This window comes from Lotus japonicus, chromosome 5, assembly GCF_012489685.1.
Source record: "Lotus japonicus ecotype B-129 chromosome 5, LjGifu_v1.2".
Lineage (NCBI taxonomy): Eukaryota > Viridiplantae > Streptophyta > Magnoliopsida > Fabales > Fabaceae > Lotus > Lotus japonicus.
The window spans coordinates 23,317,373-23,461,551 of record NC_080045.1 but is presented as its reverse complement, the minus strand read 5'-3'; the positions used below and the strand labels follow the sequence as shown (position 1 = coordinate 23,461,551).

Here is a 144,179-nt window from a genome sequence, read left to right as displayed (position 1 = left end):
ATTTCGTGTTTCAGTGGGGAATGGACAAATTCTGCGTGCTGAAGGGCTCATTCGACAGATTCCTCTACAGGTTCAAGGGCAAGAACTAAAAGTTCCTGTTTACTTGCTACAAATTTCTGGTGCAGATATAATTTTGGGATCCACATGGTTAGCAACATTAGGTCCTCATGTAGCTGACTATGCAGCATTATCATTGAAATTCTTTCAGAATGGTCACTTCATTACTTTACAAGGTGAAGGCAATGAGGAGGTAACTCAGGCTCAGTTCAACCATCTCAGAAGATTGCATCACACCAGGGCAATTGAAGAATGCTTTGCAATACACCTTATTCATCAAGATGTACCTGAGGATACTTTGAAAGACTTACCAACCGATATTGATCCAGAATTAGCCATACTTCTGCACACTTATGCTACAGTTTTTGCTGTCCCTACGACACTACCACCTCAGAGAGTACAGGATCATGCTATTCCATTGCAGCAAGGATCAGGCCCCATTAAGGTTAGGCCTTACCGGTATCCTCACACACAAAAAGAGCAGATTGAAAAGATGGTACAGGAAATGTTGGATCAAGGTATAATTCAGCCTAGTAATAGCCCTTTTTCCTCTCCAATATTACTTGTCAAGAAGAAAGATGGAAGTTGGAGATTTTGCATTGACTATAGAGCATTGAACGCCATCACAGTGAAGGATAGTTTTCCAATGCCAACAGTAGATGAGCTGTTAGATGAGCTATATGGAGCACAATACTTTTCAAAGTTGGATTTGAGATCCGGATACCATCAAATTTTGGTGCAGCCTGAAGATAGAGCCAAAACTGCCTTTAGAACACATCATGGACATTATGAATGGCTGGTGATGCCATTTGGTCTTACAAATGCACCAGCTACATTTCAGTGTTTGTTGAACAAGGTGTTCCAATTTGCTCTCAGGAAATTTGTCCTTGTTTTTTTTGATGACATATTGATTTATAGTGATTCTTGGCTGGATCACCTCAAACACTTGGAATTGGTGCTGCAGACATTGAAACATCACCAATTGTACGCTAGATTATCCAAGTGTTCATTTGGGGCTACATAGGTAGATTATTTGGGGCACACGGTATCGGGTAAGGGAGTCTCCATGGAAGCTACTAAGATAAAAGCTGTGCTAGATTGGCCTACCCCAACTACTGTGAAGCAGTTAAGAGGATTTCTTGGTCTGACAGGGTATTACCGAAGATTTATTAAATCCTATGCACATATTGCTGGCCCACTAACTGACCTTCTGAAGAAAGACAGTTTTCTATGGAATGATGATACACAAACAGCGTTTGTGAACCTCAAAAAAGCAATCACTGAAGCTCCAGTTTTGTCCTTACCCGATTTTTCCCAACCATTTATTTTAGAAACTGATGCATCAGGTATTGGTGTGGGAGCAGTATTGGGACAGAATGGTCACCCCATTGCTTATTTTTCTAAGAAGCTAGCCCCTAGAATGCAGAAGCAGTCAGCATATACAAGAGAATTGTTAGCTATCACAGAAGCTCTAGCCAAATTCAGACATTATTTGCTAGGAAACAAGTTCATTATCAGAACTGATCAGCGAAGCTTGAAAAGTTTGATGGATCAGTCATTACAAACCCCTGAACAACAGGCCTGGTTACACAAGTTTGATATGTAAATAAGTAACACAAGAAAGGGGGGGTTTGAATTGTGTTCTTAAAAATTACTTGTTAAAACTTTAGTTTATGAAAAGAAGATAAGTTCTTAAGAAAATTGTTCTGGTGACTTTTCAAAAACTGTTTAGTGCAGCGGAAGTAAGTAAATAAAGCAGAACGATCAGCACACAGGAATTTATACTGGTTCACCCTAAACGATTGGGCTACGTCCAGTACTTGGCCACCACCAAGATTTTCACTAGCAAGTATCAAGGACTTCTCCAATACAAGTATTAGACAGGACTTCTCCAAGTATTATCACGGACTTCTCCAAGTATTGTACAGGACTCCTCCTAGTATTATCACGGACTTCTCCAAGTATTGTACAGGACTCCTCCTACAATCAACAAGATTGTTTGGCTCTACAAGAAATCTCTTCTCAAAAGAGTTGGTGTAGACAATTTATGGCACTGGAACTCTCAAGTGTTTTGGGTTCTGAAAAGACGTTGGAACACACAGGAGTTCAGAATCTAAGAGAGAAGTAAGAGAAGAGGTTTGACTCTTTTAAGGTTTGGTATTCTCTCTTGATTTAGCAGAGGTATGAGATCGGATTTGACTCTTAGGAAATCTGCTGTGAGCTTTTAATGCTTTGAAGAATGTTTTGATTAACTGCTCTGAGTTCTTTCTTTTCTTGCAATAAATTTTTCTCTTCTGCTCTTCAATCTTCAGAAATGTCCTTTATATATGATCTTGCTAGTTGTGTAGCCGTTGAGACACAAAATCTGGCCGTTGTTTGTAGCCGTTGTGAGTGTCATCTAACCATTGATTCAAATCTCCGGTTGGTAGCTTCATTAAATGCATGCTGCTGTTCAAAGCTATCCTTTAGCCAAAAAGGTGTACTTTGTCAGCTAGTAGGTGGTGATAGCTTTGGGCTACTTTGCAGAAGAGAGACATTTTGGAAAATTGATGTTGACGTGTTGTCCTTTTTCCTCTTCATTGGTCATCGAGACTTCTCTCTTCAAAGGTAAATCAGTTTGCACGTGACCAGATTAGTTTCCTTCTGACTAAAGCATGGGGCAAATAGTTGAGATACAATTTTGACTTTCCCGCTCAAAGACTTCTTCTGAAATTCTGAGGTATGACGTGGCATAGAACGATACAGAATAAGTGTCTTCCCTGTTTACTGGACGATGCGATCATTTCTTGTGTAAACTTCTTTTTCCTTATAAGGCTTAGGCATATTCGTTGAAGCATGCGACCTTATAATATATATTTCCTGAAAAATGTCATTAACATCTGGAATTAGATTTTAGTATAGAAAGGTATTTATAAAAATTGTTAGGATCAAAATAGGATTGAAACACGTTGTAACACGTTTGAACTTAACAAAGTTCTTGGGATACGATTTCAAGATTGAATACAAGCCGGGAAAAGATAATCAAGCAGCTGATGCTTTGTCCAGGATGTTCTCACTTGCTTGGTCAGAGCCACACTCATTATTTTTGGATGAATTGAGGGATCGATTGGCTACTGATCCTCGTTTGAAACAATTGCTAGAGACTCACAAGCAGAATGAGGATGCAAGTAACTATACCGTTAAGGAAGGCTTGCTGTTCTGGAAGGGTAGACTCACAATACCCTATGAGGACGAAATTATACAGAAGATACTTCAAGAGTATCATAGTTCCCCAATTGGAGGTCATGCTGGTGTCACTAGAACATTAGCAAGACTCAAGGCTCAATTCTATTGGCCCAGAATGCAGGAAGATGTCAAGGCTTATATACAGAAATGTTTGATTTGCCAACAAGCCAAGTCAAACAATACCCTTCCAGCAGGATTACTCCAACCACTACCTATCCCGCAACAAGTTTGGGAAGATGTGGCTATGGATTTCATCACAGGTTTACCAAATTCTTTTGGATGGACTGTAATCATGGTAGTGATTGACAGGCTCACAAAATATGCTCATTTTGTGCCTCTGAAAGCTGATTACAGCAGTAAAGTGGTAGCTGAAGCATTTATGAACAACATAGTGAAGTTACATGGGCTACCAAAATCAATAGTGTCTGACAGAGATAAAGTCTTTACTAGTTCTTTCTGGCAGCATCTATTCAAGCTACAAGGGACTACATTGGCCATGTCTTCAGCATATCATCCACAGTCAGATGGTCAATCTGAAATCCTGAATAAATGCTTGGAAATGTATCTTCGATGCTTCACTTATGAGCACCCTAAAGGTTGGGTCAAGGCACTGCCTTGGGCAGAGTTTTGGTACAACACTGCCTATCATCTGAGCCTAGGCATGACGCCATTCAAAGCATTGTATGGCAGGGATCCACCGGTTTTAACTAGACAATCTTGTTCAATTTTGGACCCTACTGAAGTAAGGGAACAACTTACTAACCGAGATGCTCTGTTAACACAATTAAAGTTGAACTTGTCAAGGGCTCAACAGGTCATGAAGAGACAAGCTGACAAAAAGCGGTTGGACATTTCATTCCAAGTTGGTGATGAGGTGTTAGTGAAGCTACAGCCCTATAGACAACATTCTGCTGCTCTGAGGAAGAATCAGAAACTATCAATGAGGTACTTTGGACCATTTAGAGTGTTAGCCAAGATTGGTAAGGTTGCTTACAAGCTGGAATTACCCTCCACTGCAAGGATTCATCCAATCTTTCATGTGTCTCAGCTTAAGCCATTTGCGGGGACCACACAAGAACCTTATATGCCATTACCTCTAACAGTCAATGAAATGGGACCTGTTCTGCAGCCTGTAAAGATATTGGCAACTCGCTCTGTTCTTAGGGGACACCATCAGATTGAGCAAATCTTGGTCCAATGGGAGAATGGCCTACATGAGGATGCTACTTGGGAAGATATTGAGGATATCAAGGCAAGTTACCCTGCTTTCAACCTTGAGGACAAGGTTGTTTTTAAAGGGGAAGGCAATGTAACGAGTAGAATGACACGTGAGGAGAGTGTTGACACTAATGCTGAGTCATCAAGGAAAGAGGGACTGCATAACAAAACCCCTGAATTGGAGGAATTGGGACGCGGGATGAGAGAGAAGAAACCCAGCTGGAAACTAACGGAATCACATGGAGGCTAATGATTTATAGGAGAGGAGTGGAATGAATTAGGCAGGTAATTGGTTGTATGAACCTCCTTCTCCCTCTGAATGTTCTTCCCCCTTCTGAACTGTTCTTTTTATTCTGTATTTTCTTCTGCTTGTTCTTGAGATTTTTCCTTCGTCTCCATCTCACTGAGACTTGGAATTTGTTATCAACAATTGGAACACGTTTCTTGCTGAATCTACTGTTTTCTCATAATCTCTGTAGTTTGGTGCATTACAAGATGACAGTGCGATTATCACTTCCGTTCACCCACCAATCAATTAATTTTTCTTTTGGGTATTCAAACCCCACAACATCAGCTTCGTCCATGAGAAGAGCATCTTCTTTGAGCCGCCGCACCTCCTTTTTTTGGAGCCGCCACACCTCATCTTGTTGTGATGAAGAAGATGAGACTTGTAAGTAACTTCTCAACTTCTGCTGGCATTGCAAGTACTTGAACTTACACGCTAGCTGAATGCGAAGGAACATTAACTTGATGAAGCCAGTAGGCTTCCCTTGCTCACAGATCATCCATTCATCGATGGCGTCTTCTAAGACAATAGCTTCATCCACCAGCTGCTTCACCCTTAAATTGTCTTCTTCAGTTGCAAAAAGTCTATCTGCTTCATAAATGGAGGTTTGAGTCTTCTTCAGTTCATCTTTCATAAATGCTCCAACGTCCCATATCTGTTTGACTAAATACACCATAAAAGCCAGTATTGGAAAAATTGTTACATAAATGAAGACCTCTGCCTCATCAATTTTGTTTTTCAATTGGGTAATATGGTTCATCATTTGGGTAATATCGTTCAACCTTTGGGTAATACAGTCCGTCATTTGGGTAATATAGTTCACCATCTTTGGTTAAACTTGAGAGGGAGGGCTGCTTAATTTATGTTCTTCCTTCTAAATTTGAGATCTATATATAGCGTCAAGTCCATGGTTCCCTGGGTCATTGTTTAATGTTTACCGACGCAACTAACTTGGGATTTAATTTCATTTAATTATTCTAATCTCTTGGTCATTGTTTAATGTTTTATGTCCTTCGCACTTAAATCATACTTTTCACTGTTCACCAATAAATAATGGGTAAATGGTCACTTTGGTCCTTCAAAGTGTCCACCGACTTCATATTCGTCCCTGAATGAATTTTATCCATCCCGCGGTCCCCCAAAGTGGCTAATGCCAGTCAAATTGGTCCTTCTGTTAAAAAAAGTATAACGGACGTTAACAATTTCCGTTTTTATATTTTTTTTACCTAGGTGGAAATCATTAGTTTAAATTAAAAAAAACAAATTAACTAAAAAATTGATTAATTAAAAAAACTCAATTACAAATCAAAAACACAAAATCTCTCCTTCTTCTCATTTTCTTCATCATCTCCTTCTTCTTGAACATCTGGTCCCAATCTCTGAGGCAAAACAACAAACACTATCTCTTCAACAACATATTCATCCATGGTAACACTTTCACAACATGATTTGTTTGTTTAACAAAATAAAAACCCAGGAACGGAATGATTATGATGGATGAGAAAAAGCTTCGAACTCAACTTGACCCAATGAAACCACCCTGCAACTCAAAACAAATTACACAAGATTAGAGCAAAGTTTGCAACTTTCTGAAGTGAGCATTCAAAAAACGAAAATGGGTATCATATTTGAGAAATTACTCTGTTTTCCTCTCCTTTGTTGCGATTTGCTCCTCCTCTTGTGCTTCCTACTGAAACTGTGAACTAGATCTGCTCACGTTACCAGATCTGCTTTCTCTTTCTCGCATCTTCTCTATCGTCCTCACTTGATCCAGAGCAACCATTCCCACTTCCCCTGTCATTGAACCGCCAAACAACAACCAACCTCACCTTCCATGAACCATCAATCACCACCATCGCTTCTTCCTCAGGAGAAATTGATCCCTGGCACAAAGCCTCAACCAAACCCTTCACCCAATCACAACCTTCCCCTTCATAAAACCACTTCAACCCATAATCTCTGCCACAAACCTGAAGCCACCCAGCAAGCACTACCTTCAAACCAACAACCAAAAAACAACACCAACTCAAAACCTCCAACAACTGAAATCCTCCGCCACCGCAACCTAGCCATACCCAAAAACCCAGACCGAACCCAGGTCCACCTCCACCCCCAACTCCCCACAGAAATCCCCCTCCATTCCCTTCACCCAGATCGAGTCATCATCCCCTTCACCCACTCTGACCTAGGTTCGTGTGCACAGTAAAAGATTTTATTGGATTGGAAATCTGGATTGAAGCTTCAAACCAAAAAAGGGAAAGATTGAAGCTTTTATGTGGGTTTGTAAATCTAGATTCAAATCCGTGGGTTTGAAAGTCTCATCAGGATGGCGAGAACTGCATTTCGGTGGGGGTGGAGAATGGGGTTTGTGGTGGGGTTTGATTATGATGGAAGGATTGGTGAAGATGATGAAGAAGATGAGAAAAAGAAGACAGAGAATGATGTTGGTGATTCTCATCAAGTTTAGTTTTTTTTTTTTCTGTTTTAATTAATTAGATATTTAGTTCATTTGTTATTTTAATTTAATTTAATGATTTTTCAGCTTTAAAAAAAAGGAAATTGTTAACGTCCGTCATACTTTTTTTTAACGGAAAGACTAAAGTGACGGACGTTTAACACTTTGGGGGACCGCATGATGGATAAAATTCTTTCAGAGATGAATGTGAAGTCGGTGGACACTTTTGAGGACCAATGTGACCATTTACCCAATAAATAATATCCACGCTTTGTCTAGTTGGCTTTCTTTCATCATGCATGATAAGTTATTTTAAATATGATTTGTTTTCAGTAATGATATATACACACCTCATATTTTATACACTTTATTTCCACCTATTTTTATTTCTATCTCTCTCCTCTTACAGGGGCGGACCTACGTAGGAGTGAGGGGGTTCAGTTGAACCCCCTGAAAAAAAGAAAATTCTACTTACCCCCTGTATTGATTTTTTTTTGAACCCCCTGAAAAATTTTATTTGCACCTATGACCCCACTTACACCTCTCTCTCTCTCTCACACACACTCACAGACAGACTCACGCTCCTCTCACCCAGTCTTTCTCTCGAAATTCACAGTCTCATTAGGTCTGGCCGCACTGAAGCAGTCGAGCACGGCGCACCGCCGGCCACCAACCCACCACCACGCCACGCCACACCACCACCACCGCGCGCCTCTCAAACTCTATATCTCACGAGAGGGTAACTCTTAGTGCTCTGAGTTGCCAGCGTTGGGAATCTGCACTCAAAGGAGTCAAGGTTTCTTTCTTTCTTATTTATTTTGGTATGAATGTGAATATGTGATGGTCAGATGGTGGATGTGGAGTTTAATTGAGTTGGTTTTGAATTTTGATGTTTTGTAGAGAAATGGGTTTACATATGTGTTTTTGTGCAATGCTAGTTTGAATGGTTTAGAAATTAGATTGATAGAAATAGAATGATAGTGTTCAGATTGATTGGGATTTAGAGGCACCAATTGAGTGGCGAGCAACTTTTGGCAGTTTTGGGTAAGAAAGTGAGGGAGAGGGAGGGGGTTCTAGAGAGATTGGGGAAAGGAATAAGATGATGATGGTGTGTTAGAGGGGGGACGGCTCCAGAGAGGGGGAGGGCTAGAGGGGGAAGGGAACACCAAATCTAGTCTTATTCTGGAGTTCCCAGTTCAGGCACAAGGTAAATTTGAGCTATTGCAGAAATGCAAAGTTTGATGTTGTGAAATTTGAGCTGTTACAGAACTGCAAAATTGGTGCTATAATGGGATTGTGGACTGAGGTGATTAATTCATACTTTAGCAAGGTCATCAATAATTCAATATATATTTGTTCTCTCTCACTTCCTGGGCTATTGTTAAGAAAATTGAAATGCTTTGTTACTGTTGGCGTGTGCTTCTTTCTCCCTGGGGCCCGTGAGTTTGTATTCATGTTTTTATCTTCTCTAAGATGTTGCAGCAACTATCTTGGTGCAGTTTCTCCACTACATCTTTGCTGGTTTCTTGTCAATTTCTATGCTATGCTGGCTTGCTCGCCTTATTGGAGATTGACTAGGTGTTGCTCTTTTCTTTTCTAGTTAGTTGTTGTACTAGATAGATTGGTTCTAGCTTTCTAGTCTTTTTGTTCTTGTTCTGTTTTTTTCTGTTTTTGCTTTGTATCTTCCTTTGTTGTTTAACTCACTTGAGAGAGTATGTTCTCAAGATCACTTCCTTTCTAAAATATTTTCATTTTCAAAAAAAAAACAATGTCTAGAATTATGGAACATCTTATCTGCTATACAAATTTTCACAATTATTGTTTTTCTTAACTTCAATGATTTCTTTTGTCGTCTTCTCTGTATACATGGGGTAATCTTCATGCTGTTAGACTTGTGTCTCATCTAATGAATCTGGGGATTGAGATTTGGGTTTCTTCATAATTCTATTATATCCATATCCAAGAGAACCTCCACTTGATTCAAATAGCTCCGAGTTCTTTTTAAAATTAAACGTGAGAGTGATTTTTCAAGTGATTTTTTGGTTAGTGTTTTTGTGCAATGTCCCAAATGTTTTTAAGTTGTTTTTAATTATATTTTTATCGATGTGCTCATTTGAAAATTTTGAACCCCCTGACCCCGGGGTCCTGGATCCGCCACTGTCCTCTTATCATCTATCACATCTTATCTCTTACTTTTTCTTTTCTTCCTATCTCTCTCCTCCTCCACCTCCTTCCACCTCATCTTTGAGGTGTGAAGGAACAATTCCTTAAAATAGAATTAAAAACAAAAACTTAAAACAGTATATAGAAACAAAACCTTATGAAAGTAGTTTATTTAAGATTTATTTAAAATATAAAGAAATAAGTACAATGAATGACCCCTAAACCATAAGCTTAATACTCAAAAAAATTAGAATGACCCTTAGACCCAAATCTTCATCATCTTTAAGTCCAATCCTTCTCTTCTTCAGGTCTCTCATGACTCTGTCGATCCGGGAGTTGGTGGTTGATGGGGTGGTATGTTCGCTCATATTTATAGGACTCACCTTTTACCAAATCCCATTATATTTAGCGTTTTTGCGTATTCCAAATAAGGAAGGATTGTCACCCCTTCATTAACTACTTAGGCATTTTGAATCTGAATAGCCAAATTCGGAATGCGCAAAGAATCTAAGGTTGGGGATAATATCCATAGAACCCCCACCATTGTTAACCAAGCAAGAAGAATGCAAAAGAAGGAGAAAACATGCAGGGAGAGGAGGAGCATTTCAATTACAAAGAAAATGAATGAAGATTTGTGTGAGAAGAAGGAGAAATGGACCACTATTTATAGAAGCTAAAATTACATAGGAAATAATTAACAACCAAATTGAACGTTTAACATGTGTTTTAATTGGAATTTGGGAGTTTATGGTCGGTTCATAAGTTACTTTTAAAGTTGTCAGTGCGTTACTAACGCACTTTCAAATTGCGTCTGCTTCGTACTTAGAAAGTGTGTGTGTTGCACTTATAAAGTGGGTGTGCTTCACACTTTGAAACTGCGTCAGAGTCGCCCTTTGAATCTGCGAGCAAAATATCGACATGGGTGTTTTCGGGTTTCACGAGAAAGTGACAGTAGGAACAAATGTGAGGGGGGGGGGGTCTGAATAACAATTCTCAAATACTTTTTGTCTAGATTGTCTTGACCATCAAAAGTATTTTGCGGTTCTTTGAGCTCCTTTCTGGATTAAAGGTGAACTTCTTCAAAAGCAAGCTAGGAGGAGTATCCATATATAGGTAGAGGTGAACTTTCCAATTTCTCCCGGGTGCTGAATTGTTCAACTATGGAGGTTCCCTTTACCTACTTGGGGATCCCAGTAGGTGCAAACCCAAGGAGGAAAGCTACTTGGGAACCGATCATCAATCGCTTAAGGAAGAAATTATCTATTTGGAGGTCCAAATCCTTATCTTTTGGGGGTAAAATTTGTCTATTAAAAAGCGTTCTCTCCTCAATTCCACTCTTTTTCATGTCCTTCTTCAAAATGCCAAAGAGTGTGGTTGTTATATGCAAAATGTAACATCCTGACTTGATGACTGGCCTCACGGTAACAACACGAGTCTTTTCAACGTGCTTTGTCCTCACTCGTGCACTTCCCGGGAAAACTTCCCAGGAGGTCACTCATCACAATATTGCTCCAAGGCTAGCACACTTAACCATGAAGTTCTTATGAGTTGGGCTCCCGAAAAGAAGTTGCAACTTGTTTTCGGGAGCCCAACTGATAAGAACTCCATGGTTAAGTGTGCTTGCCTTGGAGTAATATCGTGATGGGTGACCTCCTGGGAAGTTTTCCCGGGAAGTGCGCGAGTGAGGACAAAGCGCACTGAAAAGACTCGTGTTATTACCGTGAGGCCAGTCGTCAAGTCAGGATGTTACAATTGGTATCAGAGCCGATCTCTCCCAGTACGGTGTGGTTCGGGGACGAACCAAGCGAAAGTTGGTGGGCCTGTGACGCCCGGGGCCAAGGAGGGCGGGGAGTGATCGCCGGTGCAGTGAGGCACGGACAAGGAGCGGCTCCTGGCAGGCTTCTAGGCGGAGGGGCATGTAACACCCCGATTTCGGTGGCGTCACTTTAGTAACCAAAATAAACTTAATGCGGAAAAACGTGAATATTTTTTTTTCGATAATAACTAAGACAAGACTGAATTAAATAAAACCCAACAATAACAATAATCAGAACTAATATACAATATATAGACAGCCCCCGCTGTAGTAGTAACCTCGTCACGAGTAAACCTCCAGTGACGGAAAGAAAAGTGCGACGCCCGTAGGCAACATATACAGACCAAATGAAAAGGGTGAAGTGCCCGCAACACCATCCCTCAAAACTGAGAATCAGCTGACCCAATGGCCTGAAAATAAGACCTCCTAAGTCCAACCAACTCTCTGTGATTCCCGTAAGGAAACCACACAAAAAGCTATAGGCGGATCTACCCTGTCCCCTAAGTAACAAATGAAGCAAGACTGTCAGAGCTAAAACTCTACTCCTACACTAATCCTAACTCGAGGAGCTCATACCAACACTCGAAACTATGTGCTAGCATGATCGTCGTCTGAATCAGAATCCAGAACGACCAAGTCTACCAACCCTATCCGTCCTCCCCTCGCAATCGCAGTGCGCTCCGACGCTGGACTCACGGGCTTAGGGCCCGAACCCTGATCATCGATGATCGCAACGGAGGGTGCACTAGACCCTGCCGAAGGCACTCCCACTGGAATCTCCTCTGAGGGATCCTCCTCCTCTGAAGATGACGGTGGCGGCGGTGCTCCTCCGAATCCTGGTCCGCAGTGAACGCCCGGTGGCAAGTTGAAGCTGATAGAGCATCGCCTCAACACTCCTGACCTCAAGAGTCCTCCACTGTCCACGTGATCCTCCATGATACGCCCCGAATACATCGCTCGGTGGCTCGCGGGGTCAACCACCCACGACCCGGGGTCGTCCTGATCGATCATCTCATACCTAATCCCCCCCGAAGGGTGGACCATGGTGTACCAGTCCGCAATATTCATCTGACAAAAGGCGTTGTCCGCCAAAACACACACAGAAGACGCGAGGGTCAACTCTAAAGAACTATGTAGATAATAAACCCAATAGGTACAAATAATAGATAGCCACTTAGGCTTATAACTAGAGATATCATTCCTAGGGTTGCATGTTCCACAAAATCATAACGACAATAATAACAATTAGCATGTTCCAAGTAAGTTTATCAAATAGCAACCACACTCATCAACTAAGTCAGTATGCATGTTGCGTGATATGTATGCAGGTTAACCCAGTCAACCAATATGCAATCCGGAAACGGATGGACATCATCGGATCAGCCCTTCACCAGCCACGGTGGTGCCATTTCGGCCCGTGATGTCTCTTACTCCCACTGGGTAGTCAGATCAGCAGTAAACCCGTAGGTCTGCCATTTCGGTCTGCTACAAGAGACGTCTACAAACGCTCTTTCACGGCATTCCGGGTCTTATGACCATTTTGGAAACCGACGAGGTCCAGAGTACGTCCTGTGTTAATACCTCATTAATGTTGCATGTATGCAAAATGATTAGTCAAACAACGTCTCCGACCTCACTCGACACGTCGCCACGTGTTCTAGGGAAGTTAAAGTCTCTAAAAGCTTACCCTAAGGTAAAGTCGATTTTGCGACCAAAAGACACACTTCATAACGACACATAGCTGCTCCAACAGCACCACAACACACGCTGCTCCAACAGCACAATAACACACGCTGCTCCAACAGCACAACAATAAACGCTGCTCCAACAGCACAACATCAAACGCTGCTCCAACAGCACAATGACAACATACTCAACACTTGGATCCGACGACACTCCTCGTTTTCCCAAAATTGAGATTTCACTTCCAATGCCTTCCTTCGAGGTTGTTATCATTACTTAAAGATTTAGAGGTTATTTAAGGTCTTATGAGTTTTCTTTATAAAATAGATTCCATTTTGTCTTATCGCAAGTCTTATACATTTGCAGGATCTCCCAATCCCAAGTCGCTTCCAGAGGATGTCTCGATCCACTAAAACAAAATCAAGGCCCGAACCTCGTTCGTCCTATCAAACTTTCTCAAAACTCTCAAAATAAAATCGGCATGACCTGCCCGCTATTCTCACCGTTCAGAATCTCAGATTTCCAGTGTAAAGCATATTTAAATCATCACAATCAACAACATGTCATATATCAAGAAATCTCAACATTAACACTTAGCACTTAGCATATAAAGCATGCACCACACATCCTAGATTACCCACATAGCACATAGCATGTAAGTCAATCTTCAAAAACATTCAGTAGATGAATCATCTACATTGTCAGCCGAAGCCTCAGAAAACATTTTCAATCACACACAATCTCAGTGCATAAACAGTAAACAATGTCGAAACATCGACCCTAAGCATTAACTAGAGATTCAGTGAGAAGCCCTCACCTGAAAGATCTCCAGAACGATCAACTAGTGCTTCCTCGCACTCAAAGTGTTGCTCCTCGGGAAATTCCTCAAAAGTTCCTTTAAAACAAAATCACAGAAATACTATCAGAATCTATCGAAAACTAAGTTATCGATACGTACTAAGGTTACTCGAAGTAATCTATACTCTAAGGTACGATAATCTAGCGCGAAAGACAAGTTTTCGGAAAAAGGAAATTTCTTCCTCCCCCTTAATAGGGCTCGGCCACTTTGGCTAATTATGGGGCTCGATTTTTCTTCGATCAAACTTGGTTCCTATGCTTTCATAAGCCGTAACTAAGGGTATTCTGAACTCGGAAAAATTATCGGATCGAAAACTGTCGCAGGGGTATTTTGGTCATGATTTTTAACTTAGGATTTTCAAAACTGAAATCCCAAAAATAAAATTTTGCAGGGACGTCACCAACGACGTTTATGACAACTAATCCTACTAGCACTAAGCTAAGGCGATAGTTTTCAGCCTAGAGGTTGGAACTTTACTCAAAAACTACATAAATGGGTATTTTAGGTTCAAATTGATTCCGACGGAATTCCGGCGACATAACGGAAAATCTAATCCGGCAGAAGTGATCTTGGGCACATGTAGAAGAGGTTTAGAATCAGAAATGAAAGATTCAGGATAGTTTTGCAAAAACCCATAAACTATCCACTCAGAAAACTCTACAGAAAAGCTATGGAAAAAGCGATCGGAGGTAAGGATTAGCGACTATACCTCGAAACCTTGAAGCAGCAACTGATTGATCGACGATCAAGCAAGGTTTGAACAAAAGCTCTTCTTCCTTCTTCCTTGTTCTTGGCCGCGGGTTTGAAGAGAGAAAATGGAGGAGAATTTGAATTTTTCTTCCTTTCTTTGCTATATATAGAAGGTGGAAATTCGCGGGAAAAAGAAAGTTTCGCGAATCTGATTTTTACGGCGTCATTCTCCATGAATTCTAAGATAGGTTTTGGCAAAGGAATTCCTAAGCTAAGAAGATGTCTCCTTGTATTTTTGGCAACTAATGCAAAGTCGGTGCAAAGTCGGTGTAAAACTATTTTACCCGATAAGTTGCTTTTTGCCTCGAATGTCGGAATAGAAAACTTCCTTCGGAAGAAAGATTGAAATCATCAAGAGAAATGGGTGTACGCGTGTAGAATATTCATTTGAAGCTCTGAATAGATAAAGTCTTCATTGTCGAGAAATTCTAGGGTTTTGAAATACCAGGGATTCGGTTTCGGCAAACTTCCGATGATTGGAATCGGACGTTCGTAGATCCTAGAGTTTCGCCTCGAGACGATCGTGATATATGGAAAAAGAGAAGTTCTAACATTTCTCTGAAGATTTTTGGAATTAACTGCCATCGTGCCTAAAAGTGAAAATTAGCTATATACTAGGGTTTCTGACCTAGGTTTAAGCGTAAAACGTTCGTGCTATAACTTTTATCGATCATAATGAAATCCTTGAACTTTTCCTGAACTTTCTCCTTCATAAATATATTTCATTTAATAAACTTTCGTTCAGGTTTCCCTTCACATTACATCAACCCTAATCGTGAATAAGAAGTTTATTCACTTAGCATAAACTTAAAAACTCGGGCCTTACAGGGCACATGAATGAACCGATCTCACACCCGAACAAGAGGTATTCCGAGACTGTATAGGGATGGACTATACAGTTGAGGAGGGCATAAGAGATTTGATTGGTACTACTCATAACAACAAGTTGCAACTTCTTTTCGGGAGCCCAACTGATAAGAACTCCATGGTTAATTGTGCTTGCCTTGGAGTAATATCGTGATGGGTGACCTCCTGGGAAGTTTTCCCGGGAAGTGCGCGAGTGAGGACAAAGCGCACTGAAAAGACTCGTGTTATTACCGTGAGGCCAGTCGTCAAGTCAGGATGCTACACAAAAGGATTCAAAAACAATTCCTTTGGGGAAAGGCGAGAGTGAAAGAGGTGTGGCGTGGGTGAAATGGGAAAAGGTTTGCCAAACCAAGGAGGATGGAGGACTAGGCATTAAGGATTTGGAGGTGTTTAAAAGAGCTCTATTGATCATATGGAGATGGAGACTATTGCAAGAACAAGACAGCTCATGGGGGAAAATTTTGAATGATAAATACAATGCTTTCCAGAGAACGATTGATCATCAGGAAGCTCCATCAGGGTCCTACTGGTGGAAGGATTTAATGGAAATTAGTTTGCAGGGCACTGATTGGTATAATGGAAGTGTCAAAAGATTAGTGGGACAAGGCTCATCAACTTTGTTTTTGTTTGACAGATGGACCAAGGAGGACCTGAATTTGAAAACAAAGTTTGGAAGGCTATATGAGCTGTCTTCTCAGAAGAATTGCTTGATTAGTGAGATGGGTGAGTGGGTAGATGGCCGCTGGAACTGGAATTGGACTTGGAGACGAAATCTATTCGTCTGGGAAAGCCAACTATTGGAAAACCTACTACAGGCTATTCGAGAGAGCTGCTTGCACCAAGGGAGAGGGGATAAGTGGGTTTGGGACGCATCGCCTGATGGGGTGTTCAGCGTGAGCTTTGCCTGCAGGATCAAGAGGTGAATGGAGACCTGTTCAAGACGATCTGGAAAGTGGTGGCTCTTTAAAAGGTCCAAGCCTTTTTTTGGCGGCTCATGTGGGACAGATTGCAGACGAAAATGAACCTTAAACAGAGAAAAATTCTTCAACCTGGCCCATCGTGTATTTGCGTTTTTTGCGGTGAGGCTGAAGAAATCGCTAGCCACCTCTTTTTTTCCTGTTTTTTTTGCCTGGAAAGTGTGGACAGATTGTTATAATTGGATTGGAATCGACCCTGTTTTACATGAGAATCCTCAATTACATTTCCAACAACATGGCCAGAACATCTTTCCTATGGGAAATTCTGGATGGTGGACCGTATGGGGAGCATGTGCTTGGACGATTTGGGAACACAGAAATGAGATTGTCTTCAAATCAGGAACTATCTGTGCATAGAAGGTCATAAGATTGATTAGATTCCGCTCTTGGAAGTGGCTCAAGTGTAGAAGAAAGGACTTCAATTACTCCTTTTTAGAGTGGAACTCTATTCCTAGCTTATGTCTGGGAAAGGATCTCTCTCGATCCACCTAGCTCTATCCGTCTTAGGTGTAGATCTAACTTAGTGCTTTTTGCACTCTGTTTTTGGGTGAATGGTCACTTTGGTCCCTAAAGTTACAGGCGTCGGACAAATTAGTCCCTATTCTAAGGAAATGTCGTCCGTAGTCCCTGAAGTTGGCAAACGTCGATCACTTTGGTCCCTGCCTCTTCTCCCGTTAGTGAATGTTAACGGAGACGATGATTTGGCACGTTAAGTGTCCATCTCTCCTAGCCACGTGGATTGAAACGTTGGGGGGGAAACATTGAACCTTCAATTTAATCCTTTTCATCCTTATAAGAGAAGAAGAACCCTAGAACAGACCCAAAATCCCCAAATCTGAAAACTTCAATCCCGCCACTTTGCTTCTTCCAATCCTCAAATTTCTTGTCTCATTCAACTCGCAATTGGCATACAATGTCTCAAAAGTCGAAATCTAGTGCAGAAACGAAGGGGAGCAAGGATTCAAGTGGTACCTCAAACTGTATTGTTGATGGAGTCCTCTACTGTAAACTACCTCAAATTTCTGATCGGTAATCTCATCTTATGGTGGAAGAACTTCAACGTTTTTGCAGGTACCGTGATCTTTGGATGCTGTTGGTCTCTAATCTGACGGCGGTGGACTCTTCTTCCGCTCCCTTGATGATTCTTCCTCCATTTGATGTCGAGTGGGTTTGGTTCTGTCACACTCTGAACCCTGTGAGTTACAATGAATACTGTGAGAGAAGATTCTCAAAACTGATTGGAAGAGCTGCTATATTTGATGAAGAGAATAGAGAGTATGCTTTGATGCGATGCATGAAATTTTGGAGCAGTAAATACCTGTTTGAATCGTTTGAGAATGATGTAGGTTCGGATTCGAATGATCGGATACTGTTGCTGTTGAGAGTTTGAATGATGAAGTTTTTAAGGAAGTTGAGAAGCAGAGATTGTTGTGTTCCATGTTTGTTAAACCTTACACGTCTGAATTGGTGTACTTAATAGCTTCGAGACAAAAATACAAGGCTTTCTTGTTCAAGCTGCAAGGATTCTCTCATGAATCTTCATTTCGTTTGGTTCCTGCTTCAGACATTTTGTTAATATGGATTACCCACTAGGTGTTTTGTTTGTTAATATGGATTACCCACCAGATGATTCTGGGGCAATGAGATCTGATGTGATTCTAAAGATGAATAGATATCGTCCGCAAGAAGGAAGATGGCTGTCTCACACGGTTCTTGATCATGCAGGGAGAGTGTGTTTTGTCATTAGAATCAGGTAAATTTCCAATTGTTGTGAGTTGAATGAGACAAAAAAAATTGAGGATTGGAAGAAGCAAAGTGGTGGGATTGAAGTTTTCAGATTTGAGGATTTTGAGTTTGTTCTAGGGTTCTTCTTCTCTTATAAAGATGTAAAGGACTAAATTGAAGGTTCAATGTTTCCCCCCAATGTTCCAATCCACGGGGCTAGGAGAGATGGACACTTAACGTGTCAAATCATCGTCTCCGTTAACGTTCACTAACGGAATAAGAGGCAAGGACTAAAGTGATCGACGTTAGCCAACTTCAGGGACTATGGGCAACATTTCCTTAGAATAGGGACTAATTTGCCCGACGCCTATAACTTTAGGGACCAAAGTGACTATTCACCCCTCTGTTTTTACTTTGCTTTTTTCTCCTTTCTTGTACAGGGAGTGGCACCCATTGTGCCACACTTTTTACATAATATATATTTTGCCTTTCAAAAAAAAAAAAGTATTGTGTGTGTTTTGTCTTCTCTTGAAGAAGAATCTGAAGCTAATGTGGGAATTCCACTTGAAATTGTTAGGGTATTTGTAGGTTGGATCAGTGTTGGTGTTGAGTGAGGTTTGTTTTTTAAGTTTAGTGATTGTTGAATTTTCTTTTATCATTACGCATGTGGGATTAATACTAATTAATTTACTTTGTACGGTGTTTTATGCACAAAAAAGACTAATTGCATACCAATTTTTTTAGGCATCTAAATATTTGAAAAGAAAAGAAAAAAGTAATACATGTTATATGTGGTTTTTTTATAGGCAAATGTTAGATGTTAGAAATGTTAGTAAATTAGTCATTCCTTAGGGTTCGAACCTTTAACCCTTCATCCCACCCAACTCTTATGTTCCCTAACTGTTTCCACTTTAGTTAACCCTCGGGGACAAATGTAATATGTGATCTGATATGCTTGCAAAAAAAAGCTGTCAATTAGGCCCAAAATCCCTAGTCCACGCGAGTTAGGGCAAAAAAGACCCACACAAGAAATTAAAATACCTATGGGGGCTAGGGCTAACCCATGGCCCTAAAATTTCAATCTCTCTCTCTCTCTCTCTCTCTCTCTCTCTCTCTCTCTCTCTCTCTCTCTCTCTCTCTCTCCCTTAGATTCTAATCTCATCAAACCATTAATCAATCTGAAACACTAAAATTGACCATAAACACTAAAATCGGTTATAAACCCAGAAATCGACCATAAACCTTAAAGTCGGGGACTAAACCATAAAATCAGCCATAAACCCTAAAATCGATCCAAAACCCCAAAAATTAGCCCTAACCTCTTAGATCGGCTCCAACCCCTAAAATCAAGTATGTACCCTAAAACCGGTTCCAAACCCTAAAATCAGTCTAAAATCTTAAAATCAACCCTAAACTCCGAAAGTTAGCCCAAACCCTTAAAATCGGTCTGAAACGCTAAAATTGACACCAAACCTTAAAATTGGCCCAAACCCTAAAATCAGCCCAAATCCAAAAAAATTGGTCTGAAGCCCTAAAATCAACTATAAACCTTGAAATCGATCTGAACCCCTAAAATTGGCCTAAAACCCTAAAATTGGTCTAAAACTCTAAAATCGACTCTACACAAAAAAAAAACCATAAATATTAAAATTGACCTTGACCCGCCCAACAAAACGCCAACAAGCACAGAACCCCAAAATCGACCTAATTTCAGGTCAATTTTTGGGGTTTAGTACCAATTTTAGGGTTTTGAGCCAATTTAGTGTTTCGTGTCTATTTTATGTTTTACGGCCAATTTTTAGGGTTTCGTGCCAATTTTAGGGGTTTAGGTCAACACATAGAGGTTAGGCAATGAAACTCTAATCCTAGAGAAACTATCTACCTTGGTGAATCCTACTCTTTTACCTGCTTTCTTTATATTTTCATGTTCTTAAACAAACAATCATTCTCGTTGTTAACTATCATTTGAGTTTGTTAGTTATTGAACAACATAAGTATCACATCTCCATGTGGATACGACAAAACCCTTTTACTATATTACAATTGAATTTTGAGAGATTTGAAAGTAGCGAGGTAAAAAAATCTTTCAACAACCGACCTTGGGGAGAGATAGCTGGCCGATGAAGTGGACATCTGCGATGACCATGAAAATTCAATCCGTGAGTGGACACACTATGAAGCATGAGTCAACACGTCTTGAAAAGTAAAAATTATGACATGAACACTCACCTGACGCGCCAAGCAAAGAAACAAGCGGATATGAGGGAAGGGAAATACGTGATAGAAGAGTTCAAAGGATGTCTAACCATAGTACACACAAACTATCTTAAGGTTTTGCGGCTAAAGCATTTAGCCACAAGCCTTGGGGGGTTGTGGACCATCATAGTCTCATGGACTTTGGATTGGATGGTGAAGTCTTGAAGTCTCTAACGGAGGACTAGGATGCTCTATTAGGATTGAGCTGGACGGATGAAGCTTGGAAGCCAGAAAACCAAAGTGAAGGCCCATCCGAATACGAGAACATCCGCCTGGTAGTGAGGAGCAAGATGACCGTTACGAAGACATCCGACTGTCAGTAAGAAAGCAAAATCATAGTGATGAAGACATTTGGCTGTCAGTGAGGAAGAAAGATGATGGTTGATTGCGCACATAGTCAAAGCTCCTAACATCCCCTGACCCACACCGCTGTCATGGAGTCAGCCGACTGGGTAATAAAAATGCTCCATTGACGGACGTGATTGGTCCACAAGTCAAACGACAATGTAATAATTGCTTCATCTAGGGTTTAGAGGTCGACCCACTATAAAAAGGAGACTTCCACATTTTCATGTATCTCATCTTCTACTCAGTGAAAGAACACTTCATTATTTTCTAAACCTTTTATACTTTCGTTATCTCTAAAGTTACATATCAGAACAAGTTTGTTAAAATTACACACTTACATTTGAGATACCATCATTACCTAGTTCTTTCTTTCTTATACAGAGAAGGGGAAAAATAAAAAATAAAAAATAAAAAACTTATGAGTGCACTTTGGGCCCAAAATCTGATCATGACTTGCACGTGTTAGTCAATTCTCACGAAGCAATCATGAACAAGTTTAGATATTAGCAACTAGAAATGTCAAGTATAGTGGTTAGGAATGTTCCCATTTCATCTAATATATTTTTTGTGGTGTTTTTTTATTTTCTGAAATGAAGTGGTACACATTAACTATAGATACATTTGCTGCTTAATTAGTGGGATTCGATTTGAAGAGCCTTACTTTCTGCTTTCTCTAAAGTTGGTAGGGATTCACAGAAACCCTTGGGATTAAGGAATGAGAAATGTCCCAAGATATGAATGATCCCACTTAACCATGCCATAAAGCAGTCAATTAAAGTGTGACTAATTAATGATTATGTTCATAGAAACAAAAAAAAAAAAAAGTTCATAGACACTTTTGATAAACATTTTTACGGCCAAACTTCCATGATTATTAACATTTTGGCTATAACCATCACATCTAATATATGTTGCAACTTGCATGTCTCATGATTATTACATGTTTTTCTTGATCACTTAGAATTGATTGTAGATACAAATAATTTTATTAAAATTTATTATATATACTAAATGCTAATTAAAAGTAAAGTTTTAAAATTTGTCGTACTATATAAAAGCCAATTAAAAGTGATGTTTTAAAATTTATTTTACTAAAAGCGAATTAAAGTAATTTATATTTAAATATATTTAATTATAAGAAAAGTGATATATGTGAGGTATACGTAGTTTTGAGAAACTCACAATTGGTATACTCACTTGACCTAATTTTTGAGGCTTGACACTACAAAAAAATCGTTACTTAGCGGAGGTTTTTTTCTGCATTTAGTGGGGGTTTTCAACCCCCACGCATTACTTGGTGGCGGTTTTGAAAAATCTTGAGGTTACACTTCCCACAAATTATTAACGGCGTTTTTGAGCAACCTGTGTTAAGCGTTTAGCGGCGGTTATTTAGCGGTGGTTTTCAACCTCCCTTATCTGCAAGATTTATTTAATGGGAGTTCTCAACCTCCCTTAACTTCAAGTGATTATTTCCAGCTATAAAAACAACAAATATGAGGGGTGTAGATTTATTTCCAGAACTAAAAACTCACCAAGGATGAAGGAATGCAACACAATTTCAGAAATACAAAACAACAAATAGAGAACTTGAACTATTTACCAAGAAAACCGAGTTAAAAAAAGGGAATGCCCTCAGATCTGATAGCTTAGAACAAATCACAAAGATTAAAGCCAGTAGCGTTCATCAAAAGCTTTCCCAAACCACCACATATAATCAATATCAACATCATCTTCATCATCATATATATGCATGCGTGTATGTCACAGCATGATGTATTATCTTTACAAAAAACACACCAAATTAAACTAAAAACTGAAGTAGCAATTCATGAGACTTTAAGATTAAACTGCATTACATCGAATTAGGGGTTAATTTAACATTAGAAAAATATAGAAATACAAGTTGAAGGGAGTGTACCTCAAATCCAAAAAGAAGAGCATTCAAGTAAAAATATGAAGCAGCATATTTTATGAAGTGCATAAGATAATTTAGGAAGTGCATAAGATAATTTACCTTCTTTATCATTGTTTCCTTTTCCCATGTAGCTATGCCTTTGAATGTAACTTTAATAAGCTTAATAGCTCCTGTCAAGTCTTTAACAATAAACATGTTTAGAAGGCAAAAATTGTAGTCAAACAATCAACAATTAAACATGATGACCAAACTTAAAACGACTGTGATCAACTTGCCTACCCCTTCTTATGCCATGGGCTAGTATTGGAAAAGCTATTCTAATCAGTTCCATGAATAGAAGATAGCTTACAATCAAAAGCAGTAAGATAAATAATCTGTGGGATAGAACTCTCACTTATTGTACTAATATTTAACTTAGCAGGAAATCAGTCTAAACTTTATCTTACACCTTGTCAACAGGTTAAGGAAAATGGTTATGTTACATTTAATTTATATGAAATCAATGAAGGGAAGGAAATATATACTAGAAAAGTATTCTGCTGTCACTTTTTTTTAATGGCTGTGTTTAAAGTCTTTAACATAAGTACACTTCAAATTGTTGGTTCCTTTCTTGAGCTTTCTACTACAAGCCTTTGATTCCATTAGCCTATGAGACAAATCCTCCAAGTTTTAATAGTAGACTTAACTAGCTAATACAAGTAAGATAGTAGCCTAGTTTTCATCATCTACATCATCATTTAGATGGTTTGTAGCCAATGGCACATACAGGGCAAACCAATAGCAAGAATGACAATAACATTATACAGGGCAAACATTGGAATCATCACCCAAAAACAAGAGTTATCAAAGTTCCAATAAGGATGCCAAATATCAGATTTCAATATATTCAAAGGAGTTTTTGTTTCACTTTATAAAATAAATCATTAACAGCCATGTATCATTAAAAAGAGAACTAACCGGCTCATGATCTTTTATCCAAACAGATAAAGGCCTGTTAGCATCTTCAGAAACAAAGGGATCACCATTAAAAAAGTCAGGAACCACCACAAAATACCCAGCTGCTGCAAGCTTCCTTTACAACAAACTATATTACTTACTAGGGGAACAATTGCATACAGCATCATAAAAGAGAATAGACAAAGAGAGCAGAATAGTGGAATGGAATTAAGAGCCAATTCTGTTGGCGTATAATGTACCACAACATGAATCAGAAGGGAATCGAGAGTGGGAATGAGAGTGACAGCCGAGAGAGTGAGATTCCAATGTTTCCACAGCCCATGTTTCCATTTCACAGAAATCTGATTCCAAAGCTCAAACAAATCATAACATTGATAAAAATAAAACGAATCTCACTCTGAATCATAACATTGATTCCAAAGCTCAAACAATTCTTACAAATTCTTTGTTGGAAGAAGAACCATATTTACTCTGAATCTGCACAAATGAAAGATCAAACATCAAACGTTAAGTACATAAGTAACCGGAAAAAGTAGAATTGAATCAAATGACTCCAAACTTGTAGTACTCACCTTCAATGAAAAGTCAGTTAAATCTAGGATAAATGAAAAGTCAGTTACATTTAGTGCCATTCAAATACAAGAGAAATCAACAAAACATACCTAATTCATTTCCCCCTTGGGATTAACAATGACACCAGCATTATCTGCATAAACCAAAATCAAATGTCAAGTATGTATACATAAACACATTATAATGAAGAAAAGCAACAAGTTCCATATGTATCAAAACAACAAAGAACATCAGCAAACTTCAGCAAAAATCATTAAGCTAAGAAATTCGGCTGAAAAATTTATAAATTTGGAAGGAGAAATCCAAAACTCTCCAAAGTTCAGACATGCTAAATCTAAGACCACCATTTAACAATACAATGATCAAATCAATCATAACTTTGAAGCTAAAAATCAAGAACAAATGAATATCGTTCATTGAAAAAGAATTTTCATTGTTGGAAACGGTTACCTCCACTTCTTGTGTGTTTCTGACAGAAACGCAAGTGCGGACGGCGACGGTCTCAAGCGGCATGGCGAAGGCGACAAGCTGAAGCGCAGGACAAGAATCAGTGTGAAAAAAATGAAGAAGGAACCAAGAAACCCTTCCTGAAAGTGCCGAAACTGAAAGGATCGATCGTCGGTTTCCACGGCGGAACATGAACGCTTAGATCGGCGAAGTAGGAAAGAGAAAACGTAGCAGATAAAGATGAAATTCCAGATTCGACGAAGAAGAAGATGAATCTGTGGCAATGTACGACGTAGCAGATAATGTATTCGCGCGTTAATTCAAGAAATCTGTGGGGTTTTCAAAACCCCCGCTAAATAACCCCCACTAAATAACGAATTTTTTGTAGTCCGGTTGATTAATTTTATGGTTGTTGATTGTAATAATACTTTGAGAAAAAAAAACCTCACAATTAATTATGGGCTCGTTTGTTTTAGCGTTCTGAGCCTCAAACATGATTTTCATTTAAATGGCCAGATAAACCGCTAGAAATGTGTAACGCTTGCAATTTTTCCTGGCATAACTCACTTGTGGCGGTTTTAAACCGCCAGAAATGTGTAAACCATGCGTTTTTTCTGGCACCGCAAATTAGTGGCCGTTTGAAACTGCCACTAAATGCTGCTGTTGCAATCGGGAGCGGATTCCCCACCGGCAGGGGAATAGGAGACGGCCATCTCAAGGCACATCACGACCTACAGCCCAATCTTGTCGGGCCAAATAGCACTGCTGTTATTTAATATAACTTAATACTTCTATCCGAGTGTTAACTTTTTTTGTTAACACTTTTCTTAGTATTTTCAATTCTAATTTTTTCACTATTTCATTAACTCTCTATGTTATTGGAGTTAATTAGTGCAAATTTATTATAAATGAGATAATAAACGTGTTTCCACCTCAAAAATGAGATAATTGGAAAATGTGTGGGTAACAGTCAATTCGTTCCCTCCGGTACTTATGCATAAACATCGTACATTAATTATATCTTTTTTTTGAAAAGGTACATTAATTATATCTATTCTTTAAGCGTGTGGAGCATGCATGATAAGTTAATTTTAACATGCATTTTGATTTTTGCTTTCAGATTCTGAGTCATGGAATCTGAGTCGCATTCAGATTCAGTCATTGTTTGATATTAATTGACTGACTTGGATTAAATTAAATAAACTCCACCCCATTCTTTTTAAAAATCTACACCCCCCTCAAGATTTGCAAGAATGACACTCCACCCCATTCTTTTTAAAAATCTACACTCCACCCCATTTTTTATAAAGGCAAATTTTAGTGACGAAAACAAATTCCTCACTACTAAAAACTAATTACTAATTAGTAAAAATTTAAATAAATTTAATGCATATACACTATCATACATTAATTTATGAAAATAATTTTACTGAATTAAATTTAAAAAAACCATTCACTCTGTCTGTTAAGTCCACGTCCCATCTATCTCCAAATCATATTTCTCACCACAAACGGCCACCACCAAGCCTTTACTCCCTTTAACACGGCTCCACTGTCCCACAATGTGAAACCCCATGGCACCTCCATGCCTCAAAGTTTTGTTGCAACCTGAACCCCAGAACGTGAATCGCACATCCCTAAAGCCACTTGTTCAACTACTTCTTGTGAATTTCACCCCTTGAAGTTGTGAGCGAACGCTCTGTTGGTCTTAGATATTGTTGGATTTTGTTAAAAACGATGCTCCACCGCCTCGTTGGGCTCTAATAACCTCAGATCCACTTCATATTTTCATAATTTTGTTTCTCTATTTTCTTCACCCATTTGTGTTGCTTTTTTGGCCTACAACCCAATTTTGAAAATTGGAGGTATAAAGAGATTATTTTGATTAAAATTGAATTATTACCAAATATGAAAACACAAGCATGTTTCACTATGTTCGAGATATGGTTTGTAAATCGGGCAGGTGTGCTATTGCATAATTTGCATTATGAATTTACGGAGGAAAAACGCAATTGAGAGAATGAGGAGGATTGTGATGTTTTCATTTTTAAATTTATTGGATTATATTGATTTTTTTTTTGAAATTATTGATTAACAATTTAAATAATAACTAATTATTAATGAAAAATATTTTTCGTCACTAAATTTGCCTCTATATAAAATGGGGTGGGATGTAGATTTTAGATAAGAATGGGGTGGAGTGTAATTCTAACAAACCTTAAGGGGGGTGAGTGTACTTTACTCTTAAATAAATAAATAACTCTCACTCAATAATGCCACTCCACCACTTGTCCCTATTAGTTATTTATAGCAATAGTGGGAAAAAAAATTATAAAATTTTGCTTTTAGGAATCCGCTATACTGGCCAGGTTTTCTTAATTTAAAAGCTACTTTATTAAAGTTAAATGGCTTTAATAATATTAGTATAAATCCGAGGAGCACGAGGGACCAGGAAGAAGTGGATGAATGAAGGCAGCATGGATCCATTATCACCAACCAACAAGGGCAGTTAAAATGGCTTATAGCAGTATAAGGAAGTACTTTTATAAAATTGGCAGCTGTTACATTACAATTTTTATTGTGTTTCTTTTCTTTTATAAATGGCTTATAGCAGTATAAGGAAGTACTTTTTTTTTAAAATGTTCCTCTTGTATGAAATCATATTTTTTTCCTTTCTTAGGTGGAGGACAAGTCTGCATTGTCAAACTTTATTCCAGTACTCGTTGGGGTTAAAGAAATTTGCACTGAAATGAAGACATTGCAGCAAAAAGTAGATGCATCTTGTTATGAATGATTAAAGAGTATTGATGAGAAGACATGGTAATTAATGTCCTATTCTTTTATTCCATTCTATCCTAGTAACTCCAAAATGTTGTACTTATATTTTTGATCTCTTTCTCGTTTATTATAACTTCTTTTCTAGTATTGTTTTAGGGGGAAGAGAAAAATGAACAGTGTATTTTGCTTAAGTGATCCTTGAGTGGTCATGATTCTTGTTCTAGTACTTGATGGCTACTATTGCAAGTTTTAGATCAAATCCTTTTTTGTTCTAGTCCTCAGTGTAAGATTTGAGCATTTTGAATTGTCTGATCAGTCAAAAAAAAAATTTAAAAATCAGGAAATTATGGCGGTTTAAACCGCCGTTTTATTCAACACAAGGAAAATTACAATCTGCATTTTATGGCGGTTCAAGCCGCCGTTTTGTGCAACACAAAAAACATCAAGCTCCATTTTAGGGCGGTTTGAACCGCCGTTTCTTACAAAATAGAAATTAAAAAATAAGAGAACATAAGAGATTTTCCAACCATTAAAAAAAAGAACTTAAAAAATGGTGATTATGTAAAAAAGTGTTATACCTTGTCATCCATAAGAACCATGTCCATGGAAAAGGGAAGCTTCGAACCATATAATCCCGGACATAGCCATAAACGGTTCACTTTTGCAACAATAGTCCAGTTCTCTTTGGAGGCATCGATGGTGGCGAGATCATCGATTGTCATCAGAAAAAATGTTATTTCAAAGCTATTAGATGCTGGAAAATGGAAGGAATTTGAAATTGTGATTATTTTTATTTATAGTCAGAATTATTGTAACGTCATTAATTGAGCCAATTACCGTACCTAACTCTTGTAACGTTATTTAATTATTTTTAATTTTCCAAATCAAGTTCATTGCTTAAATTATGGAAGGAAATTAGTGAGGTTAAAAAATGACAATAAATTAGTGAGTTTAAAAAAAACAACAATAAATTAGTGAGTAAAAAAAACGAAATTAGTTCGAAATAAAGACGGCTAATTGTTAAAAACATCCCAAATTTGAATTAACCATTAATGTGCAAATTATTTGTAATTAATTAAAATCAAATTAGTCAAAGATTAATCAACCAATGCCAACAAAAAATTCAAGTAATGAGGGGGGTCAATACAAAACAAATAAGCATTTAAAAGGTTGTTAATAATGGGCCTGCATACAAAATTCAAATGAAAATGAGCTTGTAATATTTTGGTCCAAATGAATATGAGTGTGACACTTGTCAGTTAATGAGGAGGGGTGGGTGAGAGTTAACCTTGGAATGTCAAATCATCTAGGTAAGGCTTACAGTGATCTCTTTTCTAAAGTATATAGATATAGATAATAGATATGTACCAAAAAAATTACAATAATAGAATGAGATAATAAATAATATAGCAAAAGACACTTGATAACCAATTAGAAAATATAAAAATTGTAAAGAGATCTAAATAATAAATTTCAAGAGATATAATCAAAATCTACTTATTAAAAGAAAATCATTATCTACAAGAAATTAACACATGACATTCCAAGATTGAGTTTCCTCCCACCCCTTTCTCTGGCTGACAAGTGTCACAGACAGAGAGACTTTCACAAATTAATTATACAAATTGATTTCCCTATAATTTGGATTCTTTGTCCCCTATTAAATGCAAAAATTATAAAGGAGCCATGAGCCTCTCCAAAATAGAATTCATGCACAACCAATTATAAAGGAGCTGCCGAACCAACCAAAAGCCCACAACGATGAAACAATTAAAAGGCTCATAATTGGAAAATAAAATGAAAAATTGTGGCTGAATGGGAATTGGTCAATGCATTTACAACGTATGCCTTCAATTTCGCAAACGGACATATTAGGAAAATTAATCACATTTTCTGAAAAGTATTGGAAGATAAGTAATTAAATACAGAGACTTATTTTGGAGTGTTTATTTCTATGTTTAATAAATTCAGTTGGCATAATTTTCGTTTTTTTATTATTTTATAAAAAATTGAATTAAAGCATTTTTTTTTTCCAAAATCTGATCCCTGCTTGATTTTTTTCAAATTAAAAAAAACGGAAAAATTATTTAAAAAATAGCTTCAATCAGGAAAATCAATGTGTTAAAGTTAAAAAAAAAATTGGAACAAAATATCACGTTAAACACATTTAGTGTTTATTTCTATGTTTTAATAAATTGATTTGACATAGATTTTCGTTTTTTTCAATATTTAATATAAAAAATTAATTAAAGCATTTTTTTTTACAAAATCTGATCTCTGCTTGATTTGTTTCAAATTTAAAAAAAAAAACCGGGAGGGTGTTTTAAAAATAGATATTCACTCAGGAAATTATAAATGCTCTTAATTGTATATTGTAATAAAAACTAAAAATGAAATAATCAAGGTCAATATTTAAGGAAAAATTAATACGACCAGAAAATAATATTGTTGTTTCAAATCTTTCATTAATAATATTAATTTTCAAACAATTTTAAAAGTCAATAAATTCATATTTTAAACCATTACAAGTTATAGCCACAATTAGTGAAACAAAATTTATTCCATAATTAATGTTTTATTAGTTTTTTTATATGGAAACAAATAAATGCACGGCAAAATGAATTAATTAAGGAAATTAGAGTAAATGAGTTTTGCATGGAGTGTTTAGTTCTATGTTTTAATAAATTCAGTGGTCATAAATTTTTCGTTTTTTAATATTTTATAAAAAAACTTGAATTAAAGCATTTTTTTTCAAAATCTGATTCCTGCTTTATTTGTTTCAAATTAAAAAAAATGGAAATATTCTAAAAAATATAGTTTCAATCAGGAAAATCAATGTGTTAAAGTTGAAAAAAATAAATTGGTACAAAATGTCAGGTTAAACACATTTAGTGTTTATTTCTATGTTTTAATAAATTGATTTGGCATAAATTTTCATTTTTTTTAATATGTATTATAAAAATTTAATTAAAGCATTTTTTTTGTCAAAATATGATCCCTGCTTGATTTGTTATAAATTTTAAAAAAAATTCGGAAGGGTGTTTTAAAAATAGATATTTTCTCAGGAAATTATAAATGCTCTTAATTGTATATTTTAATAAAAACTTAAAATGAAATAATCAAGGTCAATATTTAAGGAAAAATTAATACCTATAGGAAATAATATTGTTCTTTCAAATCTTTCATTAATAATTTTAATTTGTAAACAATTTTAAAGGTCAATAAGTTCAGATTTTAAACTCTTAAAAGTTACAGCCACAATTAGTGTGACATAATTTACTCCATAATTAACGTTTTATTAGTTTTTTTGGAAACAAATAAAAGCTAATACGTTTGGAATCAATTACGTAAGGACCTACAAATTTCATCCCAAAATATATATAATGCACGGTGGTAAGCATCAGTCGGCATTCACCTACTCCATGGAACCAAGCAAGAAGGGAGGTTCTGGTGAGGCCAGGGCAAAGAGAAAGGCAATATTATCAAATAGAATAAATTGTGGTATCTCATCAAGTTCATCCAACCTCAATTGTTCTACCTTAGATATCAATACTCAAGCTCTACACACACCTGCTACAATTTCAAGAAAATTATTCTCAACTCCTGCAAAGAGCTCTTTGAAAATCAGTCCCAACAAGTTATCAATAGCGGTGCAAAAAAACCCATGGCTAAAGCACGTCAGCCCCTTTCAAACGATGAAAATTATCCAATCATTGGTAATGTATATAGTTTTTTGTTTTGTTTTTTAGAGTGGTTATAATCGCTATCTTTGGTATGCATTCCAATGTGAATCATTTAATTTTATAATTTTTTGTTGTAGGATCCAGCATTATTGACAAAACTCCATTAGGGTATTCATCTATAGCAGTGCTCCCCTATCAGTGCAAAATTCCAACTACAGTACCCCATTTACTTCAAAAGAAGTCAGAGCAAAGAGAAAATATGTTCTCTCGCAGCATAAAGGGGGTAATAAATCTGCAAGGCCGATTCATACCGAGGGCAATATTAATGAGGATCTGTCTAATCATGAAGGTTTGAGTATTTGAGTCAAGTGATTGAAACAAGTCAAGTAACTGACATGAGCAATAATGTCGTCCCCGTAAATTCATTAAGTGGTGACGGAACACTAAGTAGCGATGATGATATGTCAGGTTATTTTAAATATCTTTTCCTTTAGCATTCCATATTTTTTCCAATATCTACCATGGTTATTATTTTGGTTTATATACCATTATAACTCTTATATTTAACCTTTGGTTGCATGACATAAAATGCAGATGCAGAAAACGCTGAATCTGAAGACAATGACCCAATAGAAGAGCCCATCCCAAAGATCCGTCCAAACATTATTGTTTTCCTTAAAAAGGCTGAAGATACAGGTTCACTATTTCATTTATTTAAATTTATTTATTTGAAAAAGGTTTTAATATATAATTGTATTTATAAGTTATTAAAAACACATTTTAAAAAATTTGCAGAAATACTTGACTTGGGTGATCCTACGTCTATTTGTTTCTATTGTAATGCTCTAATGTGGCATGATGAGAAAACTAGGAAAATAAAATCCTCCGGACAAGCTGCATTTTCATTCTGTTATTTAAAAGGAAAAGTTACCCTTCCTTATCTACGCAACCCGCCATCTTTATTACTGGATTTATGGAAAGACAAAGATCCTAGAACTAAGAATTTTAAGGAAAATATCAGAGCATATAACAACATGTTCACATTTACTATCATCGAATAAGAAGCTTAATTCCGCAAGTAGGTCAACCCCCAAAATTTGCTCAATTGTATATATACGATACATAGAACGAAACAAAAAATCGGATGAAAATTCTTAGGTAACACAAAAGTTTAATATTATACATATTGTCATTAGATATTACGCCATGTATATCTTTATTTGTAATTATTTAATATTTTTTTTTTAACATTGTGCAGCTCTAACGGTGTTGGAAAAGGGCTTGATTATTCATTGGTTGAGGATTTAAAAAACTTGAGTGACGAGACCAATGTGCTTGCTAGAGTTTTTCGGCAAGTTCGTGATCATCTATCTTCTGATGATACTTCTCAACTCTATGTGCGTCTTTTTCGAGCAAGGGGAAAGGATCCTAGAACCTATAATATGCCTACGGCTGATGGGGTTGCAGCTTTGATCGTTGGCGACTTTGATGATATGCAATTTGGTAGGGATGTTTTGTTAAACTGAGAGATAGTTTCTTGACAAAAATCCATGAGACACATACTGCATTCATCCCACTGCAGTACCCTTTACTTTTTCCTTATGGAGAAGATGGATTTCGTGAGGACATTCCTATTAGTGAACTATTCAGGAACATGGGTACTTATAAAAGACACATTGTTTCTTTAAGGCACCTATGTTGAACAAACATTGCTTTGAAGCTTTGGAGAGATCTCTAAATGACATTATGAAGACTAGATCTACTTATGGTTATGACATTCCATTCGGAGGGAAAGTAGTGGTACTAGGAGGCGACTTTAGACAAATACTCGCAGTTATTTCCAAAGTAAGCCGTTCGGAGATTGTGGGTTATGCTATCAATTCTTCATATCTATGGAAGCATTGCAAGGTAATGAAATTGACTGTTAATATGAGATTGTAAAATGCTAACTCATCTTCTTCATCAGCAGAAATAAAAGAGTTTGCTGATTGGTTGCTTCAAGTGGGAGACAGAACAATTACAACCATTGATGAAGCCGAATCACTCATTGAGATTCCTCCAGATCTTCTTATTGAACCGTGTAAGGATCCCTTACTTGAAATAGTAAATTTTTCATACCCGAAACTTTTGTTTAATTTGGAAAAAAATTCATTCTTCCAAGAAAGAGCAATCCTTGCACCAACACTTGAAAGTGTAGAGGAAATCAACAACTTTACGTTAGCTATGATTCTTGGTGAGGAAACAGAGTATTTGAGTTGTGATATTCCATGCAAGTCCGATGAAGATTCGGGTGTCAATGCGGAATGGTTTACATCTGAATTCGTAAATGATTACAAATGCTCCGGAATTCCAAACCATCAAGTTAAACTAAAAGTCGGTGTCCCTATCATGCTCATTCGAAACATTGACCAAGCCGCAGGGTTGTGCAATGACACTCGAATGATAGTCAACGCTTTGACTAAATATATAATTGTTGCTACTGTTCTAAACGGAAACACGATGGGAGAAACAACCTTTATTCCAAGGATGAGATTAACTTCATCTAATGCTGACATTCCATTCAAATTCCAGCGCAGACAATTCCCTGTTATTTTATGTTTTACAATGACTATAAATAAAAGTCAGGGACAATCTTCAACTCATGTTGGACTGTATTTGCCAAGGCCTGTCTTTACTCATGTGCAATTATATGTTTCACTATCAAGAGTTAAATCTAGAAAATGTTTGAAGATACTAATTCTAGATGACCAAGGAGTAGTTTCTAACACTACCCGCAACGTTGTCTATCAAGAAGTCTTTGAAAATATTTGATATGTATGTGCTGTTTTTTACTACAATTTTGTTGGGTTTATATTTTTTTAAATACCAAATATGATATGTCTTTGTTTTAATTGTTGACAGTATAAATAAATGTCAAGCAACTTATTGGTCATCTAACTTGAAGGATAATTCCGTTGCTATAAAGTTTGTTTTTAATTTTCAAATGATATATCAAGTTCATCTTTGTATTGCTTACTAATTATTACTCTGATATCTATTTTTTCCATTGTAGGTTATGTTGCTCAAATATTGAATTGTTAGCAAAATTCAACTTCAAGTCTGAAGTCATTATCACTGAACATGGACCGGAAGTTCTATTAAGCGATCATGCTATTGACATTTTTGTGATTTTTTAATTTGTTTGTTTTTGCAACGCATTCCGTAAAAACTTGGATTTATAATATTATTCATGTGTTGACTTCGGTAGGCCATACAACGAATTCTATTTAACATTTTTAAGCTGGTCTATTCACATACATGTTTGAACCTATTCTCTGTTATTTGATATTCTACAGATATATCTACACAATAAACGTAATCGCCGTGCAACGCACGGATGAAAATGACTAGTATATTAGAAAAGAATAACTTCTATCAGGCTGATTTAGTGACGTGTCATTCTTACGTTAATTCTCATAAAAAAAAATTCACGTGTCATTCTCAGGTTAATTCTCATAAAAAATACATTTTTAAATTTTAGATTTGATTAGGATTTAGGTTGTTTATTTCTTGATTTTATCTTAATTTATTTTTTATTTATTTTTAGAGTATTAGTTAATTTTTATGGTATTTTTATTAAATTTTCAGATTTTTAATTAATTCAAGATTTTATGAGTTTTTATTGTGATTTGCTAGATTTTGATAGTTTTTATCTATATTTATTTAATACATTTTTAAAATTTAGAATTGATTAGGATTTAGGTTATTTATTTCATGATTTTATCTTAATTTATCTTATTATTTATTTTTAGATTATTAATTAATTTTTATGGTATTTTTGTTGAATTTTTGGATTGTTAATTAATTCAGGATTTTATGAGTTTTTATTGTGATTTGCTAGAATTTTGTAGTTTTTATCTATCTTTATTTATTACTTTTTTAAATTTTAGATTTGATTAGGATTTAGGTTGTTTATTTCTTGATTTTATCTTAATTTATCTTAAAATCCTTAATTAAATAAAAATCCGAAAATTCAATAAAAATAACATAAAATTTAATTAATACTCTATAAATAAACTTTTTCTTCACTTAAAATTTATTTCCAAGACAAATCTTGAAATCGATTTTTTAAAGGTAATTTTAAATCTGAGAAACTTTTTCAAAAATTTTATAAGATTTGCCTTAATTATTTAAGATTTACCTAGATTACTCATTACTAATATTGCATCAGTCATCTCCTCCCATATATGCCTCTACTGTGAACCGGTTGACATGGAGGAAAATGAGGAAGATCACTCGAGTATGCAACTTGCTTCATGTGGTGCTGATAATTGTGTAAGTGTTTGACATGAATGTTGTTGAGTAATTAGATTATTTTCCTCATCCTCTTTTGATATATTTGTTCCAATGTCCCTTATCTGAATTTTGCAATTGAAACTAATTCATCTTCTGCCTTAGGTTTTTTTTCGAAAAGAAGGAGCTTGCGGTGTCTTCCTGTATGAGTCAATCCCCATTCTCGCGTTTCAAGGTATTCAGTTCTCTACTCTTTCTCTTCTTGCTTTGGATTATCAATATTTATTTGGTTTCTTATTTTTTGTTTTCATTTTATTTCTTTGTTCTTTTCTGAGTAGGAGGAAGAGAATCCTAACGAGAAGAAACTATAGGAACCCAATAATTGACAAGAGAAGAAAGAAGAATCTAAGTTCGTGTGAGTGGTGAGTTTCTGATTCAGGCTCGATGTGAGAATTTTTTATAAGCTTTTCCCCCTCTAGATTGTGATTACTTCATTGTGGAGCCCCCAAGTTACATGTGCTCGGAGCTTCTTGTTGATTTTCCCTATGACTTCAACTCAGATATTTGGTATCAAAAATCTCTTTTATGTGTAATCATTCATTACATTTCTTTTCAAGTTGGTTATGATGTATGAAGGCTAATTAATTGATGTTCCTTCTCTTTTGAGTTAATTTTCTAGCCGAGATAAGATGAGAACGCTTAAATGATGAAAATCAAATCCTTTCTTCACTAGATTTCAGTTTCATTGACAGGTTGAACTTAACTGTCATTGTTTATGCTTATTTTCTTATAAGTTTTTCTTTTCATTTGTGTATCAGGTTTTTCTTCATTGTTATGTGATAATTATGCTTCATTCTATGAGCTTGTCTCCTCAATTGCGGTTGCTTTGCATTAAGGAAGTTGAGTCTGGTCAAGTATTGTGATAATTTTTAAATGCTATCATCATCATTGTCCTTGGGTTGGATCTTTGGTCTGCAAACTTTATCTTTCTGGTGAAAGAAAGTTTTGGGAGAATGGGTGATTGATCTCATCTCAAAGTCCAAAGAAAAGTTGTTCTGGTATTTGTAGTGAGTAGTTTCTTTTAGTTGTAGAATATAAAAGGTTTTGTATCATATTTTACATTTAATCCCGACTTTTTTATTAAAAGACAAATTTTCAGTGAACTGTGTTTTTGTGTCAGAATAACTTTGCTCTTTTCTTCCAAGTTTATTAGTCGATGATGCATCATAATATTATGACAATCTAACTATTAAATGGTAGCTTAATGGTGCATATTATTTGACTTGAAAGCAGGGGCGGAGACATGAATTTCAGAAAGGGGAGACTAAGATATGAAGGAACATAATTTGTAAGAAAATTTCAATTTTTATCAACTAAAGAATGTGCAAAAAAAACATAAACAAAACAAGAATGAAGTAGCAGCCCAACCTAAGAAAAAACTCCTTTGTTGAAGGCTTAAAGGGGATATTTTACAAACAATTGGTGTGCATAATTTTTATAACTTTTTTTTACAAGCAAAACACAAAAACCAAAAATTTAATCTCATATAATCATACCGATTAACAAGGTTATTAAAACTGGACCGTTGATCAAATCGGAGAGGGAATTGGTTCATCGTTCATTAGATCAATCGTAGTTGAATTGTGGTCTGACCGGTATAGCCGCTATAAATTAAATATATCATTTAAAAAAATTATATAGTAGATTACAAAAATTAATATTAAATAATTACCAAATTTTAACTGAGAAGTTAAATTTATATTCACCTTAAATATCACAGATTCAAATTGATTTCAAATAGTTTTAGAGGATTGTTTAAAAATTAACACAAAAAATGCTATCAAATGCTTCGTATAAGTTAAAACTATTCTTGGTCTGGTATGGGCTGATCAATATGTATATTACTTAGGCTGACCGAATCATGTATTAAATGGGCCGGGTAACCCATGATCCAGCCGGATCAAAACCCAACTATAAATAAAGAAGGACCGCCCAAGCGGCAGGGATCTTATCATTTTCACGCATTTTATTCGCTTTGTTTACTCTCGCTTACTCTCGATATTGGTTAGCCTTAGTCTGCGGTTCCATACCGGAACATTGGCGCCCACCGTGGGGCCCTGGATACTTTCCTAGGCTTCAATCTTCACCGCAATGGTGACTCGATCCGGGGCGAACGGAGAGAGGAATCATGTTCAACAAAATGATGTTCCTCCCGATGTTCTTCAGCGGATCATGGACGATCTCAATGAACTTCGTCAACATAATCAACAGTTACAGAATCAACTTACTGACATCAATCAGACTCAGGGTTTACGAGAGGGCGATCGAAGAATGGCTGAGACGGTGGTGGACTTTCAACCTTTTACAGAGGAAATAGCGAACACTGTCGTCCCAGACAATTTAAAGACATTGAAACTTGACTCGTACTATGGCGATTCAGACCCAAAGGACCATTTAGTGTATTTCAACACGAAAATGGTCATTGTAGGCGCATCAGACACGTTGAAGTGCAAAATGTTGCCATCAACTTTTAAGAAATCAGCGATGATTTGGTTTACCACTCTACCGTCAAGGTCAATTGTCAATTTTACTGAATTATCTACAAAGTTCTTGTCTCAGTTTTCTACCAGTCGTGCACAAAAAGTAACTCCGGCGACATTATTTAATGTTCGTCAAGGACCAAATGAGACTTTGCAGTCTTAAATGGGGCGTTTCAATCAATTATCTGTTCATTTGGAGGATAAAATGCCAGAAATTTGCATTGCAGCTTTTGAATTGGGCTTGAAGCCGGGTGGTTTGAACAGTAATTTGAGTAGAAAACATGTGGAGACAATGGTGCATTTGCGCGAAAGGGTACAAGGGTACATCAGGGAGGAGCAGAGTGATCGGATCAAGAACAACCGCCCGAATGCAGCGGTTCCAGGGCAGAAACATCAGTTTGAGACGAAGAAGGGAGCGGTTGCAGATCAATATTCGAAGGGATGGACCGAGAGTAGCAGCGCAGGGTATAATAATCGTAACCGTTATGACGGCCGATTTGATAACCGTTCTAATTTCAAAAATCGTGCTCAACCGTATGGAGTGCGTGGGCCAGGACATTCGATGACGTGGACTCGGAACCAAAATGACCGTGCAGTACCTTTGGCGGTTAATTTGACTGAAGCTTTGCACACGTGTTTGGAGGCGAATGTTATTCGTTTTCCACGGCAGCCAAAGCCGTCAACGGGTTACGTGGACAAGAAGAAGTGGTGCGAGTATCATAGGATTTCAGGGCATAATACTGATGACTGTTTTACTTTGAAGAAGGAGATTGACAAATTGATAAAGGCTGGGTATATGAAGCAGCTTGAAGGGCGAAGCAATTCAGATGAAGCAGGAACTTCAACAAGACGAACTGAAGATGGAAAAGAGATTGAGGGCGATGGTCAAGATAGACAGTCAGATGGAAAAGCAAAGGGGCGAATTCATTCTATTTTTGGTGGATTTCGTGGCGGAGAAATGACTAATTCAGCTCGTAAGAGGTACGTTCACTCCATTAATGCTGTTTACTCTAACGATTGGGGAAGTTGGGCAACCAATCAACCCGATATAACGTTTACTGTGCGAGATTTTGAGGGAATACAGCCTCACGAAGACGATCCAATTGTTGTAATGCTGAGGATTGCTGATTATGAAATTGAGAGGGTACTTCTGGATCAAGGAAGCTCGGCGGATTTGATTTATGGTGACGCTTTTGAAAAGTTGGGGCTAAATGAATCTGATTTGTTGCCTTATGATGGTTCTTTAGTGGGTTTTTCTGGAGAAAAAGTATTTGTTCGAGGATATGTGGAATTGAAAACTGTCTTTGGAGAAGGGAAGAATGCGGAGGCATTTGCTATTAAGTTTTTAGTAGTAAAATGTACTTCACCGTACAATGTACTTATTGGGAGGCCATCACTAAACAGATTGGGGGCGATCATTTCTACAAGACATTTAACGGCGAAGTATCCATTGAGCAAAGGAGGAGTTGGAATTTTAAAGGCTGATCAAATGGTTGCTCAAAAGTGTTATTCAGAAAGTTTTAAGCAGTATGGGCACACGGGTAAGAAAGCAGTGAAAGAGGGGCATCGAGTCTATGAGGTGGATTTAGAACAGTCAGAAATTATTTTGGATCCTCGAGAAGGATTCAGTGAGTACAAGATGAAATCAGAAGAGGAAACTAAGGCGATCCAAATTGGTGAGCGAAACTTGAAAGTTGGTGTCAATTTAACTACAAGTCAGGAAAACAGGTTGGTAAAATTATTATCTGAGAATATGGATTTGTTTGCATGGAGTGCAAGAGATTTACCAGGAATCGATCCGGAATTTATATGTCACAAATTGGCTTTAAATCCCGGGGTGAAACCTATTGTTCAGTTTAAAAGAAAGATGGGCGAAGAAAAGGCAGAGGCTGTAAAGGTGGAAACAAATAAGTTACTGGAGGCTGGATTCATTAGGGAAGTAAAGTATCCAACTTGGTTGGCGAATGTTGTTATGGTGAAGAAGGCTAATGGCAAGTGGCGAATGTGCACAGATTATACAGATTTGAACAAGCACTGTCCTAAGGATTCTTATCCTTTACCGAATATTGATAAGCTTGTGGATAGGGCATCTGGATTCGGAATGCTTAGCCTCATGGATGCATACTCAGGATATCATCAAATAAGAATGTATCAGCCTGACGAGGAGAAAACAACTTTCATGACAAATCAGGCGAACTATTGCTATCAGACTATGCCGTTTGGGCTGAAGAATGCGGGAGCAACATACCAAAGGTTGATGGATAAGGTGTTTGACAAGCAGGTGGGGCGGAACATGGAGATTTATGTAGACGACATGGTGGTCAAGTCAGAGGAAATGGTGGCGCATTGTTCTGATCTCGAAGAAGCTTTTGGCGAACTAAGAAAGCATAACATGAGACTTAATCCGGAAAAGTGTTCGTTTGGAATTCAAAGCGGAAAGTTTTTGGGTTTCATGATCACGAGGAGAGGAATTGAGGCGAACCCTGATAAGTGTAAGGCGATACTCGATATGCAGAGTCCAACCTCAGTTAAAGATGTGCAGAAGTTAACAGGAAGAATAGCAGCTTTATCCAGGTTTCTTCCGTGTTCTGGGGAAAAATCAGCACCATTTTTTCAATGCTTAAGGAAGAACAAAACTTTTCAGTGGACTGAAAAATGTGAGAGGGCGTTCCACAGTTTGAAGGATCATTTATCCAAGCCACCAATTTTAGCCAAACCAGTTCCAGGTATTTCATTATCAATGTTTATTTCCATCTCTGATAATGCAGTTAGTTCAGTTTTGTTGCAAGAAAATAAAAATGATATGAGGATCATATATTTTGTGAGTCATGCTCTTCAAGGAGCTGAAATTAGATACCAAAAAATTGAAAAGGCTGCATTAGCTCTAATCATATCCGCCAGGAAATTAAGACCTTATTTCCAAGGCTTTCCAATTGTGGTAAAAACAGATTTGCCACTTCGCCAAGTTTTGCAAAAGCCTGATCTGGCTGGACGAATGGTTTCCTGGGCTGTTGAATTGTCAGAATTTGAAATCACTTTTGACAGGAAAGGTCTGGTTAAAGCACAGGTATTGGTGGATTTTGTTAATGAAATGTCTTCTAGTGAGAAAAATATGGAAGTTGGCGAATGGAGTTTGTCTGTAGATGGCTCGTCTAATGTCAAGGGAAGTGGAGCTGGAATAATCTTAGAAGGGCCAGGTGGCGTGACAGTTGAGCAGTCACTCAAGTTTGACTTTAAAGCAAGCAATAATCAGGCAGAGTATGAAGCTATAATTGCAGGTTTGAAGTTGGCGATCGAGATGGGGGTCAAGAGCATAATGATTAAAACAGATTCTCAGATAGTTTCCAGGAAAATTCAGGGTGAATATCAGGCGAGGGACGCACAGCTGGCTAAGTATTTATTGAAAGCTCAGGGATTGATAAAGCAGATAGGCACAGTGCAGGTCAATTATGTTCCGCGGGAGGAGAATACAAGGGCGGATATTCTATCAAAGTTAGCAAGCACCAAGAAGCCGGGAAACAATAAGTCAGTTATTCAGGAAGTCTTAAGTAGCCCAAGTATCGAAGAAGATGAGACAATGATGGTGTTAAATTTAGCGAATCCAGATTGGATGGGGCGTATCAAACAGTGTTTGGAGGCAGAAGGCTCTAATGTGTTGACATTCTCTAAGGATCAAATTCGCGAGGCGAGTCGTTACACATTGTTGGGCGATCAATTGTACAGAAGAGGGATTGGAGTTCCTTTATTGAGATGTGTCTCTAAGGATGAGGCGGAAAGAATCATGTTTGAGGTTCACGAAGGTGTGTGTGCAAGTCATGTGGGGGGAAGATCTTTGGCAGCCAAAGTGCTCAGAGCAGGGTTCTATTGGCCAACTTTACGAGGGGATTGTATGGAATATGTGAAGAAGTGTGGTAAATGTCAAATTTATGCAGATTTACATAAGGCGCCGCCTGAGACTCTTAGCTCAATGAGTTCATCGTGGCCATTTGCAATGTGGGGAGTAGATATTCTGGGACCGTTCACTCCAGCAGGTTCTCAAATCAGATTTATTTTGGTGGCGGTGGACTATTTTACTAAGTGGATTGAGGCGGAATCAATGGCGAAAATAACAGCAGAAAAAGTCAAAAAGTTTTATTGGAGAAAATTGGTTTGCAGATTTGGCGTTCCGGCAACTATCGTCTCAGACAATGGAACACAGTTTACAAGCAGGAGTGTGAAGGATTTTTGTGCAAGAATGGGAATTGAGATGCGTTTCGCCTCAGTTGAGCACCCTCAGACAAATGGACAAGTGGAGTCAGCGAATAAAGTCATTCTCAATGGAATTAGAAAGCGTCTAGGAGAAGCTAAGGGATTATGGGCTGAAGAGTTAATCACGGTCATTTGGGCGTACAATACTACTCCTCAATCAACTACTGGCGAATCACCTTTTAAGTTGACTTACGGGGTAGATGCGATGATACCAGCAGAATTACAAGATGTAACTTTCAGGGTGGCAACTTATAATGAAGAGCAGAACGACATGAATAGAGTGGTTGATCTCAACTTAGCAGAGGAAACGCAAGCAGAGGTTCGTTTGAGGCAGGCAATGGTAAAACAGAGGTCGGAAAGGCGATACAATTCCAGAGTGGTTCCGAGGCAAATGAGAGTTGGTGATTTGGTTCTGCGTAGGAAGGCAAAGGGGCCTGATGATTCGAAGTTATCACCTAATTGGGAAGGACCTTACAGGATTCTGCGTGAGCTTGGTCAAGGGGCGTATCATTTGGAGGAGTTGTCGGGGCGAAGGGTCCCAAGGGCTTGGAATGCACAGCATCTCCGTTATTATTACAGTTGAAGTCCAGGGTGGTTCGTTCGGTTTGTTTGGTTTTGTACAGTTTGTTTCAGTGTATGTTTGTCCAAGACTATGTTTCGTTGTTTCAGTTTGTGTGTGTTGAAGTCTACGTTTGTTGGTTGTATTGTTTAAGACTATGTTTGTTGTGTAAGACTAAATTCGATGCACTCTTTTCTCTACCCCAGGCGGGAGAGTTTTTAACGAGGCATCAATTATTAATGAATAACAGGTATGCACTCTTTTCTCTACCCCAGGCGGGAGAGTTTTTAACGAGGCATAACCTTTTTAAAATGATCAAGGGCTTATCATTTTACTCATTTCTTTTACCCATAGCGGAAACTTATCAACTAAGGTCTATCAATTGGGCGACGTCAGACAATTGAGAAAAAAGTAAGTCTCTTAAAACAAGAGCATTCGGCCACGAATTCATAAGCACAGTCTTAAATTGGATTTAAGCTTGTCCAAACTAAGCACAAGTCTCCACGCGAGCATACTAATGAAATCAAATATGTTGACTTTGATTTCCATGAGTAACTATGTCAAAAATGAAAAATTTGACTAAGTTATGTTCACAAAGGCCTTATGATTCCAAAGTAGTTGGTTAAGTTTAAACTTTACGACATTTAAAGAGATTCATTCAAGGGTATTTTACCATGTACAGTAAAATGAGAGGGTAACGTCTTCAGCTAAATGACGAGGGCAGACTGATTTCGGTGAAAGGTTAGTAAACGTTATTTATGTTAAGTTATATTTTGAAGTTATATGATAACTTGAATAACTAGGTAAAGTTATGCTTATATTTTTTTTGAGTCATATGATAATCCAGGTGACTAAATAAGGATATGCTTAGTTATAGAATTAGTTATTGTGATAGTTGTTCGGGTGAGTAAGGGATAGTGTTATTATAGAAGTTATGACAATTTCAGAAGTTATTACAGTTGATTGGGCGAAACGATTAGATAGATGGCACTCATGTGGATACTGAAGAAAATTTCATTATGATAAAGGAAGTTGTTACATAAGGTAAGGAACGTTGAGTAATTTAAAGCAGAAGAGGCCTGTAGCCTTTTACATTGTCGGTTGAAAGAGAAGGGGCTAACAAACTCAGAGCCTAGATCATCCAGATAGTTTCGCCACCTCCTTCTTTGTCGTTGACATTTCCTTCATCATCTTCTTGGTTTTCTTCTTCCTCTTTTTCTTCTTCTTCATCAACTCTTTCCTCATCCGCGTTATCCGGGCCGATCAATTTGCCATTAACAATGCGGGCGTAAGGGTCTGTTCCCGTCAAGTTGATCGCCAGGTCAGGATTAAGGAAAGTGACTTGAGTAAGTGCTTTAGAAAATCCAGCTTCAAACTGATCCAGAACGGAAATTTTCAAGTCAGCGATTTCGGTTTTCATCTGGGAATTTTCTTCAAGCATTTGATTATGCACAGTAGTCAATTGAGCGCAGTCAGCCTTGATTTTTTCATTTTCCTCATTCAAGGTTTGGAGGGTAGCATTGTTTTCATCAGAGGTTTTCTTCATTTTTTCCAACTCTAAAGCCAAATCCGCGGCTTTCTTTTCATTCGCCTTGTTCGACTTGTCCAGCAACTTGAGTGTAGCTTTCATTTTTCCAATTTCTTTTTCCTTCTCTTCAACAAGTTTGGCTGAAGTGAGACCATCGAATCCGGCTGATTCAAGGTCGATCATCTTGGAGATAGCAGCAATCTCCAAGCCCTTTGTCATCATGGCTTGACAAGCTTCCTTCAAACCTAGTTTCCTCATCTTATCACGGTCCGCCTCGAACACCAGATTTGTTTCCACCAGGGAGTTGAAATCAATTTTGGAGTCCCAAATTGAAGTTACATCATCCGAGGATAATTCCTCAAACTCTTTCAGCAAGTTTTTCCAACAAACGGGTGGGGTGCTTGATGAACAGCCTTTGTTCGCCAACGCAGATTCGCCTTTGCCCATGAACTTCTCCAGTGAGGTTTGGTTCGAGGCTTTGCTTTTGATAGAGGTAGGATCTTCATTCTTCTTTTTCTTTTTTGCGGGGCGGCCTGATTCAGTACCAGAGTGGCTGGTGGCATGTTCGTCCACCGACTTCGCGGGGTTCCTTTTTTCGCGAGCAGCCTGTTGTTCGCGGCGAAATCGAAGGATGTCTTCTTCAGTTAGGCGAGCCATTGATCCTGCAAAAGAGTGAGCAAGAGTTAGAACTTGGTAAAGTCTTCTTATGTAACTTAAGGAAGGGGCGAAACAGGTTAGAATGCCTTACCAACATATTTTTCAACTGCATTTTTAGAGAGAGCAACCATAAAATCTGTAAGGTTTAAGCCTAGGCCAGATAGAAATTTGCAGTCTACTAATTCCTCGGGGGTAAGAGCATCATCGGGAATTTTGATGATGCTCTCGTATTGGTTCGTCCAATAGAAAGGAAATTTTGGGCTTCCATCGGCAAAGTAAAATATGTCTTTGCAAGCATCAGATTCGCGAAGTTTGAAAAATTTACCTTTGAAGTGTTTGTAATGGCTTTTATACAGGGTGAACAATCCTAGACCCCTAGCGGTGGCGAGTGAGACATATTCGCCCTTCACATTTCGTCCGCATGTTTCAAAGAAGTAAAAAAATTTGTTGCTGGTAGGTATGATGTGTAAGGTTTGACACAGGACTTCAAAAGCTTTTAAGTAGGCCCAGGCATTACCATGGAGTTGAGTGGGGGCAACGTTCAAAAGGGTTAGAACCGAGCAAGTAAAGTCAGAGAATGGCAAATCATACTTTAGATCGGAGAACAGACTTTCGAATAAGTAGGTAAAGTTTCGCCCTTGACCATCTGTTTTCCCGAAACAACATGGTTCATCAGGGGCGCAGGGAATTATGTCTAGGTGGGCATCTAGGCCATCTTTCCTAAAATTATATTTAGTGACTAAGTCGATGACAGCTTTTGGGGTGCAAATCTTTGAAAATTGTTTTTTAATTTTACTAGAAACCCATAGAGAATCAGCAGGAGATGGAATGGTGGAGTCAGAAGCTTCCTTACGAGTACGTTTGGTAGTCATTTTCAAAGGATTCCTGAAAGGAAGAGTTTCAAAGTGTGAGAAGAAGAGAAAAAGTAGTTTGAATTTCTGGGTGGAAATGTCAAACTTTGATTTTCTGGGTAGAAAGGTAGAACATTGTGTTGAGTTTCTGGGTTTAGTAGAGTAATTTTGTGCATGTGAGGCTAAAGTTTTAAAAACAAAAAAGAAATGTAGAAATTAGAAAGGAGAAGAGGATGAGGTTTACCTGCGAAGGAGAGAAGTTTGAGCGATTTCTGGGATTTTGGTGATGAGTGCAGTGGGGTCGTCGAACGTTAGGCAAACTTGGTGGAGAAAATAGAAAAATTCTTACCGTTGTGGATGATTGGAGAGGATGATAAGGGTAAGAAAAGTGAAAATGAGAGTGTGAGAGAAGGGTAAGAATTTCGGATCTTATATAGAAAGGGGGAGGGGAGATGAAAAGGTGAATTGAATGGTGAGTAAAGGGACGCGTGTCCTCGCGTGTGGGCTGTGTTCGAGGCAAAAGTTCTGACGTTTGGACCAAAGGGATACGTTGGTCTGAAATTTTTTGAATTTGAAGGGATGTGATTTGTTAAGGGAGAAGTGGTGAGGGGTATTATAGTCTAAGGGCGTGACGTTTCGAGACTAGGTGCGTTTCAGGAGGAGGTATAATTTTTCGTTTAAATTTATAACACTTTATTACATTTATTGCAGCTTTGATGATTGTGTTAGTGGAATTTCAATATATATGATAGTATTGTAGTATCAAGTTCCCAAAAATATGCAGGAGATCTACTTGATGAACTTAAAGCAGGTAAAGTAATAATGATTTCGAAATCTGCCACGGTAAGGGCATGTGAAGTGACAGCTGAGTGGATGTGACAAGGTTGGTTCAGCGTGCAAAGATGATATTCATTATGTGTTAGTTAAGATTTATAAATATTTGAATTTACACGCCTTTATTGACATTTTATGTGATGTAAATTGCTGAAGGCTTATCAAAGACACTTTCGCCTTATACTAAGCCTTAGTGTCTTGAGGGCTTGTGGTCTGGTATGGGCTGATCAATATGTATATTACTTAGGCTGATCGAATCATGTATTAAATGGGCCGGGTAACCCATGATCCAGCCGGATCAAAACCCAACTATAAATAAAGAAGGACCGCCCAAGCGGCAGGGATCCTATCATTTTCACGCATTTTATTCGCTTTGTTTACTCTCGCTTACTCTCGATATTGGTTAGCCTTAGTCTGCGGTTCCATACCGGAACAATTCTCTTATATTTTTTATTACTATGTTGGAAAGAGGTGCAACTCTAATGTCAAAAAAAGTGCAGCCCAGTAGCTTTCACGCCTAATAAAAAAGACTCATATGTAACAAAACCCTAATATCTATTTCTAATTTCAATTGTTAGTGGATAACACAGAGGTTCAAAAGAATGTCTACTGAATCTGAAAGAGAAACGCAAACAACATAGAGATCACCCCTTTCTCTCAGCTCAACCTTCCCCTCCCTCCTCTCCTTCTCAAGTCTCACACTGCTTCAATTTTTTTTCTTGAGACATTCCTAAAATTCACGGCTGACTAAGCATGGACAAGTCACCTCTGTGCCTCCGCCACTGCTTGAAAGTGAATTATGTCATAGAAAATCTCTCTTCACTTTCATGTATGTAATTTATGGCTTATGCTTCATAAACTAATCTAAGTGTAACATTTAAAATTATGTGTCGTACGACGACTAGAGAACTATTAATATATTCGCATACAAATAATTCCATGTTAAAACTAACATAAAAATTAATTTTAATATCATGTCAGTATTTTTTTAGTTTTTAAAACCAACTTTAGATGTAAATATTAACGTTTTGATAATTTGATGATAAAAATATTTATGCGGAGATTAGAAAATATTAGTACAGATATAATTTATATTTATTTATGTTTAAAGAATTAAAAGTTCATACAAGGGGAACAAGCATGAAAAATTCAATAGAGAAATAAGTTTTGATATAATTTCTATAACACAATATCATGTTTTTATTTTTGGGCAACTCTCAATTTGATGATAAATTTTTTTGTGCGGAGATTAGAAAACATTAGTACATATATAATTTATATTTATTTATGTTTAAATAATTAAAAGTTCATACGAGGGGAACGAGCATAGAGAAATAAGTTTTGATATAATTTCTATGCAACATCTAGAAGCCAAAATAAGTCTTAATGATAGTTTATCTTTTTGACCACTTTATATTAGTTAATTCAGTATATGCTTACAAAGCACTGGAATTGAGTGTCTGAATTTATGCTCTTTAAATATCTACATCTTTATTATGATTTTCTTACATTCTTAGGATCTTAAATTTTTTTTTTTGTTACATCGGAAAAGCTTAACTTTTTTATAATTTAAAATATGGATTCATGTTTCAAATACAATAGACAAATTCCCCGTGCAACGCGCGGGTAAAAGACACTAGTATGTAAAAATTAGATATAAGTAATTGGGTCATTGGTTTGTTCAGATGGAAAAAATAAATCCCACGGCCGAATTGATTATAATTGGTTTGGTTCGGATTTTATATAAAAAGAGCCAATTAACCAAGTAAATATGAACCAATCGCATTATGTTGGTTTGGTTCATTGAGTTCATCTAGTCAATTTGAACCGATAAATAACCCTAGGTTTCATTCGCAACTCTTACAAACTCATAGGCCATCTTCTTACTACTTAGTGCACTTTCAATTTTTTTTAACCAAAAAAAACTCACCAATTACTCTACTCTTGGTTGAAAAACCATAAAGAAATTAAAAGCAAAAAGATCACAATGGTTTATACAATATCATTATCTAAACATAATAAATATTTTTTTGTGAAAATATTTTATTATTATTATCTAAACATAATAAATATGCCCAAGTTGCTAATTAATTCTGGTTTCCATTTCCATATTTTGTAAAGATTTTACAGAATTAGCCATCTACAGTGGTTCCTATTCGTACAGCTCTGAAGTTAGCAGACATGTCAACATTTAAATTCGGCCAGTTGTTCAATTGATCACTTACTCCCTTTGGGCTTGGATTTGCACCAGCTGAGACTAGCTTCTGAATTAGATAAGATATTACTTTGAGAGCAAATTTACTTGGAGGAGAAGTTGATTTTTAGTATAAATATAAGTGAGGTCTAGGCCTTTGTTAAACACCTCATCTCATCCCCTTCTATTTAATCCTTATTGCCATTTTAGTATGAGTTGCTAAACTCCTTAGTTAGTCTTAGGATTTTTAATATTCTTGTGTTTGCAAACCTGATGTTCAGTTCTTAGTAAAATTTCGTTTTTCAAAAAAAAAAATTGAATATTATCATTTCTCTAATATTTCTTGCACACATTTGTATCTTAAATATTTTTTTTAAATCCACCAAATTCTTTATGTTCTAATCATCTATAGAAATTGTTGAACCACTTTCACTCTACAAGATCGGAGGGTAGCTCACTTGGTCAGCTAAGGAAAATGAAGAGATTTGCAGGGTGAAGGGGCAGGGTTAAAACCCTGGCGAATGAACTAATTTACTAACAATTAACAATTAACATGCATTTGCCTATAAAAAATAACCTTCACTCAACATTTCTTTCTGCTAATTCTTGTCTTTCTTGAAAAAAAAAAATCAGTACATTACCTATTTCATTATGTTCCTTAAAAAAATTCTTTTTATTTTATCTAAAATACAATGGTTTATACAATATTAAATTACACGTTAAATTTTTATAGCATTTTCCTTTCCTAATTTTCTTTCAACTCTTTTTACGAAAAATATTCAAAAAGTTCTTAGACCAATAAGTTTATATTATTTTTCCTCAAATTATATATTTTTAAGTTGAGTTATTTTTTCCCATGATATTATTCTAGTTTTTTCTAATTTTTTGATGCCGATTTTTTTTTGATACGTGGAACTGTCTCTCTTATTCTATCTTGGACCCTCTTCATATGAGGTAAAAATTAGTTGGGCTAAGTCAACCTGCACCACTTTAAATATCTAGTAGCTCAATTGGTTAATTAAAGTAATTCTCTATTCAAAAAAAAATTATTAAAGTAATTCTATTGACAAAAAAAAAAGTTATTTCAGTTATTCAAATAACATAACATAAAGAAATAATAAAAAAACAGCAAAATAAAATAATATAACATCTGCCGATCTAAGTTGGCATAACATATTTATTGGAAGAGATTTACCTACTTTATGTGATCTCTGAATTATAAGAGAATTAATCTCATAACTGCTGGTTATGGGATATCTTTCTAATGCTAAAAAATAGGAGCATAAGAGTGCATAGAAAGAATAGACTTATGAACAAGAAAAATCCAGGCAGTGAACTATCTTGTTATCTCTAACAATGCCACCAAACCCCGCTCTGGATTTCCAAAACAACCCATTAATAAGGCTGGATCTTTCTCGTATTATATTCCCTTGTTCATTTGTTGCATCAATCATTTTTTTAGATGCATGGGTTGATAATATAAATTTGGTAAAACTTAAAGAAGAGTGATTTAAATAGTTGAAATGATAATATTATATAAATAGATTTTTTGAAAGTGATAACATGTTTCGAATCGTAGTTCAAGTGGTAAGATGATAAGAACATAATTTATTACAGAATAATTATGGAAGTACTGGTGTTCGAGAGCCAATTCTCTCCTACAAATTCTGGAATTTTGAGAGTCCAGTCTCTCCCTAAGACAACCACCAAATTTCTGAATGTCTAAACTAACAGCCACAACTCCTATTTATAACTAGAAATTTAATAACCACCCCTAGGCAGTTTTGATAGAACATAACTAACATAAACTGATGTAAATAACTAACCCAATAACTACCCCAACAAATAATAAAATAATAACTTTCTAAGTGCTGTTACTGTTCACGAGTATTGTTTATGAAGTTCCCTATCATAAGAGTTCAGAAACAGATGAGTTAAAGGGTGTAATTTATCTTTCTTAATGTAAACAAACAATAGATAATATACAATAAAAGAAATATCAACTCAACGTTGCGTTTGTAGTCCAACGGTTAGGATAATTGCCTTCCAAGCAATAGACCCGGGTTCGACTCCCGGCAAACGCAATTCTTTTATTTTTCAGTAATGTATTTTGTGGCGGCTGGAAACACCAAAACCTGCAAAAATAACCGCCACAATATGTACAGAATGAACTAATTTCAATATTTCATTAGTATTGAGGACTAAAAGCTATAATTTATTTTGGAAGGGTCAAATCCAATTTACTTTTATTTTACAGGGACTAAAAACATATTAACCCATAGGATTTTGTGTTTCGATAAAGCTTTTGTAAATCATGTCATGCTCCTTTATATTGTACATCGAAATTAAATTCAACAAGTTACTGTGTCCTTATTTCAATTCACTAATTATTACTGTGGAAGAACGCAATACTTTCCAAAAGTAAAGTATGTTAGACTTGAAATCTATATATATATTAAAGCAGTAACATTCCAAGCATGCCATTATCAAAAATCTCAGCTCCAGAATATTTTACAATATTTTATTCCCCTAACATTGAACCACAACGTGTCACGTGTCCCCTTTGGATTATTATATTCAGATTTATTCCTCCATCCTTCATACTCTCTCTTCTCCCACTATCTCCATCCTTTTTTCTCTCCCCCATTATCTCGGTCTTAACATATAATTATACAGATGAATTAATTCTATCTAATTTCTATGTGCAATTAACCATAATTTCTATTCCTTCTCTCTCTCTTTCCTCCCTTTCTCATATTATTGTTTCACGTTTCTCAAATTTCAAAGTGGTTCAATTGGAATTATAACTTTTGTGCAGGGCAAACCACTTAAATCAGTTTTATTTTCAATTTTTTTAGTCTTATATATTATATGCTTTTACCCTGCGTCTCTTGACTCTCTTCCATTATCACATTTATGGCCAATCAGATTTTTTCTTTACTCAATTTTAAAAACATTTAACTCCCACTCCATGTAACAAGCCAATCACGTTGCTTTTTTCATTTTTTTCTACTTCACTGATTGTCTTTAATTTCCTATTAATTGTGCGTGATTATTAAGACTAACATATTTCCAATCATCAATTTTGGTCAATCATAATTTAAAGTTATCTCTAATTCAAATGCACATTTAAACCATTTTAGATATCAAGACTGTCATTTCTTATACTTCTCATAATTACTTTGAGACATTTATTCAAAATTGCTAAAATATCAATTTTTGATTGGTGGAAGATTGTTAAAAGACTGACACGTGATGCAATTTATCCAACTACAATACGTATATAGACTCTCTTAATCAATTAATTGATTTAAACTATTGAGGTCTCCAACATATATTAATTGATTGATTCTATCACATATTATTTTGATTGGTTTATTTTGCCAACCCATGTTGATAAAATTCATGAGGCTTCACCTATAAATAACACATGAAGTTTGATTCAAAACATAAATCTTTCTTTCTCAACCAATCTGCGTTTAGTTTCTGCTCTTTCCTCTTATTGGAATTGAGATGATATATATTGATATTGATGGATAATAAGGTATGAACTCATTTCATTATATGAAATTGAATATAAATTTTTGTTTTCTTTTTATTTAGATTGATGCGTTTTGAACCAAGTGGAAGTATCAATCGATCTTTGATTTGTAAAAAAATTAGTTTATTGTTTTCCATAGGCTTGCTGCTACTAACGTTGATTGGTTTTTCTCCTTAAATTAGCTTGCTGTTTCTTTTGCTATAGACACATTACTTAATTGCTTAATTTTAAAATTAATTAGTTTGTTGTAGACGATTTACTTGGCTGATGTATATTTGTTGAACTTTCAAATTTTGTGATTGAAACTACAAAATTTCAGATGGATGGGAGCGGCGGCAGCAGCACCACCGCTACTAAGTTAATCACAGAGATCAAGCAAGAGAAGGATGCATGAAGAATTTCAGTCTCTTCAAACATTGGGATAGCTTTGAGTTTCAGTAGTTTTGATTTATGTTAAAAAAAAAAAACATTGTCTAATTTTGTAAGAGCAATTCCAAAGCTCCCTCTCAAACAATTCTGTTTTGTACTTTTGCCGCTTTTGAATCTTGATTTTGAATCAATGTGATCATGTTTTTTGCTTCATCATCTTTTAGTCAATCAACGAGTTATTTCCATTTCAAATTGAGTATCGTTTTTTTATATAAGATTATAATATTTTATTTTGATATTAATATCTCAAGAGTACTAAAATCTAATTTGACTAACATTATGGTGTGATTTTAACACATATCAATGAGGGAGAGGGTAGTGGCACATAACCAATAAGCAAATCACTGCTCCATTCATAGTCTCCTCCATATCTTGAATTGACATTTTTCACTCCACTAGAATACTCCTAGATTTCAGAGTTTACAAATGTATGCCAAAACTGCTTACTCTCCTTTTGGAACAGGAATAAAATTATTATTATTATTTGAATATTTTGAATTAGTATGTGATATATACATCACCCGGTTACTATTATAAGCAAAAGTTATATTTTTAATAAATGATGTATGTGACTATTTTAATGATCACCCACATACATCATTTATTGAATGAATCTAAAAACCTAACTTTTGCTTATAATAGTGACCGGAGGGTGTATACAATTTATAAAACGTGTTTATGTAATAGAGAACTATTTTTAATAAGAAAAAATAAGAATATATGGCAACCTATTTTAAACTTATTTATAAAAAATAGGTAAAACTTAATGGTATAGGTAAAGCATTACTTTAGTAAACTACTAGGAATTGGCCTATCGGTTTTTATATAAAAAATGTCAAAACTTATAATTAGTCTTTTTGGCGGGTTATTTGCTCTTGGGTTAGCCTTAGGTTGGATTTTCTTATGTGGTATATTCATTGTATATTCCTGATCGGGGTTCTGTTGGGCGTTTTTTTCTCTGGTTTTTTGGGGTTGGCGCTTCAATGTTAGGTGATAGCTTTTTTGTTTCACTAATCACCTTTTTGCCCTGTACTCTTTTGAGCTTTGTTCCCAAAGCTTTTTTTATATATCTTTATGCTTTGTAAAAAAATAAAAATAAATAAAGGGAAGATGAGATTTTTTTGAATATCCTTATAAAAAATAATTAACTTATATATTTACAACAGGGTAGATTTTGAAACAGTGTAATGGTAGATGAAAAATATAATTTCAATGGATTTATTATATAAGTTGACTGTTTTGATTACCGTTGTAATTTGATAGCATGATTAAGATAAATCTTCATTAGTTATAAATTATATCTTATGTTATTCCATAGAAAAAATAGTTAACTCCTTAATTATAACAAAGATTGTTTATGATCCAATTCCAGTTTGATTACGTTTTTAAACTTCAATTTTTCCATTATTCTCTCCTATTTTATGCTTCCGTTGGTCTCATAGGTCCCCTTAATTAATGTATTGCGTTTTTTCATCTAGATCAAAACTGAGTAAACACCTTTCAATTGACGATGGTCTTTATAAAAAACATATGTACACAAATTGACGGTACCATCCTCTTCAGTGTGTATATTTAAGATACTTATACTATTCAATTGAATGTAACATGTATTCTTCTTGAATATGTCAAACCATTTGTGTAATTGTGGACCGCACACGTTGGAAAGACAAACAATCCTCCAAGCAAACTTAATTATTTGTGCAGCCACCCATGTCACTTTGAAAGTGTATAATGAAAAATAATTACCCGGGAACTCCAACCATTTTTTTAGGGCTCATTGAAGTTATCAATTTGTAGTAGAAATTTTTAATTGAGCTGTCAAACTTATGAACTTGAAATTTTGAAAGATTAAATTGTGTATTTTCAAGGGATGTACCTGTTGTGACTATCAAGAACTTTTAATTATTATTATTGCTTCCAAGAATTTATAAAGAAATATCTTCTTCTGCTAATTCGAACGGTGGAGTTATAATTAAATATTTTTAGAAGTAAATATATATAAAACTATGATAAATATGTCTACTATTTTCCACTATATGTATCAGCTATTTTCGATAAATTTTTCTACATAAGTTTATGCTATTTCTAATCTTTTAAAATGATTTTAAGAGAATATATATAGAAGCAATATACTTTGATTGTGAAAATTGGGAACCCACGGGGAAGAACATTTTCATTATCCAAGTTCAAAATGAAAAAAATGAAGTTTACTAAACAAAGTTTACCATAAAAAAATGAAAACTATTATAAAGGAAATCTGAATCTAATTTTGAATTAAACTAATAGTGATCATTAGAAAGAAAGTTGTAGTGTTTATTGGTTCCTTATTTATTCTTGGATTATATGATAAAAGGTTTCCACGGATGAATATTTTACATTAATATACTTTTATGTTAAAATTCATTGAAAAATAAACTGATTTTTTAAATTACTTTAGGAGTAAATATAAACATATTGATTTTGAATATAGGGCTCCCATGTGGAATTAGAGAAAATAAACATATTTAGTTTATATTTCTTAATTATATAGTAAAAAGCTCCTACATAAGTAGTATTTTGTATGAAAATATTTTCAAGTTGAAACTAATACAACATGTTTTAATATAATTTTATTACTTTATCCAGACTTTTAAATAATCTTAAGAGTAGATTTATAAAAGCATTGAAAATAGGGATTCCACGGGAAAGAACATTAACAAAAATATATTTTCAAGTAAAAATAACAAAAAATAAAATCTAATTTAATTTTTCATTTTTTTCATAAGTTTAGAAGTAAATATATAAAAAAAATGAAGTTTTGATTTAAATATTAGTCATACTGGAGTTGGAATAAATTAACAAATATAGTCTATACTTTCAAGTTGGAACTAATAGACTATATATTTTTATTTAATTTTAGTATGTTTCTCATACTTTATAAATAATTTAAGAGTAGATTACAGAAACATTATAATTTGATTGTGAATATAGCCATATAAGGATCCCACGGGGAATTAGAGAACAATTAACATGATGAACGTTTTGTATGAAAATACTTTCAAGTTGAAACTAATAGAAAATGTTTTATTATAATTTTAATAATTTTTCCATACGTTTTAAATAATTTAAGAGTATATATACAAAAGCATTATAGTTTGATTGTGATTATAGGGCTTTCACGGGGAATTAGAGGAAAATAAACATATTTAGTCTATATTTATTAATTATATAGTAAAAAGCTCTTACATGAGGAAGATTTGACATGAAAATACCAATGTTATGAAAACCGGAACGGACCGGCCGGTTCGATCGGTTGGACCGGGAACCGGCCATCTCACCGGTCCGGAGCCCTTCTAAAATCGGGAATTATTAAACCGGACAAGAACCGTAAGAACCGGTCAGAACTGGTAAAACCGCCGGTTCTGTGGCTTAACCGGTTGGTAAAAAACTGATTTTCCAAACAGACCTGCACTAATATCAAGCTGGCAGCCCTTGATTTCTGTATTGTTGCTATTAATATTAGTTATTTCCATAATAAAACTGTTGGCATTTATTATTTTTTTAAAATATAACATTTATAACTCATTTTCAAAAGAGAAACATTCATTACTCACCCCTTTGATTGAGAAAACCAAAAAGAATTGAGAGATAAAAATTGTACAGCTACTAAACATTTATTACTCACCCCTTTACTTATAGAAAATTGTACAGCTACTAAACACTTAACAAACCTACTGTTCATTTCAAAAAAATAAGCCTACTGTTAGATTTTCAAAAAATAAATGCAATGATTGAAAAAAAAAAGAGCAATGAAATATTTTGTAACGTTACTATGTAGTTTTAAAAAAATAACTAGGTGGCTAGCTCTCTAATCTCTATCATTTCATTTACGAAAGTTTTTTTTTTAAGTATAGTTTTAGAATTTAAATTCTCATATTTAATATAAAATGTTTATAATTAGTGTTATATATAGTATAAATTATATTTGTAATAGTATAAATAATTAATATTTATATTTAAATACCATTTAAATACTACAGGTTGGACCCCGGTTCGACCTCGGTTGAACCTTTAAACCTTAAATCAGTATCTTCACCGGTTCAGTGACCGGTCCGGTTTTCATAACATTAGAAAATACATTCAAGTTGAAACCAATAGAAAATGTTTCAATATAATTTTAGTAATATTCCCAGACTTTTAATTAATTTTAAGAGTAGATATACAGAACCATTTTAATTTGATTGTGAAAATAAGGATTCCACAGAGAATAACATTTATATTAAAATATTTTCAATCTGAAGTAACAAACAATAAACTTTAATATAATTTTCTATTTTTTTTCATAAGTCTAAAGTTAAATATATATACAAATTTGAGTTTTTGATGGGAATTGGAATAATCGAACATATATAACTTTTATTTATTATTGTTTAAGTTACATATTAAAAAGCTCATACAGGTAGGAACATTTTACATGAAAATACTTTCAAGTTGGAATTAAAAGAAAATATGTATTAATTTAATTTTAATACTCTTCCCAAACTGTGTAAATAATTTAAGGGTATATATACAGAAGCATTGTAATTTGATTGTAAATATAGGGCTCACACGAAGGATTAGAGAAGAATTAACATATTTGGTCTATATTTATTAATTATATAGTACAAAGCTCCTACATGATGATTAACATTTTGCATGAAAATACTTTAAATTGAAACTAATAGAAAATGTTTTAATAAAATTTTAATAATTTTTCCATACTTTTAAATAATTTTAAGAGTAGATATACAAAACCATTTTTATTTGATTGTGAAAATATAGATTCCACGGGGAAGAACATTTATATTAAAATATGTATTTATATAAATATGAAATTTTGACGACAATTGGAATAAATGAACATATATAGCTTATATTTTTTATGCTTAAGTTTTTGATGAGAATGTAAAATCAATTATTGAGTCGCTAAATTTAAGTTTTATAAGCATCCAATCAGCATAAGAATCTCACGACATAGATTAATTCAGCTTCCAAATGAACAAGTTGTTGGAATAACAAGTCCTTTATACATTAGCGTGCGAGAGAGAGAGAGAGAGAGAGAGAGAGAGAGAGAGAGAGAGAGAGAGAGAGAGAGGAGAGAGAGAGAGAGAGAGAGAGAGAGAGAGAGAGAGAGAGAGATGATGATGATGATGATGAACATTTAAAGCTAATGCGATGATAAACATTTACCATGAAAATACCTTTAAAACTATTTGTCACAAGGGGATTGAAAGTATATAGTCTATATTTGTTGATGTTTAGGTTACATAGTAAAAATCTGATACAAAGGGGAACATTTAGCATGAAAATACCTTAAAGTTGAAACTAATAGAAAATGTTTTAATATAATTTTTAAATTTTTTTCTAGAATTTTTAAATATTTTTAGGAATAGATATACAGAAGCATTACAATTTGATTGTGAATATAGAATCTGATGGGGAAGAACGTTTACCTTAAAATATTTTCAATTAAAAATAAGAAAAAAGAAAATTTTATTATAATTTTATGGGTTGAGTAGGAGAGGTCCAGATACCAATTCCTGAATGATGCAATTTATCAGTTCAATGTACCAAAAAATATCACATCTTTTATATGTTATACATTGTGTAGAATTATTTAGTTATGAGAAAAACAAAATAAAAAAATAAAAATCATGCAATTTATTACATATTCAATTTTTATAGCATAATCATATTAATTAAACATAGAATTATATTTGTATTTATTTATCATTCATATAAAAAAATAATCCAGATATTAAAAATAATTTTTAATATGTTCAGAAATATGCCCATATGCTTTGGCACGGGTATACATACTAGGAATAATTTTGTTTGAGGTTTCTTTTTGAAACTGAATATAATAAGTAGAATAAATTATATTTAATTTATTAATCTTAAGATCAAACAAAATTGTATTCGCGTTTAATTCCATATGTTTAATTTCAACGAAGGAATTTATGGCGTATACCCCCTAAAAAAAAACCCAAATCCTTTTATTCTTCTAGATGCCTTAATGAGCATTCATATGTTAGTGTGAGCAATCAAATTTTCTATATCCCCCTAAAACACCTCATTAATCCCATTCGTCCATCTCCCACAAATCATACTTAGGCTCCATTTACATTCTTTAAATTTCCAACAATAGTACCCCTTTTTAGAATCCATCATAACCTTAAATAATGATGATATTTCTTTTATTTTGCTTCATTAGTTTCTATTTCCTAGACCAATTTTCATTATATGAAGATCATTTCCATATTTCATTATGATGCATAAAAAAATGATTCTTTCCATAAATTTCACCATATATTAGTTCCATCAAATACAACAAATTACTTTAGTATATATTTGGGAGTTTTGAGTTTTTACATTAATTATTCCCCTTTTAAAAAACATCCAGATTCTGACAAAGGTAAATAATAATAAAAAGTTTTACTATGAAACTAATTAAATACTCTATTTACTCTAATATCGTTAGGGAGGCACTTTGTGCCATCCATCTCAATAATCTTAAAACAAATGGTCATATATTTTTTGTTTGAAACCAATATATTCAATTAAAAATCTCTCATGTATGTCCCTTTTCATTTTTTCATTTTATCCAAGGAAAATTTAATAATAATTCATCTAATATTATATATTTTTTTATATTTTGTATCTTTGTATTATAAGGGGTTTGGGCAATAGTATAATCAGATATTTTAATAGATCTGATTAAGAGAAATAAGAGAAGAGTTTAATTTTGATGCACCGACGGTGTAAAGTTTTTTTACACCGTCAACCAATCAGATTTCAAGGATGTGACATGTCAATTAAAGAAATTAAATGAAAAGAGAGATTTTCTCACATCCTTGAAATCTGATTGGTTGACGGTGTAAAAAAATTTACACCGTCGGTGCATCAAACTTTTTCTCATAAGAGAATAGTTAGTTTTTGTAAGTTTTGTTATATTTTAGCTGATAAGGAAAGATTTGTTATTTTTTTTTACTGAGCATTATAAATTAGATAAACAACTTCAAATAAACTTTTTAAATAGCTTTTATATTTAAATTAATTATACATTTATTTAGTTTGTTTTTGTTAGATATCCCTAAAGAATAAAAAATCTACTTTATTACTTCAAAACAAAGTATTTGTTTTTCCAAAAAAAGATTTAGTTCCCTATTGAAATACCAAACACCACATTAACGTATGTTCTTTGAAATTGGCATCTTAGAAGGATTCATTTCCTTTGCTGTATTAAAGAAACCTCCTATGTACAATTGAATTTTATTATTTATTTGTGATTTTGAGAACGTTTGTTGGCTTTTTTTTAATCCATTTAATATTTGTTGCAGATCTTCAAATCAATGATGAGGATTTGATGAATTTATGTTTGATTGAGATAGAGAAGATGTTGCAAACCAATGGAAGGACACTTAAAGAATGGCCTAGCTTACCTTATCCATCTTTTTGTGAGACCTTTCGTTTTGAAAATCAATTTGTTGCAGATGAGCTTAATTACAATAAGGATGAAATGAACACACTGCATCAACAATTGGTCTGTTGCCTAACTTCTGAACAGAAAGGAGCTTATACGCAGGTACTAAATTATGATTAAATCATAATAGAAGGAAAAATGAAAAAAATCGTTTATGATGTGTTTCGTATGGCCTTATTAATAAAGCATGTCAATTTATAGGTATTGAATGTTGTGTCGTCCAATAACGGAGGATTTTTTTTCTTATATGGATTTGACGGATCTGGTAAAACTCTTGTATGGATCGGAATACCCTCTCAGCTGCGCTGCATTCTGAAGGAAAAATTGTTCTAAATGTTGCGTTAAGTAGCATTGCTTCATTACTATTACCTAGAGGTAGAACTGCTCACTCTAGATTTTCCATTCCTATCACAATCCATGAATTATCAACATGTAATGTCCGTCAAGGTTCTCCTAAAGCTGAGATGCTTCAAAAAGCAAGTCTTATCATTTGGGATGAAGCCCCTATGCTTAACAAGCACTGTTTTGAAGCTCTAGACAGAACTTTGAAAGACATTATGAAGACCCAAACAACTTTTGGCCACGATAAACCCTTTGGAGGAAAGGTAGTTGTTTTGGGTGAGGACTTCAGACAGATTCTTCCAGTAGTTTTAAAAGGAAGTAGACCAGACATCATTTCTTCTTCTGTGAATTCATCATACCTATAGAAGCATTCTAAAGTAATGAAGTTAACTACCAACATGAGATTACAACAAGCTAGGTCCTCTTCTTCATTCTTGGAAATCAAAGAATTTGCATATTGACTTCTTCAAGTGGGCGATGGCACGATTATCCCAATCGATGATGATGATTCTATTATAGAAATTCCCTCTGATTTGTTGGTAAGGGAGTCTGATAATCCTTTACTTGAGTTAGTCAATTTTGCATATCCCAATGTTATTGATAATTTGGAAAACCATGCATATTTTGAACAAAGAGCACTCCTTGCTCCTACACTTGAAAGTGTTGAAGAGGTTAATAACTTCATGATGTCAATGATCCCTGGAGAGGAAACATAATATTTGAGTTACGACACTCCATGTAGGTCAGATGAAGACTATGAAATAGATGCAGAATGACTCACTTCAGAATTCCTAAATGATGTTAAGTGCTCTGGTATTTCCAACCACAAAATTGTTCTGAAAGTTGGAGTTCCTATCATGCTGATTCGGAACATTGATCAGTCTGCTGGATTGTGTAATGGAACTAGATTGATAGTGACTGCTTTGACATCTTATATCATTGTTGCAACAACTCTTTCCGGTTCAAAAACAGGTAAACCGGTTTATATTCCTAGACTTAGCTTAACTCCTTCTGACACTGGCCTTCCTTTCAAATTCTCAAGGAGGCAGTTCCCTATAACTGTTTGTTTTGCTATGACTATAAATAAGATCCAAGGCCAATCGCTATCCCATGTTGGATTATACCTTCCTAGGTCGGTGTTCACGCACGGTCAGCTATATGTAGCTTTATCGAGAGTAAAATCTAGAAAAAGGTTGAAGATACTTATAGTCGATGACAAATGAGTAGTATCTAATTGCACTCAGAATGTCGTGTATGGAGAAGTATTCTAGAACATATGAATGGTTAGATTATCTATCTTTGATTTTATACTTCTTTGTATCATGCACATTGTAAGTAGCCGTGATGTATATTTTTATGTCTTATTTAAAACATTTTCCAAATTTTTGCAGATTCAATAAACTACTAATGAGCATGGGTAAACAAGCAGCAAGTGGAATGCATAAGGATCCTATTTTTCTTTTTATTTCTTATATATATTGATGTAATCTTCCGCCTTTGTTGGATTCAATTGTGATTTCATTGTTGTGCAAACGTATTAAATTTAGTTTCAATTGTTATCTATGGTTTTATGGCAGTTAATCGGTTCAATTTCATGTAAAAAAATTAACGTAAAAAATTTAAAAAAATCTTTCGCCGTGCAGCGCACGGGTAAAAACACTAGTCTCTTTTCAATTCACTAATTATCTGAAATCTCTTCTAGCAAAATAAGTAATTTTGCAGTATCCGTACACCATAGCTAGATATTAGTATGTGGTCCAAAACTCGTTATTGTGTGGATTGCTAATTTTAAACACTTAATATCTGCGTTGTGATCGGTTTGTTTAATTTCCATCAAAATCTAATGGAGCTTGTGATATTAGGATCATTTTCTTTAAGTTCAAGACTAAAGTTCATATACCTTTAACTGAATACCAAAACTACAGCGAAGCAGTTTTACATGTCGTTGTCTTTTTTGGCCCTGTTATTGGTTTCAGTATGAAAATCAAAACTTGAACCCCTTCACTATAACTCCTCTGCAGTCACTGAGTGCATGTATACTCTATTGAGTATTGACAATGACAAATTAAAATCCATTACTCGGGATTGTGAATTCATAGTATTCGTTCCAGACTTCATCCCTGGAAATGCAGTGGGGGATTTTAGACCAACAATAACAATAACAGTAATACAGATCACAGTAAAGTTGGAAAAAGACAAACCTTTGTTAATGTTTCCTACGCAGTTCATTGTTACAACCAGTTTATATTGCAAAACCTAGGAGAATATCTTTAGAGAATCACAGCTAATCGCCATGCAAGCACCTACTACAATTGCATTGAAAGCCAAAACCTCGAAATAATAGTTCTCGCCTAGCATCACGGTCCAGGCTGGCATCGATATAGCAGATTCTGAGTTCTTCACCTGCAGTTTACCAAAGAGAAAACTTAAGTTGATCAATGATAGTTTCACGGAAGCATTTCAAATCAGCAAGGAAAACCAGTTTCCCAAGATCCATAACAAATCAGCCATATCACCCTAGATAGAGTTGGCTATATGAATCATCAACACAATATGTTGTCAGAAAAATCTCAGAACTGTCACATGTAAATACATCAAAATAAGTAGAATATTTTCAGAAACCATCAAATAGTCTTCCAGTATGTTGTCAGAAAAAGTCAGAAGCTAGAACTGTCACATAGAAATACATCAAAATGAGTTGAATTTCTTCAAAAATCATTGAATGCACTACTTTCTGGATGAGACAACCAACAGAATTAGAAGGGGAAAACATTTTTAACAAAGAAAAAACTATTTATAACAAACCTTCATCAATGTCACGGAGGGCCTTCAATTTTGCATCTGCATTGTCTATCCATATAATATGTGCATTAGGATCTGCAACACCAAGAAGTTTGATTGCTCATTTTTCAAGGTAAAAGCTACAAGGTTTAGGGAGGTCAACTCTCTATCCCTCACTTTGTGCGCATTTGTACGCGACTTATAACCATTTAGTTACAAAATCGCTTAAACATGAAACCAAAATGCTTGTTAAAATTAACTTTTATCGTTTTCAGCAGTCTGTGATTTATGAATAATTTAAAAGATCTGCTTAAGTTGGAAAGCTTGGTCAAGCAAACAAAAGAATGGAAAAAGAGAAAAAGAAATCTAGGCCATTTTGATGACAGAAACTGAGAAAAGAGATAATTATACTGACCACAATCATGATTATAGAAGGAAGGAAGCATATAGACAGCATTTCCAACAGCAGCTTCAGCTTCTACAGATGCAACTGCTGATGCAAGGAGATCTTCATATAGTCCACCAGCCAATTCAATGCGAAATGCATTGATTCGAATTCGGGCCAAAACATTAATGTACCATTGCTTGGTCAAAACTTGGAATGTCAAGATAAGTAGTCCATCAATTTATATCTGTGTACTCATCATGTATGTGTGTGCTGTGTATCTACTACAAACAAAATGTTCCTGACATAAGGAGGATACAAGCAATATGTTCATCCGCAATAAGTGCCTTCGTGAAGGCACTCCTTAGCAAGGAAAACTCCTCCTCCATCTGAAAAATGAACATATGCATAAATAGATTACAGCAGTAAAATACTGATTCCAAAGCTAAACAATCACAAATCACTACAAATTTTAATTTAAACATCAATAACTGTTTACTCCTGTTCTAATGAACAATTTATAAGAAATGCAACCATTTACACCAGAAAGCTTGTCTTTCCAACATTAGTGGATGATAGGAATAAGTGAAAAAAGGAAGATGAAAATGCTACCTATTTATTTGGACATAATAAGTTTAGACACACTTTCTACCTCTGGGGTGTCTGCCTTCCCATTTTCACTTTTACCAAGAAAATAGCAAAGAGTTCCATTCATTCAAAAGTTCACAAGAAAACTAATTGACTTTCATTCATGATTTAGTTTTTATTGGGTTTAGAAGAAATCTGCCAGCTAATATAATTAGTACCTTTTATCGACATTATAATCATAAACTTCAAAATGTCTCACCTCTAAAATCATCTCAGGTGTCAAATTGGCAGGCTGAAGTATGTCAAGACTGTCACTTTTGGAAACTCCTGATACGACCATACAAGCCAACCTCTTTACCATAAATGGATATTTCAAACCACGGGTCCTTCATAAAGAGGTCAAATAAGTGTCACTGATTTAACTTACGAACAATAAAATACTAAATAATCAGCTATGGTGTCAAGTGTTAACATAAAGTCCAACAATGTATCGTAATGGCAATCCATAATGTTTAGATTGATTAGAAGTTGTGTTATGACAAGTGACAACTGCTAAATTAGATAACTTTGAGTATAGTACATAAAGGTCCTGTTTGGAAGAGCTTATTTGAGCTTATCTTACAGTATAAGCTCAAATGCAAGTGTTCGGGACAACTTATGTAAAAAGCTCATGACCTACATATAAGCTGTTTGAGGTTATTTTCATAAATTGTTCAGAATAGCTTATAAATAAGAGCTTGTGTCTATCCATAACCTATTTTGAGCTTCTTTAAAAAAGTTTCTCAAATTAGCTTATGAATAAGTGCTTATGAGATAAGCACTTATTGCCATCAGCGCTTAATTAAGCCGTTTACTCAAATGCACCCAAAGTTTCAAACCATCAATACATGTTACAAACATTCAAAACGACTAATCAGGGATGATCATATAGCTCCTTTGTCCTTTTTGCTCCTTTCCATTGTACCATACTTACTCCATAAACAAACAAGTGAACTTAGCCAGAATTTGTATTAAAGATTCAAGTGCTTTCTTTTATTTTGAATTCAAGAATTATGGTTCATAGAAACCATTAGGCTACATACAAAACCAAAGAGCAAAATTAGTCCCAATGACGCCGAGGAAATAAAATGATGTATAAATCTTTATTCACACAGGTTTAGAAGATTGTTGAAACCCATCATAATTGAAGATGCCAATTAATCTTTTGATGCTAGAAACAAACTTTCATACCGGCAATAGTTATCAAAGTCCATCCAATTCGCTTTCATCTCAACATCGTAATAGTCCTAAATAATATCAAAACCTCAAAATAAGTACATAACTAAGCAAAAAATACATGTTTGTTCACTGCATTTTATACAAACTCCATATACTATGCATTTATATTGACTGAATGAAACTACAAAATTGGCATAAAAGCTGCTCAAATTTGTAATAAGGTATGGAAAGGGAAAACCTTAGAGCGTTGGTGGCAATGGTGGCTGCAAAACGGGGTGCATTGGGGTATTGATGAGGACAGAGAGGCGAGGCAGGAATAGCAGACGGAGTGGACGGCGGAGGGAGAAGGGTGGCAGACGGCGGGTTGGGCGGTGTGGATGAGATCACCGGAAGGGATCGGGCGAGTTGCGAAGACGGCGCGGCCGACTGAGTCAGTGAGAGCGACTCGGATGGGAGGAGGGTGTTGTGGCGGTGCGGTGGTGGAGGTAGAGAAGGAGAAGTGGTGAAATGGTTTAGTGAAGTGTGAAATGGCCAAGCGGAGTGGGAGTGAGCGTGTCACTGCCATCTTCTTATTTTTCTTCTTCTCAAGCGTGAAATGGCCAGTTCCCACATATGAGTGTACTTCAATAAAGAGGTGTTCGGCTTCATTGTTTCCCGTTTTTATTTTCACTTCAAAATTCAAACATTTTCAGAAAATATAGATAAAAAAATAAAGACACGCTTAATATGTAGTATAGTATTACGTCTATATAAGGCTATGTTTGGTATGTCATTTTAGCTAGCTTATAGCTTATTTGACTAGCTTAAAAGCTCTTCAAAAGTGTTTGGTGAATGAGCTTATTTCAGTAGCTTAAAGCTTTAAGCTATAAGCTATCTCAGGTAGCTTATAGCTTAAAGCTTATAGCTTATTAAATTTATTCTCATTTTTATCCTTATTATTTTATTAAAATTTCACCATTACCCTTATATATTTATATATTTATAAAAACACTAAACCTATTTACTCATCACACTTACGTATGCAATTCCCGCCACCATTTCCGTCACACCGCTGCGCACCACAAGTATTAAAAATATTACATTAATAAAAACAAGTAAAAATTAATATTATATTTTTAAGATAATAAATAACTTGAGTTAATAAAAATATTCATTGTTTCCCGTTTTTATTTTCACTTCAAACTTCAAACAACATTTTCAGAAAATATAGATAAAAATATAAGAATCCCTTAGTATGTTGTATAATATTACGCCTCATAGTATAAGACCCGATAAAAATATAAGGGTCGTGGTGCTTGGGGAGGGTGGTATTTTTTGCGGTAGTGGATAGTGGTGGTGAGGACAGTGGCAATGGTTGCGGTAAAGTGGTGGTAGAAGTAGTGGCGACGATAATGGTGGGAGGGATTGTGAGGTGATGATAGAGTTGATTGTGGTGGTGGCCTGTTCTGTTTCAACTGTTACTGCTAAGCAGTTTCGTGAAGAATGTAGCTATGCATCTTATAAACATGTTATGAGTATCATGTTGCTAACTTATTTGTTGTAATGTAGGACAAAGTGAGCTAGAAGGAACAAGATGTCGGGAAGATGCCAATGCATTTTGATTGTCATTGTGGGAAGCGCTTCCGCGACATGTTTTATGACGTGCGCAGTAGAGGTCGAAGCCGAACTGAATTGTAGATGGGGGTATGGGAGAGCCTCGCAAATCACTGGCAATCAGCTGCATATAAAGCAATGTCATCAAAGGTCAAGAAGAGCAGGGCCTCGACGAAAGGTGAGTGTCTACACACTTGTGACTCTATTTCCATTTTCCACAGTATAACATGCATAAAGAATGGTAAATAGTTTTTGACATTACTGAATCTAATTTCTTTCAAATTACACATTCACATATGTATTTTTTAATAAATATGCAATATTTAAATTAGACGAAAAATAATATATGGGTAGACAAGAGATCTAAGGATACATATGTAAGTATAATAAAATATTGGTTTAATTTCTAATTGATTTGTAAATATAATTTTAACAGTAAAAACCCTTTTGCAGACGTAGTTGATGAATAAGTTAGTTAATCATCAACTGATATTGATTGATTGATTCCTCCACTGATGTAAAGCTCTAGGTAAATGTGAAGAATAGGTGATGAGTTTACGGTGCGGGTTTAAAATCGGTGTCGAATCCCTAACACAAAAGCCAATAGCTAATGCTCTTTAAGGAACACCTGAAGATAATGCTACTATATGCCAAATACTACTTCCTCCGGTCCTATTTATAAGCATGAAAGAGAAGAAAAATCTTGGTTCTTTTTATAAGAACCAAATGAAAGTTTGAGCTATATTAATTAATTTTTTCCAATGATGCCCTTATTAATTCTAACTTGTAAAATGTGTCTCATTAATTATTCTCTTTCTTTTCCACTTTCCAACAATAATAACAAAGGGTAATTTTGGAAGTTCATTTTAATTTAAGACAAATTTAATGCATTTTATCTAGTTTAACTACATTTCTTAAACTATGTGATTTTTTTTGTTGTTGCTTATAAATAGGACCGGAGGGAGTAGTAGATAATGAAAATCTAAAGAAGCAAATAGTGTAAAAAGCTAGGGAAACAACAACCTTGAAAGAGGGAACAACGCAATTAATGCCTTGAGCTGACTTTTCATCAACACCCGACGACACTCCCTCTGTTCCTCCTTCTAGTGATAATGATAATGAACATAATTATGTTGAAAGTGAGGAGAAAGAGTAAAAATAATTATTTTTATTAAAAAAATAAGTTACCAATTATCCAATTATTTAGACCGTCGATAACCAACAACTACATCTGTCGGTAATATTTACCCGTTTGGTATGTTGTATAGTATAAGGTCAGATAGTATAAGCCTGATTGTATTAGGTCTGATAAAATTTTAATACTATATAGCGTTTGGTTATACACTATATAATTTGGTGGTGACAATGGTAGTTGGTGGTGGTAGTAGTGGTATTGGAAGGTGATGATGGCGGCAGTGATGGTGACAACGGTGGTGGTGGAGAGTGGTGTTGACGATAGCGGTGGTGGTAATGACGATAACGATGATAATATCAATGATGGTGGTAGTGGTGGAGCGTGGTGGTGGTGGCGGCAACGACTGTGACGGTAGTGGTGGCAGCGGTGATGGTGAAAGGTGGTGCTGATGACGTTGGTGTGGTACTAGTGACGATAACGATGAAAATATCACCGATGGTGGCCGTGGTGGAGCATGGTGGTGGTTCGCAGCGACGGTGGTGGTGGTGATGGCGACGACGGTTGTGGTGGCAGTAGTGGCGGTAGTGGTGGTGGTGGTAGTGGTGGCGGTGGTGGTGGTGGTGGTGGTGGTGGTAGTTGATTAAATATATTCAAGTAGTTTATACATCACACTCTTATTATGCCTTATCAATTATGTAGACAATTTTAATGTATAAGAGATGATTGATGTATAAGTTTATACAATACAATGTGAATACCAAACAATGAATAAGTTTAGGCTTAATACATCAGAAGGCCCCTGTAATTGTAAAGGGAATCAAATCCAGGGCCTAGAAAATTTTTGCATCAAATTGGGTCCCTAGAATTTTTTTTTAATTCAATTAAGGCCAAAGTGTGTCTGATGCTGAAGTGGCTTCAATTTTAGCATACTCAGCAATTCCACGTGGCATTTTGATTTTTTTTAAATTGAAAAATTCTAATACTTAATTTTTTTAATTCCAAGTCATAAATTAAAAACAAAGACTTAATAAAATCTTAATGCAAAACCTAAACTAATCACTAATAATCCCTAATTTAATCTAAAAACCTAATTAACCTATTCAGCCCCAAATTGAGTCCTAAATCTGAATATTAGAAAGAACACAACGATAGTGAAGGAGAGAAGCGAAGGTGGATGATGGTGGATGATGGTGTTTTAGGGATTTCAAGCAAGGTGGCCTTGGTGAAGAAGAGGAGGGGCGATGGAGAGGTTTTGACTGTGGGAGGTGATGGAGGAGAAGGTGTGGTGGGGGGATTTAGGGGTTTTGACCAGGAAGCCATGGTGAAGAAGAAGAGTCGGCGACGGCGGCGGAGGGGAAGTTATGGAGGAGAGGGTATGGGTGGTGGCCGCCGGTGGGGAATGAAGAAGGAGAAGAAGCTAGAGAAAGAAAGAAAGAAAAAGAGAGAGATGGGTGTGATGAATCTGAGTGTTTTCTGCCCTTGTTCTTGCACACACTGTTGTTGCTCCTTATTCTTCCCCATTTTCAAAGAATCTGGTCTCAAATCATCATCACAGGGTTGGAACTCGCCGGAGAAGACGACAATGGCAGCGCCGGCGGTGGCTCGTGAGTGGATTGGTAGCCAGGAGAGGTTGTGTGTCATGTGGTGCTGGGGTGGGGATGGGGTTTCGGTTGCAGGTGGAGTTGGGGGTTGGGTGGAGTTTTGGTTTGGCCGTTTGGGGGTGGGGGTTGGAGGTTGAGGTTGAGGTTTGGGAATGGTGTTGGAGGTGGATGTTGAGGTTGCAGGTGGGGTGGATGTTGCTGGGTTTAGAAGATGAAGGTGTTGGGTGTTGAAGATGAGAAGGATGAAGATGATGGTGTTGAAGATTAGATTTTTAAATTAGGTTTATTAGATTATTAGGTTGTTTAGTTTAGGAATATTAGATTAGATTTTTATTAAGTTTTTAAATTTTTTTTCTGATTATTTTGTTGACTTGGAATTAAAAATTATTATTTTAATATTTTTTAATTAAAAAAAATTATAAAAGCCAGATGTCACTGATGACTAGGACAAAATTGAGATTTGGCATTAATTGAATTAAAAAAAAATTCTTAGGGATCCAATTTGATGCGAAAATTTTACAGACCCTGGAACTGATTCCCTTTACAATTTCAGGGGCCTTCTGATGTATTAAGCCATAAGTTTATAATATATTGTATAAACCAATACTATCCTGATTAATACGAAGGGCCGAATTTCAAAAAAAAAAAACATGACGTGCCGAGTGATGGTTATTTCATATGGTTTTTGAACTTTTTTTTTTGAGCTGATTATTTCATATGGTTTTTGAACTAAATCATTTAAAACTGGTTTTTGATCCAAATCCGGTTTCTAACTAGTGCTGAAAAATATTCGGTTTAAAATTGGTTTTTAATCATATATCCAATTTTAAAACCAATTTCAAAACTAGTTTGAGTGTTTAAACTGGATGTTGGATGACGGATGAAAAATTCACCGCTTCATGCCATGAAAGTTCTTCAACCATGTTGAGGAATTTCGATTCACCACTGCGTCATACAGCACCGTCGCAGGAGGGCCCAACTTCGTTCACTCCCAGCCGATCTACAGTGCCGCCGCTTGTAGTCTCGCCGGAGCTGCCACGGTGGTTCTGAGTGGGGCTAAGTTGCTATGACTATTGTCCATGTGCAGAATATTTTTGGAACTACGGTCAGTGACTCACTTTAGACTTACAGCACATGTCACAGTTGAAAAGCTCTTAAGTGCTAGCTTCCAAATAAACTTGTCATGATCTTGGGTCAATGCTATATTCACGCGTACCAATAATTCTAATGTCTAGCACTCCAACTTTACAAAATGGTGAGACTTTTCTATCCATTAATTTCCAACCCAACATTTATGATTTACCTACCCACTATTTCATCATTTCTAAACAGATTTTCCTTGCACTCTTGCAGCATCTTCAAAGTAATAGTTGTTAGCCTTAGCTTTTGCTATGGATTGCAAGAGAATCCAAAGCAGCTCTTCCCCTCAGATGAAATGGAAATATGACCTGTTTGTGAGTTTCAGAGGTGAAGACACACGAAACAACTTCACTGATCATCTTTTTGGTGCTTTCCAAAGAAAAGGTTTTGTTACTTTTAGGGATGACTCTAAGCTCAGGAAAGGGGAACATATATCCACAGAGCTTCTACAAGCAATTGAAGGATCTCGAATTTTGATTGTGGTCTTCTCAAAAAACTATGCTTCTTCCACTTGGTGCTTGCAAGAACTGGCAAAGATTTCTGAGTGTATTGAAGTACCAGGACAAACTGTGCTGCCTATTTTCTATGATGTAAGTCCATCTGAGGTGCGGAAACAAAGCAGGAATTATGAAAAAGCTTTTGTGGAGCATGAAGGAAGATTTAAACAACATTTAGTGATAGTTCAAAGATGGAGGGATGCTCTAGCACAGGTAGCAAATCTCTCTGGCTGGGATGTAAGGGACAGGTAAGTAATCTTTCAATTCGCAGCAAGTTGATCAACACTTTAAGGGGCACCAACATAACTTCTTCAATGGTTTCATTGAACTATTTTTATTTAGGATTTCATAGAACAATTTTAATTAATTACAGAAGTCTTTTTGTGGTATCCTATATATATATCAGTGTTGTTAATCGTTGAATGACAAAAGTTCGCTATTTCCAACCGTTATAGCGGAATAGGGGTGAGTTCTCAGCGCTATGCTATAGCGCCGCTATAACCGCTATTCGACAACACTGATATATATTATGATTTATTAATGACAACTTTTTGGCTTTAATGGAAAAACAAACTGTAGAAAGAATCTTAATAAGTAAATTAATGTTTTTTTGTTCTTTCATATATGTTTGTAGTTTTTGTTTTGGGTTTTCATTTAATGATGATTTCATGTGTCTATCCTGTGGTCCTTAAGGCCACAATATGCAGAGATTGGAAAAATTGTTCGAGAGGTAGCATGCACATTAGGTCATAATCTTTCAACTCTACCAGAAGATATAGTTGGTTTGGACTCACGGGTGGAAGAATTAGAAAAGCTTCTGGATTTGGCCTCAGATGATGTTCGAGTTGTAGGGATTGGTGGCATGGGTGGAATAGGAAAGACAACTTTTGCTACTGCTGTGTATGACAGAATCTCTAATCAATTTGATGCATCATGTTTTATTGACGATGTAAGCAAAATTTATGCAAACTGTGGTCCCATTGGGGCACAAAAGCAACTTCTTTGTCAAATTCTAAATGAAGAAAATCTTCATGTATGGAATACTTGTAAGGCAAATAATTTGATTCGAAATAGGCTTTGTCAAACAAAGGTCCTTATAGTTCTTGATAATGTTGATCAAGTTGAACAATTGAATAAGTTGGGTATTGAACGGGAATGGCTAGGCTCAGGGAGTAGAATCATCATAATTTCTAGAGATGAGCATGTCTTGAGAGCATATAAAGTGGATGAAGTTTACAAGGTTCAACTGTTGAATTATCATAATGCTCATCAATTGTTTTGTATAAAAGCTTTTGAATGTGATGATATAATGAGGGATTATATGGGATTGATAGATGATGTACTAACGGCCTCCCATTAGCAATTAAAGTATTGGGTTCCTTTTTGTTTGGTCGAGATGTGTCTGAATGGAGAAATGCACTGGTCAGACTAAGAGAAAATCCAAGAAAAGATATTATGGATGTGCTTCGAATTAGTTTCGATGCATTGGAAAACACGGAAAAAGAAGTATTCTTAGATATCGCTTGTTGCTTTTATGATGAACGGGAGGAATATCTGAAGGAAGTTCTAGATTTTCGTGGATTTTTTCCTGAAGTTGGTTTAAGAGTTCTCATTGATAAATCACTCATAAGTAGTGAGAAGGGGCTTATTCGAATGCATGAATTGTTGAGAGAGCTAGGAAGGAGCATTGTTCGAGAAAAATCACCCAAAGAACCAAGACAGTGGAGCCGGTTGTGGGACTACAAGGATCTGCACAATGTTATGTTAGAAAATATGGTAGATAGTTTTTAATTGTAAGATCTTAAGGTTCCATTTTTATAGAATTGATGGACAATCAAAAGATTTAACATTTCCTTTTTTCTCTGCAATGTGTTAGGAAGCAGAAAATCTTGAAGTCATAATCCTGCAAAGGTATCCACCCAAGATTCCAGAAACAACAATTAGGGCTGATGGTCTTTCAAAAATGAGTCACCTTAAGGTGCTTGAGCTTTGGAATATGAATTTTTCAGGAAGCCTCAATAATCTTTCTAATGAATTAGGATATCTTTCTTGGGAAAAATATCCTTTCACATGTTTGCCATCAAGATTTCAGCCTCATAAACTGGTTAAATTGGTCTTGCCTCACAGCAGTATCAAACAGCTATGGGAAGACTCGAAGGTACTGCAAATTATTTTTCTTTTTCTCAACTTGGTTTTTCTTTTAATGAACAAATAAAATGATAAATTGTCTTTTCTTTACGATTTTTCTGAGTTAATCTTGTCTCCTACTATTTCCCTTCACTGCAGCCTCTGCACAATTTGACACATATTGATCTCTCTCACTCGAAGAATCTTACTAAAATGCCAGATTTTGGAGAGGTCCCAAATCTTGAGATACTAGATCTTGAAGGATGTATAAAACTTGCGCAGATCGATCCATCAATTGGCACTTTGAAAAAGCTTATTGTTTTGAACTTGAAAAATTGTAAAAGTCTAATCGGTATTCCCAATAGCATTTTTGGTCTCAATTCTCTTGAAGATCTAAACCTCTCTGGCTGCTCGAAATTACTTAAGAATAAGCTGATAGAGAAACCAAAGGATGCAAAACATTTGAAGAAGCTTGAAATATATGAAAGTATTACCCAACGACAGTCAACATCATCTATCTACAAAATTCTAAAGTTGCCTTTCCATTCACGAAGACATCAAGATTCAGCTGGTTTATTGTTGCTGCCTTATTTACCTCGTTTCCCATGTTTGCAACATCTTGACCTAAGCTTCTGCAATCTACTTCAGATTCCCTATGCTATTGGGTTGTTACATTCTTTAGAAAGCTTAAATTTAGCAGGAAACAATTTTGTTAAACTACCTTCTAGCATCAGGGAACTTTCCAAGCTTAAAATTTTGAACCTGGAGCACTGTAAGCAACTAGAATACTTGCCTGAGCTCCCATCAATAACTCTCTTGCCAATACGAAGCGAAACATGTTTTGGTAGATATTACGCAGGACTTTATATTTTTGACTGTCCTAAATTGTGTGAGATGGATCGCTGTAATAGCATGGCTCTTTCTTGGATGATCCAAATCCTGAAGGTGCTTACTCCATCGTTCCTTTCTCTGTTTCTCTGTTTCTCTCTTTTCTGTGCAAGTAAACTAACACATAACTTATTTTTCTGGTACCAGGTGCACATGCAACCCTCTTTCTCCCATGGTGGATGTGGATGGAATTGGCAACCATGACCGAGCATCCCCAAGGTTTGCATTTGGAGGTGAAAGAGTGCGGGTATCGTTGGGTATTTAAGGAGGATCTGGAACAATTAAACCCTGAAATGATGTATAGTGGAAAATCATCAGCTTGGAAGCACAAGTTCATAACAGATGACTAGTTGTGCTGTATCATTGAGCTGATTACTGAAAAACATAGCAATTTTACTTGGCCACACTTTTTCAGCAGAAATATAATCCATTTGAGGTGAGACTTAATACAGCAAAGCACTATGAATGTTATACAATTATAATAATTCTTAAACACTCTATTATTATGTTAAAGGCTGATGATATGGTGTTTTGTTTTTTCTTTTCTCTTTGCAGGCTAGAGTGAATTCTTACTGAGAACATTGTTCGAGTTATGATTAGCATATAGGGCCTTGGATTGTCTTGAATGATCTATAACTAGTTGCCAAGATTTCAAGGGAAAAAGGTACGTACTCAAGTTTTGCAATAGTGTAGTTGAAGATTTGAAGTGGTTATCTAGCTGCTTTGATCATTTTATGGGAGTAAATTATTTGGTATTCCATTCGCAATTTTTAAACAAACTATGAAAGGGAAATATATGACTTCAGTACTTTAGTAGTAAAATAGATGATAATCTTATATACCATATGAGATACCTTTACAATCTATTCTCTACTGAAAAGAAGCTACAACTTGAGTTTTGTTTGCTAACTTACAAGAATATTTGTATACCATAATGTGTGAGTGTCTTTATATTTGCGGTACCAGTTTAGCACATTCACCTTCTGTCTTAAGCTACGTACCTGTTTAACACAAAAATGATTACCATTTGTCTCAAACCAGAACACTATCATAGACCCCCAAAATTTTCATCACCCATTACATGGAGATTTTGGAGGAGGTTGGAACATCTAACTTGAAAACATCACCAGACAACATAATAAAAGTAGACATTTACAGCTTAAAAATGTTTTTATACGGAACTCAAAGAAGAGACTTACGATAAATTGTGCAATAGAATTTCAAAAAGAAATAATTTTACTTTGGTAAAAGTGACAAGAAAAAAGACTTGAGGTTTGTACTGGAACCTGGGAGGCGTATTGAGTCTACTCAATTCCTTGATACCATCTATGGATCTATGGGGAGCCTCTTCTTTGTTACTAGTAGGACCTATTCTACTAGAGCTTCCCATCACCACTTGGAAGGGATGGCTTGCATGATTCAAGGCTGATTCAGTAACTCACTGTGTGTTTGGGACTAAATATACATTGCAGCAAAATCTATTCCAGGCATTGTTACTGGGTATTGAGCTAGTAGGTTTTCCTGTTTTTTACGACTCTTAAATCACCTAATAGATTTGAATCATTTGAAGGTGCTTTTCCAGAAGGATTCAAATAACTGGTTCAAGGATGAGGGGTTGTGCATGTGGGCTGGGTATACCTTATATTAATTATGGTTCTTTCTTCTTTACCCATAGTGGATGTGGATCTTTACTGAAGGCACGTGTTAAATAGGTATCAAAGGTGTTTTGACCTAACATAGTTGATCAAATTATCAAAGCAAGAATGACAAGCAACATCTTAAAAGTTGAAGTGGAGAAAGCTGAAAAAGATGGACAAAGGAGTGCCTCAAAGCACTGAAATACTATGATGGACAATGAAAGTGAGGTTGGAGAAATCATGCTACGTTGAAAAGCCTTTTTTATGCCAGTGGGCGATAATAACACTAAAAAGTAAAATCTCAGATAGAAGCTAACATAGAAGAGGTGAGAAAGATATTTCACTTAATATTTCAATCTCAGAATTGATATTGAATTGGTTATACTTCATCCTATATATAGGCACCATCTTACAATAAAATATTGAAGTCTTAAGGGAGAAGAACTCTAATGCATTCCAACTCTTACTACAAGAGTTCTAGTCAAACCTAAATAATAAAATTCTACGTTGACAAGTAGTATCTGTATACTTACTCTCGTTCCCAATAGCTAATTTATACGTGGGTATGATAATATTTTGAATTTTATGTTACTACAAGTAAAAATGGTTTGTATTCTTTAAGAATTTTATACAATAATGAAATCTATTTCACACATTGATATACTTTTATTCATACTAGTATTTTGTAATTATATTTTTTGGCAGAGTTTTTATAATTATAACTTTGACCAACTCATTCGTCTTTTTATTAAAATATGATAATAAAATTGGATAGTAAATATAACTTGAGACACTTGATGTTGATGTTATTAGTTTTCTTTTTATGCTTGCAATTATCTATATATCTAGGTTCATAGTTGTTGCTTCATATTTAGACAGAGTTATCATACTATATATTATCTCATGGTTTTGTTATGTTGGTAGAGAACAAATGAAAATGGAATCAGATGGTGCTAGGCTGAGTGCACAACGCTGAATGCAATGGTGCAGTGAATGTCCACGTCGGAGCACACAGGGACCTGCAAAAGGAACTCCGACGCTCAATTCAGTTCAAGATCAGACACAGATAAAATCAAAGTCTTAGAAGAGGAATAAGAGAGAAAATGAGTTGTGCGTATAGCTTAAAGTACAATCTAACCTATTTATAGTAGTTGTGTGATCAACTGTGTGGCTGGGTACTGTTTGGCAGAGCATGTTGTGGCCGACCATCTGTGGTTGACCATGTTGTGGCCGACCATGAGTATTTGTGCTGACCATAACATGTAGTTATTTTTTGTTTTGTATGATTAATAAGGCTGGTGGATCACCTTTGAGTTGCAAAGCATCACGACAATAGGATTGCTTCCAAATCCAATTTAATGTCAAGAGGAATAACACTCGAAGATGGGGGGATTTGTATGGTGGCTTGGACATATGAAGCTAAAATTATAGCTATTCAGACTGCATTGTTGTTCTGCCATCAGTTCAGGCTAGAGACAAAATGCAGTATACACTGTTACTGATTGGAGGAGGGTGGCGATTTTTCTGCAGCTGCTATAGCCTTGTTGTTCGTGTCCTGGAAAGTTATGTGGTGCCTCTATTGATTTGCTAGTTGCTGCTGCTAATGTGCTCTATTTGGTGATTTACATAATTTAAGTCGTTGATGTATCAAGTTGGATACTTAGTGGGATAAGGCTTTTGTTGTTGTTATTATTGTTGGTGATGTATCAAGATGGAGAGTTTGAACTTCACTGAATAATTGGTGTATTGGGGCAGTTATTTGAAGTGATTCTAAGGGTAGTTGATTGACCCCTTCTGATGTAAATGATGTATATGAGTGGGGTTTTTTGTTATCACTCATCTCATTAGAGGGTTGTTCTCATGGCTCCACAGTTAATCTAATAAGATGTTTTGCCTTCAAAAAAAAAAAAATAAAGAAAGTAAGCCAATGACTTAGTGCAATTATATGATGATCAAAATGGGAAGAAGAAAATAGAGGTGCTTGAATTTATTGCTGTTGATCACCCTGGTCCTAGAAGGGTTCCAAAGGCTGCAGAAGGCAGAGAAATTAGCAACAGGATGGCCGACATGAGTTTCTTCCGTTGCTGGTAAAGCTATCAAAGAATTTATACCAGAGTGCAAAACTGCAAATATCTGTGAGAGTTCACATTAACTACTGTCTTCATTTCCACTTGCCAAAATTCTTAGTATGATGCAATGGTTAAATTACTGATGAGCAAGTATTTAAACCTGGTTGCTGGAAAGTTACTTAATAAGGGTTTGGAGTTCTATAAATGGGATGGTGACTTTCCCAGTTGTTGTGGAATGTGAGAGACAAGTTGAATAGAGTTGTTTAATTAAGCTTCTTGAACATGCTTAAGATAAAATGATAAATAGGTTGATTTATATTGCTACTTCATCTCTAAGGTAGCACAAGATAAAATGATGACTATCAAATATCTATAAAGATAGCTTAACCACTCTTCTTTTGGTGTAGACACCAAAATTGTGAAGAGAAGAAACTCAAGAAAATAATAAATGTGATATGTGATGTGACATGAAAGAGAGAGATAAATAGAAGAAAAAGGTGTGTATATGTGTTGTTACTGTTTTGTGGTACACAAATCATTACTGATCAAATATTTTGTGTTAGAGCTATGAGTATATCTTTCACTTTCAGTATTTCTTTGTTGTTTTATCAGGAATGGACTTGGGAAGAGAAGAATCACTGTCTGGAAGTAGAAAAATCATTCAAGTTCTGAAGAGAGATTTTGTGACTGATTGACTTATCTATGCAAATTATGTGTATTTAGGTACTTTGCTATCTGCGTAATTATGGGTATTGAAGTGCATTTTTATTTTCATTTTCAAAGCTTAAAGGGATGATAGAACTAATGTTGTATGGAAGCAGCATTTTGTTGATTACATACCTTTTTTTTTTTTTTTGGATTGGTGCTTAATAGAGTGCTTAGTTGCTGAAAGGTTCATAGTGTTCAGGAGAATTAACCTTTAAATAACCCCTTCTATGCATTTTACTTAGTGACATTTTTCCATATGACGAGTGATGGTGTCATTTTGGAGTGATATCAGTTACTTCAAGAAGTTGTCATAAATATATTAATCTAATCAGTCACAAACTTTACGGACTAAAATCTCATTTTGACATAGATGCATTATTTATTAAGAATAATCTAGCTAATAAAAAACAATCTTATCAATGAAATTCTTAAAATATGAAAGAGTTATGATATACACATACCTCTTCACTTCTTTTCCACCTCCATCGACTTATTTATAAATAACTATATTAGATGAGTAGAAGCACTAAAAGATTGAGTATTTTGGTCTTCGATCAAGGTATCCTCACAGCCAATACATGTGAAACTAATTTATCGCCTCATGGTCAGTGCACTAAGAGGTACGAGACTGATTAATAAATTTTTTTCATCTGCAGTGATTGAGAATTGAACCCCCAACTATTACGCCAATCTTTTCTAGTTGTTCTATACGCTTCGTGGTATTAACAACAATGTTTTGGTTACAAATAAGCAACCTCGATTTGAATTTCCGAGCTACAAGCCTACAATAACCAGCATACTTCCATCGGCTTAAACGCACCTACATACGCAAGATGAAATGGCTTCATACATAGTTTAAATTATCAGCACAAGGCGCAGAACAAACGGAAAAATTAAATTTCATATCAATAATCAATAGCTGCTTGAATATGTTAGACTAAGTGTAACACGATTTCAAAACATTATACAATGTTGAGTAAAAATTAGCGTCAACCATATACTTTCTTAGCAGCACCAAACAATTAAAACTTTTCACATACATCATATATGCAAGGATGATCTCCAATCTAGATGTTCTTGTGGAAAATCTTTCTTTAGCTCTTGAGGTGGTATGAAACAATCCATGGACAATCCTTGGACATTGAATGCAACATCATCAATGGTCCATGACTCTTCCAACCTTGTGACGGCGGGTCGTCCGGCCTTGAGGTTGTCCCCGAATCTGGCGATCATCACGGTGGATGAGCCGGCATGCGCGATCATCATGCCATCCACTGCTCTGTAGTCCTCAATTTTGGTTGACATTGTGGTTTCCCAGTATGTGGGGTGAGACCCTGGTGCTTGAATCCGGGTCAGGTAAGAGTCCTCCAAGTACACCAAAAGGCCACTTCTTTGGCTGAAGTAACCGAATATAGCATGTTTGATCATCTCTGCTGTGTTGTCACTACGTTCAACAAGGTCCTTTTGATCAGCTGAGAGTTTCAGCACAAAGCAATCTGTTCCTGAGATTTGTTTCTCCCCCATGTATTGTGCTGCACTGAATATAGAAGATACTGCCAAAGGGTCTAGTCCCTACAATGAACAGCCATAATGTTGTTTTAAGGAACATAAACAAAATCTCAGAATTTAGTGCCAAACTATACATACAGATACCATTTTAGATACCATTGTAGAGGAATTCGGGTATTCTGCCGTCAGAGATACCCTGTGTTCATGCAGTCATGAATTTGAATTATCCAATCGGTTCATATATTTCATCATGATCTGACGGTAGCTATAAATTTAAAATTTAAGTTGACCGATTTTAATTGAACGATTCAAATTGCGTGAATGTAGAATTTTCTGACTGCATTCGAAAATCCATTTTCCATTGTAGACCCAGAAGGCTAGAAGTCAACAGCAAAGTTTTCCATTAAAAAGTTTTTTTTTGTGTGAAAAATTAATTGATCTCTTTGGTTATAGTCATCAAGTTTGAATTTCTCATTTAAAGAGTCTTAAATTAATAAGCCAACTTGGTGGTTGATGCGCAATTCATATATGTGGAGGAAACAGAGGAATCTGGTTAGATCGAACAAATGAATGGGTTTTAGTGGGAAACAATGATCCATTACATTGGCTGGTAGCATGTGGATGTGTGATTGTGAAAGTCTATTCATCAAATAGAATAGCAGTAGTTGACCAACATTTATGACTACTTAGACAAATTAAAGATATTTGAGTATGAGTTCATATTAATTTAAAATCTGTATTTGTAAGATATGGCTATTTTAACAAATTAATTTTTTTTTTTGGTAGATAAATTAAAATTGTTTGATTACGAGTTCCCAACAAAGACATATCTGTGTCAATAGGATTTTTATTTTCTCAGAATAATGATGTTCAATTTCAAAGACCATTATGACACATTAAGAAATTCAAGGAGCAAAGGGTTAGGTCTTATAAACACTTCAACTTTGTTATAATGATGAGGGTGACATAATATTTTCGTAGTCAGCATCATTATGTCCTAACAACAACGTTTACCTTCCAATTGAAACACAGATCAAGAAATTAAAACAGCAGCTTACAGATACCAACAAACACCAAGTACACCCTGCTTCCCCAACCAAAGTAACTGTACTAATAACAACACATCTTGAAGAAGAAAACCAAGCCCTTGAGGTGGTCTTCCAAAACTACTTCATTACATTTTCTAGTGTTCACATTTTAGATTTCTGACACTTATTTGGTGAAAAAAGTTTATGTACTGATGTATTGACATTATAATTTTTTAAAGGACTAATTTTGTGATGATAATTTTTACAAGTCTACAAAAGAATCAACTTTTATATATTCATATCACTTTTTCTTCCATCTCATTGTCACTAATTTTTCAAAGAAGAATTTACCTCCATAGCACGACGAAGGGGGCGCACTCCACCTTTCGCGGCATGAACGCCGATCCAAGGGGTGTGGCGCCAAGCGACAGAGCCATTGCTACCAGCTAGAACCTTTTGGCCACCCACAACCATCTCAATCTGCCACTTATCTGGAACCATTTGCCACATCACAAAGCAACCTTTCTCTGAAGTCCCATTAACAACACCACCAGTTCCACCCGATCCATGCTCATCCACCACAAACATTACCACTTTCCCTGTAATAAACACATTTTTCACCATCCCCTCTAACTTCCTGCACCCTGTTGCAGCCGTGAAGTGTTGTATGATATACTGTGCCGACGATGACACCTGCAACAAACAATTTTAACTAATGAAGAAAAAAATTATTGGAAAACGTCCACTTTCTCCTTTTACATTTAGAGTACATGGTAACATTGGCAGTTAAGTTGAGCACTTTTAGTAGTAGCCATCTTTTTAATCAAGCCAATAGGTACTTTGATGAAGAAAGACAATTTTTTCAATTATATGATAAGGAAAGAAACCTAGCTTGATTCTTAAAACAACAAAAAATTATTTCTCATGTGAATGTTTCTGAAGTATGGAGTTTCCAATCAGAGAAACACAGCATCATATTTCTGCAGCATGGTGCATTGGAATTTAGAAAAAGTTATAGAAATGGGAAGTAAAAAGAAATCGGAAAAGCTTAGCGGATATACAGAATTATCACACACCCTTCCGACATACACATTAGCTGGCTGAGGTTAAAACTCACCGTTAATGTATATGTCGGATGAGTGTCTGAACTCTGAAGTGTTCCGTTAGTCTATGCATCATTACTGAAAAGAAATAGAGGAGCAAAATTTAAAGGCTTGCCTCATTGAGGGGTAGTTTGGGGTGGACAGGGAGAGGGAAGAGAGGACAACCCAGAACACTGAGGAGGATCTTGAGGTTGGATTTCTTGTTGAAGACTAGGGAAAAGTGGGTCTTGATCCAGTTCCAGTTCTTCCATGATTGAAGACCTTTTTTTGAGTTGTTGTTGCTTCCTTCATTTTCTTCATTTATTGGTTCTTCTGACAATGGTGCTAGCCTACCCATCTTAACTGCAGTTTGTTGATACAATGACAGGGAATGCAACAGAGGAAAATGCTTGGAAAGACACTCTTCAAAGGAACATTGGTATGCTGCTGTTATGGAATGGTGTTGTTAAGCACTCGCAGATCAGGGCGTGTAGTGCACGATGGGAAAGGAGTGGAAAAGGCTTGATCCCGAATTAACTGCAAGATTGAATATGATGTGACCCCGACGGTCCAATTCTAAAGAAATTATTTTCAGAAGAGGATGGAAAAGTGACTCAGAAAGTTGAGAAAAAAGAATGCGTCTGAACATGCTTTTGAGCTTTAGGATTTCTTTGTTATATGGTGAGGTGATAAATGATCTCATCCACCACGGGGTGGGGGACTCCTTAACTTTTGATTTCTTTGTAAAATTGGAACTTGCTCACACATTTTTAAGTGTGTGTTCAGATTTCAATTTGTAAAATAAAATTTAGGTGAATGTGAGTTTGCAAAATATAGTTCCAGAAATGAATCTTAAATATTTAGGCCTGTTTGGTGATCAGGATATGATGAGAGCAAGATAGGATAGAGAGTCAGATAAATGCAATGTTCTAAATGTAGGAAGGATATGGAATAGAAATCTTGATACCAAACCCTAGAAGACCTAGAAAGGAAAAATAATAATATCATGTAATAATGAATGGATCCCCTTCACAAAGTTTCACAATGAGTGACCTCCCCTTTTATAGTAGGATGGTCTAAAACCATAAGGCTTAATTGCAACTTTGGTCCCTGACGTTTACCAATTACACGATTTTAGTCCTTTACCTAATTTAATTACATGGATGGTCCCTGACTTTACTGGTTGTCTGCAACGTTGGTCCTACCGTTTATTTGTTAATGGAGGAGGTTTACGTGGATGCTCACTTAGCTGATGTGGAAGTCGAATTGGAGAGAGAAAGAGATCAGCAATTGATTCAACCTTCTTCCTCGCCTCCAGGGACTCGTTCGTTCTTTATCTCTTCACTTTTCGCTCAATCTCAAGCTTCGAAACATCTTCCTCATGGTGCTCTGTTTTTTAAGGAGGAAGAGGGTAGAATATGATCGTTGAAGGTCTCACGTGCAACTCACATGCTTCCCTCTCTCTTCAGTCCTTCTTTCTCTCTCCAATTGGACATCCACGTAAGCCTCCTCTGTTAACAAATAAACGGCAGGACCAACGTTGCAGACATCCAGCAAAATCAGGGACCATCCATGTAATTAAATTAGGTGGGAGACTGAAATCGTGGAATTGGTATACGTCAGGGGCAAAAGTTGCAATTAAGCCAAATCATAAATGCTAGCCTAATTGGGTTATTGAGCCTCATAAATCCTCAGCCCAAGAGTCTGTATGGGCGTGATATATTCTCGCTATAAGAGACAAGTCTTGTAACACCCCGATTTCGGTGGCGTCACTTTAGTAACCAAAAAGAAAACAAAGCGGAAAAACGTGAATATTTTTTTTTTGATATTTGTTTTAAGTAAATAAAGACTTGACGAAATAAGGACTCGACGACGAAAGATAAACATAACTAATGTACAGATACATTTACAGCCCCCGCTGTAAGTAGTAAGCCACGTCACGAGTAACCTCTAGTGACGGAAAAGTGACGGAAAGTAGTGCCCGTAGGCAAATATGTACAAACCGAAATAAAAGGTCAAGTATTCAGAATACAGTCCTCCCAACGAAAGTAGGTCAGCCCAAAAACAGCCCGAAGACCTCCTAGTCCGACCAACTCTCTGTGATTCCCGTAAAGAGAACCACACAAAAAGCTAAAGGTCGGGGACCTACCCTGCCCCAAAATGAGAAACTGAAGACCAGAGCCACAACGCTACTCCTACCCTAATCCTGGCTAGAGGAGCACACCACACCACTCCCAACAACGCATCATCAAGATCGTCGTCTGAATCTGAATCCAAGACGACTAGGTCTATGGCTACATCTGTCTCCACAGCTGGTCTCGCGGGTTCTGAACCCGATCCCAAATCAACAGCAGCCGCAACAGTGGGTGAGCAAGAGTCTGATGAAGTCCCTCCCACAGGCACCTCCTCCGAGGGGTCCTCGTCGTCCGAAGGCGATGGTGGTGTTGGTACTACAACTCCAGGTCCACAGTGCACACCCGGTGGTAGGTTGAAGCTGACGGTGTAGCGTCTCAAAACTCCATGCGTCAGGTTTCCCATCCTGTCGACGCGATCCTCCATTATTCGCCCCGAATAGATAGCTCGGTGACCGGCGGGGTCGACCACCCATGAGCCCGGGGTGTCCTGATCCAGCATCTCAAACCTAGTCCCCCCCGAAGGGACGACCATCTCGAACCAGTCCGCCATGGACATCTGACAATAAGGACATACATAGCCCCCCAAACACAGGTAGCACGCGCAAGGGTCAACTCAATGAATTACATAATAGTACATTCAATAGGTAAAGTTTAAGCAATAGCTACGTAGGCTTAGATATAAATGACAACAATATAAAATGTATATCTTCCCAAATGATTATAAATAAAATTTGCGGACAATTAACATATCTCAAGCAAGATTAACAATTATCAATCACACACGGCAACTAAGTCAGTATGTATGGTGCATGAATGCAATGACGAGGAACAAGATGCAATCCGGAAGGATGGGCACCATCGAGTCAGCCCTAACACCGGCTAAGGTGGGACCATTTCTGCTCGGGTGTCTCTTATACCAAACAAAATGTAGTCAGATCAGCAGTGAACCCGCAGGTCTGCCATTTCCGTCTGCTACTAAGAATCACCGCAGTGTTCTTATGTGGAAATCCGGGTCTTATGACCATTTTTGGAATCCACCGAGGTCCGGCATCCCACCGTGTATTAACCTCAAAATGTGTGCATGAATGCAAAGTGATTAGCCAAACAACGTCTCCGACCTCACTCGTCACGTCGTCACGTGTTCTAGCTAACTTATTGTCTCTAAAAAGAATACCCTAAGGTAAATGTCGATTCTGCGACAAAAGACAATTAATTATGAAAAGAGTGCAATCACTTGTGATAATTTCTCGAGTTATCCGACTCATCTCCATCCGATGGTCAAAAACTGCTCAGCGAGCAAAGAGTACCAATGTACTTGGAACTTATAGTTCCCCGGCTTATCCTTTAGATAACCAAACAATAAACTGCTCATCGAGCAAAAGAGCATCAACGTACTCAGAAACTTATTAATTTCCCGGCTTATCTTTTAGATAGCCAAACAACAAAACTGCTCATCGAGCAAAGAGTATCAACATACTCGGAAACTTATTAGTTCCCCAAAACTTGGACTCGGCGACACTTCTCATTTTCCAAAACTAATATTCAAGTCCTAAGCTCTTATTTGAGATTGTGATCATTATTTAAAGGTTCAGATGTTGTTTAGTGTCTTATGAATTTTCCTTGTAAAATAGTTTCCATTTAGTTTTTATCTCTAATCTTATGAGTTTAAAAGATCCCATAATCCCAAGTAATTCCCAGAGAAGGTCTCGATCCATTAAAACAATAACAAGGCCCGAACCTCCGTTCGTCCCGTCAAACTTTCCCAAAATCTCATGATGAGTGTGGCATAACTGCCCGTTATCCTCACTCTGACGTACAACAGATGTATGTGTATTTCCATAATCAAAGTAACACAATCCAATAGTCATGGCACATATATCAACACATCCTAGATTAACCATTTAGCACATAGCATGTGAATCAATATCAACACATCCTAGATTAACCATTTAGCACATAGCATGTGAATCAATCTCAAAAACAATTCAAGCGATAAATGATTATCCATTGTCAGCCGTAGCCTCAGAAAACATTTTTCCCAGTCAAACACAATCAAGTGCATAAACAATAAATCAAGTCGAATTCGTCGACACCTAAAGCATTAGCTAGTATTCAGTGAGTAGCCCTCACCTGTAATTCCTCCAGCGTGTTCCTCAAGCTCTCCTTCACAACCTTCCTCTTCAGCTCCATAGAATTCCTCAAACGAACCTTAGAGCAAAATCACAGAATTCAATCACATTGAGTCAGAAACTCAGCAAACAATAATTACTAAAGTTACACGAAGCATCATAAACTCCGAAGTACGATAATCTAACACGTTAAGACAAGTTTTCGAAAAACGAATTTTCCTTCCCCCCTTGGAGGTGCTCTCGGCCACACACACTAATTGTGTGCGTCGATTTTTCTTCGATCAAACTTGGTTCCTAGGTTATCATTAGTCGTAACTAAGGCGAATTAAAGCTCGGAAAAATTATCGGATCGAAAACTGTCGCAGGGGTATTTTGGTCAGTGTTTTTAGCTCGAAATTTCAAAATTGGAATTTCAAAAAACAAATTAGATAGAAATGTCACTAACGACGTTTATGACAACTAATCCTACTGACACTAAGCTAAGTCGAGAGTTTTAAACCGAAAGAGCGGAGCTTTTGTCGGAAAATGGGTTTTTGGAGCAGAATCGAAGCCCGGCGTTGATTCGACGAGTTTAAGCAAAATGTAATCCGCTAGAAGTACTCTTGGGTTGGTAGGGAATATGTTTAGACATTAAAATCAAGCTATTTGGACAATTTTACGAAAAGCTCGAAACTTTGAGCACCGAAAAACATAGAGAAAAACGACGGAATTGACGATCAGAAGTATGGAATAACAACTATACCTCGATGCCTACGCGTAGCAACTGTCAGTGAGACGATCAGGCAAGAAACAGCGAAAATCTTTTCTCCTCCCTCTCCTCTCAAGCTCGCGGCCAACAATGGTGGAATGGTGAGAAATTTTTCATTTTTTTGCTTTTAGGGTTCTTGAACTATCAGGAGTTCAGTTTCGGCAAACTTCCGAGAATTGGAATTTGACATTCGTACATTCCAGGGTTTCGTATCGAAACGCTTGTCATGGAAAGGAATAAGATAAATTCTTATATTCCTCTTGAAGATTTTTGGAATTTATTCCTATAGTGTTCCAAGGGTTAAATTAATCTTTTCCTAAGGTTCTTGTCCTATGTGTAAACGAATAATACTTGCGTCATAAGTTTCGTCGATTCGAATCTTGTCCTTAACCTTCTCGTGAAATATCTTCTCCATACATTTATTCCATTTAATAAACGTTTATCTAGTTTTCTTACTTCACGTTACATCAAACTTATTCGTGAATAAGAAATTTCACTAATTTATTCTAAGCTTAAAAACTTGGGTCTCACATTACTACCCTCCAAAAAGAAAGTTTCGACCTCGAAACTTACGGTTCAGTAAAAAGCTCCGGATACTGTTCCTTGATCTTTTCCTTAAGTTCCCATGTTGCATCGCCTGTATCCTTGTTCCAAATGACTTTCACCAACACAATCTCTTTTCCCCTTAACTGTTTTATCCTTGTGTCTCCAATGCTAATTGGCGGCGTCTCGAAAGACAAATCATCCTTCAACTCCATGTCATCAAGTTCGATAACATGCGTCGGATCCTCAATATACTTCTTTAGTTGCGACACATGGAATACATCGTGGATGTTGGATAGAAATGGTGGTAGTGCAATCTGATAAGCAACTGGTCCTACACGACGAGTAATCTGATAGGGTCCAATAAACTTTGGCGTAAGCTTCCTCGACTTGATCACTCGTCCAACTCCCGTAGTCTGTGTAACCCGCAGGAACACATGGTCTCCTTCTTCAAATTCTAGGGTTCTGCGCCTTTGATCGGCGTAACTCTTCTGTCTACTCTGAGAAGTCTTCATCTTCTCTCTGATTTGTTTGATCTTCTCGGTTGTCTGTTGTAGAAGTTCTGGTCCAATTAAAAAATTCTCCCCATCTTGATACCAACACACAGGTTTTCTACACTTGCGACCATACAAAGCTTCATACGGTGCCATACCTATGCTCGTATGAAAACTGTTGTTGTAAGTGAACTCGATCAATGGCAGTAGATCATCCCAACTGCCCTTGTTGTCTAATACGCAAGCTCGTAGTAAGTCTTCCAATGATTGGATAGTCCTCTCAGTCTGTCCATCAGTCTGTGGATGATATGCAGAACTTAATCTCAGCCTCGTTCCCAACGCTTCATGAAGAGCTCCTCAAAAGTGTGATGTAAACTTTGGGTCTCGGTCAGAAACAATACTAGTCGGTACCCCATGAAGGCGTACAATCTCGGCTATATAAATCTCTGACAGTTTCTCCACGTTGTAGGTAGTTCTCACATGTACAAAGTGAGCCGACTTGGTTAAACGATCCACTATTACCCAAATCGAATCATAACCCTTCTGAGTTCTTGGCAAAGCTACAACAAAATCCATCGATATGCTGTCCCATTTCCACTGTGGTACATCCAAACTTTGTAACATACCCGAAGGTTTCTGATGTTCCACTTTAGCTTTCTGACATGTCAAACACGCAGCTACATACTCAGCCACTTGTCTCTTCATTCCTGGCCACCAAAAATTTAATTTCAAGTCTTGGTACATCTTTTTCATTCCAGGATGAATGCTCTGCTTGCTCTTGTGACCTTCGTCCATAATCAACCTCCTCAAATCAGGGTTGTTAGGTACGCAAACTCTATCCTTACACCGCAGGATATTGTCACTTCCTACCTTGAATTCCGGGTCCTTGCCCTGAATTACCAAGTTCCTTTTCCCAAGTAGAAATTCATCTTGTAATTGTTGATCTCGGATTTCTTCCATCAATCCATTGGCGATCTTGATCATACCGAACTTCAGTTCCCTTTCTGACGATCTCACGTCCAAGCTCAAATCTCGAAATAGTTCCAGCAATTGCAGCTCTTTAACCATCATTGACGAGATATGCATCTTCCTGCTCAAGGCATCAGCAACAACATTAGCCTTTCCAGGATGATATTGCAAGGTAAATTCATAATCCTTGATGAATTCCATCCATCATCGTTGTCTCATGTTCAGCTCCTTCTGGTCAAACAAGTATTTCAAACTCTTATGATCACTGAATATGGTAAAAGTGCATCCATATAAGTAATGTCTCCAGATCTTCAGTGAAAATACGATGGTAGCTAGCTCTAAATCATGAGTTGGATAGTTCTTCTCGTGAATCTTCAGTTGTCGTGAAGCATAAGCTACAACTTTCCGATGTTGCATTAGCACACAGATTAAACCTTGATGCGAAGCATCACAGTAAACCTCATATGGTTCCTCTGGTTGTGGCAGAACTAGTACAGGTGACGTTGTCAAACGTTCCTTCATCGTCTGGAAACTTGTTTCACAAGCTTTGGTCCATGCAAAAGGTTGATCCTTCCTCGTAAGTTGAGTCAAAGGTCCAACAATCTTGGCGAAGTTCTCGATGAAACAGCGATAATATCCAGCCAAACCAACAAAACTTCTGATTTCTGTCACACTCCTTGGCTGTTCCCATGCTAATACGGTTTCTACCTTTGCTGGGTCCACAGCTATACCTTCTTCAGAGATTACATGACCTAAGAATTTAACTTCTTCAAGCCAAAATTCACACTTGGAAGGATTAGCGTACAACTCCTTCTCCCTCAGCACTTGCAAAACCTGGCGCAGGTGCTCCTCATGGTCCTTAGCATCCTTTGAGTAAATCAGAATGTCGTCAATAAATACCACGACAAATCGATCTAAGAATGCATGAAAGGTCCTATTCATGTAGTCCATGAAAATAGCAGGTGCATTTGTCACTCCAAATGGCATCACCAAATACTCATAGTGTCCATAGCGAGTTCTGAATGCAGTCTTCTGAATATCCTCAGTCTTCACTCTAATCTGATGGTAACCCGACTTCAGGTCTATCTTTGAGAATACCGCAGCTCCTCGAAGTTGGTCCATCAAATCATCAATTCTAGGCAACGGGTACCTATTCTTGACGGTTGCCTTGTTCAGTTGTCGGTAATCAACACACAATCTTGATTTCCCATCTTTCTTTTTCACCAATAAGACTGGCGCTCCCCAAGGCGAAACGCTTGGTCGAATAAATCCTTTTGACAGAAGATCCTCTATCTGAGACTTTAATTCCACTAACTCCGCAGGTGCCATACGATATGGTGCAATCGAAATCGGCCCTGTTCCCGGTACGATGTCAATAGCGAACTCGATGTCGCGTACAGGCGGCAATCCAGGTACATCGTCAGGAAAAACATCAGTGAAGTCTCTCACATTCGGGTTCCCTTTACCCTCTAGGTTCAGCAATTGAGAATACTCTTGAGATCCTTCGTTCAAAGAGACACTAATGTGATTAGTGGATAGATACTCGAAAAGATCTGAGTCAGGAAATACCACTCTCTTTCGGTTGCAGTCCAAAAGACAATGATAATGGGATAACCAATCCATTCCTAGGATAACATCTAAGTTCTTGAGAGTTATGCATACTAGGTTAGCATGAAAGACTCTATCTCTATATGTCATCGGACAGTACATGCATGCAGCATTAGCAAGTAGGGTTTTAGCAGGTGTAGTGACAATAAGATCAAAGCTCAAAGCAGTAACAGGCAGTTTCAGTCTGGTCACGCACTCCCTAGAAATAAACGAATGCGTTGCACCGGAATCGAAAAGTACAGTTAGGAGATTACCGTCAATCTCGCAATTTCCTCTGATCAGACCATCAACTCCTTCAGCCTCTTCACCATCCATGGTGTAAACTCTTGCTTTGGCAGCAGGGCGCTTTCCTCGAGCAGTGTTGACAGACGGTTCAGTCTTGGGTGCCCTACACTGACTGGCAGTGTGTCCCAACTTGTCACAGTTAAAGCATTTAGGTCTCGTGTCTGTACAAGCATTAGCATAGTGCCCCAGCTTTCCACACTTGAAGTAATTCACATCTCTGTTCACAGTCTGATTTCCAGAACCACAAGCAGTACCAGTCATAGGTCTGTAAGATCCTGGGGTAAACCCCTTCCCAGCAGGACGTTGATACAGCTTCTTGTTCTGAAATTTACCTCTACCTTGATAGTTTTGAGAACCTGATCTCACTGGTCCTCCAATTCCAGCACGGTTCAACCTCTTATTCTTCATCAGTTCAACCTCTGTGGCTTTCTCAACTAGGGACTGAAAACGCATGATTCCCAATGGCCTCACAGAATCCTCAATATCTGGCCTCAGTCCATTGACAAAACGCTTACACATGTAGTGCTCATCCACATGATCATTAAAGAATTGGAAATGCTTGGCCAAAGACTCCAACTTAGAAGCGAATTCAGGTATTGACATGCTCCCTTGACGGAGTGTCAGAAACTGTGCCTCTCGCTCATCCCGAGCACTAGTTGGAAAATACTTTTCCAGAAATGCAGTTCGGAAAGAATTCCAGTTGATCTCCTCATTTTTGGCTTCCATGATTCCCCTGGTGCCTCTCCACCAGTACTCAACATCACCAAGCAGCAGATAAGTAGCCATGCCAACCTTGGCACCTTCAACAGTCTGCAATACACCAAAAATCTTCTCAATCTCTTGGATCCAAAGGTCAGCTTTATCAGGGTCGGTTCCACCAGTGAACTTAGGAGGATCTTGTCTCCTAAAGTCATTCAATCCCTTATTCTGATCCAGAGTCACTTCTCTCTGACGCTGATGTTGATCACGCGCTTCCTCAGCCGCACGCCTCATAGCATTATCATTAGCCTGTGCAGTCACAGCTTGGGCCATAGTGGCCATCATCTCAGCTAGTTGGTTAGTGTTCACCATGTTATGTTACGTCAGACAAACAGTTAGTACTCATCATAAGATAGCATCTAACATAACTATACAATATGATTAAGCAATAACTTCAATCAATTCTAAGCGAAAAATCGCTTGCAAACAATCAATTTTCACTCTTTGCAGAGTCACACAACCTAGCACAGAAGACCTATTCCCCAAGGACTCCCGAAGGACTCGACAAGCTCTGATACCACAATGTAACACCCCGATTTCGGTGGCGTCACTTTAGTAACCAAAAAGAAAACAAAGCGGAAAAACGAGAATATTTTTTTTTTGATATTTGTTTTAAGTAAATAAAGACTTGACGAAATAAGGACTCGACGACTAAAGATAAACATAACTAATGTACAGATACATTTACAGCCCCCGCTGTAAGTAGCAAGCCACGTCACGAGTAACCTCCAGTGACAGAAAGTAGTGCCCGTAGGCAAATATGTACAAACCAAAATAAAAGGTCAAGTATTCAGAATACAGTCCTCCCAACGAAAGTAGGTCAGCCCAAAAACAGCCCGAAGACCTCCTAGTCCGACCAACTCTCTGTGATTCCCGTAAAGAGAACCACACAAAAAGCTAAAGGTCGGGGACCTACCCTGCCCCAAAATGAGAAACTGAAGACCAGAGCCACAACGCTACTCCTACCCTAATCCTGGCTAGAGGAGCACACCACACCACTCCCAACTACGCATCATCAAGATCGTCGTCTGAATCTGAATCCAAGACGACTAGGTCTATGGCTACATCTGTCTCCACAGCTGGTCTCGCGGGTTCTGAACCCGATCCCAAATCAACAGCAGCCGCAACAGTGGGTGAGCTAGAGTCTGATGAAGTCCCTCCCACAGGCACCTCCTCCGAGGGGTCCTCGTCGTCCGAAGGCGACGGTGGTGTTGGTACTACAACTCCAGGTCCACAGTGCACACCCGGTGGTAGGTTGAAGCTGACGGTGTAGCGTCTCAAAACTCCATGCGTCAGGTTTCCCATCCTGTCGACGCGATCCTCCATTATTCGCCCCGAATAGATAGCTCGGTGACCGACGGGGTCGACCACCCATGAGCCCGGGGTGTCCTGATCCAGCATCTCAAACCTAGTCCCCCCCGAAGGGACGACCATCTTGATCCAGTCCGCCATGGACATCTGACAATAAGGACATACATAGCCCCTCAAACACAGGTAGCACGCGCAAGGGTCAACTCAATGAATTACATAATAGTACATTCAATAGGTAAAGTTTAAGCAATAGCTACGTAGGCTTAGATATAAATGACAGCAATATAAAATGTATATCTTCCCAAATGATTATAAATAAAATTTGCGGACAATTAACATATCTCAAGTAAGATTAACAATTATCAATCACACACGGCAACTAAGTCAGTATGTATGGTGCATGAATGCAATGACGAGGAACAAGATGCAATCCGGAAGGATGGGCACCATCGAGTCAGCCCTAATACCGACCATGGTGGGACCATTTCTGCTCGGGTGTCTCTTATACCAAACAAAATGTAGTCAGATCAGCAGTGAACCCGCAGGTCTGCCATTTCCGTCTGCTACTAAGAATCACCGCAGTGTTCTTATGTGGAAATCCGGGTCTTATGACCATTTTTGGAATCCACCGAGGTCCGGCATCCCACCGTGTATTAACCTCAAAATGTGTGCATGAATGCAAAGTGATTAGCCAAACAACGTCTCCGACCTCACTCGTCACGTCGTCACGTGTTCTAGCTAACTTATTGTCTCTAAAAAGAATACCCTAAGGTAAATGTCGATTCTGCGACAAAAGACAATTAATTATGAAAAGAGTGCAATCACTCGTGATAACTTCTCGAGTTATCCGACTCATCTCCATCCGATGGTCAAAAACTGCTCAGCGAGCAAAGAGTACCAATGTACTTGGAACTTATAGTTCCCCGGCTTATCCTTTAGATAGCCAAACAATAAACTGCTCATCGAGCAAAAGAGCATCAACGTACTCAGAAACTTATTAATTTCCCGGCTTATCTTTTAGATAGCCAAACAACAAAACTACTCATCGAGCAAAGAGTATTAACATACTCGGAAACTTATTAGTTCCCCAAAACTTGGACTCGGCGACACTTCTCATTTTCCAAAACTAATATTCAAGTCCTAAGCTATTATTTGAGATTGTGATCATTATTTAAAGGTTCAGATGTTGTTTAGTGTCTTATGAATTTTCCTTGTAAAATAGTTTCCATTTAGTTTTTATCTCTAATCTTATGAGTTTAAAAGATCCCATAATCCCAAGTAATTCCCAGAGAAGGTCTCGATCCATTAAAACAATAACCAGGCCCGATCCTCCGTTCGTCCCGTCAAACTTTCCAAAAATCTCATGATGAGTGTGGCATAACTGCCCGTTATCCTCACTCTGACGTACAACAGATGTATGTGTATTTGCATAGTCAAAGTAACACAATCCAACAATCATGGCACATATATCAACACATCCTAGATTAACCATTTAGCACATAGCATGTGAATCAATATCAACACATCCTAGATTAACCATTTAGCACATAGCATGTGAATCAATCTCAAAAACAATTCAAGCGATAAATGATTATCCATTGTCAGCCGTAGCCTCAGAAAACATTTTTCCCAGTCAAACACAATCAAGTGCATAAACAATAAATCAAGTCGAATTCGTCGACACCTAAAGCATTAGCTAGTATTCAGTGAGTAGCCCTCACCTGTAATTCCTCCAGCGTGTTCCTCAAGCTCTCCTTCACAACCTTCCTCTTCAGCTCCATAGAATTCCTCAAACGAACCTTAGAGCAAAATCACAGAATTCAATCACATTGAGTCAGAAACTCAGCAAACAATAATTACTAAAGTTACACGAAGCATCATAAACTCTGAAGTACGATAATCTAACACGTTAAGACAAGTTTTCGAAAAACGAATTTTCCTTCCCCCCTTGGAGGTGCTCTCGGCCACACACACTAATTGTGTGCGTCGATTTTTCTTCGATCAAACTTGGTTCCTAGGTTATCATTAGTCGTAACTAAGGCGAATTAAAGCTCGGAAAAATTATCGGATCGAAAACTGTCGCAGGGGTATTTTGGTCAGTGTTTTTAGCTCGGAATTTCAAAATTGGAATTTCGAAAAACAAATTAGATAGAAATGTCACTAACGACGTTTATGACAACTAATCCTACTGACACTAAGCTAAGTCGAGAGTTTTAAACCGAAAGAGCGGAGCTTTTGTCGGAAAATGGGTTTTTGGAGCAGAATCGAAGCCCGGCGACGATTCGGCGAGTTTAAGCAAAATGTAATCTGCTAGAAGTACTCTTGGGTTGGTAGGGAATATGTTTAGACCAGTGTTATAAAACTCGGCTCGAACCGGCCGGTTCGACCGGTTGAATCGGGAATCGGACCCTAGACCAGTTCGAGCCGAGCATCGGATCGGCCATGCAAGCCGCCCGGTGTGAACCGAAAAGACTCGGCCGGTTCGGTGAAAAAACCGGTGACGCTGCCTCTTACGGTTGGTCCGGTCAGTTTAAAAAAAAAGAACAACTCACAGTAGGGTTTCTTCTTCAGTTCTTCTTCTAAGCCTTCATGCCCGTTCCTTTCACCTAGGCCTGCCGTCGCCGCCTGTCGCTGCCCGGCCTGCCGTCGCCGCTCCACCACCCCACCACCTCGCTTCGTTCTTCTTCTTCTTCTTGCAAGGTGAGTATCTTCTCCTTTCATTAATTTTATTTCAAGCAACAGAGATAAAATGGGTCAATATAAGAAGGAAGAATTCGAATTTGAAAAAGCATTTAAGCTCCCATTCAAGCCAGCCGAAATCTGTGGAGAAATATAAGGGGTCTAAGAAAGGAAATAACGTGATTGTGCATCCTCATGCAGAAACGGGAACAACAGATCTGAGCAATAATTTCCAATTCAATGAAGGAGTCAATTATGGATCTGCAATGAATGGTGAACCCGCTGGGAATGGAAAGAAAAGACCAAGAAGGGAAATTTCCAAATGAATGGAAGAGGGGTGTCCCAAAGGCTGGCGAATTATGGCACAACCAGTTTTGTGTATCAACTATCAAGGCATCATGTTAATGGTTTTCAGTTGGAAAGTTGGGCAATTGATGATGCCCCTGTCTCTTGTAGGTGCGCTTTGTTTATTCCATGGGGCAGGTGGTTTTTCTTGAGGGGTGGATCAAGAGTTGTTGGTTAGATAGAATGGGAGTTTGTACTGCTGAGAATGAAACTTTGTCTCCCAGTGGGTTTTTCCTTCCCCTGTTCATGTTCTGTTTTTCCCTTGTGATGTTAGCCTTCTGGCTTTCCCCCCTTTCCTGTTATTTTTTTTTCTTTTACCCCTTGTAATTTTCCATCTTTCTTAGCACTTCTTGGGCACTTATTATATATATATATATATATATATATATATATATATATATATATATATATATATATATAGCTTATTCAAAAAAATATGTTCTAAAAAAAGGCCTGCTAATTAAAACACTACCATAAGGCATAAAGTGATAAAAAAATGGTAGCCAGTAGTCTAGTATTATGAATTTTTAATTTTTTTTTAACATGAACCGAGTCAAACGGTTCAACCACTGACTCAGTGGTTCGACCAATGACCTATTGACCCAGTGCCCCGACCGAGTCAATTACCGGGCCGAGTTTTATAACACTGGTTTAGACACTAAAATCAAGCTATTTGGACAATTTTACGAAAAGCTCGAAACTTTGAGCACAGAAAAACATAGAGAAAAACGACGGAATTGACGATCAGAAGTATGGAATAGCAACTATACCTCGATGCCTACGCGTAGCAACTGTCAGTGAGACGATCAGGCAAGAAACGGCGAAAATCTTTTCTCCTCCCTCTCCTCTCAAGCTCGCGGCCAACAATGGTGGAATGGTGAGAAATTTTTCATTTTTTTTTGCTATTTATAGGTAATGGAAAATGCGGGAAAATGAATATTTCGCGATTCCGATTTTTCCTGCGTATTCCTCTGTGAATTCTAAGATAGGTTCTGGCGACAGAATTCCAGAACGCAAAACAGGTTTCTTGGAATTAAGGCAAACGATCCAAAGTCGGTGTGAATCGATTTATTCCGAAAAACTACTTTTTGCAGTTGATGTCGAATGAGAAAATTTCGTTCTGAAGAAAGATTCAAAACATCGAAAGAAATAGGTGTACGCGGGTGAAATCTCCGTTTAAAGCTCCGAATAGAAAAAGTCTGCATCGTCGGTTGATTTTAGGGTTCTTGAACTATCAGGAGTTCAGTTTCGGCAAACTTCCGAGAATTGGAATTTGACATTCGTACATTCCAGGGTTTCGTATCGAAACGCTTGTCATGGAAAGGAATAAGAGAAATTATTATATTCCTCTTGAAGATTTTTGGAATTTATTCCTATAGTGTTCCAAGGGTTAAATTAATCTTTTCCTAAGGTTCTTGTCCTATGCGTAAACGAATAATACTTGCGTCATAAGTTTCGTCGATTCGAATGTTGTCCTTAACCTTCTCGTGAAATATCTTCTCCATACATTTATTCCATTTAATAAACATTTATCCAGTTTTCTTACTTCACGTTACATCGAACTTATTCGTGAATAAGAAATTTCACTAATTTTTTCTAAGCTTAAAAACTTGGGTCTCACAAGTCTCCATATCCTAGCTAGAGATGCAGTTTGTTTTTCTAAGGAGGCCTTCGTCTAGCCGTCCTATAATCACACTAAGCTCTAACTGTGGGCGGCTCAGTTCAATACCCTTGTCATAAAAGTTTATTTATAAGTAAAACTTATTGAAATAAAATCAAAATAGATTACAAATAGGTCTAATTTCTTTTCATAAACTAATAAACTTTCTTAAGAAATTTGTTCAAAACATTTTATAGGTAAACTATAAATACACATCAACTTTTCCAAATATTTGCATGACCATTTATTTTATAAAATAATCTTGACTGATTTATCAATTATATTTTTGAAATCGATTTATCAAATTTAACACACCGTTTACATTTTTTTGAACTTTTTTTTTGGAGATTAATCCATATTAAGTTATTTTTTGACAGTCATATTATGTTATTTAGTAATATATTACCAACTCTTCTTTTAAAAAAACCATTTAATTCCTAATAATAAGATAATAAATAGATTTGCTATCTTTCGTTTTTTAAAGTTAAAAGATAAACATTTTTTTTTGAAATTTAAAAGATATATATTAATATAGATAAAGTTGAGATACAACACCTCTACCGTATTTTTTTTATTACTTTTTCCTTCCTCAAAGCGGATATACGAATTAAATTAATCAATCTACACAAAAGGCAAGAGTCAGCTTTCAGTAATGATTCCTGAACCACTATACAGTAGAAACACCCCTAAACACCCATTTTTCCTGCGGATTTTGCTACGGGATTTCCTGCGGATTTTGCATCGGAAAAATTTGAAGGTAAAATTTGTAAGAAAATCCGCAGGAAAGTACTATTTTCGAACGAATTTTCGCAGGTAATGATTTTGCGGCGGTTAAATAACCGCCGTGTAAAATTGAAATTCCTAAATTAGGGATTTGGCCAAATAATACACTGAACTAACCACCTAAATACACATGACTAACCATAAAGCACAGAACCGTGTAAAGTTGAAATTCCTAAATTAGGGATTTGGCCAAATAATACACTGAACTAACCACCTAAATACACATGACTAACCATAAAGCACAGAACCGTGTAAAATTAAAATTCCTATATTAGGGATTTGGCCAAATAATACACTGAACTAACCACCTAAATACACATGACTAACCATAAAGCACAGAACCGTGTAAAATTGAAATTCCTAAATTGTAAGACCCAAGATTTTAAGCTTAGAATAAGTGGAAGAGATTTCCATTCACGATTAGGTTTGACGTATTGAGAAGGGAAACCTGAACAAAAGTTTATTAAAGGAAATATATTTATGAAGGAGAAAGTTCAGGAAAAGTTTAAAGAATGCATCGTGATCGATAAAAGTTATAGCGCGATCGTTTTACGCTTAAAACTAGTTCAGAAACCCTAGTATATAGCTAGTTTTCACTTTTAGGCACGACGGAAGTTAATTCCAAAAATCTTCAGAGAAATGTTAGAACTTCTCTTTTTCCATATATCAAAATCGTTTCGAGGCGAAACTCTAGGATCTACGAACGTCCGATTCCAATCATCGGAAGTTTGCCGAAAACGAAACCCTGGTTTTTCAAAACCCTAGAATTTCTCGACAATGAAGACTTTTTCTATTCAGAGCTTCAAATGAATATTCTACACGCGTACACCCATTTCTCTTGATGATTTCAATCTTTCTTCAGAAGGAAGTTTTCTATTCCGACATTCGATGCAAAAAGTGAAGGTATGAAAAACGGTAGAAAGGGGGGGGGGGGGTTTGAATAACGTTTTCAGAACAAAACTTCCACCTTAAAGATTTTGACAAATCTTTTGAGAACTTAAGTGCTAAAGATAAGAGATAGAAAAGCACACAAGGATTTTATCCTGGTTCACTTGATAAATCACTCAAGCTACTCCAGTCCACCCGTTAAGGTGATTTCTTCCTTCTTAGAATGAAGGCAATCCACTAATCAGGTAAGAGTTACAACTGCACTTGAAACCTACAAGTGACTAACAATTACACTGACTTAGCTCACACTAAGATTCACTCTCTTAGTCTTCTCTAGGATCCGATCAACCTTGATCTCCTAAAGGCAAACTATACAACTGTATATGAAGTTCTTGTTTACAAAGAAAGTGCTTCTAAAAAGCTTATAGTAAACACAATGAATTTCAAGATGAAAGAAAGCTTAGAATATTTTGAATATGTCTTGCGCGTGTATGTTGCTTCTACTTGGTTTCTTCGCCGCTTCTTTCAATCTTCAGCCTTTATATATACTCCAAGGATTAGGGTTGAGCGTTGCATGGGAAATGCTACCGTTGGAGGGCAGTTCTGGAAAATCCAGCTTCTGCTGTGGCTGAGAACGTTAGGTAGGTCGTCAGGAAGGTACACTTGCTTTTGTACTTGGATAGCGACTTGACCTTTTAACCTAGGAGACTTCTGATCAGGGGAATACTTCATATTGGAACTTGTGAAGCCGGTTGATCAGAGTCAGAGGGAAAGCACAGATCCTCTGACCATTGTATCTTCTGATTCTGAACTCAGAGGGAAGAACATGGCCTTAAGAGTTTCTTGCTTCTGGACTTCAGAGTTTCCACTATTCAGCTTCTGGATCTTCAGAGTCTTCTACACCATCAGAACATCTGAACCTTCAGTGTTTCTTGGTTATCAGAACTTCTGGATCTTCAGAGCTTCTAGCGACTGAGTCCACATCAGAGTTTGTATAGCTTCAGAACTTCTGAAGCTTTTCCACTGTTCATACTGAACATGGTGAATGCGAAAGCGTTGCTTGGGTCACTCTTTATACACAGTGCTTCTGATTTGTGTGAGATTGAGTTGAGGTCAGAGCCTGTAAATAGCACACTCAGAAAAACACGTTAGAGTACCACAATTGTTCATATCAAAAGGTTAACTTGTAATCATCAAAACATAGAGTTGTACTACTAGATCAAAACTTGATCTTACAATCTCCCCCTTTTTGATGATGACAAAACTAAGATTTTTGATGAACAATTCTTAAACATTAAACTGAATTCACTCAGAGTTTAGAGATATAGAATAATACTTATCCTGATGTGAATAGTTTATCTTGCTCATTCTGAATTCAAGTCACTGCTTGATTCTGAGCTTAGCTCCCCCTGAATCTAATACTTGATGAAAACGTTAGTAAAGTCTAGATTCTGAGCTAAATGATGTAAGAGTTCAGAGTGAAAAACTTATGACATAGATGAAGAACGAATAATCAGAGCGCATAAGTGATCAGAGTCAGGGACAAGGTATCAGAGTCTTGGGTATCAGAGTCAACTTAGAATCACTTCAGAAGAAGTGAAATGTATTCCTTGTATTTGCCCAGTGACACATCTATGGTCATGAAGGTGGAACTCTTAAATTCTCCAAAAGAAAAATAAATCACACTAACACATCTTACACATCAAAAACTGGGTTTACTCCCCCTTTTTGTCATAAGCAAAAAGCTTGGGGTGTGAAAAACTTAGCTTGAAGTACAAGGTACTCCCCCTCAGAGAAGGTCTAAGTTTAAAGAAAATGAAAACGATGTAAGAATCAGAGTTAGGCGAAAATAAATAGAAGAGTTAATGCAAGGGATGAACGTTTACCACCGGTCAAGTGAGTAAATAGAAGGGTCAGTTACCAAGAACTTAACCTCGAGAAACTGTAATAGCATTAACTTTCAGAGAGAAAGTGAAGCCTATAAAAAGCGTTGGAGAGAAAGGTAAGCTTCACACCTCGAATAATTTTCAGTAAGAAAAAAAATGGCATCATACAACGTAGCACTAGAAGAGCTGAGGAAGAAGGCCTTTGAAGAGGACTTGTTCCTGAACATCAGGCATCCAGAGGGTGCAACGACCATCGCGGAGCTGACACGGACACTGCTGGAAGAGGACCTGCGTCCAGAGTTGGAGAGAGACCTGAAGGAATTTCTTGCCTTCGTGGAGGAGGTGCAAGAACTCAGCCGGCTTGAACTCAAGCTGCTGGAAGAAAAAGAAATCTTGGAAAAGAAGCTCAGGACTTCAGAAGAGATTCTGGAGAAAGATGAGCTAAAGGTCAGACTCAACAACATCCAGCATGTACTGGAGCGTCTGGAGAAGGATAGGTCAGAGCAGCGCCAGGAGTGCAGAAGAATGAGGAGGGATCCTCCATTCTAGATTATATGATGTAAAGAAATATGATGTAAACATAGAACAATGAATAAAAAAGACTTTTGCAAACATATGTGACATAAGTATATAGATATATATGCATATATAATCACAAACGAACAAAAGAGAATAAATAAATAAAAAGAAACAGAGTTTAACAAAAGGAAAACAAAGTTAACGAAAAAGAAGAAAAAGAAGAGATCCTAAAAACTAAGGTTTGTCAGTGCGTCTCAGAAGTTCCATCATCATGTGCTTCATCTCAATCAGCATGGATTCATGAGTGTCAAGACGTTGTTCCATGATGTCGAGTCTGGATGAGCTTGTCTGAGTAGAGCTGGAAGGAACATTCTGAGCAGCTTGAGGTTCTGGAATGGAAGCAGAAGCAGCAGGAGTAAACACAACTGGTGCAAGTCGCTCTGCCTCAGCCTCAGCTTCAAGACGCTCTGCCTCAAGTCAGGCTTGTTCAGCCTGAGCTGCTGCTTCACGTGCAGCTTCGTCTGCTTGTTCTTTCTTTCTCTGGGCTTCTTCAATAGCTTCAAGAAGCTTATTTCTCTGTTCGAGTTCGTGAAGAGCCACCCTCCTAGCAAGCCTTTGCTTTGCAGCCTCAATGCTCTGACTGCCCTCTGCATGCAGGAGCTGCATCATAATTGGAACTTGAGCCACTAGCCAAGTGCTCAGATTGTTCCACTCATCAGCCACATTTTCAGCATTCTCACTGAGATCAGTCTGACCGTGCACATTGCGGAGCCTCAAAGAGGCTTCATGATAGAAGATATTGATGCACTCAGAGAGAGATGTGGGTTGAAGGTGAGTATAGGGAATTATGGAGAGGTTGGGTTCAGGAGAGGCTGGGTGATTGCTGCTATGGGCTTCAGAGGCACCTTGTGGAGAACCAATGTTAATCATGGGAGCATTGGGTTCAGAGGTTCCAAGGTGAGGGTCTGAAGTTTCAACCAGAGGGTGAGGTGATCTAACCGAGGATTGGTTAGACACTGATTGTTCAGGTTCAGGGTCTGGTTGAATGGGCTCTTGTTGGTCAGGGACAGGGTGAGCTTGTTGAACTAAGGGGTCTGCCTCTTGGATAGGATTGGCCAAGATAGGTTCATCTGGGTCAACTAGACGTTCAGGTCTAGGGCCAGGATATCTCCTAGGGCTTGGACAGGTAAGGTAATACTCTTCCAAGGCAGATACCTTTTCTTTTCTAACCTCCATGAATTTTCTAATTGATTCAGAGGTATTGGAGGGAGGAGAGTCAATAACATTGGTTGGGAAGGATACAGGTGTGAAGGCTGTTGAAGAGTCTGTATCCGTGGTTCTGGCAGCAGGACGTGCTGATGCTCTGAGAGCAGAGTGATCAGACGTTCTGGGTTGTGGTTCTGTTTGGTTGGGCTCGGGTTGGTCGTGGACGATTGGTTCAGAAGATAATGGGTCGTACGGAATGGTAAGGAGAGATGTTGGTTCTTCTGACCTAGAGGTTGGGTTCTGAAGCAGATTCCAGAGTGATGCTTCAGTAGGAGAAGGTTGAAAGAAGGAAGATCTTGGGGAATGTGGTGGAGAGGTGGTTTGTGTGGCTGGCTGGGATTCAGGAATAGGAGTGAGGGGATTTGAGGAGTGTTGGAGCAAAGCAGAAATAGGGAGTGCATCAAATAAATTCAAATCATCATCAGAAGCAAGTGCAGGCTTACTTGTATGTGCTGATGATCGAGTCACTCTGGCAGGAGGTTCAGTCCTTCTGACCACTTCAGCAGCTGGTTCCACCCGAGTAGGCTTCACCACGATTCTGACCTTCTTCTGCTTCTTCTTTGGAGGACCATCCTCACTATCATCATCATCACCATCATCAGGCTTTCTCTTCGTCTTCTTGACCAGAGGGACATCAGATTCTTCAGAGGATTATTCCAGAACCATCTTCCTCTGAGCTTTCTTCTTTGGAGGAGAAGGAAACTCTGGAGCTGGCGGTAGTCTGCTGATGAAATCATCAAGGTCAATCTCGAATCCTTGAGCCCTGAGGTCTTCAACATAGCATCTGATGGCTTCAGGATGGTCTGCTTGAGTCCACAGAGGGTAGTCATTCAGAGGCATTCTTCTTCCTCTGATCTCAGAAGATGAGTCTTCATGAGCAGGAGCAATCTTCTTCTGGATTAAGCCCATCTTCTTCAAGGAGTTTGCAGTGAAGACATCACTGACAATTGTGCTCAAATCCTCTGTGCAACCAGCATCGATCAAATCTTGCACCAAGTTGCTTTCAATGAGAAAGTCTGAGAGCAGCCTCCCAAAAGGGATGTATTTGATTGCAGACTTGATGGAGGCGGTGGTGCGAGACTTCCGGATGCATTCCTTCAAGTAGGAGAACAGGAAGTAGGGAAGGCAGATCTTCTCCTGATCTTGGATGAAGAACAGCATCGCCTTCTGGTTGAAGTTGATGTAATCTGGGGAACTGCCCTTCGGTCTCTGATAGATGCAGTTGAGCAGGATCTTGTGCCAGATTCTGAGTTTGGGGTGAAGATCCATCACCTTGTAACTCGTCTTGCCCGGTTTGAAGGTGGTGTACAGGGCCTTGTTGACTTTGTCTTTGGTGATGGGTTTCAGCTTGGATTCCGTCAGTTGGAACCGATACCCATAAGCAGTTTCTGCTCCTAGCAGATTCACGAATGACTTCTCAGTGATAATGATCTTCCTGCCAAGAATGTGAGAGACCACCTGAGTGTCATCGCAGTCTGCGTGCTTCCAGAATTCCTTTACCAATTTCTCATACACCGGTCCTCGAAGTCGATTGAAATAGTTTCCCCAACCTTGAGCTTGAATTTCAGGACGAAGATCATACCCATTTGCAGCCAAGTTATCGAGGTTGAATCTCCATTCTGCCAGGACTTGGAGTTCCTCAGGAGCAAATACGCAGTGAACGGCACAGCCCCGTTCTGCAATAGGAACAATCTGCTCTTGAACTTGAACTTGTTCTTGTGCCGGGTTCTCAGAGCCCCTTTGACCCGTTGCCAAACCAACTTCCATGTGAGGGAACTGAGGTGCATCTGCAGTAGATCTTCTGGTTTGTCTCACCATTTTGAAGAGGTTGAAGGTTTGAGGTAGAAGATGAAGTTTGAAGGATGAAGAGAGATCGAGAGAGAAATCAAGAAAGAGGCGGTTTTGAAAAGCAGAGAGTGCGAGAGTGAAAACCGGAAGTGAACGAGAACGTGTGTGTATAGTGGGTTTTATCAAATAACCGTTGTTGATTCAAAAAGCACTGTAAGATCAACGGTTGAAAATTAAAGATAGATAGTAACAGTAAAATACACAATCACACACAGGAGATAAGCATATCTACACGCAATCATAACAGACTGTCACACGGGCACAAGGAATTATGCATCAGAAATTCTGACACACGTGTTGTTGTCTCAGCTTCAGAGTCAGTACCAGTGGGCACACACACTCTGATTGAGTTACCTTCTGGACTAGACATCTTCTGATCAAGAAGTATCATAGTCAGAGGTTCTGATCCATCTTCACTCTGGACAAAAGTCCATGTTTAGATTTTTCAGAATAAAATTAAATCTATCCTCTGCTAAGGGCTTTGTAAAGATATCTGCCCATTGATGGTCAGTATCAACAAACTTCAGAAGAAGTACGCCCTTCTGCACATAATCTCTAATGAAGTGATACTTTACCTCAATGTGCTTTGCCCTTGAATGCAAGATAGGATTCTTGCTCAACGAGATTGCAGCAGTGTTATCACAATAAATTGGGATATTGCTCTCAAGGATCTGATAATCCTCCAGCTGATGTTTCATCCAGAGCATCTGAGTGCTGCATATTGCTGCTGAGATATATTCTGCCTCTGCAGTTGATAGTGCAATGGTTGATTGCCTCTTGCTTGCCCATGAGACTAGATTGCTTCCCAGAAATTGACAATTTCCAGAAGTACTTTTTCTCTCTGTTCTATCTCCAGCATAATCAGCATCACAATAACCTGAAAGCTTATACTCTGATGTTTTCTTATACATCAAGCCAAGGTTAGTGGTGCCTTTCAGATACCTTAGGATCCTCTTAACAGCAGTTAAGTGGGTTTCCCTTGGATCTGATTGGAAACGAGCACATAAGTGAACACTAAATAATATGTCTGGCCTAGATGCAGTTAAGTATAGAAGTGAACCTATCATTCCACGATAGAGCTTCTGACATACTTTACCACTTTTATCTTCTTTCTCCAAAATGCATGTAGGATGCATTGGAGTCTTGGCCACTGTAGATTCCAGCATATTGAACTTCTTCAGAAGTTCTTTACTGTACTTGCTCTGATGGATATATGTTCCTTCTGGTGTTTGATCAACTTGTATTCCCAGAAAGTACTTTAATTGTCCCATCATACTCATCTCAAATTCAGCCTGCATCATCTCAGAAAATTCTTTGCATAGAGATTGATTAGCAGAACCAAATATAATATCATCAACATAAATTTGCACAATTAAGATATCATCTTTATAAGTCTTGCAAAAAAGAGTTGTATCTACTTTACCCCTTACAAACTCATTCTCCAGAAGGAATGAGCTAAGTCTCTCATACCATGCTCTGGGAGCTTGCTTCAGACCGTAGAGTGATTTCTTCAATTTGAACACATGGTCTGGTTTCTTTTCATCTTCAAAACCTGGGGGTTGATGAACATAGACTTCCTCTGAGATATAACCATTTAGGAAGGCACTCTTTACGTCCATCTGATGTAGAACTATGTTGTGATTTACTGAGAAGGAGATCAACAGTCTAATTGCCTCCAGTCTTGCTACCGGAGCAAATGTTTCAGTGTAGTCTATTCCTTCCTGCTGGCTGTAGCCTTGAGCAACTAGCCTTGCCTTGTTTCTGACTACTTCTCCTTTCTCATTTAGCTTGTTTCTGAATACCCATTTCGTTCCAATAACATGGACACTCTCAGGCTTCTTCACTAAGCTCCAAACATCGTTCTTGGAGAATTGATTCAGTTCTTCTTCCATGGCCAGAATCCAATCCTTGTCCTGAAGAGCTTCATCTATGGACTTGGGTTCAATTAAGGACACCAATCCTTTCAGACTCAGCAAGGTCTCTTCAGAGGGTCTGAAGGCAGATCTGGTTCTGACTGGTTCATCTTTGTTGCCCAGAATCAATTCCTTAGGGTGAGCTGCAGTGATTCTGCTCTTCTTCAGAGTTTGTGAGTTAGAGGGACCAGCTTCTTCCTCTGGTTCATCTTCCTCTGGCTCAACTTCCTCTGGAGCTTTGCCTTTGTCAGAAACATTAATGCTTAAATCTGCAAACTTTTCAACTAGCTTTGACTGGTCAGAGTCAAGCTTATCATCAAATCTAACATGAATAGATTCTTCAATAGTCTTAGCATCAGTATTATAAAATCTAAAACCTTTAGATCTATCAGAATAACCAAGTAATAGACACTTAGAAGACTTAGCATCAAATTTATGCAATCTATCCTTAGTATTGAGAACATAACAAACACAGCCAAAAGGATGAAAATAAGAAATGTTGGGTTTTATGTTCTTCCACAATTCATAAGGAGTCTTATTCAGAATTGGTCTCACAGAGATTCTGTTCTGAATGTAACATGCTGTATTTACTGCCTCTGCCCAAAAGTGCTTAGCCATGCCAGTTTCTTGGAGCATGGTTCTAGCCATCTCCTGAAGAGTTCTGTTCTTCCTCTCAACAACACCATTTTGTTGAGGAGTTCTGGGACAAGAGAAATCATGTGCAATTCCATAGGAATCAAACAGACTCTCAAACTTGTCATTCTCAAACTCTCCACCATGGTCACTTCTGACACGCACAATCCTACAAGCCTTCTCGTTTTGCACTTGAGCAATGAAGGTAGAGAACACAGCATGAGACTCATCCTTGCGGGTTAGAAACTTTACCCATGTCCAGCGGCTATAGTCATCAACGATAACCATCCCATATCTCTTGCCACCTATAGACTCAGTTTTCACTGGTCCAAAGAGGTCGATATGCAGAAGTTCCATTCTTTGCCTTGAAAGGGACTTTTGTGAATTTGCCTTTCTGACATGCTTCACAAAGAGCGTCTGAAGCGAACTTCAGATTGGGTAAGCCCCTGACAAGGTTTAGCTTGCTCAGCTGAGAAATCTTTCTCATACTGGCATGCCCTAACCGTCTATGCCATACCCACTGCTCTTCATTAACAGACAGAAGGCACTTCACATTCTGAGCCTCCAACTCAGATAATCTGATCTTATAAATGTTGTTCTTCCTCTTGCTGTTAAACAGAACAGAGCCATCGATCTGACTTACAGCCCGGCAGGACTTTTGATTGAATATAACATCATAACCCTTGTCAGCTAATTGACTTATAGACAATAAGTTATGTGTTAAGCCGTCTACCAATAAAACATTATCAATGCATGGACTACTATCTACACAAATAGTACCAGTACCAACAATTTTACCCTTTTCATTTCCTCCGAAGCCAACTTCGCCTCCAGGCTTAAGTTTCAGCTCTCGGAACATACGCTTTTCTCCCGTCATGTGACGCGAGCATCCACTGTCCAGATACCATGATTGGTGTTTCAGTGGAGCTATCAAGGATATCTGCAACATAGATGATCTTGTCCTTAGGTACCCACTTTCTGGGTCCTCTTTTGTTAGTTACCCCAGAGGTTCTGATCACCTTGGGTGTCTCAACATAATATTTTAAAGGAATATTTGCATGATATTTAGTCATAGAGAAAGATCCCTTTTTAAGAGGATGTTTAGCAACTTTAGCAGGTACAGGATCAGGCAATATGGTACCAGAGGGAACAAAGCATTCATACAAGGATTTAGCTTTAGACACAGAAGGCTCATTTCTAATTGGTTTAGAATAGCCAATGCCATGCATTCCATTTCTGCTTACGCCATAGATCATTGAAGCCATTAAGCTTCTATCCACGCTTTTAGCTAGGAATCTTTGAAAAGACTTTTCATACTTAGATTCATTTCTACAATCAGAGGCATCACAGGCAACAATTTCTTCTAACTTAGCAATCTGGTTCTTAAGCACAGAGTTAGAATTTACCAAAGCATGATTTTCATTTTTCAAATCAGAAATAATTTTCTCATGTTCAGAAGGAGTCTTAGAGACAGCAGATAAGTTCTTTTTCAACTTTTTATGCTTAGACAATAAAGAGTTATACTTATCCATGATATCAGACAAAGCATGTTTCAGTTCAGAGGTAGAGAAGGAAGCGAATACCTCATTTTCATCGTCTGAGTTAGGATCTCCTTCTGATTCTGAGTCAGAGTCAACAGCTTCCTTTGACTCTGCTCCTTTGTCTTTGACAATGGCCATGAGTCCTTGGACTTCACCATTAGAGTCAACATCCTCTGACTCTGATTCATCGAATGTCACCATCAGACTCTTCTTGGTCTTGAAGTGCTTCTTTGGCTTCTTGTCTTTCTTCAACTTTGGACAATCACTTTTGTAGTGTCCAGATTCTTTGCACTCAAAACATGTGACTTCCTTGATTGAAGACTTCTTCTGGCCTGAGGACTCATACTTGCCTTTTGCCTTTCCAGAGCCTTTGAACTTGCTCTGCCTGTGCTTCCAGATGCGGTTGAGTCTCTTGGAGATCAGAGTCAGCTCATCTTCATCAGAATCTTCTGATGCTTCTTCAGATTCTTCTTCTTCAGCTTGAAGAGCCTTTGACTTCTCAACCTTAGCCTTTTCAGATTTGGATTTCAAGGCTATGGACTTTTTCCTCAGATCTTGCATCTCTGAGCGTTTCAGCTCATGGCATTTCAAAATGCTGATGAGTTCTTCTAAACTCATATTCTCAACGTCTCTCGTGAGCTCTATTGAAGTCACCAAAGGCATCCAACTTTCAGGAAGACACCTGATGACCTTTATGACATGATCTTTTGTTGTGTAGCTCTTGTTGAGAGGTCGTATGCCAGCTACAAGCAATTGAAATCTGGAGAACATTTCTTCAATGGACTCATTTGGCTCCATGATGAAGGATTCATACTTTTGGATCAAAGACAATGCCTTTGATTCTTTGACTTTCTTGTTTCCTTCATGAGACATCTTCAGAGAATCAAAAATGCCTTTAGCAAACTCACGATCGGTAATCTTCTGGTACTCCTCATAGGAAATAGCACTTAGAAGAATTGCTCTTGCTTTGTGATGTTGTGAGTACAGCTTCTTTTGTTCTGCAGTCATCTCTGACCTTGGGATCTTCTTGCCATCTGCATCAACTGGACGCTCATAGCCATCCACAATAATATCCCAGAGATCTGCATCGAAACCCAGAAAGAAACTTTCCAGTCTATCTTTCCAATATTCGAACCTTTGACCATCGAACATAGGAGGCTTTGCGTTGTAACCATCTCTTTGAGTTTCACTGGTGGTGGCAGCCATTGTTTTTCACACCGGCCCGGATCACTGAACACTGTTAGGTGTGGTAATCAGAACTTGCGCTCTGATACCAATTGAAGGTATGAAAAACGGTAGAAAGGGGGGGTTTGAATAACGTTTTCAGAACAAAACTTCCACCTTAAAGATTTTGACAAATCTTTTGAGAACTTAAGTGCTAAAGATAAGAGATAGAAAAGCACACAAGGATTTTATCCTGGTTCACTTGATAAATCACTCAAGCTACTCCAGTCCACCCGTTAAGGTGATTTCTTCCTTCTTAGAATGAAGGCAATCCACTAATCAGGTAAGAGTTACAACTGCACTTGAAACCTACAAGTGACTAACAATTACACTGACTTAGCTCACACTAAGATTCACTCTCTTAGTCTTCTCTAGGATCCGATCAACCTTGATCTCCTAAAGGCAAACTATACAACTGTATATGAAGTTCTTGTTTACAAAGAAAGTGCTTCTAAAAAGCTTATAGTAAACACAATGAATTTCAAGATGAAAGAAAGCTTAGAATATTTTGAATATGTCTTGCGCGTGTATGTTGCTTCTACTTGGTTTCTTCGCCGCTTCTTTCAATCTTCAGCCTTTATATATACTCCAAGGATTAGGGTTGAGCGTTGCATGGGAAATGCTACCGTTGGAGGGCAGTTCTGGAAAATCCAGCTTCTGCTGTGGCTGAGAACGTTAGGTAGGTCGTCAGGAAGGTACACTTGCTTTTGTACTTGGATAACGACTTGACCTTTTAACCTAGGAGACTTCTGATCAGGGGAATACTTCATATTGGAACTTGTGAAGCCGGTTGATCAGAGTCAGAGGGAAAGCACAGATCCTCTGACCATTGTATCTTCTGATTCTGAACTCAGAGGGAAGAACATGGCCTTCTGAGTTTCTTGCTTCTGGACTTCAGAGTTTCCACTATTCAGCTTCTGGATCTTCAGAGTCTTCTACACCATCAGAACATCTGAACCTTCAGTGTTTCTTGGTTATCAGAACTTCTGGATCTTCAGAGCTTCTAGCGACTGAGTCCACATCAGAGTTTGTATAGCTTCAGAACTTCTGAAGCTTTTCCACTGTTCATACTGAACATGGTGAATGCGAAAGCGTTGCTTGGGTCACTCTTTATACACAGTGCTTCTGATTTGTGTGAGATTGAGTTGAGGTCAGAGCCTGTAAATAGCACACTCAGAAAAACACGTTAGAGTACCACAATTGTTCATATCAAAAGGTTAACTTGTAATCATCAAAACATAGAGTTGTACTACTAGATCAAAACTTGATCTTACAAAAAGCAACTTATCGGGTAAAATAGTTTTATACCGACTATGCTTTAGTTGCCAAAAATACAAGGAGACCTCTTTTTAGTTTTGGAATTCTTTTGCCAAAACATATCTATTAATTCATGGAGAATGAAGCCGGAAAAATCAGATTCGCGAAACTTTCATTTTCCCGCGAATTTCCAACCTTTATATATAGCAAAGAAAGGAAGAAAAACTCAAATTTTCCTCCATTTTCTCTCCTCAAAGCCGCGAGTTCACCAAGGAAGAAGGAGAAGAAGATTTTGTTCAATCCTTGCTTGATCTTTGATCAATCAGTTGCTGCTTCAAGGCTTCGAGGTATAGTCGCTAATCCTTACCTCTGATCGCTTTTTCCATAGCTTTTCTGTAGAGTTTTCTGAGCGGATAGTTTATGGGTTTTTGCAAAACTATCCTGAATCTTTCATTTCTGATTCTAAACCTCTTCTATATGTGCCCAAGATCACTTCTGCCGGATTAGATTTTCCGTTATGTCGCCGGAATTCCGCCGGAATCAATTTTAGCCTTAAATACCCATTTTTGGAGTTTTTGAGGTAAAGCTTCAACCTTTAGGCTGAAAACTATCGCCTTAGCTTAGTGCTAGTAGGATTAGTTGTCATAAACGTCGTTGGTGACGTCCCTGCAAAATTTTATTTTTGGGATTTCAGTTTTGAAAAATCCTAAGTTAAAAATCATGACCAAAATACCCCTGCGACAGTTTTTGATCCGATAATTCTTCCGAGTTCAGAATACCCTTAGTTACGGCTTATGAAAGCATAGGAACCAAGTTTGATCGAAGAAAAACCGAGCCCCATAATTGCACAAAGTGGCCGAGCCCTATTAGGGGGGAGGAGGAAAATTTCCTTTTCCGAAAACTTGTCTTTCGCGCTAGTTTATCGTACCTTAGGGTATAGATTACTTCGAGTAACCTTAGTAAGTATCGATAGCTTAGTTTCCGATAGATTCTGATAGTATTCTGTGATTTTATTGTAAAGGTGCTTTTGAGGATTTCCCCGAGGACCAACACTTTGAGAGCGAGGAAGCACTAGTTGATCATTCTGGAGAACTTTCAGGTGAGGGCTTCTCACTGAATCTCTAGTTAATGCCTAGGGTCGATGTTTCGACATTGTTTACTGTTTATGCACTGGATTGTGTGTGATTGGAAAATGTTTTCTGAGGCTTCGGCTGACAATGTAGATGATTCATCTACTGAATGTTTTTGAGATTGACTTACATGCTATGTGCTAAGTGGGTAATCTAGGATGTGTGGTGCATGCTTTATATGCTAAGTGCTAAGTGTTTATGATGGGATTCTTCGATATATGACATGTTGTTGATTGTGATGATTTAAATATGCTCTGCACTGGAATCTGAGATTCTGAATGGTGAGAATAGCGGGCAGGTCATGCCGATTTTATTTTGAGAGTTTTGAGAAAGTTTGATAGGACGAACGAGGTTCGGGCCTTAATTTTGTTTAGTGGATCGAGACATCCTCTGGAAGCGACTTGGGATTGGGAGATCCTGAAAATGTATAAGACTTGCGATAAGACAAAATGGAATCTATTTTATAAAGAAAATTCATAAGACCTTAAATAACCTCAAAATCTTTAAGTAATGATAACAACCTCGAAGGAAGGCATTGGAAGTCAAATCATAGTTTTGGAAAAACGAGGAGTGTCGTCGGATCCAAGTGTTGAGTTTGTTGTTGTGCTGTTGGAGCAGCGTTTTGTTGTTGTGCTGTTGGAGCAGCGTTTATTGTTGTGCTGTTGGAGCAGCGTTTGTTATTGTGCTGTTGGAGCAGCGTTTGTTGTGGTGCTGTTGGAGCAGCTATGTGTCGTTATGAAGTGTGTCTTTTGGTCGCAGAATCGACTTTACCTTAGGGTAAACTTTTAGAGACTTTAACTTCCCTAGAACACGTGGCGACGTGTCGAGTGAGGACGGAGACGTTGTTTGACTAATCATTTTGCATACATGCAACATTAATGAGGTATTAACACAGGACGTACTCTGGACCTCGTCGGTTTCCAAAATGGTCATAAGACCCGGAATGCCGTGGAAGAGCGTTTGTAGACGTCTCTTGTAGCAGACCGAAATGGCAGACCTACGGGTTTACTGCTGATCTGGCTACCTTTGTGTGGTGTAAGAGGCACGCGGGCCGAAATGGTTCCACCGTGGCTGGTGTTAGGGCTGATCCGTTTGATGTCCATCCCTTTCCGGAATGCATGTGGTTAACTGGGTTAACCTGCATATCATTTCATGCAACATGCATACTGACTTAGTGATGAGTGTGTTTGAAACTTGTTAATTCTATTTGAGGCATGTTAACTGTGATTTATCGTCGTTTATATTCATCATGAGATATGCAACCCTAGGATGTTATCCCTAGCTAAAAGCCTAAGTGGCTATCCTATTATCTGTATCTATCCTTGCTATTATTTACATAATTCTTTGGAGTTGACCCTCGCGTCTTCTGTGTGTGCTTTGGCGAACAAACGCCCTTTGTCAGATGTCTTTGGCGGACTAGTTCACGACGGTTCACCCTTCGGGGGAAACTAGAGTTGGGATGCTGGAACAGGAGCGCATCGCGATAGCGAGCGGAGGACGGAGGATGTACCTAGACTTAGTCGTTCTGGATTCAGATTCGGACGACGATCACGCTAGCACGTAGGATTGAGTGTTAGTGTGAGCTCCTCGAGATGGGATTAGTGTAGGAGTAGAGTCTTATCTCTGAACATCATTTGTTTGCTTTGGGGACAGGGCAGTTTCCCACCTATAGCTTTTTGTGTGGTTCCTTTACGGGAATCACAGAGAGTTGGTTGGACTTAAGAGGTCTTTGTTGGGTCCAGGTGGGCCAGCATCCTGCCTGCAGTTAGCATTCGAAACTGGGCGCTGTCTGCTACGCTATAAGAAATAACGTTGCGCCCTCACTAACACCAATTGGTTTTGGCGTAGTGGTAAGCGCGTGATCCTACAAGTGGTATCAGAGTTAAAACTTATCCTGATGTGTATAGTTTATCTTGCTCCTTCTGAATCCAAGACTCGTGCTTGATTCTGAGCTAAGCTCCCCCTGAATCTAATACTTAATATCAATGTTAGTAATATCTAGATTCTGAGCTAAATAAAATAGGAGTTGTCAAGATACTATAAGTTCTCCCCCTTTTTGTCATAAGCAAAAAGAATGAAGGTGGAAAAAAAATAGTAAGAGCAAAAGACGAAATACTCCCCCTCAGAAGGAATACCAAGGGATACTTGGCTGCTGATTAGTATATCTTCTGATGAGAGCAGAAGTGTCAAAGTCCAGAGGTTCTGGTGACATCTCCATTCTGGAAAAAATTCCATCTTCAGATGCTTCAGAATGAAAAGCTATGAACCTACTCTTCTTCTGATGACGCAAGTCAGAAGTTGTAGTAGCATCTTCTGATGTTGTTGCTTCTGGTTTGACAAGTTCTGAGTCTTTGTTTCTTTCTGAAACAGTCATGCTCATCTCTGCAAGCTTTTTCAGCTAGCTTTGACTTGTCAGAGTCAAGCTTATCATTAATTCTAACATGAATAGCGTTCAGAATATCAACAGAGGGGTTCATATCAAAAACCAATGATTCCTTGACCAAATCTTACTCTACTGATGCCTCCAAGAACAACTTCACCTTCAGGTTCAAGTTTTGGATCTTGGGGCATATGTCTTTCTCCCGTCATGTGTTGCTTGCATCCACTGTCCAGGTTCCATGGTTGGAGTTTCGATGGACCTATTGAAGATACCTGCAACATATATAATCTTATCCCTAGGTACCCACTTTCTGGGTCCTTTCTTGTTAGTTAGCCCAGAAGTTCTGACAACTTTGGGTCTTTCAACAGGATAATATAAAGGAATTTGAGCATGATATTTTGACATAGAGAAAATTCCTTTCTTAAGAGATGATGGAGCAACTTCAGAAGGTTTAGAATAACCAATGCTATATATTCCATTTCTGCTTACGCCATAGATCATTGAAGCCATTAAGCTTTTGTCTACGCTTTTAGCCAGGAATCTTTGAAAAGACTTTTCATACTTAGATTCATTTCTACAATCAGAGGCATCACAAGCAACTATATCTTCTAACTTAGCAATCTGGTTCTTAAGCACAGAGTTAGAATTTACCAAAGCATGATTATCATTTTTCAAATCAGAAATAATTTTCTCATGTTCAGAAGGAGTCTTGGAAACAGCAGATAAGTTCTTTTTAAGCTTCTTATGCTTAGACAATAAGGAGTTATACTTATCCATAATATCAGACAATGCATGTTTCAGTTCAGAGGTAGAGAAAGAAGCGAATACCTCATTTTCATCGTCTGAGTTAGGATTTCCTTCTGATTCTGAGTCAGAGTCAACAGCTCCCTTTGACTCTGCTTCCTTGTCTTTGACAATAGCCATGAGTCCTTGGACTTCACCATCAGAGTCAACATCCTCTGACTCTGGTTCATCAAATGTCACCATCAGACTCTTCTTTGTCTTGAAGTGCTTCTTTGACTTTTTGTCCTTTGATGAGACTTTGAATTTGCTCTGCCTGTGCTTCCAGATGCAGTTGAGCTTTCTGGATATCAGAGTCAGCTCATCTTCATCAGAATCTTCAGAGGCTTCTTCAGATTCTTCTGCTTCTGCTTGGAGAGCCTTAGCCTTTTCAGATTTGGATTTCAAGGCTATAGACTTCTTCTTCTGATCCTGATGTTCAGCACGCTTTAGTTCATGACACTTCAGTATGCTTATGAGTTCTTCCAAACTCATCTGCTCAACATCTCTAGTTAGCTCCAAGGAAGTTATCAAAGGCATCCAGCTTTCAGGAAGACCTCTAAGGATCCTCATGACATGATCCGCAGTGGTGTAGCTATTGCTGAGGGGTCTTATTCGAGCAATAATCAACTGGAATCTGGAAAACATATCCTCAATGAATTCGTCAGGTTCCATTTGGAAGGATTCATTTTTCTGGATCAAAGACAGTGCCTTTGATTCTTTCACTTTCTTGTTTCCTTCATGAGACATCTTCAAGGATTCAAAGATGCCCTTGGCGGAATCACGATCAGTAATTTTCTCATATTCTTCATATGAAATGGCACTTTGCAGAATAGCTCTTGATCTGTGATGATCTCTGAACTCCTTCTTTTGATCTTCACTCATCTTCTCCCTTGGGATCTTTACACCATGTTCATCGACAGGAGGGGTGTAGCCATCAACAACAAAATCCCAAAGATCAGGATCAAAGCCAAGAAAGAAGCTTTTGATTCTATCTTTCCAAAAATCAAATCTCTGACCATCAAAGATAGGTGGTCTTGCACTGTATTGATATTTGCTTGTAGTAGTGGTGGAATCCATGAGTTTTTCACACTGGCCCGGATATACTGAACACTGTTAAGTGTGGTAATCAGAACTTGCGCTCTGATACCAATTGAAGGTATGAAAAACGGTAGAAAGGGGGGGGGGTTTGAATAACGTTTTCAGAACAAAACTTCCACCTTAAAGATTTTGACAAATCTTTCGAGAACTTAAGTGCTAAAGATAAGAGATAGAAAAGCACACAAGTATTTTATCCTGGTTCACTTGATAAATCCCTCAAGCTAATCCAGTCCACCCGTTAAGGTGATTTCTTCCTTCTTAGAATGAAGGCAATCCACTAATCAGATAATTGTTACAACTGCACTTGAAACCTACAAGTGACTAACAATACACTGACTTAGCTATCACTAAGATTCACTCTCTTAGTCTTCTCTAGGATCCGATCAACCTTGATCTCCTAAAGGAATCACCACTAAGATTCACTCTCTTAGTCTTCTTAAGGATACTGACCTACCCGGTCCCTTAAGGAAAATCAAACAACTGTTTGAGGTTGGTGTTTACAAAGGTTTGCTTCTAAATAAGCTGAGTGTAAACTAAATAAGAACAGATGAAGAAAGTAGAGGCTTGAATCTTTTCTTGTATTGCAGCTCTTGATTTTTCTCTCTTCGCTTTCTTCTTTTTCTTCAGCCTTTTATAGTCCAAGTTGCAAAGGATATTTCTGTTGAGAGAATATGACCGTTGGAGGGCATTTCTGGAACTTCCAGAACCTGCTGTGGCTGAACCTTGGTAGGTAGGTTTTTCAGAATAGTACACTGCTCTTGTACTTCTTGATAGAGACATTTGCCTTTAACCAATGACTTCTGATCAGAGGAATGCTTCGTGTTGGAACTTGTGAAGCTTGGTGATCAGAGTCAGAGGGAAGCTTGGATCCTCTGACCTTCGTAACTTCTGCTTCTGAACCTTCAGAGCTTCTGGACCATCAGAGCCTCTGGTCCCTCAGAGCTTCTGGTCTTCAGATCTTCTGATCCTCTGATCTTCAGATCCTCTGATCCTCAGATCTTCTGATCTTCTGATCTACAGTTCTTCTGATCCTCTGATCTTCTGTTCTTCTGATCCTCTGATCTTCTGATCCTCAGATCTTCTGACGAATATATCTTCTGGTGTCAGAATCAGAACCTGTTTGTCAAAACACTCAAGACAAATATTAGAGTATCATAGTTGTTCATCCACAAATAAATACTTGTTATCATCAAAACATAGAGTTGTACCACATGACCAAATCTTGATCTTACAATCTATTGAAGGTGTGAAAAACGACTAGAAGGGGGGGGGGGTTGAATAGCGTTTTTAATATAAAAACTTTCCCCTTAAGTTTTAAAGTAAATCTTTTCTCTTCTGGATTGTTGGGTCCAGGTGGGCCAGCATCCTGCCTGCAGGTAGCATTCGAAACGGGGCGCTGTCTGCTACGCTATAAGAAATAACGTTGCGCCCTCACTAACACCAATTGGTTTTGGCGTAGTGGTAAGCGCGTGATCCTACAAGTGGTATCAGAGCCAGGTCCCGTGTTCGAATCCCACGGAAGGCATGCTGTGCAGCTAGTTTGGCTGGCAGGTGCTGGGGGGGGGGATTGTTGGGTCCAGGTGGGCCAGCATCCTGCCTGCAGGTAGCATTCGAAACGGGGCGCTGTCTGCTACGCTATAAGAAATAACGTTGCGCCCTCACTAACACCAATTGGTTTTGGCGTAGTGGTAAGCGCGTGATCCTACAGTCTTGTTTTAGGCCATCTGGGCTGACTTATTCTTATTTTGAGGGACAGTGTTGCAGACCCTTAACCTTTCTTTTGGATTATACCTTTTGCCTACGGGCGTTCTTTTCTACTACTTTCCGTCACTGGAGGTTACTCGTGACGAGGTTGGGTACTTACAGCGGGGGCTGTAAATATATATTGTATAATAGTTTTATCGCTTTTTGCATTTGGGTTTATATAATTCAGTCTTGTCTTAGTTATTATATCGAAAAAAAAATATTCACGTATTTCCGCATTAAGTTTACTTTTGGTTACTAAAGTGACGCCACCGAAATTGGGGTGTTACATTGTGGTATCAGAGCACGGTCGAGTCTTTCGGGAGTTGTTGGGGAATAGGTCTTCTGTGCTAGGTTGTGTGACTCTGCAAAGAGTAAAACCTTGATTGTATGCAAGCGATTTTCGCTTTAAATTGATTGAAGTTGCTACCTAATCATATTGTATAGCTATGCATAATACTATCTTGTGATTGGTACTGACTGTCTACTTAACAAACAGAGAACATGGTGAACATGAATCAACTCGCTGGGGCAATGACTGCTGTGGCCCAGGCAATGACAAATCAAACCGTGGAGAACGCTCAGTGGCGTGCTGACAAGGCTGAACGTGAGCGACATAAGCGTGAGAGGGAGTTAGCCCTAGACCAGAACAGGGGACTGAATGATTTTAGAAGGCAGGATCCACCCAAGTTCACGGGCGGGACTGACCCAGACAATGCGGATCTATGGATCCAAGAGATTGAGAAGATTTTCGAAGTACTGCAGACTGCTGAAGGGGCTAAGGTGGGCCTGGCAACTTATCTGCTGCTGGGCGATGCTGAGTACTGGTGGAAGGGTACCAGAGGAATTATGGAAGCTAACGACGAGGAGGTGAATTGGAACTCCTTTCGAACTGCATTCTTGGAAAAGTATTTTCCAACTAGTGCTCGGGACGAGCGGGAGGCACAGTTTCTGACACTCCGACAAGGGAGCATGTCTGTACCTGAATTTGCTTCTAAATTGGAGTCTTTGGCCAAACACTTCCAATTTTTCACCGACCATGTTGATGAGCGCTACATGTGTAAGCGTTTCGTCAATGGACTGAGGCCAGATATCGAGGACTCTGTGAGGCCATTGGGAATTATGTGTTTCCAAGCTTTGGTTGAGAAGGCAATAGAAGTTGAACTTATGAAGAACAAGAGGATGAATAGAACAGGCACTAGGGGACCAATGAGGTCGAACTTTCAAAATAATCATGGGAAAGAGAGATTCCGACAGAAGAAGCCGTATCAACGTCCTGTGGCGGAAGGTTTTACCTCGGGGCAGTATAAGCCCATAAATGTTACCGGAGGAACAGGAAACAAGACTTCGGGTCAAGGAGTGACGTGTTACAGGTGCAAGAAGGTGGGGCACTACACTAACAAGTGTCCAGAAAGGAGACCTCTATGTTTCAACTGCAACCGTCCAGGGCATCAAGCCAAGGATTGCAATATAACCAAGGTTGAGCCATCTGTGCATACGGTGAGGGGAAGACATCCTACTGCACGGGGAAGAGCCTATGTCTTGTGCGACGAGGGAGCTGATGGATTAGTCAGAAGAGAGCGCAAGAACGATGGTAACTTTCTAACCATTCTTTCTCATTTTAGTATAATATACCCTTCGTCACCCCCGTAGCGTGTGCAACACGTCTGAACTTGCTTTTACCGCTAAGCGTTGACCTTATAGTTATTACACCTACAAAAGTTTATTTGACTGCTACTCGTGTTTCCACTATAGAAGTTACACGAGGTTTAGAATAACCCACTAAGCCTAGAAAGTAGTATTGCACCGATGCGATTATAAGGAAGGTAGAAGCTGAAGAATGAATCTCAGGGAGATTCCTCATGGATAGTATACGTATGATGTCGAGGGTGTGTAGTTCCGTAGCGACATCATTGAAGATTTAATATCAAGATATTTGCGACTACTGGATGATAGGAACTCATTGACTGTTCCAGTGGGCTTTTTCTAAATTCCCACCTTCGATGTATTAGGCCTGATCAACTTAATATTGAGGGGGTGATATTCGGAATCACAGCTGGATATGGACTTTGATAGAAGGATTGGTAAGATTAACTTGAGTTGATCGAAGATTAGTTGAGTTTGGGAGGAAAAAGTTCTCATTAAGTATTTGTCTTCCTTGCGAAGGAGTTGTAGTTTGAAGAGAGGAATATTCTTTTAGGAAATGTTGAAGAGTTACCGAGCATCAGAGATCCAGAACTTGGAAAGGGTTTAGGTCTTAAGTATATTAATTCTTGTCATAAGTATGTAGGACTTGAAGTTTGTCATAATTTGATTTGGAGATTGAGAAGTTTATCGACGAGATGGTAATCAAGTTACAAGAAGGAAAGTGTTAGCATTAAGATGAGTACTTGAAGTCATCACATTTGGACAAGCTACTCAGAGTCTAATAGTGAATGGAACTTTGTCATGGATTTCGGTGATGCATGCTAGAGTTAGCAAGTGAATTTTTGCTCAGTTGAATAAGAATCCTATGATTAAGATTGACTTAGGGGGTTGAAAATCATGTATGAATAAGGGATGTGGTGGTGATAGTAGTTAAACCTCAGAAGGTTGGAGGATCAGATGATAAAACGATTAGTTAAGACCTTTGAGGTACATTTATGAATTGATCTTCTAGAGGATAAGTCTCGATTTATGCGAAGTGTTAGGGATTTCAGTAAGTCTGAATTGGTTTGAGTGAAGGTGGTTTTGAGGACGAAGACGATAATAATGAATTGTTAGATATTAAGATGAAGGTTAGCTTATAAGTTGTTGATAAGTTAATGTTAAAGGGAATGAGTCTTGTGATGCACAAGGTATTAAGACTCAAGTTGAGCACTCACTCCGGAGCATAGAGATGTACCGAGTTTCTAATCAGTATTTTGGACGAACAAAAGCAAAGGAGCAAGTGGTTAAGGTTGTGCGATTGCACGAATGCCAACAAATATTATTTCCAACGGAGACCCGACGCAAGTGGTCAAACCGGACAACAGAGAGTTAGAAGACGATATGTCTTTTGAGACGCCATCAGTCAACATTGGGGCTAGAAGAGTGAAACAATTGAAGGGAAAGCAGGGTGCTTTAGTGTAAGTTATTTGGAACAAAGACACGGACGGTGCTATATGGGAGTTAGAGGAAAAGATCATGGAAACAATATCCAGAACTTTTACTGACCTTAAGTTTCGAGGACGAAACTTTCTTTTTGGGGGGTAGTAATGTAAGACCCAAGATTTTAAGCTTAGAATAAGTGGAAGAGATTTCCATTCACGATTAGGTTTGACGTATTGAGAAGGGAAACCTGAACAAAAGTTTATTAAAGGAAATATATTTATGAAGGAGAAAGTTCAGGAAAAGTTTAAAGAATGCATCGTGATCGATAAAAGTTATAGCGCGATCGTTTTACGCTTAAAACTAGGTCAGAAACCCTAGTATATAGCTAGTTTTCACTTTTAGGCACGACGGAAGTTAATTCCAAAAATCTTCAGAGAAATGTTAGAACTTCTCTTTTTCCATATATCAAAATCGTTTCGAGGCGAAACTCTAGGATCTACGAACGTCCAATTCCAATCATCGGAAGTTTGCCGAAAACGAAACCCTGGTTTTTCAAAACCCTAGAATTTCTCGACAATGAAGACTTTTTCTATTCAGAGCTTCAAATGAATATTCTACACGCGTACACCCATTTCTCTTGATGATTTCAATCTTTCTTCAGAAGGAAGTTTTCTATTCCGACATTCGATGCAAAAAGCAACTTATCGGGTAAAATAGTTTTATACCGACTATGCTTTAGTTGCCAAAAATACAAGGAGACCTCTTTATAGTTTTGGAATTCTTTTGCCAAAACATATCTATTAATTCATGGAGAATGAAGCCGGAAAAATCAGATTCGCGAAACTTTCATTTTCCCGCGAATTTCCAACCTTTATATATAGCAAAGAAAGGAAGAAAAACTCAAATTTTCTTCCATTTTCTCTCCTCAAAGCCGCGAGTTCACCAAGGAAGAAGGAGAAGAAGATTTTGTTCAATCCTTGCTTGATCTTTGATCAATCAGTTGCTGCTTCAAGGCTTCGAGGTATAGTCGCTAATCCTTACCTCTGATCGCTTTTTCCATAGCTTTTCTGTAGAGTTTTCTGAGCGGATAGTTTATGGGTTTTTGCAAAACTATCCTGAATCTTTCATTTCTGATTCTAAACCTCTTCTATATGTGCCCAAGATCACTTCTGCCGGATTAGATTTTCCGTTATGTCGCCGGAATTCCGCCGGAATCAATTTTAGCCTTAAATACCCATTTTTGGAGTTTTTGAGGTAAAGCTTCAACCTTTAGGCTGAAAACTATCGCCTTAGCTTAGTGCTAGTAGGATTAGTTGTCATAAACGTCGTTGGTGACGTCCCTGCAAAATTTTATTTTTGGGATTTCAGTTTTGAAAAATCCTAAGTTAAAAATCATGACCAAAATACCCCTGCGACAGTTTTTGATCCGATAATTTTTCCGAGTTCAGAATACCCTTAGTTACGGCTTATGAAAGCATAGGAACCAAGTTTGATCGAAGAAAAACCGAGCCCCATAATTGCACAAAGTGGCCGAGCCCTATTAGGGGGGAGGAGGAAAATTTCCTTTTCCGAAAACTTGTCTTTCGCGCTAGTTTATCGTACCTTAGGGTATAGATTACTTCGAGTAACCTTAGTAAGTATCGATAGCTTAGTTTCCGATAGATTCTGATAGTATTCTGTGATTTTATTGTAAAGGTGCTTTTGAGGATTTCCCCGAGGACCAACACTTTGAGAGCGAGGAAGCACTAGTTGATCATTCTGGAGAACTTTCAGGTGAGGGCTTCTCACTGAATCTCTAGTTAATGCCTAGGGTCGATGTTTCGACATTGTTTACTGTTTATGCACTGGATTGTGTGTGATTGGAAAATGTTTTCTGAGGCTTCGGCTGACAATGTAGATGATTCATCTACTGAATGTTTTTGAGATTGACTTACATGCTATGTGCTAAGTGGGTAATCTAGGATGTGTGGTGCATGCTTTATATGCTAAGTGCTAAGTGTTTATGATGAGATTCTTCGATATATGACATGTTGTTGATTGTGATGATTTAAATATGCTCTGCACTGGAATCTGAGATTCTGAATGGTGAGAATAGCGGGCAGGTCATGCCGATTTTATTTTGAGAGTTTTGAGAAAGTTTGATAGGACGAACGAGGTTCGGGCCTTAATTTTGTTTAGTGGATCGAGACATCCTCTGGAAGCGACTTGGGATTGGGAGATCCTGAAAATGTATAAGACTTGCGATAAGACAAAATGGAATCTATTTTATAAAGAAAATTCATAAGACCTTAAATAACCTCAAAATCTTTAAGTAATGATAACAACCTCGAAGGAAGGCATTGGAAGTCAAATCATAGTTTTGGAAAAACGAGGAGTGTCGTCGGATCCAAGTGTTGAGTTTGTTGTTGTGCTGTTGGAGCAGCGTTTTGTTGTTGTGCTGTTGGAGCAGCGTTTATTGTTGTGCTGTTGGAGCAGCGTTTGTTATTGTGCTGTTGGAGCAGCGTTTGTTGTGGTGCTGTTGGAGCAGCTATGTGTCTTTATGAAGTGTGTCTTTTGGTCGCAGAATCGACTTTACCTTAGGGTAAGCTTTTAGAGACTTTAACTTCCCTAGAACACGTGGCGACGTGTCGAGTGAGGACGGAGACGTTGTTTGACTAATCATTTTGCATACATGCAACATTAATGAGGTATTAACACAGGACGTACTCTGGACCTCGTCGGTTTCTAAAATGGTCATAAGACCCGGAATGCCGTGGAAGAGCGTTTGTAGACGTCTCTTGTAGCAGACCGAAATGGCAGACCTACGGGTTTACTGCTGATCTGGCTACCTTTGTGTGGTGTAAGAGGCACGCGGGCCGAAATGGTTCCACCGTGGCTGGTGTTAGGGCTGATCCGTTTGACGTCCATCCCTTTCCGGAATGCATGTGGTTAACTGGGTTAACCTGCATATCATTTCATGCAACATGCATACTGACTTAGTGATGAGTGTGTTTGAAACTTGTTAATTCTATTTGAGGCATGTTAACTGTGATTTATCGTCGTTTATATTCATCATGAGATATGCAACCCTAGGATGTTATCCCTAGCTAAAAGCCTAAGTGGCTATCCTATTATCTGTATCTATCCTTGCTATTATTTACATAATTCTTTGGAGTTGACCCTCGCGTCTTCTGTGTGTGCTTTGGCGAACAAACGCCCTTTGTCAGATGTCTTTGGCGGACTAGTTCACGACGGTTCACCCTTCGGGGGAAACTAGAGTTGGGATGCTGGAACAGGAGCGCATCCCGATAGCGAGCGGAGGACGGAGGATGTACCTAGACTTAGTCGTTCTGGATTCAGATTCGGACGACGATCACGCTAGCACGTAGGATTGAGTGTTAGTGTGAGCTCCTCGAGATGGGATTAGTGTAGGAGTAGAGTCTTAGCTCTGAACATCATTTGTTTGCTTTGGGGACAGGGCAGTTTCCCACCTATAGCTTTTTGTGTGGTTCCTTTACGGGAATCACAGAGAGTTGGTTGGACTTAAGAGGTCTTGTTTTAGGCCATCTGGGCTGACTTATTCTTATTTTGAGGGACAGTGTTGCAGACCCTTAACCTTTCTTTTGGATTATACCTTTTGCCTACGGGCGTTCTTTTCTACTACTTTCCGTCACTGGAGGTTACTCGTGACGAGGTTGGGTACTTACAGCGGGGGCTGTAAATATATATTGTATAATAGTTTTATCGCTTTTCGCATTTGGGTTTATATAATTCAGTCTTGTCTTAGTTATTATATCGAAAAAAAAATATTCACGTATTTCCGCATTAAGTTTACTTTTGGTTACTAAAGTGACGCCACCGAAATCGGGGTGTTACATAAATTAGGGATTTGGCCAAATAATACACTGAACGAACCACCTAAATACACATGACTAACCATAAAGCACAGAACCGTGTAAAATTGAAATTCCTAAATTAGGGATTTGGCCAAATAATACACTGAACTAACCACCTAAATACACATGACTAACCATAAAGCACAGAACCGTGTAAAATTGAAATTCCTAAATTAGGGATTTTCAGTTTCAAATCTCGCTCAAGAACAACATAAAAATTCGAAGCAAAATCCGCAGGAAATTCCGAAGCAAAATCCGCAGGAAAATGGGTGTTTAGGGGTGTTCCTACTGTATAGCGGTTCAGGAATCATTTTTGGTCAGCTTTTGAAGGGAAAGAGTTAGTAGATTCATTCACTAAAAAGCATTTTCAAAATAAAATATGTAATACTACAGATATTTCAACATATAAGTACTTGATTTTGGAAAACGTACTCGAAGTCTACATATTATCTGGAAAAACTACAAAGAAATTGGAAAATATAAGAAAAACACAAACATTCGCCTCCTCTAAACCTTCACTTTTGCTGTTCAGCAAAAGGCATTTCAGTTTCACTAATGGTCGCACGTTGGATTAACAACTTTTCACCAGTTGATCCTAAAGTAGTGGTCCTTGATTTATTTATCTTTAGATTGGAGGTGGAAGTGTCATAGCACGAGGGAATCTTTGGCTTAACTTTTTTCTTGGTAGACCACAAGCCTCCTTTAAGTGTTTGAGTGTGTTTAAACAAACTGTGTCTACAAGAGTTATTTTTTTCTTCTAGGTTTAACATGTTCAGAATATGAGGGTAGGATCTTTCAACAAATAACTTTTTCGGTTTCGCCTACCGTGGGCCACTTTCAAAAGTGGTCCACGGTGGTCCAGTTTCTCAAATTAATTTATGGCCCTTCAATATAATATTTAAATATGTAATGACCTAGATCAATTGATATTCAATATTGTTATTTACTGAAATATCCTTGTTTTCATCTACCATACTCTACGACCTCCAACCACCAAAAGTCCTCCATGCACCTTCACCTTCACGCAAGCCACCACTGAAGCAACGACACTACCTCCACCTCACTCTCTATGGGCGCTGCCATCACCACATAAAGCTCAACGACTGCCAAATCCAGAACCATCTGTTCCATAGCCCATTCTCAACCAGATAAAATACCTCTTTCCAGCCATAAAACCTTCAACCCAGCGATAACCCACCAAAACCCTCGCCGCAGAACCATCAGAATCAACCCACTTTAGCTACAACCCTCGCCTAGCGGCGTTGGAAGCGGTGGGTTTCGCATTCGGATCCCAACCGGGGTGAGCGTGGCGCAACCCAGATCGAAGCTTTTCGGCAACCAGAAGATGAACAACCTCTCCGATTCGGGTTCTCTAACGGCGGAAACAGGGGTGTGAAGGAGAGGCAACTCTGGTCGGGTATTAAGAGGGAGAGAGACCCAGTCAGGGAAATGGTGAGTGCGATCAAGGTTTTGCGAGAAAAGGAACGATAGATCCACCGCCGTATCCAGAAAACCTTCTCCCTGCCTCCACCGGAAATAGATTTAGCATTTACAACAGTGCCCAAACAAAGCAATGGCATGGAGAAGAAGATGAACAGTGTTTTTTTACGGTAGATGAACAATATTTAAGGCCGATGATATTTGTGTAAAATTATAATTAAAGCAGGGACACTATAGTATTTTCCACAAATAGATGAAATGGTCCATGGTGGACGAGTTATTTTAGTAACCCACCATAAGCGCAGCCAACTTTTTCGGGTTTAATGTTGTAATCTTACCTTTACAGGAATTTAACTTGTCTATCATTAAACCAACACCTTTATTGATCAATCTAATAAAAGAGTTTAAATATAAGTTTAAACATTTTTTTATTAACCAATATAAAAAACTAGTTAAAATAACATTAAAAAAAACTTATAGTTAGCAGGTATAATTAGCGGGTCATAACTTATTTTCATAGTCTTATGATAAAATGTGTTACGAAATAAAATTATCTATACGTTTTCTCAATATTTACGAGGTTCTACGTAACATGAGAATAAGGATTCCATACTAACATCCAATGTTAAGAAAATCGGACCGGACGAGCCGGTTCAATCGGGAACCGAGCACTGTACTAGTCCGGAACACTGCCAAAACCGGCTAAAAGTGAAACCGGAATTGAACCGGTGAAACCGGGCTTGAACCGGATAAACCGGTCAAAACCGCGGGCGGCCCGGTTTTTCCCGGTTCTGTTGAGGAGAACCCAAAGGACCCAAAACGACATCGTTTTGACTATAATTTGAACTACCTGATAACAAAACATGCATAATGACGTCGTTTTGGTTGTTTTGTTCAAAAAAAAAAAGAAATAGAAAAGAATAGAAAGGGAAACAGCAGAACAAGATGACATTGTATAGTTTAAAAACATTGATAGAGAATGGAGGAGATGATGACTCTGTGAACGTTGTGCACCAGCAAGAAATAAATGAATAACCAATTCAACCTATGTGGGAAACGACGCACCAGTAAAAGGAGATGAGAAAGGGATAAATCTAGGGTTAGTAGGAGGGAGATGGGCTTGGAGCCTTGGGCTTACTGTCATTCAGTTTTTATTTGTACAAAATGTACAAAGTTTGTTGAAAAATGGGTACGCACCAACAACCAGTAAAAGATGGGTTTCTCATTAAAATAAGCTGGCAAAAGCCCCGCAGAGGTACAAAGAACCAGAAACAAGCAAAGCACTACATGCCAAGAGGACTAGAATCAAAGGACTCCACGTGCCACATGCACTAGTCAGCAAAGAGAGAAAAGACATTGAGTATTGCAGACCCCATGTGCCACACGCACTAGCCAACAAGGAAAAGGAAATAATGGAGTACATATGAAGTTAGTGCAGCACTAAATATTAAAATACCATCACTCCACTAGCCAACAACAACAAACAGGGGAGCTGTTCTCATGAGACCCAAGGTGCAAAAAGGAGAGGAGCACAACATCATCTTTAAGTCTTGCACAGCTAGGAGTATCAAACAGGGATCAAAGTTATCTCGGGGGAACATTTCTTGCATCTTCTGAGAGGGCCAAAGCTATTTGGTGAGGAGGGTGGAGAGCCCAACCCGCAGGCAAGGAGTCATGGAGGCAGATGTTGGCTATGAGATGAGCTACCTTGTTGCTTTTTCTATTGACCCAATTTAATCAGCAAGATTGAAAAGAGTCCTGTAATTTGACTATATCCTCCACTATTACCTTAATATCTCCTCTTTGTTTTCTACATTTGCAGGCATCTACCAGGCTCAAGCAATCAGATTCTAAGATAATGTTATCCCAACCCAGATTGTGTGCAGTTACAATGCCTTCCCTGAGAGCAAGAGCTTCAGCTATAATTGGGGAGGGGCCTCGCAGTCTTCTACAATCACCATCTACAATGTTGGCAGAGGAATCTCTAGCAATAAACCCAGTGGAGCAGAAAGATTTGTTCTTGTGCCAGCCTGCGTCCACATTTACTTTGATTGTTCCTTGGGGTGGAGGTCTCCACACACCAACAGCAGGTAAAGTGCCCTCTCCTTGCCTTGTCCCTTGTGGTAAATTATCTGGTAGCATTGCTAGTTCTGAGAGCATGGTCCTAATATGGTGTATGACACTTCCCGAGTTTGGGGCCACCGATTCGAAGGCACTTTTGCATCTCTCCTTCCAAATCATCCAAATTGTACAACATAATGTTTTACTATCTGCATCTTGATCGCTGGAATTGTTATGAATCCAATTAATCCTCTCAAGGAGCCAGTTGTCAAAAGACGTAAGGCCAGAGGAAGATATCGACCATTGGAGTGGGGAGCCAAACCAGGTAGCCCGCGTCCAAGGGAAAAAGATTAAGGCATGTTCTATTGTCTCCATGTTCTTGGAGCAAATACTGCAAAGGGGGGACCGAGTAATTCTCTTCTTAAAGAGATTATCTGCCACTGCTACAACGTTATGACATGCCTTCCACAAGAAGAGTTTTATTTTCTGCGGTACATTACAACTCCAGATCCATTTCCACAGTTTCTCAGGTATTGTCGAGGAGCCATTCGCACCTTGTGAAGGTGCGAAAAACACTAGAAAAGGGGGGTTTGAATAGAGTTTTTAAACAAAATTTTTCCCCTTTTTAAGTTTTGACAAACTTAAAGATAAGAACTAGGTGCTAAAGAATATGAAGTAGAGCACACAAGTATTTTATCCTGGTTCACTTGAGATAAAAGCTCAAGTTAATCCAGTCCACCCGTGAAGGTGATTTCTTCCTTCTTCTGATGAAGGCAATTCACTAAAATCAATGAATGTTACAACTGCACTTTCAACCTGCAAAGTGACTAATAGTACACTGATTTTCTCACTAGTATACTCTCAAGAAGCTGATCAACCGATCCTCTCAAGACTAGCTAAACACTGAACCAAACTTGATTCAGTCCTCTCAAGATCCGACCAAACTTGGTCTCTTAAGGAACTTTACAAAGTGTTTGTAAAAGGTTTTGGGTTTACAAGAAATGCTTCTGAAAAGCTAATAGTAAACTCAGATGTTCAAGAACAATGAAGAAATATTGCTAAGAGATCGGTTAGAATGGATTCAAGAATATCAGCAAGGTTTCTTAGCTTCTTTCTTCTATGTTCAGCCCTTATATACTCCAAGGCATATGGTGTAGCCGTTGCTAGGATTTTCTCCTTTGGAGTGACAATCTTGTAATATCAGACTGCTAGGCTGAACGAGGTAGGTGGCGGACAGGCTATGACAGTACGATGTGTACTATGACAGCGACCTGTCCTTTCACCAGCTGACTTATGATCTGGAGTGCTTCAGATGGACGTTGGTGAAGATTCTGATCAGAGTCAGACGGAAGATTGGATCCTCTGACCTTGCAACTTTTGCTTCTGGGCATGTTCCTCAGAACTTCTGAATGCCAGAGCTAGAATAGCTTGGGTCTTCAGAGCCAACTTCTTGCAGGTCTTCAGAACTTGAGTCTTCTACTTCAGGACCGTTCCTTCTGGAACATCTGGTCTTCAGAACTTCTGACTCCGGTTCTTCAGTACCTCTTGAGAGCTTCTACCTTCAGAACTTCTGAAGGATTTGCCACTGTTCTGAACGAACATGGTGAGCTTTAGAACTCTCTTTTGGTTACCCTTGGGTCTTCATCTTCTGATGGAATCGGCTTGGGCCAGAATCAGAACCTGTTTGTCATAACTAGAAAGGACAAACGTTAGAGTACCATAATTGTTCATACTCAAAAACCTTAATTGTAATCATCAAAATATAGAGATGCAACTACTGATCAATTCTTGATCTTACAATCTCCCCCTTTTTGATGATGACAAAACAAGTATTTTGATGAACAATCCTTAGTCAATAAACTGAATACACAAGAGAGAAGAGATCAGAGTTTAAACTTATCCTTGTGTAACGGTTTATGTTGCTCCTTCTGAATCTAGGATTGCACCTGATTCTGAGCTGGGGACTCCCCCTGACTCCCCCTGAATCTATGACTTGATGAGATGATGAAGAGTCTAGACTCAGAGTCTTGTGAGGTGATCAGAAGATACGCATAGAAGAATGTATACTCATCAGAACTTGATGGTTCAGAACTTGCGTAGATCACTTGGAAACATAGAGTATTGTCCAGATGGATTGTGATAGGGCGTCAGAGGCATGTTTGTTCAGAAGATTGAACAAAATGTATTCCTTGTTTAGGACGCTTGGCAATATCTATGTGCTATAAGTATTTGATACTTATTCTCCTCAACTGGTTTTTTTTTTTAAAATATTAAAAGTTTATCAAAAACCATTTGATGTACTCCCCCTTTTTGTCATAAGCAAAAAGAGTGAAAAACAAAAGCACTAACAACAAAGAATTAAATCAGATAAAACGCATTAAATAAGTTGTAGCAAAAACACATAAGGAAATAAAACATAGTCAAACATAGAATAAATTCACAGACAGATAAGATCAATAAATATGCATGAAAGATAGATGAGAGGGGTTCACGACTTTGATGAAGATGGTAGATTCTCGATCAGATACTTCATCATATCCTCCATTCTGCTTGAAGATTCCCGAATCTGCCGACCTTGTTCATTCTGAATGATGCCTTGATGCTCAACCATCTGAAACAGCCTCTGCTGATCATCTTGTATCCTATCAATTATGGAAGCCAAGAGAGCGACTTCCGGATGTGGAGCTGGTTCTGGAGCTTGAACAGGAATAGGAACTTCTGCAGGTGCTTGAACTTCTGCCTCTGATTGAACTTCAGCAGCAACTTGAATAGGTACTTCCATCTAAACTTCATCAACCTCTGCAGCCTCATGAATGATGATCTCTTCAGCACTGTCCTCTGCAACCTCTGCTGGAATCATCTCAGCATCTTTTGAGGTACGTTCAGAGACAACATATGTTCTTGCAGCCATTGCTCTTCTCATGGGTTCACAAACCCTGTGTAACACCCTCAGCCTCTGCTTATAAGCTCTTTTAGAGGCATCATGAACTCTCAGACGCTTCTCTCTGCTGAGCTGCTTCTCAAGCTCATAAGCTCTTCTTTCTGACCATCTTCCGAAGGAAGACCACATACCATCAACCAAAGATGCATCAAATTGATTATCAGTTACCTGATATAGCCATTGCAGTCTTCTGGTTGCTTCATCAGAGAACTCCTGAATGAGTTGAATAAGACTTTGTGGTCTGAAGGAGGGTGCCAAATCCATGATTGGCTGAGGAGTGTTGGTTGCGTCAGAGCTTGATGCATTAGAACTCTCAGTTCTATTTTGTCCTGAAGGTGCTGATTCATCCACATGAACCTTCTCTTGTCCCGAATGATCTGATTCATCCATATACTCAATCTCAGGAATGGTCTCTTGTCTTTGCCTGGATGTAGCTGTCTTCTCAGGCGAGGTGAAGCTCAGATCTCTTGAGTTCACCGTGGAGTAGTGAGACAAGGACACATAATAAGACTCAGCAGCAACATCTATGAACAGATCTTCAAAACAAGGGGCTACCTGCTGGATAGGTTGCACATTGAAAGGAGGTTCTAGAATCTGAACATCCTCATTTCCTTTGTCTTCCACAGCAGGAATCTCACCAGATTCAGTTACCAGAAAGGTTCTTGAGGTGGATGGAGGCTTGGGTGTGAATTGTTGAACCAAGTCCCTCAAGGTGGCCTCACTCTGAGCGATACCCTCAATGAATGAATTGATGAGAGATACAGACTCAGTTGTGGTGGATGTGGAAGAGGTTTGGATTGGGATGGATGGAATGGAAGTGGTAGCAGTTTGGATGTTTGAGTGGGGAGCTTGTGTTTCGGCTTGAGATATGGTTTGTGTGTGAGGTTCTGTTTGAGGTGGAACTGTTTGGATTGAGGTTGGCAGGGAGGTAGATATAGGTACAAGTTGTTCAGGAATAGTTACTAAAGCAGAATCTAAATTAATGCTTTCAGTAATTTCCTTACTTGGACCTTTGAGGGTGGTAGATATGGTGAGTCTGGCAGTCCTTGCAGGATCAGAAGCTATCTTTGATCTCCTTTCCCTTTGTACCTCAGGAGCACTCTCAGATGCTTGCTTTGGTTCTGGATCCTTCTTCTGAAGTGGACCCTTCAGAGGCAGTTTCTTCCTCTTGGCTATGAGCACTTCATCAGAATCGGTGGATTCTTTTGATTCAGCTTCTGGAGATTCCCTTATGTCTTGGAGCACATACCCAATAATCTCACTATCATCCTGCTCAATTTCCTCCTCAACTTGAATTACCTGAACTTTTTGCCTCTTGGTCAGGGGAGTATCATCATCTTCAGTTTCCTCACCAGAAGATTCTTCCATGACAGTTTTCCTCTTGACACTCCTTCTGGGTGAACCTTCTTCAGAGTTAGAGTGAACAACTCCTCCTCTGTTGGTGTCATCTTCTTCTTCTTGAGTTCCAATAATGGAAGCCAGAGAGCTCTCAGAGCTATCAGACTTAGATTTCTGAGATGACTGTACTGGAGTTCTTTTAGGAGAGGGTTCTTGAATTGGTTCCCTGATGACCACAGATTTTGATGCAGCTTTCATCTTCTTGGTTTCCTCTATCAGAATCCCTTTGCCCTTGGGATCTGAAGGCTTGCTGCTTGTTGCTCTCTTAGACTTCCTTGTTAATACCTCAGGAGGACTCTCAGGAAGTCCTTTGATGAATTCCTCGAGAGTGATTGGATCTCCTTGACTTCTGAGCATTCTCACATATTCCAGAATACTGGCTGGATTATCCTTTTTAGACCAGAGAGGAAAGTCATCAATAGGGTAGTTCATCTGACGAACCTCTTCAGATGATTCTTCTTCAGGTTCAACTTGAACTTTGTCAATGATCTGCATTCTCTTCAACTTAGTCCCATTTGAAGGTATGAAAAACGGTAGAAAGGGGGGGGGGGGGTTTGAATAACGTTTTCAGTATAAAACTTCCACCTTAAAGATTTTGACAAATCTTTCGAGAACTTAAGTGCTAAAGATAAGAGATAGAAAAGCACACAAGGATTTTATCCTGGTTCACTTGATAAATCACTCAAGCTACTCCAGTCCACCCGTTAAGGTGATTTCTTCCTTCTTAGAATGAAGGCAATCCACTAATCAGGTAAGAGTTACAACTGCACTTGAAACCTACAAGTGACTAACAATTACACTGACTTAGCTCACACTAAGATTCACTCTCTTAGTCTTCTCTAGGATCCGATCAACCTTGATCTCCTAAAGGAACTAAACAAACTGTTTATCAAAGAATTGTTTACAAGAGATTTGCTTCTAAAAAGCTAATAGTAAACTCAATGAATTTCAGATGAAAGAAAGCTTAGAAGAATTTAAGTTTGTCTTGCGCGTATGTGAATTTTTCTTGCCGTTTCTTTCAGTCTTCAGCCTCTTTATATACTCCAAGGATTAGGGTTGAGCGTTGCATGGGAAATGCTACCGTTGGAGGGCAGTTCTGGAAAATCCAGCTTCTGCTGTGGTTGAGAACGTTAGGTAGGTCGTCAGGAAGGTACAGTTGCTTTTGTACTTGGATAGCGACTTGACCTTTAAACCTAGGAGACTTCTGATCAGTGGAATGCTTCATATTGGAACTTGTGAAGCCGGTTGATCAGAGTCAGAGGGAAAGCCCAGATCCTCTGACCATTGTTTCTTCTGATTCTGAACTCAGAGGGAAGAACATGGTCTTCAGAGTATCTTGCTTCTGGACATCAGAACTTCACTAATCAGCTTCTGGATCTTCAGAGTCTTCTACACCATCAGAATATCTGAGCCTTCAGTGTTTCTTGGTTATCAGACTTTCTGGATCTTCAGAGCTTCTAGTGACTGAGTCCACATCAGAGTTTGTATAGCTTCAGAACTTCTGAAGCTTTTCCACTGTTCATACTGAACATGGTGAGTGCGAAAGCGTTGCTTGGGTCGCTCTTTATACACAGTGCTTCTGATTTGTGTGAGATTGAGTTGAGGTCAGAGCCTGTAAATAGCACACTCAGAAAAACACGTTAGAGTACCACAATTGTTCATATCAAAGGTTAACTTGTAATCATCAAAACATAGAGTTGTACTACTAGATCAAAACTTGATCTTACAATCTCCCCCTTTTTGATGATGACAAAAATGAGATTTTTGATGAACAATTCTTAAACATTAAACTGAATTCACTCAGAGTTTAGAGATATAGAATAAGACTTATCCTGATGTGAGTAGTTTATCTTGCTCATTCTGAATTCAAGTCACTGCTTGATTCTGAGCTTAGCTCCCCCTGAATCTAATACTTGATGAAAACGTTAGTAAAGTCTAGATTCTGAGCTAAATGATATAAGAGTTCAGAGTGAAAAACTTATGACATAGATGAAAATCGAGTAATCAGAGCGCATAAGTAATCAGAGTCACGGACAAGGTATCAGAGTCTTGGGTATCAGAGTCAACTTAGAATCACTTCAGAAGAAGTGAAATGTATTCCTTGTATTTGCCCAGTGACACATCTATGGTCATGAAGGTGGAACTCTTAAATTCTCCAAAAGAAAAAATAAATCACACTAACAGATCTTACACATCAAAAACTGGGTGTACTCCCCCTTTTTGTCATAAGCAAAAAGCTTGGGGTGTGAAAAACTTAGCTTGAAGTACAAGGTACTCCCCCTTAGAGAAGGTCTAAGTTTAAAGAAAATGAAAACGATGTAAGAATCAGAGTTAGGCGAAATAAATAGAAGAGTTAATGCAAGAGAAGAACGTTTACCACCGGTCAAGGGAGTAAAGAGAAGGGTCAGTTACCAAGAACTTAACCTCGAGAAACTGTAGGAGCATTAACTTTCAGAGAGAAAGTGAAGCCTATATAAAGCGTTGGAGTGAAAGGTAAGCTTCACAACTCGAACAATTTGCAGTAAAGAAAAAAATGGCATCATACATCGTAGCACTAGAAGAGCTGAGGAAGAAGGCCTTCGAGGAGGACTTGTTCCTGAACATCAGGCATCCAGAGGGTACAACGACCATCGCGGAGCTAACACGGACACTGCTGGAGGAGGACCTGCGTCCAGAGTTGAAGAGAGACCTGAGGGAATTTCTTGCCTTCGTGGAGGAGGTGCAAGAACTCAGCCGGCTTGAACTCAAGCTGCTGGAAGAAAAAGAGAGTCTGGAAGAGAAGCTCAAGACTGCAGAAGAGATTCTGGAGAGGGATGAGCTAAAGGACAGGCTCAGCAACATCCAGTATGCACTGGAGCGTCTGGAGAAGGATAGGTCAGAGCAGCGCCAGGAGTGCAGAAGAATGAGGAGGGATCCTCCATTCTAGATTTTAGGGAAAGAATGTATGATGTAAACATAAAGAAATTATGAATAAAAAGATTTTTGCAAACACATGTGACAAAAATATATATAGATATGCATAGATAATCACAAACGAACAAAGTAGAATAATTAAATAAAAAGAAACAGAAGTTTAACAAAAACAACGTTAAAGAAAAAGAAAAGCGAGGAGATCCTAAGACTAGGGTTTATCCGTTCGACGCAGAAGTTCCATCATCATGTGCTTCATTTCAATTAGCATGGATTCATGAGTGTCAAGACGCTGTTCCATGATGTCGAGTCTGGACGAGCTTGACTGAGTAGAACCGGAAGGAACATTCTGAGCAGATTGAGGAGCTGGAATGGAAGCAGAAGCAGCAGAAGTAAACACTACTGGTGCAAGTGCTTGGCATCTAAGAGCTTCAGCCTCAGCTTCAAGTCGTTCTGCCTCTAATCTGGCTTGTTCAGCTTGAGCTGCTGCTTGACGTGCAGCTTCTTCTGCTTGAGCTTTCTTTCTCTTGGCTTCTTCAATAGCTTCAAGAAGCTTATGTCTCTGTTCTTGTTCATGAAGAGCCACCCTTCGAGCAAACCTTTGCTTTGCAGCCTCAATCCTCTGACTTCCCTCTGCATGCAGGAGCTGCATCATAATTGGAACTTGAGCCACTAGCCAAGTGCCCAGATTGTTCCACTCATCAGCCACATGTTCAGCATTCTCACTTAGGTCAGTCTGACCGTGCACATTGCGTAGCCTCAAAGAGGCTTCATGATAGAAAATATTGATGCACTCAGAGAGAGATGTGGGTCGGAGGTGAGTGTAAGGAATTATGGAGAGGTTGGTTTCAGGAGAGGCTGGGTGATTGCTGCTGTGAGCTTCAGAGGCACCGTGTGGAGAGCCAATGTTAAACATTTGATCATTGGGTTCAGAGGTTCCAAGGTGAGGTTCTGAAGTTTCAACCAGAGGATGAGGTGATCTAACCGAGGATTGGTTAGACACAGATTGTTCTGGTTCAGGTTCTGGTTGAATAGGCTCTTGTTGGTCTGGGGCAGGGTGAGCTTGTTGAGCCAAAGGGTCTGCCTCTTGTAAAGGATTGGCCAAGATAGGTTCATCTGGGTCAACTAGACGTTTAGGTCTAGGGCCAGGATATCTCCTAGGGCTTGGACAAGTGAGATAATACTCTTCTAAGGTAGACACCTTTTCTTTTCTGACCTCCATGAATTGTCTAATGGATTCAGAGTTATTGGAGGGAGAAGAGTCAGCAACATTGGTTGGGAAGGATACAGGTGTATAGGCTGTGGAAGAGTCTGTATCAGTAGTTCTGGGAGCCAGACGTTCTGATGCTCTTGGGACAGAGTGATCAGAGGTTCTGGGTCCAGGTTGTGTGTGGGTAGGCTCTGGTTGTTCAAGTGGGTTGTATGGAATGGTGATGGGAGAGGTTGGTTCTTCTGACCTAGAGGGTTGGTTCTGGAGCAAATTCCAGAGAGGTGCTTCAGTAGGGGAAGGTTGAAAGAACGAAGACCTTGGGGAATGTGGTGGAGAGGTGGTTGGTGCAGCTGGTTGGGATTCAGGAATAGGAGTGAGGGGATTTGAAGAGTGTTTGAGCATGGCAGATATGGGGAGTGCATCAAATAAATTCAAATCATCATCAGAAGCAATGGCAGACTTACTTGAATGTGCTGATGATCTTGTCACTCTGGCAGGAGTTTCAATCCTTCTGACCACTTCAGCAGCTGGTTCCACCCGAGTAGGCTTCACCACGATTCTGACCTGCTTCTTCTTCTTCTTAGGAGGACCATCCTCATTATCACTATCATCACCATCATCACCATCATCGGGCTTGCTGATTTCATCTTGCTTTCTCTTGGATTGACCAGCCTTCTTCTTTTTGATCAGAGGGACATCTGATTCCTCAGAAGATTCTTCTAGGATCATCTTCCTCTGAACTTTCTTCTTGGGAGGAGAAGGAAACTCTGGAGCTGGCGGCAGTCTGCTGAAGAAGTCATCGAGATCAATTTCGAATCCTTGAGCCCTTAGGTCTTCAACATAACACCTAATGGCGTCAGGATTGTCTGCCTGTGTCCACAGAGGGTAATCATTCAGAGGCATCCTTCTACTTCTGATCTCAGAAGATGTGTCTTCATGGGCAGGAGCAATCTTCTTCTTGATGAGGCCCATCTTCTTTAGAGAGTTTGCCGTGAAGACATCACTGACAATGGTGGTCAGATCCTCTGTGCATCCAGAATTTATCAGATCTTGAACTAGGCCACTCTCAATGAAGAGATCAGACAGAAGTCTCCCGAAGGGAATATACTTGATCGCTGACTTGATGGAGGCAGTGGTACGAGACTTCCGGATACATTCCTTCAAGTAGGAGAACAGGAAGTAGGGAAGACAGATCTTCTTCTGGTCTTGGATGAAGAACAACATCACCTTCTGGTTGAAGTTGATGTAGTCTGGGGAACTGCCCTTTGGTCTCTGGTTTATGCAGTGGAGCAAGATTTTGTGCCAGATCCTGAGCTTGGGATGAAGGTCCATCACCTTGTAATTCGTCTTGCCCGGTTTGTAAGTGGTGTACAGGGCCTTGTTGATTGTATCCTTGGTGCTGGGTTTCAGCTTCGATTCCGTGAGTTGGAAATGATACCCAAAAGCAGTGTCTGCACCCAGCAAGTTCACGAAGGACTTCTCTGTGATGATGATCTTTCTTCCAAGAATGTGAGATACCACCTGAGTATCATCGCAGTCGGCGTGCTTCCAGAATTCATTGATCAGTTTATCATACACCGGTCCTCGAAGTCTGTTGAAGTAATTTCCCCAACCTTGAACTTGGACTTCAGGACGAAGATCATACCCATTTGCAGCCAGGTTGTCGAGGTCGAATCTCCATTCTGCCAGGACTTGAAGTTCCTCAGGAGCAAAAACGCAATGAACGGCACAGCCCCGTTCTGCAATCTGAAGAATCTGCTCTTGAGCTTGACCTTGATCTTGTGTCGGATTCTCAGGGCCCCTTTGACCCGTTGCTAGACCAACTACCATGTGAGGGAACTGGGTTGCATCTGCAGTAGTTCTTCTGGTTTGACTCACCATTTTTGAAGCGGTTGAAGGTTTGAGGTAGAAGATGAAGGTTGAAAGATGAAGAGAGATCGAGAGAGAAATCGAGGATAAGCGGTTTCGAAAAGCAGAGAGAGAGAGAGTAAAAACCGGAAGTGAAAGAGATCGTGTGTGTATAGTGGGTTTTGACAAATAACCGTTGTTGATTCAAAAAGCACTTTAAGATCAACGGTTGAAAATTAAAGATAGATAGTAACAGTAAATACACAAATCACACACAGGAGAGAAGCACATCTACACGCAATCATAACAGACTGTCACACGGGCACAAGGAACTATGCATCAGAAATACTGACGCACGTGTTGCTGTCTCAGCTTCAGAGTCAGTACCAGTGGGTACACACACTCTGATTGAGTTACCTTCTGGACTAGACATCTTCTGATCAAGAAGTATCATAGTCAGAGGTTCTGATCCATCTTCACTCTGGACAAAAGTCCATGTTCAGATTTTTCAGAATAAAATTAAATCTATCCTCTGCTAAGGGCTTTGTAAAGATATCTGCCCATTGATGGTCAGTATCAACAAACTTCAGAAGAAGTACGCCCTTCTGTACATAATCTCTAATAAAGTGATATTTTACCTCAATGTGCTTTGCCCTTGAATGCAAGATAGGATTCTTACTCAATGAGATTGCAGCAGTGTTATCACAATAGATTCGGATATTGCTCTCAAGGATCTGATAATCCTCCAGCTGATGTTTCATCCAGAGCATCTGAGTGCTGCATATTGCTGCTGAGATATATTCTGCCTCTGCAGTTGATAGTGCAATGGTTGATTGCCTCTTGCTTGCCCATGAGACTAGATTGCTTCCCAGAAATTGACAATTCCCAGAAGTACTTTTTCTCTCTGTTCTATCTCCAGCATAATCAGCATCACAATAACCTGAAAGCTTATACTCTGATGTTTTCTTATACATCAAGCCAAGGTTAGTGGTGCCTTTCAAATACCTTAGGATCCTCTTAACAGCAGTTAAGTGGGTTTCCCTTGGATCTGATTGGAAACGAGTACATAAATGAACACTAAATAGTATGTCTGGCCTGGATGCAGTTAAGTATAGAAGTGAACCTATCATGCCACGATAGAGCTTCTGACATACTTTACCACTTTTATCTTCTTTCTCCAGAATGCATGTAGGATGCATTGGAGTCTTGGCCACTGTAGATTCCAGCATATTGAACTTCTTCAGAAGTTCTTTAGTGTACTTGCTCTGATGGATATATGTTCCTTCTGGTGTTTGATCAACTTGTATTCCCAGAAAGTACTTTAATTCTCCCATCATACTCATCTCAAATTCAGCCTGCATCATCTCAGAAAATTCTTTGCATAGAGATTGATTAGCAGAACCAAATATAATATCATCAACATAAATTTGCACAATTAAGATATCATCTTTATAAGTCTTGCAAAAAAGAGTTGTATCTACTTTACCCCTTACAAACTCATTCTCCAGAAGGAATGAGCTGAGTCTCTCATACCATGCTCTGGGAGCTTGCTTCAGACCGTAGAGTGATTTCTTCAATTTGAACACATGGTCTGGTTTCTTCTCATCTTCAAAACCTGGGGGTTGATGAACATAGACTTCCTCTGAAATATAACCATTTAGGAAGGCACTCTTCACGTCCATCTGATGTAGAACTATGTTGTGATTTACTGAAAAAGAAATCAACAGTCTGATTGCCTCCAGTCTTGCTACTGGAGCAAATGTTTCAGTGTAGTCTATTCCTTCCTGCTGGCTGTAGCCTTGAGCAACTAGCCTTGCCTTGTTTCTGACTACATCTCCTTTCTCATTCAGCTTGCTTCTGAATACCCATTTCGTTCCAATAACATGGACATTCTCAGGCTTCTTCACTAAGCTCCAAACATCGTTCTTGGAGAATTGATTCAATTCTTCTTCCATGGCCAGAATCCAATCCTTGTCCTGAAGAGCTTCATCTATGGACTTGGGTTCAATTAAGGACACCAATCCTTTCAGACTGAGCAAGGTCTCTTCAGAGGGTCTGAAGGCAGATCTGGTTCTGACTGGTTCGTCTTTGTTGCCCAGAATCAATTCCTTAGGGTGAGCTGCAGTGATTCTGCTCTTCTTCAGAGTTTGTGAGTTAGAGGGACCAGCTTCTTCCTCTGGTTCATCTTCCTCTGGCTCAACTTCCTCTGGAGCTTTGCCTTTGTCAGAAACATTAATGCTTAAATCTGCAAACTTTTCAACTAGCTTTGACTGGTCAGAGTCAAGCTTATCGTCAAATCTAACATGAATAGATTCTTCAATAGTCTTAGCATCAGTATTATAAAATCTAAAACCTTTAGATCTCTCAGAGTAACCGAGTAATAGACACTTAGAAGACTTAGCATCAAATTTATGCAATCTATCCTTAGTATTGAGAACATAACAAACACAGCCAAAAGGATGAAAATAAGAAATGTTGGGTTTTATGTTCTTCCACAATTCATAAGGAGTCTTATTCAGAATTGGTCTCACAGAGATTCTGTTCTGAATGTAACATGCTGTATTTACTGCCTCTGCCCAAAAGTGCTTAGCCATGCCAGTTTCTTGGAGCATGGTTCTAGCCATCTCCTGAAGAGTTCTGTTCTTCCTCTCAACAACACCATTTTGTTGAGGAGTTCTGGGACAAGAGAAATCATGTGCAATTCCATAGGAATCAAACAGACTCTCAAACTTGTCATTCTCAAACTCTCCACCATGGTCACTTCTGACACGCACAATCCTACAAGCCTTCTCGTTTTGCACTTGAGCAATGAAGGTAGAGAACACAGCATGAGACTCATCCTTGCGGGTTAGAAACTTTACCCATGTCCAGCGGCTATAGTCATCAACGATAACCATCCCATATCTCTTGCCACCTATAGACTCAGTTTTCACTGGTCCAAAAAGGTCGATATGCAGAAGTTCTAACGGCCTTGAGGTTGAGACAACATTCTTTGCCTTGAAAGGGACTTTTGTGAATTTGCCTTTCTGACATGCTTCACAAAGAGCGTCTGAAGCAAACTTCAGATTGGGTAAGCCCCTGACAAGGTTTAGCTTGCTCAGCTGAGAAATCTTTCTCATACTGGCATGCCCTAACCGTCTATGCCATACCCACTGCTCTTCATTAACAGACAGAAGGCACTTCACATTCTGAGCCTCCAACTCAGATAATCTGATCTTATAAATGTTGTTCTTCCTCTTGCTGTTAAACAGAACAGAGCCATCGATCTGACTTACAGCCCGGCAGGACTTTTGATTGAATATAACATCATAACCCTTGTCAGCTAATTGACTTATAGACAATAAGTTATGTGTTAAGCCGTCTACCAATAACACATTATCAATGCATGGACTACTATCTACACAAATAGTACCAGTACCAACAATTTTACCCTTTTCATTTCCTCCAAAGCCAACTTCGCCTCCAGGCTTAAGTTTCAGCTCTCGGAACATACGCCTTTCTCCCGTCATGTGACGCGAGCATCCACTGTCCAGATACCATGATTGGTGTTTCAGTGGAGCTATCAAGGATATCTGCAACATAGATAATCTTGTCCTTAGGTACCCACTTTCTGGGTCCTCTCTTGTTAGTTACCCCAGAGGTTCTGATCACCTTGGGTGTCTCAACATGATATTTTAAAGGAATATTTGCATGATATTTAGTCATAGAGAAGGATCCCTTTTTAAGAGGGTTTTTAGCAACTTTAGCAGGTACAGGATCAGGCAATATGGTACCAGAGGGAACAAAGCATTCATACAAGGATTTAGCTTTAGACACAGAGGGCTCATTTCTAATTGGTTTAGAATAGCCAATGCCATGCATTCCATTCCTGCTTACGCCATAGATCATTGAAGCCATTAAGCTTCTATCCACGCTTTTAGCTAGGAATCTTTGAAAAGACTTTTCATACTTAGATTCATTTCTACAATCAGAGGCATCACAGGCAACAATTTCTTCTAACTTAGCAATCTGGTTCTTAAGCACAGAGTTAGAATTGATCAAGGCATGATTATCATTTTTCAAATCAGAAATAATTTTCTCATGTTCAGAAGGAGTCTTGGAAACAGCAGATAAGTTCTTTTTCAGCTTCTTATGCTTAGACAATAAGGAGTTATACTTATCCATAATATCAGACAATGCATGTTTCAGTTCAGAGGTAGAGAAAGAAGCGAATACCTCATTTTCATCGTCTGAGTTAGGATTTCCTTCTGATTCTGAGTCAGAGTCAACAGCTCCCTTTGACTCTGCTTCCTTGTCTTTGACAATAGCCATGAGTCCTTGAACTTCACCATCAGAGTCAACATCCTC

At 38.1% G+C, this 144,179-nt stretch overlaps 5 protein-coding genes, 2 long non-coding RNA genes, 1 other non-coding gene and 1 pseudogene across 11 annotated transcripts in view; 4 read left to right on the top strand and 5 right to left on the bottom strand.

Moving 5' to 3' along the window:
- The window catches only part of LOC130719329 (uncharacterized), a 2,250-nt gene extending 1,169 nt beyond the window's left edge, over nucleotides 1-1,081 (top strand). The window contains exon 1 of the mRNA XM_057569951.1: nucleotides 1-1,081. This exon is cut by the window's left edge and continues 1,169 nt beyond it. Coding sequence (XP_057425934.1) covers nucleotides 1-1,081 — 1,081 coding nt within the window.
- A 21,456-nt stretch (nucleotides 1,082-22,537) lies between these two features.
- Nucleotides 22,538-24,905, bottom strand: LOC130718952 (uncharacterized). 2 transcript variants are annotated; one of them, XR_009012890.1, is made up of 6 exons: nucleotides 24,581-24,905; nucleotides 24,220-24,263; nucleotides 23,996-24,034; nucleotides 23,797-23,898; nucleotides 23,558-23,672; nucleotides 22,538-22,779 (listed from the first exon to the last, which is right to left on the bottom strand). It is a non-coding gene; the product is annotated as an uncharacterized LOC130718952 (long non-coding RNA). The 2 variants fall into 2 exon arrangements; XR_009012889.1 differs by having other exon boundaries at nucleotides 23,558-23,898.
- A 25,828-nt stretch (nucleotides 24,906-50,733) lies between these two features.
- Nucleotides 50,734-50,805, top strand: TRNAG-UCC (transfer RNA glycine (anticodon UCC)). The gene has a single exon. It is a non-coding gene; the product is annotated as a tRNA-Gly (tRNA).
- Nucleotides 50,806-52,187: 1,382 nt separating this feature from the next.
- Nucleotides 52,188-52,844, top strand: LOC130716679 (uncharacterized). Its single transcript, XR_009012119.1, has 2 exons — nucleotides 52,188-52,265; nucleotides 52,582-52,844. It is a non-coding gene; the product is annotated as an uncharacterized LOC130716679 (long non-coding RNA).
- Nucleotides 52,845-62,512: 9,668 nt separating this feature from the next.
- On the bottom strand, nucleotides 62,513-66,122 carry LOC130721402 (histone-lysine N-methyltransferase ATXR4). Of its 2 annotated transcripts, XR_009013436.1 has the most exons (8): nucleotides 65,745-66,122; nucleotides 65,519-65,574; nucleotides 64,548-64,674; nucleotides 64,020-64,089; nucleotides 63,731-63,910; nucleotides 63,340-63,411; nucleotides 62,736-62,937; nucleotides 62,513-62,654 (listed from the first exon to the last, which is right to left on the bottom strand). XR_009013436.1 is itself a non-coding variant. In XM_057572202.1 (7 exons), exons 1-7 carry the CDS (start codon nucleotides 66,069-66,071, stop codon nucleotides 62,819-62,821), a joined length of 951 nt encoding a protein of 316 aa, XP_057428185.1. In that variant the 5' UTR covers nucleotides 66,072-66,122; the 3' UTR covers nucleotides 62,715-62,818. The 2 variants fall into 2 exon arrangements, 1 of the variants encoding a protein (XP_057428185.1); XM_057572202.1 differs by lacking the exon at nucleotides 62,513-62,654 and having other exon boundaries at nucleotides 62,715-62,937.
- A 4,547-nt stretch (nucleotides 66,123-70,669) lies between these two features.
- LOC130716890 (disease resistance protein RUN1-like) lies at nucleotides 70,670-79,028 on the top strand (annotated as a pseudogene).
- A 755-nt stretch (nucleotides 79,029-79,783) lies between these two features.
- LOC130720467 (uncharacterized) lies at nucleotides 79,784-83,029 on the bottom strand. Its single transcript, XM_057571115.1, has 3 exons — nucleotides 82,657-83,029; nucleotides 81,790-82,131; nucleotides 79,784-80,473 (listed from the first exon to the last, which is right to left on the bottom strand). The coding sequence occupies exons 1-3, from the start codon at nucleotides 82,876-82,878 to the stop codon at nucleotides 79,943-79,945; spliced, it is 1,095 nt and encodes a 364-aa protein (XP_057427098.1). The 5' UTR covers nucleotides 82,879-83,029; the 3' UTR covers nucleotides 79,784-79,942.
- A 218-nt stretch (nucleotides 83,030-83,247) lies between these two features.
- Nucleotides 83,248-86,971, bottom strand: LOC130720468 (uncharacterized). The gene is made up of 2 exons (XM_057571116.1): nucleotides 86,786-86,971; nucleotides 83,248-85,211 (listed from the first exon to the last, which is right to left on the bottom strand). The coding sequence occupies exons 1-2, from the start codon at nucleotides 86,843-86,845 to the stop codon at nucleotides 84,666-84,668; spliced, it is 606 nt and encodes a 201-aa protein (XP_057427099.1). The 5' UTR covers nucleotides 86,846-86,971; the 3' UTR covers nucleotides 83,248-84,665.
- Nucleotides 86,972-92,759: 5,788 nt separating this feature from the next.
- On the bottom strand, nucleotides 92,760-96,873 carry LOC130718938 (uncharacterized). 2 transcript variants are annotated; one of them, XM_057569590.1, is made up of 3 exons: nucleotides 96,054-96,873; nucleotides 95,223-95,300; nucleotides 92,760-93,648 (listed from the first exon to the last, which is right to left on the bottom strand). In XM_057569590.1, the coding sequence occupies exons 2-3, from the start codon at nucleotides 95,280-95,282 to the stop codon at nucleotides 93,196-93,198; spliced, it is 513 nt and encodes a 170-aa protein (XP_057425573.1). In that variant the 5' UTR covers nucleotides 95,283-95,300; nucleotides 96,054-96,873; the 3' UTR covers nucleotides 92,760-93,195. The 2 variants fall into 2 exon arrangements, with proteins under 2 accessions (XP_057425573.1, XP_057425574.1); XM_057569591.1 differs by having other exon boundaries at nucleotides 95,223-96,873.
- Between the last annotated feature and the right edge of the window lie 47,306 nt (nucleotides 96,874-144,179).

Bases quoted from the DNA above. Each gene is read 5' to 3' on its own strand.
- LOC130721402 (XM_057572202.1), bottom strand. From the start codon at position 66,071: ATGGCAGTGACACGCTCACTCCCACTCCGCTTGGCCATTTCACACTTC. The intron at 64,675-65,518 runs GTATGAAAGTTT...CTCTTTATGAAG, and splicing joins GACTTTGATAACTATTGCCG to GACCCGTGGTTTGAAATATC. The intron at 63,412-63,730 runs GTCAGTATAATT...TTGGTGTTGCAG, and splicing joins CTTCTATAATCATGATTGTG to ATCCTAATGCACATATTATA.
- LOC130720467 (XM_057571115.1), bottom strand. From the start codon at position 82,878: ATGGGTAGGCTAGCACCATTGTCAGAAGAACCAATAAATGAAGAAAAT. The intron at 82,132-82,656 runs GCAAGCCTTTAA...TGTTTGTTGCAG, and splicing joins CCAAACTACCCCTCAATGAG to GTGTCATCGTCGGCACAGTA. The intron at 80,474-81,789 runs GTAAATTCTTCT...TGTTCATTGTAG, and splicing joins CCCTTCGTCGTGCTATGGAG to GGACTAGACCCTTTGGCAGT.
- LOC130720468 (XM_057571116.1), bottom strand. From the start codon at position 86,845: ATGGAGCTGAAGAGGAAGGTTGTGAAGGAGAGCTTGAGGAACACGCTG. The intron at 85,212-86,785 runs GTGAGGGCTACT...CCTTATTGTCAG, and splicing joins ACACGCTGGAGGAATTACAG to ATGTCCATGGCGGACTGGTT.
- LOC130718938 (XM_057569591.1), bottom strand. From the start codon at position 95,282: ATGGAGCTGAAGAGGAAGGTTGTGAAGGAGAGCTTGAGGAACACGCTG. The intron at 93,649-95,222 runs GTGAGGGCTACT...CCTTATTGTCAG, and splicing joins ACACGCTGGAGGAATTACAG to ATGTCCATGGCGGACTGGAT.